This window comes from Canis lupus, chromosome 25, assembly GCF_011100685.1.
Source record: "Canis lupus familiaris isolate Mischka breed German Shepherd chromosome 25, alternate assembly UU_Cfam_GSD_1.0, whole genome shotgun sequence".
Lineage (NCBI taxonomy): Eukaryota > Metazoa > Chordata > Mammalia > Carnivora > Canidae > Canis > Canis lupus.
The window spans coordinates 45,524,047-45,668,225 of NC_049246.1; the positions used below are offsets into that span (position 1 = coordinate 45,524,047).

The following is a 144,179-nucleotide window of genomic DNA, read 5'->3' on the forward strand; positions in this document are numbered from 1 at the left end:
GTTTTACCTACTGTACTGTGACGTGTCACAAAACAAATTCTAATTTCCTGGGTTAGTAAGAATATGATAACATGGACCCCTGTAGATGCTGCAGTTGGAAATGTAAATAGATACAACCCTTTGCAATAGAAATATGTATCAAAAACCTTAATATTGGGTTTCCTATGAAGTAGCAATTCTGTTGTAGGAATCTATCCTAGGGAGGCGTTATTAGTCTTTATTAGTCGGCTAGGGCTGCTGTTCCACAAATGAGGTGCCTGGAACAGCAGAAATGTGTTGTCTCACAGTTCTGGAGGTCAGAAAGTCCAAGGTCGGGACACCTGGGTGGCTCAGTGCTTGAGCTCCTGCCTTCCGCCCAGGGCGTGATCATGGAGTCCCAGGTTCGAGTCCATCAGGCTCCCTGCAGGGAGCCTGCTTCTCCCTCTACCTGTGTCTCTGCTTCTCTCTCTGTGTCTCTCATGAATAAATAAATAAATCTTAAAAAAAAAAAAAAAAAAAAGAAAGAAAGAAAGTCCAAGATCAAGGTGTCAGCAAGGTTGGTTCCTTCCGGAGGCTCTGAAGGAAAAACCTGTTCCACACCTCTCACCTAGCATCCAGGGATTTGCTAGCAGTCTTTTTCTTGGCTTATAGAAGCATCACCTGCTCTGTGTCTTCATCCTTGCATGGTGTCCTTCCTTGTGCACGTCTGTCCCTAGGTTTTCCCCTTTTATGGGACATCAGTCATACTGATTTAGGGACCTACCTTACTCCAGGATGACCTCATCTTAACTAATTATATCTGCACTGACCCTATTTCCAAATAAGGTCACATTTTAAGGTCTGGGAAACCAGGACTTCAGCATATGAATCTAGTGGGGGCAGGGCACAATTCAGCCCATAACAGAAGGTAAAGATGTGAACAAAGATTTGGTTGTAAGTAGACTTCTCTCCATGTCCACTTTCCTAACCTTGGCTAAGCCACCACCATTCTCGTTTGGATTTTTGCAATCGCCTTCCCACTGATGATTATGTTTTTAATCTCTGCCTTCCTATGGCTCATTCTCCACAAGCAGCAGTTGGGAGGAACACAAGTCCTGTCCCTCCTCTTCTGTTAGGAACCCTCGGTGGCTCCCCTCTTACTTGGGGTAAAATCCCAAGGACTGACCCATGTTCTCCAATGTCCTGTGTCATCTACTTCTCCCTTCCCTCTGGGCCTTGCCTTCCCCAGGTTCAGGGGCTCTCTTGGTGTAATTTGGGCACCTCATTTGTCTGGATGCACTTTCCCTGGGTATCTGCTTGGCTCACTCCTTCATCTCATGTGCTTCTCTGCTCAATGTAAGTTCCTCATCTGGTCACCGAGTTAACCTACCAACCTCCCCCTTGCTCTCATTCGATTTTACATATAGCCCTTGTCACACTGTCCACAGATCATATGTTCATTTGTTTGTTTACCGTCATTCTTCCCCCTTTGGAAGGGTTGGAAGGGAATTTTTCTTACCCTCTTGCTGTGTCCTTACTGCTTTGAACAATGCTTGGCATAAGGCAGATGCTTACTAATATTTCTTACATGAAAGAATGAAGAAATACATGAATGAATGTTTTATAGAAACTGGAAACAGCTTATTTGTTTTAAAAAAAGAAGAAGGGGCATGGCTAAAAATATTATGGTCATTTCTAGATTAGAATAAGTCTTAGAAATATATTTATCAACATGAAAATATTCCTAAAATGTGAAAATGCACATTTTAAAGCAGTATACCTCAAATAATCTACTTTTTTTAAAATTTGAGGGAGACACACACACACACACACACACAGAGAGAGAGAGAGAGAGAGAGAGAGAGAGAGAGAGAGAATGCACGCGAGTGCCTACAAGAGAGAATGGGGAAGGGGCAGAGGGAGAGAATCCTGAAGCAGACTCCCTGCTGAGTGGAGGACCCCCACCCCCGCCCGCCGCTGCAGGGCCATCCCAGGACCCTGAGATCATGACCTGAGCTGAAACCAAGAGCCAGCTGCTCAACTGACTGAACCATCCAGGTGCTCCTTGAGTGATCTACTTTTGGAACATATACCTGGTTACTAAAATCTGGAGAAGCATTATACAACCTGTGAATAGTAGTTCTCTCTAGTGTGGAATTATAGGAGATTTAAATGCGTTTTTATGTACTGCTTTTTTCCAATTTCTAATTACCTATGTGAATTTTAAAAAGTTATTAACAGAAAAAAGAATAAGGGAAAGTATGCAGCACATTTTAAAGAGCTTTCCTGCAAGAATAACTAAAAGGCAAGGAAAATCAGTAAAGTGGAAATCAAAAGTCATCCATAGCCCCATGCCACAATGATATAGGTAAACCCGCTGGTGATTGCATGCATCAAGAATGGCCACGTGTTGGGGCACCTGGGGGGCTCAGTGGTTGAGCACCTGCCTTTGGCTCAGGTCATGATCCTGGGGTCCTAGGATCAAGCCCCACGTTGGGCTCCCTGCATGGAGCCTGCTTCTCCCTCTGCCTATGTCTCTGCCTCTCTCTATGTCTCTCATGAATAAATAAACTCTTTAAAAACAAAAGAAAGAAAGGGCACGCATACTAAACATTACGTAATGTTTGCCAGGCATGGTGCTAGGTGATTCCCAACATTTAACTTGTAGGGAAGGGGTGTCTCAATGAAGTTTGTGTATTAGAATTACCTTGAGGAACTTTTAAAATACTGATGTCTGGATGGCCAGGCTTCACTCCAGATATTCTGCTCTCATTGGTCCAATGTGGCTTGGGCATCAGTATTTTATAAAACCCTCCTGATGGGGGCATGTGGGTGGCTGAGTCAGGTAAGCAGCTGCCTCTGATTTCGGCTCAGGTCATGTTCTTAGGGTCATGGGATTGGGCCCTGCACTGGCCTTCATGCTTAGTGGGGAGTCTGTTTGAGAGCCCCTCTCCCTCTCCCTCCACTCCTCGCCCACATGCTATTTCTATTTCAAACAATTAAACAAATCTTAAAAAAAAAAAAAAGCCCTCCTGATAGCTCTAATATGCAGCCCAGGTTGAGAAGCATAGCATTAACTATTTTATATCGCACAACAACCCTCAAAAGAAGGTTCAACCATTACCTTCACTTTACAGGTGAAGAAGCTAGGGCTCAGAGAGATTATGCAACTTGCCCGAGGTCACACAGCTTGTCTGTGATGAATGTGATTGGAACATAGGCAGCCTGGCTCTAAAGTGACCCTCTTAAGCAAATAATGTATATGGCCCATGTGCTATGTTGAAATGCCAGATACCTGGGTTTCATTTCATCCAGGCTATGCTTAGCTGAAATATGGGTAAACAAAAAGGCACAGCATATTCAGAAATTCTTCATAGCTGATAAGGAACTATTTAAATATGACAAATTATTGTTTCAGGTCATATAATTTCCCATTTGAAACCTTATTCTTTTACTGAATGAGATCTCTGATTTGACCAATTTCAGGTTCTTCATCCTTTCTTCAGGAATAAGGCCTTCAAAGCTACTCTTTTTTAGTAGATTACTTTTATCAACTTTCTAAATTTAAGATGAAACCACAATGGTGAGAATGTTTGGGGATGGAATCTAGCGTGTGAATTATAGAGAAGGAAAGAATCCAAATCCTAAAGATTTGAAACTGATGAGGCCCTTCAAGGTTTGTCAACAAAATCATTTCCACCCCCCCCCCCCCCGTACATCCAGAACTGGTTTGTTCGCTCATTTTTGGCATGGTTCATTAATTACACAATGTATTCCAAGCACTCTCTCTCTCTCTCTGACTGTTCTGGACATCCCAGGGTGCCTTGAGAACTCCAGGAGACATTAGCCCTGTCCTCACAGAAGTCACAACACAGTGAGGGACCAACGTAGCAGCAGTGATGGTCACATGAGGTATGACTCAGGGAAAAAAAGGGCAGAAACGGAGAACAGGGTTCTTGAAATGGAAATGCTCGAATTGGGCCCTTCAAGGCTGAGCAAAGGCGTTAAGCCAGGCAGAGAAGGTGGGAGAGAAAATATCCCAGTGAGGGAGCAAGCCAACATGCAAAGCATGGAGGAGAGAGAGTGTCAGGCATGGTTGTTCAGCCGGATGGAGGCATGAGATCAAAGTCAGTCATGAATATAGAGAAGGGATGCAATGGCCAGCCAGCTTGCTGGTATTTAAATACCACCAGAAGGTGAGTTGGACTTTAGTGGTTGATCCAGGCTGGCATATGGTTTTCCCAATGAGTGGGCACCTGCAGTTGAGCTCGTCTTGGAGTGAAAGAGTCTTCCCCACCACTGCTACTACTTCTATCTTGAGTCATCTTCACCACTTTTCCTACTTCTTCTCTGACACTCCAGGAGTTTCTGTTCTGTATTAGCAGGCACTGTTGTTACTACTAGAGATCCAAGAAGAGGAAACAGCACAAAGATAGAAAAAGGCTAGAACAGCCATCTGTTAAACACCATCCCTGGACTTGAATTCTGAGTTCATGTTCCCTGGGTGCAGTGGGGGGTTGACCAGATGTCATAAAGTAACTTGGGACAAGTCTGATCTCATACTTGTGGGTGTGGCCAGGACATCCAATGGGACATCTAATCAGGATCATATCTGAGCCAGGATAATGCCTAAGATGCCCATTGTGTTGGGTCACCAAGAATGTTCTTAAGAAGAGCATCATCTTTATAATCAAGGAAACTATTGGTCCCCTTTCCTCCCCCGTCAAAAAAAAAAAAAATCATTGTAGAAATTCTCACCATAACTTTAGGAGGCAGAAGGTAGGAGAAGTAACTTCCTTGTAAGGATGAGGTTGTTTCTGATCCCAACAGCTTATTCTTTCTTTCCATGCCAGTCGCAGGAGAGAAAGCACATCGTGAAGTGGAATCTATAGTCTGTCCCTTTAAAGAACACATTAAAGCACCCAGTCCTAAGTGGTTTTAAGCACACAGCATCACAGGACTTGATAAATAATTGATATAAATTAATGGCCAATGAAAGAAACATATCCGTACTGATCTATAATTACTGGAAGCAACCTCATCTATTTTTCATAAAAGTGTCGTTTCATTGCAGTTTTTTTTCTAAAATTCAGTGTATTTAGAATTTAAATTGTTTTCAATAATTGCTTTCAACCGCTTTCAAATGGCTGACTGTCTCTGTCAAAATGGGGATCAGAGAAGCCTGTGATTTGGATGTTCCTTTCTTATCTTCTGATCCTGCCTGACTCTCACCTGGAGCAGTGGTGCCAAAGAAGGAACTTGGGATGCGCAGGCACACCTGTGGCACGCTTCAGCCTCCTGTCGCTCTGAATCCAGATCCCACTGAGCCTTGGGGGGGAATGTCGTTGCTTCAGAAATTTGTGGGAGCAGGAGCCGAGTCTGGGGTTGGCATGAGAGCAAGTTCATAGCCCGACTGTCGGTTCCATTGGGTCCAGCGCAGACATATGATTTCACAGTGAAATGAACCTTTTACGCAGTGATGGAGATTTCAGCTAGTGTTCTAAATTAACTGCGCCAAAACAATCATTCAGATAAAATAATAACAACCAACACCCGGGGCCTGATGTGGAAATTGACTTTTGTTATTAAGGGCACGGTCTCTGGAGCTAGACAGACTGCGGTTCGATTTCTGGCTCTGACACTTGTAGCTGAACGTGGGTGAATTACTTCATATTTTTCAGCCTCAATCTCCTCATCTGTGAAATGGAATAATGCCGCCCACTCCATGGGGTGATTCAGAGACCGAATGAGCTGAGGTAGCCAAAGTTTTTGGAACAAGGACTAAAAGCTGGTATTTGACAACCGATCAGGACAATTGAAATCACTCATTCGGAGAAGACTTGTCTCCGAAGTGTGCAGGTAAAGCATTAAGTGTCATCTCGAGGGATGTCTGGGTGGCTCGACTTGGTTTCGCCTCAGGTCGTGATCTCAGGGTTGTGGGATCGAGCCCTGCATTGGGCTCCATGCTTAGCAGGAAGTCTGCTCAAGATTCTATATTCCTCCCCTTCCCACTCACGCTCTCTCTCAAATAAATAAATAAACAAATAAATAAATAAAAGCTTTTTTTTTTTTTTTTAAAGTGTCATCTTGAGGCCGTAGGGATAAGGATGTGAAGACTATGATCCAAGTGAATGAGACCCTTCATTTACATTCAATTTTGATTCAATTTGATTCAACTTTAAGACTTCTGTTTATGTGGTCTGGGAAGTGGGCACTCTTTCCCCCATGTTCTTTGCACAAGAGATGATGTAGACCCAGCTGTGTGGCCATCCTAGAATCATGAGTAGAAAAACATATCTGAGAATAAAGCATGGATAGAGAAATACACAGACAAAGGCCAGATCCTGGTGATGTTCCCTGAGCCCATGACCAAGCTGATCCTTAAGATGGTATGACCCTGTCACATTCAGGTCCTGAGCTGATAAGTCCCATACTTGACCTAACTTGAGTTTGGGTTGGGTTTTCATTTACTTGCAGCAGAGAGTCAAACTGATAGGCTGATCTCTTTAAAAGATCTGATGAATAAAATTTCTCCAAGTCTCTAATATAATAGATATGCCACAGAGGGTAGAGAAAGGGGCTAGAGAAAGATCTAGCAACTTTCAAGTGTGAGTATCAGTGGTTGGGCTCAGAGTGATACTGGAATTGCCAAGAGTCCTGATGCACTGGTGAAAGAGAGGGTACAACATGAGGAGTGAAAAAGGCAGAGAGAGAGACAGACAGACAGACAGACAGACAGAAGGAAATGTCCTTCACAGAAAAAGAATCATGGTGGGTAGAAAAGTCCTGGTATGTGTTTCCGTTCTGTTTTGCAGCCTATATAGGGTGTACTTGTTCTTAGTCCACAACTGATGGCTTTATATGACTTGAGCCCAGAAGTAGAGTTGTTTGCAAACGAGTCTCACGATGGAGACTTAAAAAAAATATTTCTTTATTTGAGAGAGAGAGAGAGAGAGAGAGAGCGAGAGAGAATGGGGGAGAGGGGCAGAAGGAGAGAAAGTCTTAAGCAGAGACTGTGACCTGAGTGCAGAGCCTGGCATTGGGCTTGATCTCAGTGTGGCCTGGGATCACAGTCTGAGCAGAAATTACGAGTCGGCTGCTAAACTAACTGAGCCACTCAGGTGTCCTGAGACTTCTTATCTTCAAACAAAGTAGAAAAGGAGCCCATCTTCTGGGGAGGTGGGAGTACAGGCAGGGAGCCTATTGGGCTTTAGTTTCTCTTTAGAGAAATGCCATTTGGAGGAGCTCTGGTGACGTGCTGATGACTCAAAGAACCAATATTTATTGGGAACTGGCCGTACCGGGAGCCATGGGAGGCAGAGTTATTATGCTGTTGTCACCCTCTCTAAACCTGAGCTATAGCATCACACAGCAACTAATTTTCCATTTGTTTGTAGTCTACAAGAAAATGAACAAGAAAGCACTGGACGTATTTGAATGTTAAATATTTTATCTTGTTCTAGGATTAGGAAAAAGTTAGGAGACAAAAAAGGCAGAAACACCCACCAATGCACCTATAGCTCTCAGGGCTCCATGTTAATGTGTGTCCAGTCTTGGTTGTCGTCGGAGTTGTAATCTTCTTTGTGTAAAGACTAATGATGTATACGTTGGTGCTGATCCTCCATCCACAACTTGCAATTGATTAAAGGTGACGTGTTCAAAAGGAGGTTCAAGGCTTTCTTCTACTGTGTTTCATGGTGAAAAAGCTAATGTAAGTAGTGGTCAACACGAAGATGACAAACAAGACAGGCGGTGTGACGAGTGTTGGGGGTAGGAGATCAGGGTGGGCTTCTTGAATGAGGGGATGGTTTGTGAATGCTTACTGTGTGCCAAGTACTACTTTGAACACCTTACATGTATTAACTAATGAAATCCTCACAAAATATCTACAAGGATGTTGTAATTATTACCTCCTTCTTACAAATGGGAAAAGTGGCCACTGAGAGGTCCAGTAACTTGCCCAGGTTCACACAGGTGAAATGGTGGAGTTGGGGTTTTCACCTGGGCAGTCCCCTTCTGAAGCCTGAGCTCTTAACCTCTGCTCTAGGCATCCTCAAAGCAGCCATGTGCTAGGAGACCTGGGGGAAGAGAGTTCTAGACATGGCAAATGGAACACGCCAACAGCCTGGGGAGGGACAATAGGGAGGATGCTGAGGTCAGCAGATTGCTAACCACTGTGGGCCACTGTTTGGCCATTATTTTATCCTGCCTATTATGGGAAGCCACCTGAAGACTCCATAATAGGGACTGATGTGATCTGATAGGGGCTTTGAGGAGATGGCTTTGGAAGAGGGGTAGAGAATGGGTCATGGGAGCATGAGTGGAAGGGGACAGACCAGCTAGATGCCATATAGGTTTCCAGGAAAGAGACAGTGGTGCCTTGGATGGAGGAGGTGGCAGTGGCGACCCCTGGAATGGTTGGATTTGGGGTACACCAAACTGGGACTGGCAGCAGAGCCCCCAGGAGCTACTGATGGGTTGGGTCATGGAGGGAGACACCCAAGAACGACTCTGGGATGGTGACAGTCACCAGCTGCCATGGGGAGGTGCAGATTAGGGCTGGAGTGTGGTGTGGATGCAAGTGATCTGATTGGCACTGGTAAGTCTGAGACACCTCCGAAACACAGAGGTAAGACATTAAGCAAGATTCCTTGGAAATTCCTGAAAACATAATGTGTCCCACAAAAGTGTGGCTGAAGAGGGCAGCTGAACAGCCTTGCCTTTCTTTGAGTTTTATTAGGGCCAACCTGCTCCCCTGTGCGTCCTCTCTGATTGTGTGTATATGTAGGTATGTGCGTGTCTGTGTGCATCTGTGTGTGTGTGTGTGTGTGTGTATGTGTATGGTGTGAGCCTGTCACACAGAAGTTACACAAAAGGACGCTGGAAATCACCAGCCTGGATCTCAAACCTGGCTCTTCCACTTGCTAGTTATATACTTCGAGCAAGTTACTTACCCTGTCTGTGCCTCAGTTATACTACCTGTAAAACAGGGCTGATGATACTAGCGGCATCTGCCTGCACATTTGTTGGGGGGTTCCATGAGTCAGCACATGGAAAGCCCTTGGAACCGTGCTTGGCATACAACAGGCGCTCAACAAATGGCAGCTACTGTCGCAGGTGGTTGTGGACACATTCCCACGACAGGAGGAAATTTCTGATTGCACACTTGTTAAAAATAGGACTAGTTTATCGGGTGAATGGTCTAGTACTTTCCTCTTTGAGACACCGTCGTTATAGGATGGATATAAGGAAAGGAGCTTCACAGAAAGCCCATCCTTGGTCTCTGGCTGGGAAGCCTCATGAAACAGACCAGAACCCACGATAGACTCCCATTTCATTATCTACCACGATTTTTCCTGGACTGGATGCCTCGAGTGCTGGGCTTTGCCTTCAGGGTGTTTGAATCTGCAGCCCCAGCCCAGGAAAACATCTTTCCAGTCACGTTACTTTCAGGGTAACTGCTCAGTTATCATCTGGGGTCTCTTGGCTATTTTTGTTTCTGACATTTGAACCCTCTTCTACTCAGGGTCCACTCTGGGGGGATGGCAGTACTTCTAATAATCCGAAGTGTCCACCACTTTTCACGCTGTCTTTTCCATTATCCCTCAACGGCCATAGCCGCCGTGCTTTTAAGTAGCGTCCAAGTGTCCTTCCTGTCTTGGGATGGGTTTCTCATGCCCTGGTGCAGAAGGAAGGTGGAATGGTTCTTCTAACCCCAGTGGGTCTGCTGCCCTTCTCATGCCATCCGTGACCACATAAAAGTGGTCAGAAATCACTCAGAACTTATTTTGTCTCCTTAAGCAAAGTTTCGGTAATTTGGATAAAAGGGAAGAAATGGGTTCTTATTGCCTTGAGCTCTAAAATGGGCAAGAGCGAGGTCAGATAGGCCACAGTGACTACCATGTGAATTTTCAATATGCAGAGTGGTCTCATTTTCTCTGGCACTCGGAGGCTGAAGCACTTCTTGGGCAGGAGTCGAGGCAAAAGTAGTTCCTCAAAAGACTCAACCTCCCACCTCCCCTCCTCATCACCCCGCTTGCTTTATCTGCTTGAATCGCAGATTTTGTTTCAATGCGATTTCCTCTGAGGCTCTTTGAGATGATCTGCTTTACGTCTCAAATCCTCTAATTCCTTGCTCACCGGTGTTGGGGGCAAGCTTGTCTGTCGGGAAATGTCACATCTGTGCCACAGGGTACACAGCCGCATGCATACTCCCCGGTGCTACACTCCCGTCCTGCCGACCGAGCCGACCGAGCCGAGAGCTTTACAGGTGGTGTCCTGAGACGTGAGGACGCCGGGCTCAGAGAGGTCAGGGACCTGGCCCAAGGTTGCCCTGGAGCCTGACCCTAGTCCAGACCTGTCTTCCAGACCTATCTTCCAGGGATGGAGTGCTCAGGGCCGTTGGTTGTCTGCCTTATTCTTTTATTATTTTTTTTTAAAGTTTGATTGATTGATTGATTTAACAGAGAGAGAGAGAGAGCGCGAGAGAGAGAGAGCGAAAGAGAGCGCACAAGCAGGGGGAGCAGCAGAGGCAGAGGGAGAAGCAGACTCACTACTGAATAGAGAGCCCCATGGGGGACTCGATCCCAGGACCCCGGGATCATGACCTGAGCTGAAGGCAGATGCTTAACCGACTGAACCACTCAGGTGCCCCGAAAGTTATTTATCATTGTGGCAAAGCATACGTAATGTGGCATTTGCCATCCCACCCATTTCTAATTGTTCAGTTTGGTGGCATTAGGTATGTTTCCACTGTGATGGACCCAGCACCCCTCCCACCGCCCCCCCCCCCGCCCCGCCCACATCTCTGGTTCATTCTGTTTCGACGTGTTTTCTCACAGTGCAGAAAATAGGAAAGCAAAGCTGACTATCCAGCCTCCAGATTTGGCGGGGATTGTGCTTACAGGCTTTGCTTCTCTGATGGGGCCAAGAAAGGTCTGGGGCAACATGCCTGGCCCGTGTCATTATTCACCTGTGAAACCCGCTTTGAAGATCCACGTGCATGAGCACATCCCTGAGGCAGCCGCCGATTTTGCTCAGAGAAGCCACCTTCTGGCACTTGAAAGATAATGCAACCACCTAGCATTTAAAAAGTCATTAAAAAAATCCCTCACACTTGCCTTGGTAGAGGAATTTGGGCATTTTGTTAAGTCTTGGATAAAATGGCGAATCTGCGGGTTTTATGTCTGTACCTGTCCTATACCTATAACCACACATCTATACTACACCTGGATGTCCATACCTATATATCTCTACCTGTGCGTCTATCTCCATCCCTCCCGTACATGACGGCATTGACTTACAGCACGGATCCATTCACTTAAGACATTCAAGATTAAAAAAAAAAAAAGGACATTCAAGATATAAAGAAGACATTTGACTAGAACTTGTTTAGGCTGGATGGTACTTTGTTATGGATACAAGTTTGCAATTAGGGTGAAAATTGGGACACAAAGAATCCGTTGGTTTAGGAATCAGGAAACGAAGGAGGAAAGTCCACACTAACTTAATTCATCTCACTCTGAGGGCAGGACAGGCCCAGTTGGCTCCCGACATTACAGGAAAAGCCCATCTGTCACCCCTCAGGGGAACGTGCTGGGCTGGGCAGTGCTGAAGATGGGAGCCAGGTGGGAATGGGAGCACCACAGGCTCCCATGGGAACTCTCTGTTCTTCCTGGGGCATCCATGGTGGTCCCAGGGTGCTCCTGGCTGTTCCTAGGGGGACCGGCTGACAACTCCCTCCGCACCTGACCTCGGGGGCTCTATTCGTCTGCAAGGGCTGCTGTAACAAAATACAGACTGGGTGATTTAAGTAATCAAACCTTTCATCCTCACCGTCCTGGAGTCTGAATTTCAAGATCGAGTTGGCAGGTTTGGTTTCTTCAGAGGCCTCCCTTGCCTTGCAGATGGCTGGCTTCTTGTGTCCTCATGTGGTCTTCCCTGTGTGTGTCTGCGTCCTGGTCTCATCTCCTTATAAGGACACCAGGCATATGGAACCAGGGCCCACCCTGAAGACCTCATTGTGCTTGGTCACCTCTGTAAGAAGAACCCTGTCTCTAAATATGGTCACATTCTGAGGGATGGGGGTGAGGCACACAATTCAGCCCAGAACAGGGGCTCAATCCAGCATTCTGGGACACGAAGCATGCAGTAGGCGCAGCTTCCAGGCCTGGAGTTTGGACCTGTCCGCATCATTCTCAGGAGGCATCTGCTTTCCCTGGACCTCACAGGGACTGTGTCCACCTGGAGACTCTCCTCCTTGCAAACCCTCAAGTTTAGGCTGCGTGTGACCTTCAGCATGGCTGTGACTCTTGCTGTCACTATGAACTCACCTACAAGAGACTGTCCATCAGATCAAAGCTGAGCCCCCAGCTGTGTACTCAAAGCCTCACCTTTCTTTATTCCTCGGTGTCATGACACCTTTGCATGGATTCTCCCAAACACCACCCGTCCCCTTCCATCTCTACCCCAGCCTCCTTATCCTTTGGTCCTTCCCTCAAAGCATATCTTAAACCCAAGATGAAACCATACACTCAGTTTTGCAACCTACACCGATCAGTTGACAGAATGAATTTTGAGTCTTTCCCTATAAATATGCTCTAAGTCAAGGTGCTCTCTGGCTCTGTAGGGTTTCATCTGATGAAAGGCCATGCTTCACCCCCGTCATGCTCTTCCCCTCTGCTATCAGCTTCCTCTCTGTCAGCCTGGGATGGTGGCCTCACCCCTCACACCAGTATCCCTGCATAGCGTATCGTGGTCCACTTTGTCTATAATTTTCTAGCTTTCTAGTCCTTTCCAGTTCATTTTCTGGTTTTCAAACTAGATTTCTCGTCCCACCTTCTGATGCCTTTATCTCTGAGAATACCTGGAGGGATGCTGTGTGGGCTGCAGGCTCATGAAAGAGAGGACGGAATCCAGGGGCTCTGGGTATGTGTGTGGGGACGGGGAAGGAGATGGTAGGTGTGCCGGAATTTTAGTCCTAGGATCCACTTTAAGAGTAATTTTGAGATTTCTCTGATTCTGTCCTCATTCCCTGCTAGATCTCTTCTCACATGGGTCCTTTTCACACATAGCACCTGTCATTCTCAATTTTCCACAGCCCCGCCTCTTCACCATTGCCTTGCACTTGGTCACTCCATTCATTTCCATGACTTTCCTGAGCCTTGGACTATTTGGGTTTGTGGCCTATCTTAACATTTTTGTCTTTCTTTGTCAAAGGGATTTTCTCCCTTTGAACTGAATATGCTCTCCATAGGTGCGGCCACTCTCACGAATTGCATCTTGTCTCTCCTTTCAGATCTTCTTCAGATCCTTCTGCCTTTAAGAAATTGCCCCTTGACTTTCCTTATGTTTAACCTCTAACCCTTTTGCATTTGTTTGTACTGTGTAGTCAAATTTTATGTTTTGTCAATTATTTTTTAAAAAAGATTTTATTTATTTATTTGAGAGAGAAAATGAGCATGAGCAGGGGGAGGAGCAGAGGGAGAGGGAGAAGCAGACTCCCCTGCGGAGCACAGAGCCCCACAAGGTGCTGGATCCCAGGACCCTGACATCATGACCTGAGCCGACGTCAGACGCTTAACCCACTGAGCCACCCACGTGTCCCTATATAATCGATTTTTAAATGGCACTATCCTCTTTCTTCTTGCCGATAGCATACACTTCATATATAAATACATAATAGAAAGAGAAGGCAGGGTGCCTGGCTGGCTCCATTGGGAGAGTGTGTCACTCTCGATCTCAGGGTTGTGAGTTCGAGCTCCACGTTGGGTATAGAGATTACCTAAAAATAAAATCTTAAAAAAAAAAAAAAAGAATAGCCAATACTCCAGGAGCATTGATTATGACAAAACTATTGAAATGGTATTTGTGCTACATCATTTAAAGAAAATGAATGAAGGTTGCCTCCTGGCGATTAGTACTTCATCTCTGCTAGTGGAGTATTCATAAAGACAAAGTGTAAGGAAATCATGGAAATTACTATAAATTAGGCTTCCTGCCACCCCTGCCGACCCCTGCCCAGTTAGCCCAGTGCTGAATACACGTCGGTGTAGAGAAAGCTACCAGAATCTGAAGAAAAAAAAATTTATTAAATGTCCTCTGTTTATGATTTTTTCCTAATCAATTAAAAGCTTTTAATCTATTAATTAATCTTGTCATTACCTTCCATAGTGCGCATTTCCTATTTCACTTGTGGTTTTTAAGATGTGCCGCAAATTGTAGAAATTAAATTTTAGTATGACTTAATACTAGAGGATTGGCCGGGCAAGAGGAGGAAGTTTGTGTTTACCTTATCAGCGTTTAAAATACCACGTTCCATAGTTAGGCATTGGTGGCTCAGCTTAGATGCCTAAGTTGCTACCGTAAGCCCGGGCTGTAAGAGTCTTCGGCCTACATTTTTTTGTTCCTCCTCGGGGAGGAGGGCGGGGCTGAGGCAGCTCCCGGTATAAAAGCCTTCTTCCCTGGCAAGAAGGGAAGGCCGGCAGGATCTTTCCAGGGAAAGCAAATCCTGCCTCACAAACCTCAACCGGTATGTTATCGACTTTTGCTTTTCGCGTCTCTATAAACGTTGCCGTTGTTGTAACTTGTAGAATAGAGGGTGAATAGAGTGTGGTTGGCAAGGACATCATTTAGCTTTTCTAGGAAGATTTGAAACCGAGACAAAAGGTGAAATTTCTCAAGGAGCCGTGGGGTTAAGCAAAATACTAGTTCACAGATCTTTAGGGTACTGTTTCGGATTTATTTAGAAGTGGAGCCTGTGCTAGGTTTTTGAATGATTTTAAAATACGATTACAGCTTTTATTTTCTGATTGACGGAGTCAGAAATGTCCTCAAATGAGCCTTATTAAAAGATTCACTGGCATCTTAACTCTGCAACTATCTAAAAGCGATCCTATGTTCTCAGACCTATCGAGGACATCACAAAACAGGTTTTTGTTTTTTGTTTTTTTAAATCAAGACTACAATGGAACCTAAATTAGCATCAAGAAAGATGTATTCAGACAGTCAAAAGTCTTTGATAAAGAAGAAAAGCATATTTGACTTACTTTTACATTTAGCTTCTGACACACGCTCACTGCTTGTATTCTTTAGAAGCAAAAGGGAACTACTGGGGGTTGGATAATTAGAGGTTTTATTTCTATTTAATTTTGAGGCCGCGATAGCCAATGCTGACTTCTTCAGAGTTAAGATTCTTAAGCAGAATACAAATACACTTACGGTTGGGGTTTCAGCTCCTCGGCTGTTTCGAGAGTGTGAGGAGCTTTCTTTCAAGGTTGTGACTTTTGATTTGTAATTCTTTAAAATTTGGAACAAAGTTGGTGTCGCCCATTATTCATCTTGTCTTGCCTAAGAATTGATGTTATTGGTATCTGTGAAGACAACAGGATCCAGGCACTTAGGGACTCCCTGCCTTTCCTCTTATCCTGGGGGGGTGGGGGTGGGGAGGGCTCACAGCAAACAGCACCTTCCAGCTCATTTGCTGCAGGGACTCACTTCCTGTCTCTCACCTGTCCTCTTGGGGCGAGAGACACTGGGATCAAATGACTTTGGGGGCTCCCCTGGGGCTTTCACCATTGGGGTTTTACCTATCAATGCAAACTTCAAAAATGTGGCTGACAAAAATATGGCAATTAGAAAAGCAGGATAATTCCTGTAATGAAACAAATTCTCCAGGGTGAATGAGGCAGGGGAGGCTAGGAGTACATGGACCCTCAAGGGTCCATTGTCGCTCCTGTGTGCACCCTGGCAGGCTCAGGCCAGAATGGGAATTGAGAAGATTTCTCTGGATGGTGTCATTTCTATTTGGAGCTTCTGCAAGTGTCATACTCACCATTATAATGAATAATTGATGGGAGCAAAGAGTGGAGATGGCCGTGGTTTGGTAGGGCCCCTTGGAACGTTCTTTCAGAGCGTGAACCACACAATTCCTCTCCTTCAGTGTTTGGTGAGGAAAACTTCTCCCGTCTCCTTTACCATATGGAGACTTAGATAAACGTCCTGCTTGGAAAGGACATCTCAGGACTGGTTTGACTGTGGTGAGAGGCAGGTAAGCCGTACTCTCGAAAATGTGCCCCATGCCATTCTTATATTCGGACAGTAACAGAGCAGATTGGTTTTTGGTTTTGGTTTTGTTTTTGCAACAGGCTCACAGGGTGTAAGAGTATTCCGTTGGGAATGGGTGATATCTAGATTATTTAAAATTGCTGATGAGCATCAGCAATAAAAAATAATATTAGGCCAACCTCTCCCCTGGCCAACAAAACCAGGTTTTGATTCCTTGATTTAAATTTTAATAGTGTACTAATACAATATAAATGACAATCTATCTCTTCCCAAAGAGGTATTAAAGTAGCACACAAGAGCTTAATGTTTAAGGACTAGGCTCTCAGACCAGCCTGTGTGAGTTTGAGTCTTGTATCCTCTACTGATCTGCTGTGTGACTTTGGGGAAGTTGTCTAACCTTTCTGTGACTCGGTTTCTTCATCTATTTAAGTGGGGAAATAATAAGGAAGACTGAGGGTTCATACATGCGAAGAGCTGAGCATAGCGCCTGGGACATAAGGGACATTACATAAGACATGACCATTATTCATTCCTGGGATTAGGGTGCCATTCACGGCACGATGACATGTGTTTCATGGGCTTGCAGGATGAGCTGCATTGGCCATAAATTCAAGCTGTGACCACAGAAGCACACTAAGGCCAAACTGATATGATAGGGTCTCTAAAGCATCCCAGTTACATGCTCTGTGTTTTAAAAAGATCCAATTACAAGTTCTGAAGAGCCTGGGATTGCAGCCAGAGACAAGAGGGTCATGGGTACTGTTGGTGGGGTCCCGGGGGAGCCCAGTGGTTCTCTAAATGGGCCCAGTGGTTCTCCCGACCAGAAGCACCACCTAAACCTGAGAACTTGTTAGAGATGCAGAGTCTGTGGGCCACCTCAGAGCCGATGAGCACTTTTTGGGGGCCCAGCAAATTCAGTCTGTGCAGAGAACACGTGTCTCTCTGGGTAGGAAATCCGAGACGCCGTACCTTCTGATGTGTGTAGGAGTCAGTATCTTTGAGATCTTATTATGAACTTGTGAAAACGTGAAGAGCAATTCAAGTCCATTTTGGTTTTGATTTTTACTGAGGCCATCTCCATAGCGGGTACTAGGGCTCCATTAATTTCATCAGATCCATCAGCAATCTTTAAGAGCAAGGACCATAAATAAAAATAATTGAGATATTGATAAAACTATGAAAGCAAAGATCATACACAGTTAAACAAATAAGTCCTAAGTCTGACCAGACTCTCGGGTATCTGTACCCTGGGGCCCATCCCTTGGCCTACCCTGGAATCCCTTCCCTGGAGCTTTATGTTCGGGATGCACCCTCCACTTGCCTTCAGGACTTTAGAGGGAACAGGCATAGGTTGTAGGTGTAGGTGTCACCAGGTTCCACCTAGGATGACCCCCCACCATGGGGCCCAGGGTTCTTTTTACACGGGAATTATTTTCCTTTTAAATTATTATTTGGACACGATGGTATGTTCAGAGGAAGTTGGAAAACGAACACCGAGAGGTCCCACATACGCTTTGCCCATTTCCCCCAATGGTGACACCACACGGAGCTCTAGCCTAACACCCGAACCAGAAAACTGACTTTGGCGTGATCCACAGACCTTACCGGGATTCCTCACCGGTTTCACATGTACTCATTTGTGAGTGTATGGTTTTACACACACACTTTTAGCAGGGGTACATTGTGTAACCGCCACCACCATCAAGCTTTGGAACGCTTCCATCACTGGGAAGATGCTCCTTTAGAGCCGCGCATCTCGCCTCACCCCGTCCCCTGATGCAGGTGCCCTGGCGGCTGCCGGGAGCGGGGACGCCTGGGTTTGGTCCTGCTTGCACCTGACCCTGACCGGTTCATGCCTTCGCGTGGGGCCCAGCCAGGGTCGGGTGCAGTTAGCTTCTATAAGCTCCTCATGTCACCAGCGTTACCCTCTCCTTGGACCCTCTGCGCTCCTCTTGCTACTCAGCAATGTTGTAGTCAGTCTCTTCAAAACTTTGGGCGCCCACCAAGGAAAAAGTAGAAATTTAAACTGCTAAGAAGTAGTACCACGTGTTCCCCACGTATACCCTCCCCGACCCTGCCCCCTTTTTCCACAGCCGCTTGGTGGATGCGGGTGGCCCCCTTCCCCACCCCAGATCCCACGTGTTCCTCTCTGCCCCCCACGCAGCTGAAGATACAATTCCTAGATCCAGTCTTTTCCCTCGGAGAAATGCAAATATGCTCCATCCTCTAGCTTGCAGGAGTTTGATGCCAGCCTTACTCCCCTCCCTCTTGTACCTCATTTTTTTTTTCCTGCTGTGCTGTTTGTATAATGGTGTGTTTATTCTTACCTTGAATAATTTCACCAGAACATCTCTAAGCCTATTAATTTTGCCCTGCGGGAGACCCAGTGTGTGTGTTTTTTGTTTTGTTTTGTTTTTTTGAATGGAACATCTGATGTTTTTCGTTGGCCCAGCGAAGAAGATGTATTCTGTTGACTTTTTGACTCTCAGGCCTGCTCTGTGTGGACCATTGTCTTCTTCTGAAAGGCCTGCCACTTACATGACGCATCTCTGGGTGCTCCCCGTGGCCCCACAGGTGATGGCTGCAGCAGGGAGTGGCACTGCTGCTCCGAGTAGCTGCATTTGTCGGGGGCAAAGCCTCATGACATACTGGGCGGGTGCTTGTGCCATGGGCTGGTGTCCACTGAACACCTGAGCATGTTCTCTGGTTTGACATTGGGTCACTTGATGGTGCCTGAGTAGGGTGCCAGTTTCCTGCAGAAATAGGACTGGAGTCAATTCTGGAAGGCACTTCACTGGTGGGCCATGAGACTTCTTTTCTGAGCATCGCCCTTCTCTCTTGGTCACAACGCCGCATTATAGGACTGGGGACACAACGCTCTCCCCTGAGTCATCCGTACCCAGCATGGGCTGTAATCAGAGCACAGTAATAGGACAACAGCAAGCTTTCCAGGGCTGCAACGAAACAAAACAACCAAACTTGAGTCTGTGTAAAAAGAGCCCATGGTCAAAGTGAAAATTTAGGTCATTATCTGGTAAGAGTCAAAAAAAATATTAGCATATAAGAATAAGGGGGAAAACCAAAGAAATGTTGGACAGAAAGGATAACAATGAGGCTGCTCTCCGGGTTTTCCTTTATAAGATCAAAAGTCTAAGAAGAGTGGAACAGGTCCTACGTGGGGGGAAAGTGTTGTCAAGTTGTCCACGTGCAGAAAAAGACATTCACATGAATAAAAAGCTCCTCACACACATGTCTTATGAGTCACTCCACTGAAATCATCCCCAGGGTCTTCCTCCTAATGCAGGCAGATGAGTCCAGGGTGGACAAGGCAGGTGCGAATAGACTCCCACTGGGCAGGGACACCAGGGACGCATGAAAAGGGTCGAAATCATAGACATAAAATTAATATGAAAATGAAAATTATTCTCATACATGAAATACAATCTAAAAAAATAGCTTGATAATAACAAGGTAGGTCAAAATCCTAGATTACAATGACTGTCATGGGTGTGTGTGTGTGGGGGGGGGTTGGGTAACAGTAGCCCAGAGAGTGACCCAAAGGCAGCGGGCAGATGAGCAAACTTGCCCCAGCGCCGACTTTGTGCCGTTAGAGTCAGGTTTGTTGTGGGCTCCGTCATTGCTTCCTCCAGCTACTCAGATCGCCTCCTTAGCGTTGGTGCTGAATCAGATACCTTAGGGGTCCTGCTTTGATTCTTACATGTGTGGGACCCAGAGAAAATCGAAAAATCTTAAGGCCGCTCTCGGTGCAATGTTTTATTCAAAAGATACTCAGGTCAGAGCAAGAGCGCTGGAAATGAATATGAATGCAAGGGCCCAGTGGTAGGTGGACTTCTGAGAAGGCCCGAACCCCCCTGATCCCTCTCTTGTCCTCCTGGTGCTCCTGCCCCTGTGTGGTCCCCTCCCCTGGAATGACGGGTGGGACCTAGCGACTTGCTTCTACCAATAGAATAAGGCAAAGGTGACTTGGGACATCACTTGTATGATTAGGTTACACAGCCCATGACTGCCTCGTGGCAGATTCTCTCTGTTGCCCTATCCGCTGGCAGGCTTTGACAAACCAGGTGCCACACTGGAGGCCCACGGAGCCAGAAACCACGGGGGGCCTCCCGCCACCAGCCAGCGAGGTCCTCAGGACCCGTGGAACTCGACCCTGCTGACAACCAGGTGAGCTTGAGAAGCAGGGCCTTGTCTAGTCCAACTTTGAAGATGAGACCTCAGCTCCGGCCAGTACCCGGACGGCAGAGATCCCCCCTCGACTGTGCCCAGGTTCCTGACCCGTGGAAACTCTGAGGTCCAAGGACGTGTTGTTTTTGTAGTCACCTTCTGAGATGGAGAGAGAGAACTCATAGGGATGGTTGAACTCAGGAAAACATCCAGAAGATGCCATCCACCTATCTTGCCATGGCCGTACCATGCCCTTTGCCCTGGGCAGCCTGCGCGCCCGGCTCTCCTCACACACCCCTACCATCTCTCCCCTCTTCCTCCTGTTTCTCTGGGTCCCTTTGAAAGTAAATCTATTCAGCTTCTCTAGGCTACTCCCCATTTTCACTCCACATGGGCCCCAGGAGTGAGCAGATGAAACACGTTTCCCTGGCGGGGGAGGCAAGGGAAGAAGGTGGCGATGCTCACGAGTCACTAGTCTTTTCGGCCACTTTGCTTTCTCGGCGACACCTTATTCACTCTTCTTATGAAGTCCCCACACTACTATTGCTAGTAAGGACAGGAGCACGGACGCTCATGTCACCCTGGCACTGTGCTGAGCTGCTGTGGGTTCGTCCTATATGATGCTCACCATCTACCGGGCGACACTGTGGGGCAGCCTCAAGCTTGGCCTTTCCTGAATCCAAGCCCTTGCTGTTGTTTTGTTTTTTTCTACCTATTTTTTTCAGTCTTCTTTCCCTCGAAGCTAGATTATATAAATAGATATTTCTCTGTGTGCTGATCCAAGTTCCTCTTGACATTGAATTGTTCATCATTAAAATGAGTATTTTGACAAGTCTTTTGATTTTGCCTGAACTTTGGACTCTCTGGCCAGTGGTGTGATGTTTCCTGAACCTTCCTGATGTGTTCACCAACCCCGTGATTTTTGAGAAGAACAGCACAGTGAATTGAGTGTGTGCACTACAAGAAATCATCCTCTTCAAATAGGATATTAAACATTGTGAGATGCCCTTGCTGTCATTTTACTGGTGGATTATTTTTTTAAAAAATGTTTTAAATTTAAATTCAATTTCGTTAACATATAGTATATTATTAGTTTCAGAGGTAGAAGTCAGTGGTTCATCAGTTGCATATAACACAGTGCTCATCACATCACATGACCTCTCTAATGCCTGTCACCCAATTACCCCATCCCCCACCTCCTCTCTAGCGACCTCAGTTTGTTTCCTAGAGTTAAGAGTCTCTTATGGTTTGCCTCCCTCTCTGTTTTTATTTTATTTTGTTTTACTTCCCTTCCCCTATGTTCATCTGTTTGTTTCTTAAATTCCACATATAAGTGAAATTATATCATTTTGTCTTTCTCTGACTAGCTTATTTCACTTAGCATGATACTCTCTAGCTCCAACTACATCATCGCAAATGGCAAGATTTCATTCTTTTTGATGGCTGAGTAATATTCTTATATATATGTGTGTGTGTGTGTGTGTGTATACTAGATCTTCTTTACCTATTCACTTGCTGATGGACATCTGGGCTCTTTCCATAGTTTGGCCATTGTGGACATTAGGGTGCATGGGCCCCTTTGAATCACTATGTTTGTATCCTTTGGTTAAATCTTAGTAGTGCAATTGCTGGGTCATAGAGTAGCTCTATTTTCAACTTTTTGAGGAGCCTCCGTTTTTCAGAGCGGCTGCACCAGTTTGCATTCCCGCCAGCTTACTGGTGGAGTCTATCAGGGGAGGTCCATCCATGCTATAGGCTCTCATTTTCTTGACTGGCTTTTCCAACTTCTAGTTGAGAGTTCCATTCATTTAGAGAAATACACTCAGAGTTAAAGAGAAAATAAGGGGATGGTCCTAGACTTGAAACACATACTTTTAAGCATCATTACTCCAGTGACCTCCAAATGGGTGGAATGCCGGTGCCTCTTTCATGTGAATGCCAAATACTGCAAATCTGATCCACAGAGAGAATTAGTATCCCAGTAGTAACTCTGGAGAGGCTTCAAGACCATAGATGGTGGTTATCAAATGCTGTATCATGTTACATTGTGTTGTTGTTTTGGAGTCATGCAATCTTATTTCCCAAGTTGTGTGTGAAACTCCAACTCTGTTGGGGTTGTCATGAATAAATCCATCACCTTAGGAGCTTGGTAAGCCATCTATAAACCTATTTTTCTTCAATGACAATAGTGGCGCTCTTATCCAATCCAAGAGACTAAGGCTCCAGACGTCCCCCATCTGCCTGTGCAGGTAGGAGATGGGAGCAGGTGTGCAGAGCAGAGTAGAGTAGATGTTTCAGGCTGCTCTTTGGCAGCAGAAACTTCCTCAGAGGCCACCTTCTAGGATCTTGGATGCATGAATATGATGAAGGCAGGACTGCTCCCACTGATGTGGGAAGGGGTCCCTGAGCCCCTCTCAGCAGGGAGGCCCTAAGGACCCTCTTTAAAAATTTTTTTATTATGTTTTAGGATTTCTTTTTTTATTTGAGAAGGAGAGAGAAATAAAGAGAGAGAGAGAACGAGAGAGAGAAAGAGAGAGAGAGAGAGAGAACGTGGAGGGGAGGAGCAGAGGGAGAGGATAGTAAAACTTTAGCAATCTCCCCACGATCCTGAGATTGTGACCTGAGCTGAAACTAAGAATTGTACGCTTAACTGACTAAGCCACCCAGGTGTCCCTCGAAGACCCCCTTTTATTTTATTTTATTTTTAAAATTTTTAACTTTAAAAAAAATTTATTTATTTATTTTTAGAGAGAGAGAGAGAGAGAGAGAATTCCAAGCACGCTCCGTACACAGCCTGGGGCCCAATACAGGGCTCCATGTCATGACCCTGAGATCAGGACCTGAGGCAAAACCAAGAATCAGGTGCTCAACCAACTGAGCCACCCAGGTGCCCTCAAAGGCCCCCTTTTAAAACCACACTCTAGACTTGGCTGTTGTGTGAAGCCCCAACCACCTGTGTGCTGTCCCCGTTTCTTCTCTGGAGTCAGTCAGGCAGGCCAGGTAGGACCAAGGTGCTGGGGTAGGAACATCAATCAACCAGTTCCTTGTCCAGGAAGGATTTTGGATCATATGATGTGAGAGGGAAAGACAATCCAAGTTTCTCATCAGTATTTGTTATGTTATTGTTGGCTCTCTTTTCCTTTGATCTTCAATTGGTTATCTGTCTTTGATCAGTGACTGTAGGGGGGATCACTTCTGCACTCCTCCCTGCCCCATGAAGCCCTTCTGCCCCACGCTTTGTTATTCTTATAAGGGACACATCTGCCCTGTGCTTTTTTTTTCTTTTTTCTTTTTTTTTTTTTTTTTTTGCCCTGTGCTTTTATCGCTCTCTGTCCTCTAGTTTTCTTCTCACAAGATTGAAATAAGACCCAACAAATCAGCTGTCGGACCTTCCTCCCATGTGCCTCTGTGGAGGGAAGGTCCACACGAGTTGTCTACACTGGTTGTCTACACAACCCCCATTGCTGAAATACCGTTGCCATCGTCACTAGTTATCTTCCCCTTGCCCAGCCTCTAGATGCTCATCTTATTTATCAAGTATACTTTCCAGATTACACAAGCGATGCATTTAATTTTGTTAAATGTAACAAAGTAAAAAAAAAAAAAAAAAAGAATTGAAAAAAAAAAAGAATTACTCACCATCCCCCACCCCCCCCCACGTTAGCATATAGTGGTTAGCATTTTGGTGTATTTACTCCTGGTGTATTGTCCTGGGTGCCTTCTACACATTATCCATGAGGCAGTTATCTTCCCTACAGCTGGAGCCGCCCCTCCTGTGGGCGGCTGAGCCACCTTTATAAGGAGCCAAGGGGGGAAAGACACACTCAAGTTTTGTAGCTCTACTGCTTCACCCAAACCCCTGTCTGTGAAGCCTGAGCTCCTAACCACCAGGATTCCTCGCCTCTTGCTTTTTCTTTTTCTACTTGCAACGAATCATAATGATTTCTCCATGCTTTAATGATTTCTCCCCTTAATGGCACCACCCTTTCACTTCTTTTGGGTGGAATGGTCTATTAATGGAAATTTAGGTTGTTTCCAAGTGTTCCTATTAGAAAGAACTCAGCAATGAACAGCTTTTCGATACAACTTTTTTTGTGTTTCTATTTCTTTTATCTAGGGTTTCCAAAGCCAGTTCACTTGGTCGTCAATATTTAAGTGCCTTGCTACATCATTGCCCAGTTGCTTTGCAGGCTGTAAAATGGTTTCCACCCCCACTCAGTTGTCTGGAAGTGTCTGCTTCATCACCTTCTTCCCAACATCAAACAATATTGTCTGAAAACACCTCCTCTCGGTCTCTCGTTGTTGGGCTTTTATGACAAGGGTCGCTTGTCTGTTTTCATGTTCATTAGCAATCTGTGTTCCCTCTGAGGTGGATTTGGATTTTAGCCCTTAGCCTATTTTTTTCTTCTGGGTTTTGTATTGTTTGGCCTGGTAATATGACTTCATTATCTTTCCTTAGCACTGAATGCATTGACTGGTTTCTCCTTGCTGTGATGTTCTTTTTTTTTTTTTCTTTAAAGATTTATTCATTCATTTGAGAGAGAGAGAGAGAGAGAGAGAGAGAGAGAGGAGGGTAGGGGAAGGGGCAGAGGGAATTTTAAGCAGACTTCCTGCTGAGTGCGGAGCCTGATGCAGGGCTCGATCCCAGGACCCAGGGATCATGACTTGAGCTGAAACCGAGTCTGACACCCAACTGACTGAGCCACCCAGAAGCCCCTACCTGATGTGGCTTTCACTCCGTCCTCCCCTCCTGGCTATGGTCCTATCCAATTCACCCATTGTTTCCCGAGGTTCCTGGGGGAGGTAGGCTGTGGATCTTCTCTTTTCACTCTCCAGGCCCTCCCCTGTGGCCTCTTCTGACCTTTGCCCATGGCCTTCGTTCCTATATCCCTTCTCCCAATGCCCCATCTCCTCTGTCATACATGCTGTTAACTCCTGGTGGTGTTCAGATGGCGGATGCTCACCTGGAGCACCTGTTAGGTAAGACGTCCTACAGAAGGCCCAAACTCCTAATCAGTCAACCTGAATATCAACTGGCCTCAGAAAAGCAGTTGGAAACGAATACCTCATCTAGGCGCTTGACACGTCAGAACAGGGCAGCTGACTGCACATCTCACGTGACTTGCCCGTTTATATGATTAAAAAGCAAAAATACACCTGTTCCCATTGCAATGAAACAAAGCAGTTTCTCATTGTGAGGCAAATGAAATCCCTTCCTGACCGTTGGGGCCCTACTTAGAAGCAATTTGCTGTATGGGGATCAGAGTAAGATACCTTGCAGGATTGATCTGTGGTTTTACAATAATGTATGTAAAGTACCAATTAATACTCTGAGCCTCTCTGTGAAATGTCTGGGGAGAGAAGTAAAGAAGCACTCATTGTTTTAAACAGCCTGTACCAGCTGTTCTGAGTGGGTTTCAAAGAAGTGTCCAGTCTCTGTGGGGGTGGGAGAGTTTTGAGGCTGCCCGAGGCGGGGCGGGCAGTGTAGACGGATAAATCAGAGCTCCTGGGCTGGGGGTCAGGAACGTGTCGGTGAGCAAGGTCTGGGCCTTTCCACATGCTATGCGGAAGCAATTTGAAAGCTGGAGGAGGATTTAGGGTTTGGGAGGGGGTGCTATTTATTTTTTAAAATTACTCACTCAGTAAGTAGTTGTATAGATCTACTCTGTGCACCTCGCCAGGCCTGGGAAGATGGTGCTGAACAAGATAGAGCTGGTCCAGAAGCCAAACAGATCATTAAACAAACAGGGCTCTGGCGGCTGGGTGGAGAGTGGAGGTCCACAGGACCAGTCACCGGGACGTGCCCCCGCCTGGGGTGTCACAGAGCACCCCCTGCTCCATAGAGAAGTGGTGAAAACATGAGGTCCAGAGGGTGGGCATCTGGGGAAGAGAGTTCCAAACAGAGGGTGGGACCCTGGGGACAGCTGGGGGCCACTGGAGAGACGGGCTCTTGGATGTGGCGTACTGCAGCACTGTCACAGGTAGCTGGTGGAGCTTGGCACCAGAAGAGGAGACCCAGGGAGACCGGGAAAGATGATGTTTTTGTTCTAGAAACGTCGTGTTTACTGTGTCTGCCGGTCGATGCAGGGATGGGGACCGAGTAGCCACTGGTGGTTTTCGTCTGACGCCTGGGCTATGGGTCTGAGGGTGCCCCTGCAGGTTGGGATGGAGGGTCTGAGCGTGGGGAGAGCAGGGCCAGCCCTGGAAGTCTCCCCGTGGGGGCCGACGCTTCTGCATCGTCCACACCCAGGGTTAACAGCCTCCTGCTAGGCCTGAGAGGGAATTGCTGGGTGTCCCTGGGGCCCAAATGTTGGCTCTGAGTTTCATGGTGACCTGGACACCCAGGCTCTGGAGCCCTGTCACCATGGGGTGGACCAGAGCCAGGATTCTTCTCAGAGTCTGTCCCTTCCTCTAGGTGACAAAAGCCGTTGTTAGGGTTTGTTCTTTACGTTCCCTTTACTCCAGATCCCTTAAACTGGAAGGAGCTATTGGGAACCTCCCAAGCATGGTGGTCTGAGAGGCAGGAACCCGCCTGGGAGGGGGACACCTGGAGGGCCCGGTGCCGGTGCTGTTGGCTCAGGGAGGTCCTGGAGGATGAGAGGGGATGAGGCCAGAAGAGCAGGGCAGGGGTGCAGTTACTGGTGGGGGTGGGGGCTCTGGGGTGGAGCAGGAGACAAGGCTTTTAAAAATTTTTTTTAAAAAAATTTGTTTTTATTGAAGTTCGATTTGCCAACATACAGTCTAACCCCCCAGTGCTCATCCTATCAAATGCCCTCCTCAGTGCCCATCACCCAGTCACCCCAGGCCCCCATCCACCTCCCCTTCCACAACCCTTTGAGTTTCCCAGAGTTAGTAATCTCTCATGGTTTGTCTCCCTCTCTAATTTTTCCCACTCAGTTCCCCTCCTTTCCCCTATAATCCTTTTCACTACTTCTTATATTCCCCGTATGAGTGAGACCATAGGACGAGACAAGCCCTCTTACTGTTTGTGACTCAAACTAACCACCAGCCCCCCCACCCCACCCCTCCGCGTTCTCCACAGGAGAGATGTCCTTCGAGGGGGCCAGGCTCAGCATGAGGAACAGAAGGAACGGCACGCTGGACAGCACCCGGACCCTGTACTCCAGCACGTCTCGGAGCACCGACGTGTCCTACAGCGAAAGCGTGAGTCCGGGGCGGCGCTGCCAGAGAGCATCGCTCTGGCCCTTATGTCACTTGGGGGAACCCACGCTGCTTCTTGAAAGAGATCGTACCTCACCGTGTGGTGGTGTGTCCTGCGGTTGTCCTGGGCAAGGGTGGAAGCTTCCTCTCCTCTGTGTTCTTCCAGCCGCCTTATTTTAAACGGTTTTATTTAACACATGGTGACATGATGCACTGGTTGGCTGGCCCTCCCGAAATTCACGGTATCGCCCCATCAACGCTCATTCTACGGCTCGGTGCCTGGTGTGTCGCTGTGGGTCCCGTGGACTCAGCACCCTGCTCCCTGACTCTGCGGCTGGGTCTCGGTTCGGGTCCTCACATGTCCCTGCAGCCACAGCTCCTTCTCCTGGGCGTCCCTGTCTCCGGTTCCAAGCCAGCACCCACACTGCCCAGTGGATGTGGGGACATGCCCGTCGTGCTTCCTGGGTGCCAGCAGGGGCCCTCTGCTTTCCTGGGTGCCAGCAGGGGCCTCTTCCTTCCTGGGTGCCGGCAGGGCCTTTTCCTTCCTGGGTGCTGGCAGGGGCCTCTTCCTTCCTGGGTGCCAGCAGAGCCTTTTCCTTCCTGGGTGCCGGCAGAGCCTTTTCCTTGCTGGGTGCTGGCAGGGGCCTCTTCCTTCCTGGGTGCTGGCAGGGGCCTCTTCCTTCCTGGGTGCTGGCAGGGGCCTTTTCCTTCCTGGGTGCCGGCAGGGCCTCTGCCTTCCATGGCCCCGCTTCCCCATCCCTGTCCCTGCCGGGCCGCTCGGGCAGGTCCCACTGGCTTCGTGCCCACCCTGCGGGCAGACCCAATATGCTCGCTTGTCAGGAAATGAAGCCAGATTCCAGCCTGCTACCGAGGGCCTCCGGGCTGCGGTGTCGGAAGTCAGGATGGTGGCCCGCCGTGGGCACGAGGACAGAGAGGGGATTGGGAGGGGTGCTTCTGGGGTGCTGGGCACAGCCGTGTTTAGGTCGGGCTGGAGGTTACATGGGGCTGGCTTTGTCATCTACCAGTGAACTCTAAGAAAACAAACAAGGGGGCCAAACACGGCCTCCCACATTGCCTATTTAAGGCAGCGCTGCTCTCAGGTGCTGCTCCTGCCCTCACCCATCCACACAGAGCGCCTATATATATATATATATATATATATATATATATATATATATATATATATTTTTTTTTTTATTTATTCATGAGAGACACACAGAGAGAGGCAGAGACACAGGCAGAGGGAGAAGCAGGCTCTTCAAAGGGGAGCCCGACGAGGGACTTGATCCTGGGTCTCCAGGATCACGCCCTGGGCCGAAGGCAGATGCTCAACCACTGAGCCACCCAGGGATCCCACCTCCTTAGATTTGACACCTGGTCTCACCTTAGCCCTGGTCCTGCAAGAAACAAATGATGGGCAAAGACAGTGGGGGTCTCTCCTCCAGCCTCAGGCAGTGAGAGACCTCAGGGAAGGCAGGAAAGGCAATTTCCCACCTCGTTCTTGGACTTGGGCTTTGGTGCCTCTGGGAGACAGACAAAGCCCGACTCTTTCTTGTGCCACACTCCGCGGCTCCCAAAGGATTTCTGGATGGATTTCCCACTCATGCCCTCTGAAGTGCTGGCAGGTCTCTGGGTAGGGCTTCGGAGACCACCCAAGGATGCCCCAGTTTCTGGGGGCGGGGCCCTGTTTGCATCCCTCCTCCCTAGGACACACGCCCCTGCAAAGTGCATTTCCAGAGGGAATTTTTAGCAACAAAGCAGTGTTGACACCACCGCTCACCCATGATCACTGATTTCACAGGCTTATACACCTGTTGAGTTTTCTTCATTTGGTGAAATAGATTTAACGTCAGCTAAGAGGTTAGAAAATATTACGAGGGACAAGGAGCATCATAGGCTTTTAAAATTCCTGTGTTCAGGTAAGTGTAAGAATTACTGTTGCATCCCACACTTTTCTTGTCTGTGGAAGAGAATGTACAAGTGCAAATTTCCAGCCTCAGGAATAGGAATAAAACGGACACTCTGGTACCCACCACCAGCTTAGGAACAGAATATTACCAGGACTCCAGACGGCCCGTCTTGCCCCAGGTGTCATCCCCTTCCTCCTGCCCCTCCCAAGGTGACCGCGAGTCTGCATTTTGTATTACCCATTCCTTGCTTTTAGTTATAAGTTTATTATTTGAATATATATGAATATTCAGATACAAATATGTACATATATATATATATATATATATATATATATTTATCTCCCTAAACAATATATTCTTTACTTTTATCTGGTTTTGATATGTATGGAATTCTACAAGTATTCTTTTGGGAGTTTGTTTTTTTGTGGATTTTTTTGGTGTTACTGTTCATCATTATGTTTTTGAGATTGGTCCACACTGATTGCTGTAGCAACTGCTGGTCTGCTTCACTGCTGTTCAGCGCTAGGTCAGGCGCACATCTGTCCAGCCTAAAGGGAACATTTGGGTTTTTGGGCTTTGCTGTTAGGAGCCATGCGGACATTTTTGGATATGTGAGCTGGGGGTTCTCTGGGAAACATTTTTAGGAGGAAGCCAGGTGGATGAAGGTAGACACGTCTCCCTCGGGGGGCCTGGGTTTAAGACACAGGATTATGGGATAACTTTTGTCCAAAGAGCCAGGAAGAGGAGGCATCACTGTTTCTCTGATGTCTCAGAATGAAGGGGTGCGGGTAGCAGGAGGCAGACCGCGAAATGCACTGTGGATTTTATTCTTTGAGACTGCTTGCCCAGTTTAGGGGCAGCTGGTGGCAGCTTCGCTGTCGGGGATAAGGAGTCAAGGCTAACTTTGATGCCAGTGGCCTAACTTGGGAGGCTAAACTTGCATGAAGTTGTTTGAGAACTCAACGACCTGAGGGAAGGGGGTTTGGAGTGCCAACCCCACCTCGCCGGGGCAACAATCCCTGTACGGCTGACAACCCATTGCCAGGCACTCTGAGCTTGTGCGCTGTTCATGGGACAAACCGACTTCTCTCTCCACAGGGGACAATTTTTAGGGGGATGACTTCACTGGCCACGGTAGACAGTTTTCCAGAGTGGTCATACCAGTTTACTCACCCACCCCGCATGGGCGTGCGGCCCCACTACCTCACCCTTCATCCACATTTGGCATCAGCTGCCTTTTTGATTTTTCCAACCTGGTGGGTGTGTGATGGGAAGTCACACTGGTTTTCCTTCACACTTGCTTCATTACCGGTGAGGGTGAGCCTCTCTGCACACATTTATGGGTTATTTTTGTGTCTTCTTTTTTTTTTTTTTTTTTTGTGTCTTCTTTTATTTGATGCATGCTCATGCCTTTTGTCATTTCCCCCTTAGATCATCTGGGCTATTGTTAATGATTTCCAGTCCTTTTTTTTTTATTTTTATTTTATTTTATTTTTATTTATTTTTTTTAAAGATTTTTTTTTATTTTTTATTAATTATAGTCACACAGAGAGAGAGAGAGAGAGAGGCAGAGACACAGGCAGAGGGAGAAGCAGGCTCCATGCACCGGGAGCCCGACGTGGGATTCAATCCCGGGTCTCCAGGATCGCGCCCTGGGCCAAAGGCAGGCGCCAAACCGCTGCGCCACCCAGGGATCCCTCCAGTCCTTTATATAGTCTATCTACCAGTCCTGGAGGAGTGTAGTTTTTTTTTTTTTTTCAACGTATTCTTCATCTCTTTCCAAATAGTTTGCTTTTCCATCTAAAGGGAAGCCTTTGGTGTATAGAAACTTGTGGTTGTTTATCAGAATGAGGTCCCGGATATGCCTTACCACCTTGTCCATGGGGGAGCAAACACAATCCTTGAAGGAGTCTTTGGAATATGTTTTCTTTTGAAAAGCAAGTGTAAGGGGAAAGAATCTGCTTTGATCCATTATTTATGCTAAACTACCAACAAATGCTTACATTCCCTTGGTCTGGTCGTCCTAGAGATGGAAAAACATAATTTGTATGTGTGTCATGACATTTATTACAAGATAACGCCAAGTTAACTTTCAGAAAAATTTGCATTTAGTTATAAACATTTAAATGTATGTCTCTTTTAAAAACTGTTGTGGTATTCTAAAAGCATGAACGGATGCTTGGTGCTATGACTATGCGGTAAATTCTGGAAACCTTTGAAGTAAGTGTAGATCATATTTAGTATTCGTTAATAACAGCAATGGGTGAGAATAAATTAGTCATATGCTGTCCAATGTTCTTTCTCCAAAGGACTTGGTGAATTTTATTCAAGCAAATTTTAAGAAACGAGAATGTGTCTTCTTCACCAAAGATTCCAAGGCCACGTAAGCAACTATTTTCCCTCTGTTTTTGCTTCCATGTTGGAAAATACATTATTAACAACCATTACAACAAACAAACAAATGTTCACTAGTTCATTATTAAAGTTGTTTTCTTCTTGCAATTCTCAGAAATGGTGTGTGAGGAAGAATTTGGCATGTAGCTTGGACTCGGTCCCTAGAGCTATTCCCTAGAGCGATACCATTTTGTCTTATATTTTTAGCTTTGGCAATAGTTGGTAGAGGCTCTAAGAGAAGCTGTCACCCCCTTTGGTGTTTGCTCCCATGAGCCTGGGAGCCCACCTGAGCAGCCATGGTGTTGAACGTTGTTGTGTTACAGTGGTCGGCAGAGGACCCCAAGCATGAGCGCATGTGGCAATCTGACTGGCTCCTCCATTAGGCTGTTGACTTGGGGCCTTCCCATTCAATCAGATGTTCATCTACTCTGAGTCACAAATGTTTTGGAGAATCAAGGCTGGGTTTCAAAAGCCATGGGGAGCAGCCACCAGCAGCTGTAAATGCAGGAGGTGTTCGATGAATGTTAGCTAATGAGCAAGTGAGTGACCAACTGCTGCTCTTTCCCATAGATGATGCTTCTGGACCCAACGAGATAATTTTAGTGCTACCCCCCTCTCATCCTGTCCCCTCTGTTGCCTGGGGCTGGGAGAAGAAAGAATCTAGCTATTAATTGGTTGGATAGTTGCTGCTGTAGTTTATAATTAAAGCACTGATCTTCTACTGAGTGGAGGCAGCCAACAGAGGAAGGATGTAAGAATAGGCAAGAGCAGGTGCTTTAGAATGAGCCCTGGATCCAACCTTGGCCCGGCTGCCTGCTTACTACATGACCTTGAGCCATATTCTCTTTTCTGAACCAAATTCTCTGATGCTAAAGTGCTAGCAAAGTGTACCTCATGGGTTGTGGTAAGGATTCAATGCAGTAACACATAAAATACCTACCATCGTGCCTCAGAGCATAAAAGGGTCTTAATAAATGTGTTTTCATGCTTCGTGTGAATTAGAAAATGAACATCAGAAAAACTAAGAATCTCTATTTTGTCATTGGTGTAAACTTACTCATCATGAGTTATTTTGACAGTATAAACGTCATGAGTCAGCTCTTTATTACCTGAATGGTTTCAATGAAAGACTTTGCAGTTAGTCTATTTGTTTGACCAGTAGAAAATACAGTTTGGATTCATTCATTCACTCAATAAATATTTATTGGGCATCTACTATGTCATGGGGACTTATATACTTGAGTACTAATTCTATAATCCCCCTCTTCAAGGCAGTGCTCTTTCTTTTTCTTTTTTTCTTTTTTCTTTTTCTTTCTTTCTTTCTTTCTTTCTTTCTTTCTTTCTTTCTTTCTTTCTTCCTTCCTTCCTTCCTTCCTTCCTTCCTTCCTTCCTTTCTTCTTTCTTTCTTCTTTTTTTTTTTTAAGATTTTATTTATTTGAGAGAAAGAGAGAGAGAAAGCATGAATGGGAGGAGGGGCAGAAGGAGAGGGAGAAGCAGACCCAGTCCTACGACCCCAAGATCATGACCTGAACTGAAGGCAGACGCTTAACTGACTGAGCCACCCAGGCACCCAAGGTAGCTGCTCTTATCATTTGACAGACAAAGCACATGGGTCCCAAGAGTTCAGTATTTACCCAAGGTCACATGGCCAGTGGGAGATGGATGAGGGACTGCACCCAGGTTTTCTGATTCTTAGCTTGGGTGTTCTGTTTATTCGCTGCCCCACCCTTTCTAAGAATGACATTGCCTCAGGCACCTAAGCAATTTCTTAGGTGCAGAAGTCTAGTCTAGTTGGTTTAAGTGAAATGGGTAGTAATGGGAGCTTTTGGCTGAAAAGCACAACCAGAGCCAGGACTCAATGACACCAAGATTGTCTCTTTCCACCTGTTATTTTTGTTGTCCTCTGGGTGAGAAAGCTCTTCACAAATGGTGGCAAAGTGGTCTCCGTATTGGATATGTTATCAGCTTACCATTTTACCAGTGGGGGAAAGAGGGCCTCATTCAGCAAATCCACCAAAAATTCTGGACTGATATTCATAGTTCTTGGCCTGGCTTGGCCATATGTCCACCTCTAAACTTGTCCCTGAGGCTGGGCAATGGGATATGATATGTTGATTGACCAGGTTTGGGCATTGTATCCACATGAATCCCATGTGGAAAGAGAGGACTCCTCAAAGGAAAATCAAGGTGCTCCTTCTAACAGAACAGGAAATAGGATACAAGGTAGGGAAACCTATAGCTATCTACCTTAAAGTGCTTGATTACAGCTTGAGTCTGGCTCAAAACAAAGGGAGATGTGGGCAGCCCCCATCTTCACAGCACAAGCAAAGGATGGGAACACCTCAGGGTCTTCTGGTTCCTCTCTCAGAAAGGCACAAGATTGTAGACCAGGGTCGAGACTCTATACTCTTTGAAATTCCCCATATTTATTACTATCATCTCTCCATAAGTGGTAGGAATACTCTGTGTCTTCCAAATTACCCACTGGACAAGGAAATCAAATGAAGTGACTATTAATATTGATACCCCGAATTTGCTTGCTTACCACACGAGCTGACATAGGCAGTCAAAGTCTCCCTAGAGAATCCCTGGGATTGCTCGTGTGTGCTACACCCAGATTGCTCAAGTCTCTCTGCTCTACCCCTTGTGGATGTCTATTTCTTGAGTGGTCACTTGGGGCTGATGCCCAATCATTGCTCCTACTGGTGGGGGCCCTCTGAAACATTGCTACCCAGCTTAGGGGCTGCATCCTGGCAATTCTGAGGCTATAAGCCCCTGATCTGGTTTTGCTCTCTTCAGTTTTTACTGCCTTGGCCATGCTGCATTGTAGGTAGAAATAGGGAGGATTCTACTTTCTCTATAGCTACTCTGTGCAGTGGGACTTTCTGCCAGGATGGAAATATTCTATATCTGCACTGTCTAATATGATAGTCACTAGCCACAGATAGGTATCGAGCATTTGAAATGTGGCAGGTACAATCAAGGAGTTGAAATTTTTTTAAAAAGATTTATTTATTTATTTATTTATTTATTTATTTATTTATTTATGAGAGAGAGAGAGAGAGAGAGAGAGAGAGAGAGAGAGGCAGAGACACATGGAGCAGGCTCCATGTCAGGAGCCTGATGTGGGACTCGATCCTGGGACTCCAGGATCGTGCCCTGGGCCAAAGGTAGGTGCTAAACCACTGAGCCACCCAGGGATCCCCAAGCAGTTGAATTTATGTAATTTTAACTAATTTAAACATAAGATTATATTGCCACATGTGGCTAAAGGCTACCTTATTGACAGTGTAGCTCTATAGGGTTTGCACTTGATCTGAGAGGAAGAATTAGGGTCCTGATGTTCTCCTGTCTGTTCCATCTCTCTTTTCTGTCACCCTCATCCCTCCTGTAGGCATCTGCACTTCCTTCCTGGCCTCCTCTCCATTTGTAAATCAATTAATGCAAATTGGTGGTTAGAAGGCTACCAGCCTGCAAACCAAAATGGAGCCAAACAACTCTCTCAGCCAAGGTCCCCTAAAGAACATCCCTATCCTGAGAAGGGAACAGGACTTAAGAGTCTGTTTTCAGCTGTGGCAAGGACAGGTGGGGCACGGCTTTTCTCTCCCCCGTCTTGCTATGAGCTTCGGTGGGTGTGGATAGACCCCAATGGGTAGCAAGATGCTAACAGCTAAAGAGAGGAGAGGAAGCCAATGAGGACCCTCGTGGGATGGACTCTGAGACCACTGAGGAGCAGCCTTGGCTCAGGAAGTGCCCTGGGACTTGGTAAGAGAAAGGACTGAGGAGGTTGAAATCAATTCTAGTTGACTTGCTTTTCTTGGCCAGACTGTGTGATGCCCTGAGAACTGTTCAGAAAGGAGGCAAGATTGCTGCTGATGGTGAGATTTTGCATCCAGGTTTTACCTTGATGTTTATAGTCCTGGAAAATACTGAAAGTCTGACATGCATTTTGAACACAGATAATTTCCATACTCTATAGTAATTAAGACTTTGAGTTATAAGGACCTAAGCTAGCTTAACTTAAAAGGGTTGGTTTACTCTAAGGAAACAGTAATGCCACACAGAACCCAGGAAAAGGCTTGGTCTCAGTCCAGCCGCATAGAGGGGATTGGGGAGCAGGGACAGCCTCACTGGGGTCTGCATCATGCGTGTACTCTCCAGCAGAAACCCACACTGATGTGTCATTCACAGCCTCATCCTTAGGAGGGTGTGCTGCATATGAGGATTCCTGCCATGATGTGTTTGTTCCTCATTACATATGGTCTTCATTGCATGGCTTTGGTGGTTACTCTGGGCTTCCAGCACTTCAAAAAGATCTCTGGGGGTGCCTGGGTGGCTCAGTTGTTTGGGTGTCTGCTTTTGGCTCAGGTTATGATCCTGGGGTCCTGGGATAGAGCCCTGCATCAGGTTCCCTGCTCAGTGGGGAGTCTGCTTCTCCCTCTGCCCCCTGTCCATGTGCACTCTCCAATCAATCAATCAATCTAAAAAAAAAATCTTTGTTAGCAGAGTAACTCATTTCATGTAACACAATTGAGGCCAGTTGCTTCCAGGTAGTAGGATCTTGGTCATAATTAGAATCTGTCTGCTTCTGGAGCAATCATAAAACCTCCTCCTCAAATAGTTTTGCTCCATTATATTTTTAGAAGCTGTCACAGAAAAGCATATACTGCTATTATCATTTTGTAAAATGAAAATGTGATCTACTACCACAGAGTATTTTTGGAATTAATCCTACATTTTGCCATTTGTCAAATAAGCTCATCAGTGACGAGGATCCTTGGGAATACAGCCTTTCCTGTGACAGCTATATAATAGCTATGTATGCTTAGGCTCACCTTCCAGAAGGTAAAAAAAAAAAAAAAAAAAAAAAAAAAAAGTACTTACCTTGTAAAAATCACTGAGGAGTGATGAGGAGCCAAACTATTTACAGGAAGACTAATCAATGTGTTCATTCACTCATTTATGCCTTCATCATCTGGAGGATATTAGCTGAATGTCCTTATATGCCGGGAACAGAGAATATAAGATAAATAGAGTCCAGCTAGAAGCAAACCCTAACAGCATTTCTCAGCTTGTATACCTTTATTTGACCCAGCCTACCCAGGGAATCCTTGCTTCAGAGTCACCACATATAGTTGCCCAGGGTGTGCACTGCACAAGTGTGCTAGGGGCCACAGGCTTATGTCTGCCAGAGGGGGCATCTTTTCTAACACATTGGTGGTTAGGGTGACTACGTACTTTATTTTGAGGGAACACTGATGAACATGATAGAGGCTCTGACTCTACTAGAGCGTGGGCAGCAGATATAAACTGGGATTGTCCTGGGCAGATCAGGGCGTTTGGTTATTCCCTGGTGGTGGCTCTGTCTTGCTCCATTATCCCTTTGCTCTTGCAGAAGAGGGAGAGCTCTACCCTTCTGTCTTATTTCAGTGGCTAAACAGGTTTCTTGCTTTGCTGCTCTCTGGCCTCTTGGGACAGAACTCTGTTCTGCTTCTCCACTGCCCATGGCTCCCTGAATTCTCAGCACCTTCTGACTCTTGTCTGAAGCCTGATGGGAGAGAGAACCCAGGGGGCCAAGTGGGTGGGGCAGGCAGAAAGAAACCAGGAGAAGGGTGAACAGGGCCCCACTGGGGAGAGTTGCTTTGGCCACATTCACATTTTTGTTGTGGTTCTTGTTCATTTATTTGGAGACCGTGATGGTCAGGAGGCAACACAGCTCTGGATAGACGAGCCAGGGAGCCACAGCAGGTATTTTTAGATTTTTTTTTTTGAAACTGCATTTTTCTTCTTTTCTGTTGCCACCGCCTCTACTAGTCTTTGATTTGCACAGATGGCACAGCCTGAAAGTCACCCCATGGAGGCTGTGCCACAGTTTCCAACCTCTCAGGAGCCCCCAGGGGAGTGGGACTCTGCTGGGGTAAAGGAAGGGTTTGCTTGTTCTGCACTGCACCGCCCTGCCAGGCATCCTACTGACTGTTCCCAAGACGTCCCCCAAGCTGGAGACCAGGCCACCCACCCAGTTAATCCCTGGGTGCGGTGAGCTCAGGCCAGGCCTGCCTCAGAGCAGATTTTCTATCCTTTACCTCTTACTGCCTATCCTTCCATCCTCTTCTGACTTCACATATGCACACGTGTCATTTAACAAACACGTACATTTTAGTTCTGTTGCACTTTTCATGGGAAGAAATAGCGTTCACTTAACGCAGTTTGTTCTTGTCCAGCCCAAATGATTGAAAGTATCCCAAGCAGCTCACGTTTAGTATGGACAGGAGGGTCTCTCTAATCTCTGGATCACTTAGGGGCCCTGCCAGGGGACCCAGTGTCTCCAGTGAGTACCATCCCCAGGAATAAGGGCTCAACTCACCTCCAAAAAGCTTTACTGGCTGGGCACACAGACAGGGCTGGCATCCAGGGCTCCTGTGTGTTATGAACCATGCAGGAAGCTACATAAATGGTCTCCAGGTCTCTAAGCCTTCATCTCCTAATAACCTCAAGGCTACGTCCGCAGAGACAGACTCCATGAAGCTACTCCTATATCCCAGCTCTCAGTACAGAGCCAGCCTGTTGGTGGATGGACCATAGACAATAGGGAGAAAACTCCAAGATAGTTTCCAAATAATCAACTGAGATGATGAAGATAGTCTGAAAATAAGACTTTTTTTTTTTTCTCACTTGAAAATTTTATTGGTCAGGGAGAAAGGAAGTCAGCCAGCCCCCCAGCTTCCCGCCCAGGGTTCCACAAGCTCTCACTGCTTCCTGTTGTCATTGATGGGGCAGTTCACGTGCTCGGGGGATGCCAGGAATGCCTTGAGCTTGGGTCTGGGCCTGAGGCGCGCCACATAGGCTGAGAGCAGGGGGAGGGAGTCCAGGCAGCTGGGGGCCAGGACCTGGTGAATCAGCAGCAAGTCCAGCAGGTTGTAGTCTGTGAAGGAGATCTGGTTGCCCACGGTGAAGGCCTGGCCCCCCTCATTCTGGGATAGCAGCGTTTCAAAAGGCTTCAGGTATGTGTGTGCCTTCACATACTCCTCCTTTCCTGCCTCGTAGTTAGTGTAGATGAGGAGGACGTATTTGCAGCGGAGATCCTCCACACCATCGTTCACTACATCCAGCAAGGCCACCTCCTGCTGGTCCTTCCTATAGAGCCCGAGGGAGTGGCCCAGGTGTCATAGGATGGCATTGAACTGGTAGCTACTGGTACAGGGTGAGGTCTCCGTCCCAGAACTTGGGGAGCTGCCCGTACAGACAGGAGGCCTTGAGTGAAACCTTCATCCAGGTCTCCATGGTCACCACCTCCTCCTTCCAGCTCTGGCCCTGGTCAGCCAGCAGCATGCGCATGGCCTCACAGCACCCTCAAACAGGGAAATAGATGATGGTGTAGGGTGGCATGGTTGCAGTGAGGGTGGCGGTGGCGGTGGCAGTAGCTGTGGCAGCGGTGGTGACAGCAGCAGTGCTCTGAAGATAAGGCTTGATCACTTTTTGTGTTTCTCGAAGCTAATAATGCATAGTTTATTCTAAAAATGTGATGACACATTTAAGGAGGCTTAATGAAATCCGTTCCCTCCTGTCAATATCATCCGGCTCAGGGAAAATGTGTGCAAGTGTGGCTATGCCCAGAGCCAGCACATAGAAGGCACCCAGATCAACTCAAACGAGAAATGGAATTACAAGAAACACACCAAGGAATTTCCGACTGACGCCTTTGGGGATATTCAGTTTGAGACTCTGGGGAAGAAAGGGAAGGTAAGCAATGGTTTTCTACTTTAGCTGATTCATATACTAACACAACCTGGACTCATATGCTAATCCTGAGCTACCTTGAATTGTCTAATAGTACAGAGGCAAGAGAGATGGGTAGTAAATCCAAACACTATTGCAGAAAATGATAAAATAGTCAAAAAGCTGTGATTAGATTCTGTGCAGCTGGAAGACTTAGCTCATGCCCAGCTGCTACTCAGAGGCCTTTCCCTGAGCACGCTGTGGGCGTTCATGCTGCATCTGCGTTGACCCCCCCCCCCCCCCCCCCCCCCCGCCGCTGCTACACAAGGCCCATGACCATTTTGGTGCATTGTCCCATTTAGTTTAGTGTATGGCACTCTTGGGAATGCATATGGCTCTGAATAAGGGGACACTCACATTTCAGGCTTGTCCACCGAGTGTTACAACAAGGTCTAAGGACTGGCAGGTGGTATCCTCAAATGTTCCTGGGTCTCTGTCTCCATGGCAGCCCATCCATAGGCAGCAGGAAGCCTGGGCCTTCACTTCTCACAACCCCAGGGCCTGTGTTTGCAGCCCTGGAACCTGGCTCACTGCTGTCCCTTCCCAGGGCCCCTGCCCCAGGATGCACCATCACCATCTCTTGCCTGCCCACAGCTTCCCCTACCTCGTTTTGTCCCCTGGTCCACAGTCAACGCTAGTGCTGGAGGACTCATCGACTCTGCTTCAAACACCTCACAGGTGCCCTACAGCCTTTAGGACACATTCCTGAGGCTAGGATAAATTCTCCAGCTGGCCCAGGAGGCCCATCGGTGGCACCCACATTGTAACCCCTCTGTCCCAGCCTACTGTTTTCCTCCCCTTCCCCGCGGGGACCCCCGTTGGCTGCTGGTCCGTGCGCCTCTCCCATTCCACAGGAGCAGGTGGCTGGGAGGACAGGTGCCGACCCCGACCCCGACACTTTCCCTCTTCTCCGCAGTATATCCGCCTGTCCTGTGACACGGATGCGGAGACCCTCTATGAGCTGCTGACCCAGCACTGGCACCTGAAAACGCCCAACCTGGTCATATCTGTCACCGGCGGCGCCAAGAACTTCGCCCTGAAGCCGAGGATGCGCAAGATCTTCAGCCGCCTCATCTACATCGCGCAGTCCAAAGGTGCGGGTGGTCCTTGTGGGGTGGGGATGCTGTGGGGCAGGGATGCTGCAGGGCAGGAATGCTGTGAGGGGGGGATGCTGTGCCATCCCTTAGTCCCTAGAGGCTGAGCCCCGTCATCTTCGGACAGAGCCAAGTCCCCAGATGCAGTTCATGTGCAGAATCTAGACACTCCAGAAGTATACAATTAATCATGATTTATTTAAAAGCAAGGTCCTCAGATGAATGGACAGGCAAGAAGCTCTGGCAGGTGGTGGTGGTCATGGGGGTGTCATAAGGTAAAATCTGCATCATGATGCTTCCTTGTGGGCACCTTTGTGTCCTTGAATCTTGAATCATCCAAGGTTTTCATTGTCTTGTTTCTACATATAAAATTTTACCCAGAATAGTCTGGCCAATGGAAGAGGAAAATTTCATTTCTTTGCTCTTTAATTTTGAGATCCATGATGGGCTTTTGGAAATAGCAATGGTGTTTGGCAGGTTGTAAGCACCAGGTAAAAGTGTGGGATTGAGATCAAGACGAGTAACTGTGGCTTTGTTACTTGAAATATTCGGCTTAGTACTGCTTTTCTTTGTAATTTTTTTGTTTTGAAAAATTCAAACCTGCAGCAGAATTGAATCATGTAATGCACATCTGTACGCTCTTCACCTAGAGTCCCAAATTATTAGCATTTTTCCACATGTGTCATATTGCTTTCCAGAAACAGGCCCCTGTTAGGATTTTTAAAGACTCATTAGAGAGTCTGTTGCAGGCATCATGACCCTTGGCCCCTAAGTATTTCAGCATGAATCTCTCAAGAACAGGGGTGTCCTCTCTTAGATAAGAGTTTTCTTTGAATGTCAAGAAGAAACCTGGATATTATTCTCATTCATCCTCAATTTCCTGACCCACCAGAGGAAGCTACAGTAGATGGTTATTTTGTTATGAAACTGAGCAGCTTCACTTCCTTACTGCTAAATCCTGAACACACATCATTCATGCAGGACACTTATTAAATGCCTACTGTGTGTCAGGAAGTGTTTTAAGTGCTGGGAATATAACAGAACAAAACAGACAAAAGAGCCTGGCCTGAGTACATCCAGTCAGAGGAAGGGAGGGGCTGGCTCTGATGTTAGCAGTCTTGGCGTCCTCTGCGTTGGCTGCTCAGAGTGCTGCTTCAGTTTCCCTTGCCTGGTTTGCAAGAGGGACGTTGACAACTAAAATCTGTCTAGAGGAAGGAGACTGGGTGCCGAGGGGTTGCAGTTCATATTCTGTGAGAAATGGTTGCAGGAATCAGGTGTGACAATCCTAAGGACCACGCTGCGTTTACCTTAAAATATTGGAAGGGTTTTATGGGGAGATAACTAAGCTTGTTCGTTACTGCTGAGGATAGTAATACAATTGCAGAATGGAGACAAATAATGAACAAAGGGACTTTCTAATAACTGGGGGAGAGGGCTACCCAGAGCCTCTTGAGCTTTCTATCACCAGAACTAATCAAGAGACACCAGTGACCACCGTCAGGCTGGGTTCCTACATGGGTAGTGCATTAGATCAGGGTCACTTCCAATTTTACGTTCAATTATTATGCTAAGTTATATTTTATAAGTATTTTCTTTACTTCATTTCTGGAAAAAAATGAGCAAAACCCTTGACATTGTGAAGATCATCAAATATAAACCTTAAAATGCCGGTGTGCAAAGTTGTGTAATTACAAGGTAAAGCTAAATTGTAGGCACCAGGGTCATGGCACGAGAGTAGGGGTCTGGGAGCAGAGTGCTCCGCTTTCCATGGCAGCAATGCTCACAGGCTCGGGCCCAGCATTTATTATTTATCATGAGATTTACCTGAAAGGCTGGATAAAGATGCAGATTCTCTGGTCCAACCCTCTGGAGAGTCTGATGATTTAGATCAAGAGCGGGGCCCAGAATCTGTGTCTTTTTAAAACCAATTATCTCTTAGAAATTCCTCCAAACATCCTCTTCTCCTTCCTCTTCATATGGTCCTTGGCAAGGCCCACTGCAAGGTGTGGCTGGCAGTGTTGTCCTGGTACTTGCATGGTGGGGACTTCTTCAGGGGTCTGTGAGCACAGGATGGGAGACTTACTCAGAGCCAACTGAGCATTTGCTCTCCTCCTTCATTGACAGGTGCTTGGATTCTCACTGGAGGAACCCATTATGGCCTGATGAAGTACATCGGGGAGGTGGTGAGAGACAACACCATCAGCAGGAATTCAGAGGAGAACATTGTGGCCATTGGCATAGCGGCTTGGGGCATGGTCTCCAACAGGGACACTCTCCTCAGGAATTGCGATGCTGAGGTATGGGGCAAAAGGAGGGATGGGATAAGAGGAGAGATGGGGCAGGAGGAGGGATGGGATAGGAGGAGAGATGGGACAGGAGGAGGTCTGCGAGGTCACGTGGGAAGAAGACCATGGCTTGGGGATCTGGCCTGAATATTGTGGCTCTATGATAGAGCCAGCTCATGGGGAAGTCGGCCTTACAAGGAGTGCCTTTGGGACCAACAATTAAAAACAAGAATGACATGAGTGCCTTGGTGGCTCAGTCTGTTAAGTGTCTGACTCTTGATTTCAGCTCAGGTCATGATCTCATGGTCATGAGATGGAGCCCTGTGTCCAGCTCTGCGCTGGGCATGGAGCCTGCTCAGGATTCTCTCTCTCTCCCATGCCTTCTTCTCTTCCCCCCCATGAAAAAAAAAAAAAACAAACACACAAAAACAACAAAAAAATTAGGACAAACAAACAAGGATGACACAATCAAAACAGTCCTGAGGAGTTACCAAAGGATATGTTTTATTTTTTAAACTTTCTTCCTGGTAATATCGTGTTAAAGTCAGGTTCTTTGTTCTTTATAACCGTGACCCAAGTCTGTCCCAGGAGGGCTCAAGCCCTGACCACACTCACAGGAATTGCTGTGAACCCTGGTTAATTTGATATTAAGAAAGTTATGAACAGCTCTCCCCTTAAAGTTTCCTGTGAGCATATTTAGAGAGTAATCAACACAAATTTCATGTTCTATGTGCAAGGTAGATGTATGAGATTTTGTATCAAGTGTAGAATTTTGGAAAAAACATTTCTAGTGAGTTGAAAACCTCCTTAAACAATAGGTGATGTCTACTAGAAGCTTTAGACCAGAGGTTCAGAAAACCCAATTTAGCCTATGCCACCTTCTACCTGGGAATCCTTGGAAGTTTAGGCAGTAAATGTTCAAGATGTTTAGAATTACTCTGGTTTTGATATTTTAATTTGAAAAGATTTTATTTATTTATAGAAAGTGAGCATGCGTGAGTGGGGCAATGGGGGGGTGGTGGGTGGTGACAGAGTGGAGAGAGAGAATCTCAGGCAGACTCCACCCTGAGCATGAAGGGATTGATCTCATGACCCTGAGGTCAACCTGAGCTGAAATCAAGAGTCAGATGTTTAACTTGACTGAGCCACACAGACGCCCCTGATTCTTTTTGCTTTTAAAAATGATATTATTTTTATCAACATTTCTCAGGTGTATAAGGGACAGAGGAGAGTGGGGAGCCATTTCTGAGCATCTCTCAGGAGTGATGGAGTGGGAGGAGAAGGGCTTTGCAGATAGAGTAACTAGGGGTGAGGAACTTTTTCTAGCTACGTGGTCTTGAGTGAGTTCTCTTCTTTGAGTTTTTATGATAATAACCTTGTATTATCATGGGATGGATTAACTGTATAGAGTGAATGGTAGCTTTTATTGTTATTTCTAGATGTTCAGCCAAGAATGGTAAAATCATCTTACATCAAATGCCAACTTCAGGGGGGAGAGTGGCCTGGGGTAGGATTCTGAGGACAGTGACAGGCTGAGTGGGAAAGAACTCAGTCTTTGTCTTTAGCCATGTTTGTCTGGGGTATTGGCTAATCATCATTGCTGTCTGGTGGATACATTCCATAGATAAATTCATAAAATCACAAGAACAACCCTGTAAGGTAGGTATGTTTCCCCCCTGGATTGGAACAGCAACTTAGTATTTCCCTGGTGGCATCCTCTATCAACAAGTAAAACATGAAATGAATATGTAAGGATTAAATAGTTCCAATCACTTGGAAGTTAAGAAAGAAACAAACGAATGACATCTGCTAAATAACTCAAGTTCAAAAATGAACTTTCAAAATTTAATTGCAGATCACTTAGAAAGCAATGGAAATGAAAGTATTATTTGTTAAGACTGACAATATATGTCCAAAGCTGCACTCATAGTGAAATGCATAGCCCTATACCTTTATTAGCAAAAATCAAGAAAATAATTCAATAATAATATCTAACACTCTTTAATATTCACAACAATAAGGCTAACAATGAATTAAGTGGTACTATTACCTTTCTCATTACAGATGAGAAAGTAAGAAGCTTTCTTTAGTCACATGGCTAGTAAGTAGTAGAGCTATGGTTCATGGTCTTTTAGCCACCACAGTTTCAAATTAATAGGTTTGAAAAATAACATCACAATAACACTTAAGAAGAGGAGAAAAAATAATATTCCATCAGAAATAAATTAATTAGAAAAGAAAAAAAGAGGAAGAGTAGAAATATTCTTTATTTTCTGAAACCATTTTGACAATTTAATTAAAGAATAAATAGAACTGAGATATCCACTGTGGTAATAAATATTGAGAAAAATTGTACAGACGTCACATGCAATTGTATGTCAATACATTTGAAAATCTCAGGAAGTTTTTGTTTTTTATATTTTATATTTTTCCATAAAACAATAATTTCCAAAAGCTGATTCAACAAGAAGAGCTAGAAAATATGACTGCATGAATTATCAGTGAATGAGCTTAAAGGGAAATAAAAATTTTGAAAATTGCTCTGGGCTTAGGTGATTTCACTCAGAAAAATTTTAAAAAGTCTATTAAGAGTTAATTTAAAAAAATGTCTGTAGTCTCCAACACACAGAGAACCATGAGATCCTTATAAATTGCTGCAGAAAGAACAAATCTATGCCCTTTCTGGAAAACCATTTTAGAATTTGTACCAAGTGCATGAAGACTGTTCATACCATACTTATATCACTTGAGAATTTAATATTTAGACAAACATTATTAAAATATTTCTGATAATATCAAGAATTGACAGAAGCCTAAATATCTAGTAATATCAATAGTAGGAGGATCTTCAACTAGATTACTATATAAACATTAAGAAAATTGTGCAAAATAATATTTCCAAAGATTTTCTGGTAATATGGGAAATATTTGAAGTTTTATTTTTATTTTTTTTAATTTTTTATTTATTTATGATAGTCACACACACAGAGAGAGAGAGAGGCAGAGACACAGGCAGAGGGAGAAGCAGGCTCCATGCACCGGGAGCCCGACGTGGGATTCAATCCCGGGTCTCCAGGATCGTGCCCTGGGCCAAAGGCAGGCGCCAAACTGCTGCGCCACCCAGGGATCCCAATATTTGAAGTTTTAAATAGAAAATTATGAAAACTACATAAATTAATCTATATGCCTAGGAAAGATACAAGCACACTAAAATCTTGACGACTACCACTGAGTTGTGGAATTAAGCATGATTTTAAATTTTCTTGTACTCTTCTGCATTTTCCATGTTGCTACAATGAGTATGTATTATTTTTAGATATTCAAATCATAGCTCTGGTTTTCATTCCTTTTATGTGTCTGTTAATGAAAATCTCCAGTGACTTAGAGTAGTTTCATAGCAAACCCATATGATCTTGTGGTCAACCTCTGTTCCTTTTCGGTCTTCCCTGAAAAATAGTGCTTGGTCTTTTGCATAAGTTGAACCCAGTAATTGTTCATAATAACTTTGTCAACCATATCTTCCCATATGGTTTCTATTCATGGCTTCATTACAAACCCCACTACTAGTAGATGGGCTCTACAAGGACCCAGATTTAGCTGGCCTGAAACAATACCAGGTTTCACAAACACTGAGATTTTATTCATCTGGATCAAGGCTACACTGTCAAAAGTGTTGTTGCATTACATATGCACACAAAAAAAGAGCTCATACATCTCCTTATTGGTTATTTCAGTGTTAAAATCCCCTTGTCAAAGTACAACTACAAAGACAAAACACAAGGCAAAACAACATAATAAAATTTCACACACACTGAGTGGGATCATGTTAAAACCTATAAATTGATGCAGGAAAATTGAAATTGTTGCATTATCAAGTCTTCTTCCAGTGATAGGATATGGAATTTACTCAAGTCTTTGTCTTTGAGGAAAATTTTACAGTTTTCCTCATTAGGACCTACATATTTCTTCTGAGTGTTATTTCTAGAGATGATGTATTTTTGTTATTATTGCACATAGGGTCTTTATTCAATGTAATTTTGGAAGTGATTTTTATGGAAAAGGATTTATTTGTTGTTTTGAATCAAACATTTTATGAATTCTCTTTCTGTTTTAACAGTTTTTCGGTTATTCTATGTTTGCAACCATATCTCTGATAAATAGTGTTGTTTTTAAACATAACTTTCCATTTAATTATACTTTGAATTTTTTTGCTTATCTTGATGCCTGGGCTAAAATGTCCAGAGTAATGTTAAATAACAGTGATGATAACAGGTATCCCAACAGGCATTCCAAATACTTGGTATCATAGTGGTGGGAATGAGACTATTATTTTCACCAGTAAATAGGATTTTCAAAAACGTCAAAAAACGTATATTTTAAGAAAGTACCATAAGGCATCATCCTTTTATTTCTAGTTTATAATTTTTAAAATTAAGAATGAATATTGAGTACAAAAATGTCTGTTGGGTTGCTATTTTTTCCCTTTAAAGTATAATCTAATGAATGGAGTTCTGGAAACAATGCTAATTATCCTTTAATAATCCTACTGGGTTTAATTAGTCAATGATTTATATCCACATTCATTAGAGACTATGGTCTTTGGCTTTTCCTTTTCTGATTCTTTCCTTGTAAGTTTTTGGAACTAGTGTTGTGTTCTGGAAGGGTGTGAATGGAATAGGAATGATTTCTTCCAGGAAAGTTTGGAGGTCTCCTGCATCAATTGCCTGAATGCCTGTCTTGCTAATATTATTCCATTTGGCATTTCCAGGACTCTTCTGATTGGCGCTCCTGGCTGGGCAAGGAGCACTTTGAGAAGAGAACTGTAACATTTGAAATTTTGTTTTCATTCCTCCTTTGTTCTGATTGAATATATATGCCATCAGTAGAGTCAGTAACATTCCTCTCCTCATTAAAATTTCAACTTCGTTTGTTTTCTTGGAGTTCAGATTGAACATCTTTTAATGTGACCCTTTTAATGTGACCCATCTTTTAATGAGATTTAAGAACTAAACACTTTTGAATGGGATGGAGGGGTCAGGAACTCCTTTCTTCATGCTCCTCCAGCTTTTGTTTATTCTATGGTATTAAGTATTAGGAAAAAGTATCTGTTTAATTGCTTCTTTTTGTGGTCCTATAACTATGGGCTTCTAAAGAGTAAAGACCCCATCTTGTTCATTTTTAATTCATATTATAGATCCTGGCAAGGTCTTGGCATATGATAGATTCCAGATACATATATATATGTGTCTCTATCAATGTATCCAGACACACACACTCATAAATATAAGTGTATGTGTGTGTGTGTATGTGTACATAACTACATGCACACTCACGTATCTGTGTGTGTGTCTGGATACACACATACACACATAAACACCCACACTTCCTTGAGTGCTATCAATTTCAATGAATTGATATAAACGAGCATAGGGCAATGAAACAAGAACTGGCCTGGGAATCTGATCCTTATTCTGTCACCGGCCATTTATGTGACAATGGGGAAGTCACCTAACCATTTTGAAGCCTCATTTCTTCATATTTAAAATGAAGTCCTGTACTGTAAGATCTCAAAGATCCTTCTGAACTTAGGACCCTGGGAGGATGTATCAATATAGGTGAGCCTGAACAGTTAGCCTTAACATTAACATATAAAAATATTATCATGTGTCTTGACCGACAAATAAATCTCAAAGACAAGATTCTCTGTACTTTTCAGGGATATTTTTCAGCTCAGTACATAATGGATGACTTCAAGAGAGACCCTCTGTATATCTTGGACAACAACCACACCCATCTGCTGCTTGTGGACAACGGCTGCCATGGACATCCTACAGTTGAAGCAAAACTCCGGAATCAGCTGGAGAAGTACATCTCCGAGCGCACTATTCAAGGTCAGGGTTTAGGAAATGGGCCTTAGACATAGTATCAAGAGCAGTAGCTGCAGCACCAACAGTACCCGCCAATCATTGAGTGAAGCATGGTGAACCCACCCAATTAGATGTCCTATTGCCAAAGAGGAGCTGTTATTTCTCTTTCTTTGACATCCTAGAAGTGTTTCTGCCAAGGTTTCTGTGCATGTACCTTCCACGTGCTGGAGCATAAATGTTGCCTTATCACACTCTGTCACACTACTGATAGCAGTATAGAAAACCTGCTATCTCTTCTGCTAGACAACATTTAAGAACAAATAAAATCCATCTTACTAAGTCTGAGATTATGAAGCAATGTAGTTAGCTAGGGTAAAAACCATAAAAACCAACCTGTTAGCTTAACAGTTGGATGGGTTAGTGGTTTGGATCTTGGCTATTTTTATACAATAGAACCACTTAAAACCATTCTTAACCACTTAAACCATTCTTCAAGGGAAGAATGCAGCAGTTGAGTGAAAGCCTTTATTTGTCATGGGAAGTGACAAATTCTCTCTCTCTCATGCTACTGAGATATTGGTGCTGAGATGTGACCTATTATGGAACTAGAGTACCTCATGATGTAGTGACAGACTCCGTAACAGGGACATATTGGAGATGTTCTCAACCTTTTTCCCTTTTCACTGGGACATACATAAAGGAAGACATTTATATATGTAATACTCTTTCTTTAGAGAACACGTGGTTATGGGATTTTTTCACCCACTCAGGAAAACATAGGATTATGCAAATTAATGAGGGTGTAACTATTATAAGGATAAACTGGAACCTGGCCTAATATACATTAGCAAAAGTAAATAATTCACTGCCTTTAGTGTTTTAAATATCACTAACAGGGCAGCCCAGGTGGCTCAGAGGTTTAGTGCTGCCTTCAGCCCAGGGCATGATCCGGGAGACCCTGGATTGAGTCCCACATCGGGCTCCTTGCATGGAGCCTGCTTCCCCCTCTGCCTGTGTCTCTGCCTCTCCATCTCCGTGTCTTTCATGAATAAATAAATAAAATCTTTAAAAAAATAAATAAATATCACTAACAAATTGCAACATGACCCGTGTCATACTATTACTGGTTTGGGGTACAGAGAAACATCTGCCACGATCAATGGGGAGATAGTCAAGTCTGAGATCTGCAGTCATCACCCCACACCCTGGGCTCATGGAGCAGAAGCTCCTGGTCTGCCTCTTCTTGACATAGGTGAGTATTTCTAATGAGCCCAGTATAAGTTTTACATTTTATGCCTTACAGATTCCAACTATGGTGGCAAGATCCCCATTGTGTGTTTTGCCCAAGGAGGTGGCAGAGAAACTTTGAAAGTGAGTCTTGGTTTGGTTTTCTAGAAAACTGATCAACAAGCTAACTCAGCAAATTTGTGTTTTCAGGGCTTTGGAGCTCATGTAATCTAACCTGACTAATTTATTTTACTACAACAAGTAGGCAGTATTTTCTTCACCATACAATGTTCTCTAACAGTCCAGAGGAGGTTTTGGAAGAACATGAGTGGCTTGTATACCTAATGTTGGCTTTGGCCATCAGCCCCACCAAGGAGTGAGTCTTAACTCATAAGACTTAAAGATCATAATCAGCATATATATTGGAAAACCATGGCCACCCCATCTGCATGGAGATAAGCTGTGAACATACACAAACAGGCTAGTGGGGTTCCTAAACCACTGAAGGCCCATCCACATGCTTCCTGGGCCTGCAAGGACTCTACCTATAAGAAGGAACCCTGAGCCCAAAGTGATTCCAGGGTCACAGAAAGTTTCCTGGATGATTCTATACCTGCAGCATTGAACAGTGGAGCAAGAATTCTGCTTCTCACCCCATCCGTGTTACTCTGATGTTTCTGAATTCCTCTTAACCTGCAGCCAGGCTTCTGCCTGGCTTTTTTAGAAAGTATCAGTGTAATTGCATTTTTGTCAATATTTGAAGGCATGTGCATCACGTTGAAGATCTCACTGTTTTAGCAATAGGACTTCACAAGAAAGTGATTTTTAAGTCCTCCTTTTAATTAATTTCCATGTTGGTTTGCCTACCTCCTTGTGTCCTCTATCCTGTGTAGATACCATGGTTCTTGATCCTCTCCCTTTCCTCTCAGATTCTCCTCCTGGAATTACAAGTAATTCCTGGTGAAGTTATTTGGAATCATGATCTAGCACTTTGTTTATTCTTTTATACAACAATGGCCTATTCATTCATTCATTCATTCATTCATTCACACCTGCTGTGAGATCTGCTGAGACCATGATTAAATGAAAGTTTTTCAGGGAAAGATTTTCAGGAAAAAAATTAAAGAATTTTTTGGAAATTGTCAGTATGTGAATGGTTGAAGAACAGGAGAGAAGAGAGAAAGAGAGAAGGGGAGAAAGGAATTGAAAGATGGTTATGTTTACAAGCTCTCTCTCAAATTTTAGATTTGGAATTCTGATTTCCAGAGAACACTGCGGGCCCAGGCACTGTAGTTCTATGGCATTTTCCCCAAATGCCTGTGCAGCTGGTAACTATGCCCAGGACAGGGGACAGGACAGAGGAGGGAAGCTCCCTATCTGATCACCCCACTTTGGCCCCAGCATGTGGACATTTGTCCGTAGGGCAGGCAGTGGGGTGCAGAGCTGGGAACACCCCTCTTTCTGCCCTGATGAGGCACTACACACTTTATGGACAGTGTATTCTCCAGAAAGGCATTCAGTTTCTGCTAAAGGCAGTTTCTTCTGTGCCTATAGATTACTTTGTCTTGCTGTCAAGTGATTTAAAATTCTTAAGACCTATTTTAGCCTCTGTAGTTTTTATAAAGCAAATAATAAAAGTGTGTTGCATATTTATCTGGGAAACAAATTTAATTTTATTCTCTTTTCATAAAAGGGGGCAAGGAAAATTATTTGGGAATTATAAGGGAAATATGTGTCCATGTAATACAAAACACATGGTTGCTGCTTTGAAGGTATTTTCATACCTTACAAGTATGAATATTGTTAACCTCTGTCAGATAAGCTATCACCGATAATATTGAATACTGTCTTGGCAGTTGTCATGCATATCTATGATGTCAGTATTTGAAATAATCAATTTTGTATATAGAGATGTTTCAAGCACTTATTTATGGAGAACTTAAGCCCATCACACAGGTCCTTTTTATGGGAATTGGTAGTAGCACAGTATATAATACAGGTGGCTTAGGTTGCTCACTCATAAGTAGTTGCAGACATTTGGTTTGCTTCTGACTGACACAAAACCCCAAAGGAAAATGTGCAGAGATGCATCAAGGTGTCTGGTTGACCAGCTCAGTCCTGAGCACGTTCTGTTGGTCATCAGTGTGTCTTCCATCTAGCTGACTCTGTCTCCCCTCTCCCAGGCCATCAACACCTCCATCAAAAGCAAAATCCCCTGTGTGGTGGTGGAAGGCTCAGGGCAGATTGCAGACGTGATCGCGAGCCTGGTGGAGGTGGAGGACGTCCTGACGTCATCTGTGGTCAAGGAGAAGTTGGTGCGCTTCTTACCCCGCACAGTGTCCCGGCTGCCTGAGGAGGAGACCGAGAGTTGGATCAAATGGGTAAGCTGTAGGGGAGCTTCTGGGAGCTGAGAAGAAGGCAGCCAAGTTCATGGGGAGGGAGGAAGCCTGAAGTGTCCAACTCCACTAGAGCTGGCTATTTTATCCATTCTTGGTGGCACTGAAGCGATACTCTGGCCCAAACTAGGTTTCTTGCTGGTCATTGAAGCTCACATAAATTAAATAACTCATCAAGTCTCCAGACCTGGGGGATAGCATTCAGGGTTCAGACTCAACCCTGCTTGCAAAACTGGTAATCCTTTAACGCCATGACTTCAACAAATGTTTAGCTTCCCAGTTCTGTGTGTATCAGTGGAGCAGAGGAAAGAAATCCCTGGTAATGAGTTTTAGAATTCCAGATTCTAAACAGAGTCTACATCCATTGGAGAAGTTGTTGTAACAGAATAATCGCCTTTCTAAATTAACTGGCCTGTGATACAATTCAGAATCTCTCACCTTTCTAAACATGTACTTATCAGGATATCTATTACATGTCTTATAGCTTAGCCTATGGAAGTATTTCAACATAGTGCCATGCCATTCTGTTTTATGATTGCTGTTGACTTTTTTTTTTGTTTTGTCTTTTTTTAATAATAAACTTATTTTTTATTGGTGTTCAATTTGCCAACATACAGAATAACACCCAGTGCTCATCCCTTCAAGTGCCCCCCTCAGTGCTCACCACCCAATCACCCCCACTCCCCGCCCTCCTCCCCTTCCACTACCCCTAGTTCGTTTCCCAGAGTTAGGAGTCTTCCATGTTCTGTCTTCCTTTCTGATATTTCCTACCCATTTCTTCTCCCTTCCCCTCTATTCCCTTTCACTATTATTTATATTCCCCAAATGAATGAGACCATATAATGTTTGTCCTTCTCCGATTGACTTATTTCACTCAGCATAATACCCCACAGTTCCATCCACGTCGAAGCAAATGGTGGGTATTTGTCATTTCTAATGGCTGGGTAATATTCCATTGTATACATAAACCACATCTTCTTTATCCATTCATCTTTCGATGGACACCGAGGCTCCTTCCACAGTTTGGCTATTGTGGACATTGCTGCTAGAAACATCGGGGTGCAGGTGTCCCAGCATTTCATTGCATCTGTATCTTTGGGGTAAATCCCCAGCAGTACAATTGCTGGGTCGTAGGGCAGATCTATTTTTAACTCTTTGAGGAACCTCCACACAGTTTTCCAGAGTGGCTGCACCAGTTCACATTCCCATCAACAGTGTAAGAGGGTTCCCTTTTCTCCGCATCCTCTCCAACATTTGTTGTTTCCTGCCTTGTTAATTTTCCCCATTCTCACTGGTGTGAGGTGGCGTCTCATTGTGGTTTTGATTTGTATTTCCCTGATGGCAAGTGATGCAGAGCATTTTCTCATGTGCATGTTGGCCATGTCTATGTCTTCCTCTGTGAGATTTCTGTTCATGTCTTTTGCCCATTTCATGATTGGATTGTTTGTTTCTTTGCTGTTGAGTTTAATAAGTTCTTTATAGATCTTGGAAACTAGCCCTTTATCTGATACGTCATTTGCAAATATCTTCTCCCATTCTGTAGGTTGTCTTTTAGTTTTGTTGACTGTATCCTTTGCTGTGCAAATCTTCTTATCTTGATGAAGTCCCAATAGTCCATTTTTGCTTTTGTTTCTTTTGCCTTCATGTATGTATCTTGCAAGAAGTTACTGTGGCTGAGTTCAAAAAGGGTGTTGCCTGTGTTCTCCTCTAGGATTTTGATGGAATCTTGTCTCACATTTAGATCTTTCTCAATGGGGAAGCACTGGGAGCCTTTCCCCTAAGATCAGGAAAAAGACAGGGATGTCCACTCTCACCACTGCTATTCAACATAGTACTAGAAGTTCTAGCCTCAGCAATCAGACAACAAAAAGACATTAAAGGCATTCAAATTGGGAAAGAAGAAGTCAAACTCTCCCTCTTGGCCGATGACATGATACTCTACATAGAAAACCCAAAAGCCTCCACCCCAAGATTGCTAGAACTCATACAGCAATTTGGCAGTGTGGCAGGATACAAAATCAATGCCCAGAAGTCAGTGGCATTTCTATATACTAATAATGAGACTGAAGAAAGAGAAATTAAGGAGTCAATCCCATTTACAATTGCACCCAAAGCATAAGATACCTAGGAATAAACCTAACCAAAGAGGTAAAGGATCTATACCCTCAAAACTATAGAACACTTCTGAAAGAAATTGAGGAAGACACAAAGAGATGGAAAAATATTCCATGCTCATGGATTGGCAGAATTAATATTGTGAAAATGTCAATGTTACCCAGGGCAATTTACACGTTTAATGCAATCCCTATCAAAATACCATGGACTTTCTTCAGAGAGTTAGAACAAATTATTTTAAGATTTTGTGGAATCAGAAAAGACCCCAAATAGCCAGGGGAATTTTAAAAAAGAAAACCATAGCTGGGGGCATCACAATGCCAGATTTCAGGTTGTACTAGAAAGCTGTGGTCATCAAGACAGTGTGGTACTGGTACAAAAACAGACACATAGATAAATGGAACAGAATAGAGAATCCAGAAGTGGACCCTCTGCTTTATGGTCAACTAATATTGGACAAAGGAGGAAAGACTATCCACTGGAAGAAAGACAGTCTCTTCAATAAATGGTGCTGGGAAAATTGGACATCCACATGCAGAAGAATGAAACTAGACCACTCTCTTTCACCATACATAATGATTGCTGTTGAGTTGAACCAACTTCCATTTCCTTGACTTCTCAGTTCTTAGAAAGCCCACGTTAATATCAGTGGGTGCATTCAAGTCAGCTCATTCCAGAATGGACTTTGATGCTTGGATATTTTTTGGAATATATGCTGCCACTTGGGAATCATAAAGGAAATAACAGGCTATGGACAATGAGGGAGTTATTTTTTAAATATTTTATTTATTTATTCATGAGAGACACACACAGAGAGACAGAGACATAGTCAGAGGAATAAGCAGGTTCCATATGGGGAGCCCCATGCGGGACTTGATCCCGGAACTCTGGAATCATGCCCTGAGCCAGAAGCAGATGTTCAACCACTGAACCACCGAGGCGTCCTGAGAGTTATTTTTAATCATAGAACCCATTTTGTCATTAGAGTTCAAGGTTGGATTTAGTATAAGAAATATTATTTAACTAGACTGGCATTTTAACACTATTTAGTTGTGAAAGCATTTCAAAATATCCAATGCAGCAAACTGAAACTCTGGTATCATGAAGATAGTCTTGTTCATGGGTAGTCTCTGCCATTGTTTAAGGCAAGTCTAAATAAACCAAATACTTGTTAATCATGAGAAAAATGAACTCAGCCTTCTAGGCTGCTGGGTTCTCTGGTAAATTAACACACAGTGGGACCCTACTGGTCTTATTTAATTTCAGATGCATGGATGATTAGCTTGTAATCCTGGTGAGATGCGATGGCTGAAGTGGTGAAGAAGCAAGTCCTTTCTGGATAATTAAGTCTTATTACCTAAAATTTCGAATTTAAAAACACAGATGTATCTTCTTCCAGTGTCAATATTGGTGCTGAATGATGTCCTGCCCCACGTAGACTTGTATGATATTCCTATATGAATTATAGTGTTTTTCAGGTTTTACTAAAAATATAAAGCTGATGGTTTTATACAAAAGTTCATGCTGGGATTTCCTTGTATCTTGGCCAAGCCCAGTTGAGAAATAGGTGCAAGGTGAACAGAGATCAAATTTTATCAGCTTCGTTGATGATAAAAGCAAAATTGGCAGAGGTGGCTTAGGGGTGCAGTCGTAATGGGCTTCCTTGTGCTGAGCCCCAGAATGAGACAGATGAGCCCATCTAGATGGAGCTGCCTCCCCACCCCGGCCAAGTGTGTGGCCCATGGCAGAGCAGAACACTAGCACTCTGCAAGGAGTAGATCCCAACAGAAAAGCAGGAAAGGGCTGGCTGGGCAGAGTGAGAGTCATCAATCAGACATGTCACTCCCTGACCCTAAATGGGAGTAAGTGAAGGGGTGGAGAATGTCAAGGGGCTTGATTTGGATGGAGCTCACTTTGCATGGAAATATGTCGGTGAGGAAAAGGAGTCCTCCCTTCCCAAAGTGGTTATACAGTTTTCATTCTCCACATGTGGAGACCTAAATGGTCTGAGTCAATTCCAAACACAGCAACAGAGCAATCCCAGAGACACTGACTGTTGAGCACTAAACTCAAGGTGCTTTCTTGGGTGCATGGAAGAAATTCAGTAGTTGGTTCAAGGATACCCACAGAGGAAGGAATAGGCAACTCTTAGCTTACCCACCAAAGATGGCTCTGGATCCTTGTCAGTGGCTTTCCCTTTACTCCTCATGCAAGTTGGCTTGAAGAGTCTGAGCCAGGTCATGTCCAAAGAACGGAGGCCGTCTAATGAGTCCTCCACCCTCAGTGAGGGAATTTGATTTCTGCTTTCAGAAAACTGTTACAGGAAATCTGAAACAGGCTAAAAATCAGACACATCTCACTTATCCTTCCTGGAATTCATACCTCATTCATATTCATATCTAATATGCTAATGATCCTTCATAATTATAATCAGGTCAGAAGACATCCATCAATAATAAAAATTGGTCTGGCATTTTAGTTATGCACTTATATGAAGTTTTGCAATCAGTACAGATTTCCCAAAAGACCAAGCTCAAGAGTGGAATTGTTAATTAATGAATGTATACATCCAGTCAGATATTAATTGAACAACCCTCCAGGCTAATTAGAGGTGACCTCACTGATCTTGTGGATGACCAACCCTCAAATCTGAACTCATGGTTTCCTGACCTTTCCAGGGAACCCAATATATCTCCACTGGGATCATGCTTTCTTTTTCTACCAGTTCAACCAGAATTGTTCTCCTCTGCCTGCTCCTCACCTTCTGGAGAACTTAACCCTTCATAGTATCCCAATCCATCAGTCCGCCTAGATAGCATTCATTTATTTCAAACTCTTTCATCTACTCATTTATTCAGTTGATATTTATTGAGCATATACCATATGTCAGGTTCTGGAATAGGCATTTCAGAAAGAGCAGTGTACACAATGGGAAGAGTCCTTGTCCCCATAGAGAAAACAGAAATTGGAATAAAGTTTGTGTTGAGTGATTATGATACATAGCGTTGTATAATTTCAAACTGAAATGAGTGTGCTAAAGAAAGGTAACATGGATTTGGAAGGGTATGAGCCAAGGGAGCCTGGCCTGGTAAGAAAGGTCTCTCAGGAGACTTCTCAGATTAGGTGAGAGCTGTGATCTGAATGGCAGGTAGTCAGTGGGGGTGAAGACTGGGATTGTAATGATGAGGATAGCATGTGCAAATGCCCTGAGGCACAAAGCAAGCATGGCCCACCCGAGGACCTGGAATATGGCAGTGAGGGTCGGAGTTCCCAGGGGAAGCTGGAGAGCTTATGAAGGGCCAGGCCAGGCAGCTTCTCGATCACTGTTTTGAGGTCTGGATCATGTTCAAGTGGAAGAGGAAGTCACTGCAAGGTTGAATCAGGGTGAGCATGTGGTGAGTTGTGTTCAGGGAAGCTCACACTGGCTGCAGTGGGAGGGGGCAGGGCTAGAGGACGCAAGAAGGAGGTGTTGAGGAGGGAGACCATGTAGGATTCCCCAAAGGTGTCCCTGGGCCCCATCAGTGTGCCCTGTACCCATATTCACCTTCTCCTTTTTCCTTTTTGTTTGGAAGGGAAAGATGTCTCAGCCCCTCAGTGCTACCCACCCCCACGTGTGCCTGGAATCTTGGGACCTGGACCCCTTCCCCCTGTCATTTCTAGTTGTACTCCCTTCCTCTTGCCTGGGCTAGGACTGCCCACTTGGAGACAGGACCCCATCCTTCACGCTCACCCTCCCACTGCCTACAGTGTGTGTTTCCCTGTGGTTTTCCTATATTTCCTGGTCACCCCCAATCACTGCATGCTCTGAACTAAGGCCTCCAGTACTGCCTTCCCAGGAGACTGCAGCCCAAACTGTCACTCCTAATGTCCAAATCCAAGGCCCTGCCTGCTGCACGGCTTTCACCCTTCCACCCTGGCCTGAGATCTCCCTCCCCCTGGCCAGGCAAGACTCTGCAGTTCCAGATCCTTGTTTCCAAATGTTGCTGGGCCCCTGTCTCCAACCTGGAGCCCAGTAAACCAAAACCAGGCTGGCTTCCTCTTCTACAGGCGCTCTACCTTGTTGAGCTTTGGCCAAGCTCAATGACCCTGGAAGCCTTGGGATTGGGTTTTATTCATTTATTTATTTTTGAAAGATTTTATTTAGTTATTTGAGATAGAAAGAGAGAGAGGGCAAGCATGAGTGTGGGGGAGGGGCAGCAGGAAAGGGAAAAGCAGACTCCTTGCTGAGTAGGGAGGCCAACGTGTGGCTTGATCCCAGGACCCCGAGATCACAATCTGAGCTGAAGGCAGTCACTTAACTGACTGAGCCACCCAAGTGCCTTGAGATCAGGTTTTAAAATTAAGTATTACAGAAAAATCATGAAGGATAATAGCAAATTCCTTTTCTCTTTATCCAGTCAAGTCCTCTTGGCTATTGTTTATATTGCACTTTTCCTTCCCACGGGTTAAGCCCTGATGACCACACTGGGTGTTTTCTATGACTTTCTCTTCCTCTTTTCACTTTTGTTCGCTCATTCAACAATTGCCTACCATGTGCCAAGCCTGATGACATGGGTGCATGCACATGCATACTCACACAGTCATGCATACTCACACAGTCATGCATACTCACACAGTCATGCACATGCATACTCACACCTGCACACACTCACATACCCATGCACACTCACACACACCCACACAGCCCACTCACACACTCACATACATATACACACACTCACAATGCTCACTCACACCTGCACACACTCACTCACACATGTCCACACTTATATATGCCCACACACTCATAAAGACCCATGCACACACTCACGCATGCTCACTCACACACACATGCACACACACACTCGCATTCACCCCCAGTCCCTGAGTCTCAGCTCTTCAATAGGAACTTTTTCACATGTGTCGCCCTCGTACAACCAGTACTTTGTTCTCATTGTGGCTAAGGACTCATTATTTCAACTCAGAGGTCAGGTGCTACGGGGACAGGTGCTGTAGGTGAGGGAAGGGGCTCTGGAACACCCCGTAGACGGTCTTCAAGAAAGAATGGAATAAAAGATTCTCTACCAAAAGAGAGACGTTTATGCTCATTATGACTGAAATCAGTTGCCTGACAACTGTGCCCTTTAAATCTTGCCAGCTCAAAGAAATTCTCGAAAGTTCTCACCTATTAACAGTTATTAAAATGGAAGAAGCTGGAGACGAAATTGTGAGCAATGCTATTTCTTATGCTTTGTACAAAGGTGAGTAAAAATAGCTCCTCTAGAAGTTTGGGCTTTGTGTTGCTTTCTGTGGCTTCTAATGGCCTGCATGTATTTCTTAAAACAGCTTTATGGAAATATAATCTTGTACTTAATTTTCGCTATCATAGATTGGAAGCTAGAATAACTACTATTGACTTGCTGAGTTAAATCTTCTTGGTTGGATGTATTTAATAGAACAAGAATTTTTATGTCATTAAGGTACTGACCAAATACGATCCCAGCACTCTCCAAAGAGCTGTCTGTAACAATCGTTTAAATTTTTCAGCTGAGTCCCAGGAGGTGGTGAAAGCTTTGGGCTCTGTCCTAGGGTTCTGCATATATATGTACACACATGCACATGTACTTTGTACATGTAAATAATTTTGCATTCAGTTTCAGGAATCTACAAATCTCCTGAAGCTTATGAATGAACCTATTTTAAAATTCTCACCTGTGGTCTTTGCTGTCTTAGAATTCCATCAAGGTGGATGTTACCTGGAGTAAATCGATCCTTGGCAAAGACCATGTAGAGTTGAGCCACCTGATTAATATATGTAAGGTATGCAGAGAGAGTAGGGTGAGGTACCTAGGAAGGGTGATTTAAGCATTAACTATTTATTAGAATTATTCGTATTATGTTTGCTAGAAATTTGGTTGTAAGTGTATTTATTAAAATGGGATTATATTTATAGAGATTTGTGAATGCAGAATATATTAGCTCTGGAAAAGACATTAGACATTGTTATAATATGGCTCATTATTTTGTAGATTTAGATATATAGTATAAGTCAGATATGGTCCTTGAAATATAATATTCATGGAATCTGAACCTATGGAAAATATCAATATAGCATAATTATCTGTTAGGATATGAAATGGAAAGATATTATTATGGTTTGAATTGATCCTAATTATATACTTCTAGGACATACAGAATATGGACAATATGAATAAATTCATTATTTAGGCATAAGAACAGGCGAAACGACTGCTCTGAGTGTCAGATTCTAAGAGAACGTGCTTAGAATCTACTTTATAAAAAGCTCTGATAATTGGCTGTGGAATGGTTCTGACTCTCTTTTTTCTAGTGAGTTGATTTTCCACCCCCTGTCCTCCTACAGCCTTTAGCACCAATGAACAAGATAAGGATAACTGGAATGGGCAGCTGAAGCTTCTGCTGGAATGGAACCAGCTGGACCTAGCCAATGAGGAGATATTCACCAACGACCGCCGATGGGAGGTAAAAAGAAGCTCTCCTGGGCTAGTCCAGTGTCAGGTCTGGTCCACTTATTGCGAGATCTTCAATATCGGATCTTGTAGAGGACTGTCCCCTATGGTGTCAGCTGTCACTTTCCTTATCCATAGTGTAGGATGATCACATGGACTTAGTAAGTTTGTTGTTAAGAGATAATAAAAACAGAAGCACTCATGCAAGAACGTATCAATCCACTAATGCCAGCCAAAGTTTCCAGCCCGCAGTCACAACCTGAGAGGTGCTTCTCCATCTGGGTGCAGAGGTGCAGACCCCCTCCTGGGAGCAGATGGGGCGATGTATGGAGATAATCTGTGCAAGATGGCTAAAAGGGGTTTATCAGAAGTAGCTTGACTAAAAATCAAGACAGCACTGCTCATTTTTTGCACCCTGCCCCCTCTGCCCAGCTAAGGTCTGATAAGAGGGTTGTCAGCCGTGAGATGCATAAGGGAAAAATAGAACAACTTGATTGAAGACGCACAATGAATGTCTTAGAGTTAGAGACTCTGGATTCTTGGCCAAACAAACATCTTGAATACGGAAGTTGTATGTCCGATAAAAACTGTAATTTTTTTCCAGTAGGCTGATTCTTCTCAGAAGAGCTGTAGGACTGCCTACTTTAGCAGTGTCCTCTTGTGTACAGCTCATGTTAAATAGTTCTAGGAGCTTTGTTCAGAGGAACAATTATAGCCCATCATTCTTGGATCTGCGAGGCTGTGTGCTGCTTTGTTTTCTGCTCTCTTGGATCAATCTAAGTCATAAGTGGGTAGTGAGAATCTATTTAGTTTTATGAGAGTTTGTGTAGATCAGAAGGCTCGTGTATCTCATGACATTCATCCTGTGTTGTCAGGTTCAGAAAACACTTCTAGGCTCATTGTTGTAAAATCAGATGAAGACTTGATTTATATTAATACATTATCAATTTTAATAATGTAATGCAAATAAAGTAACGGCTTATGGGTTTTTAAATTATTTATTCCCTTAGCAAACATTATCTTGTGTTTGGTCTTTGCAGTAGGGTGAACCCTATTGCACACTGCAAGGCTTTAGGAAGTTGAAAGTAGGTAGAATTATAAGGAGATCTAGTTAATTGATTCATAAATTAATCCCTGTGTGCGAAATGTTCTATTTAAGTAAGGTCAGATGGTGAAAATAAACATAAACTTAGGCATATATTGAATGGTACATTTAATTTTATTAACTCTGCTAAAGATAGTTCAGGGTGAAAGGCATAACGGTTAAGAGAATGGACTCTAGAGCCAGCCCATCTGCATGACTTAGCCTCCACGAGTCACTTAACTGCTCTGTGCCTCAGTTTCTCCATAGGTGGTGTGTTGGAGTCAGCTCATGCTGGCTTGCAAAGGTTGACTGCTAAGATTTCAGACATTTTGCAAGTCTGTCGTTAATACAGTTGTTATTAGGAATTAAATTATATACCTTCAGAATTAAATTTTTAAAAATATTTTATTTATTTATGAGAGAGGGAGAGAGAGAGAGAGAATGGCAGAAATAGAAGCAGGCTTCATGCAGGGAGCCTGATGTGGGACTCGATCCCTGGACTCCAGGATCACGCCCTAGGCCAAAGGCAGGCGCTAAACCGCTGAGCCACCCATTAAATTTTTTTATTAAAAATAAAGGCAATAAATAATCAAAACTCATCACTTTCTAATTGTTTTACCACATTTGCTACTATCGGTGCTCTGGAAGTTGTTTTGGCCTGTTGCATCTTCATGCTGGAAATACTAGGCAGTGGGAGTGCTTCTCCACATTTGCTCCCAATTCAGCCTTCAGTGAGGTCACACTGGTGGCTGAAAATTGGGCACAGTGGGAGCCTTTGCACCACAGGCACTGGCAAGTACCATGAATCAGAGCTTATTATTTTCTTTCAGAGATGTGGTTGTTAAACATCTACCTGCACACCAGGCTCACCTGACAATGTAGGTGATGATCATAGAATCAGAGCGGTACCTACCTCATTGGATTGTGATGATGGCTAAATCAGATGGTGTTTCTGAAGCACTTAGAACATTGGCACGTATCGAACCCTGTATAAGTGTGCCTTTCAAAATAAGTAAAAGCTTTTGGAATGATGACAATATCTGTGTCACCTTTTATACTGCACAAAGCAGTTCCACGGTGTTAGTTTATTTGGCATCCACACCAATCCACAGCAGGGATGGTCTCGTTTTTCCAGTTAATAATCCAGGGTTCCAAGGTACCACAGGATCGGGAGTTACTGATATTGTTTTGAGGGCCTTCTCTGACCTCAAATCTCTGAAAAGAACTTGGCCTGCGTTAGCTCATTTCACCCGGCAAGCACCTATTTTACAGAAGAGCAAACTGAGGCTGGGAGACACAGCCTTGTTCTAGGTCACACATGTAGGTAATGGTAGAATGAGGATTTGGAAACAAAGATGTGTCGGACTGCAAAGTTTTCTCTTTCTCTGTATGCCAGCGGTTCTCAAAGTGTGGTCCTCAGACCGGTGGCAGCATGGGCGTAACCTGGGAGCTTGTTAGCAGCACAAATTGTCAGACCTTACCTCAACCTGCTAAAGCAGAAATTCTAAGATGGTCTCTGGCAACCTGTATTTTAATAAGCCCCCCTGATGACCCTGATCGAAGTGTGGGGACCATCGCCCTATCAAGTGTGTGAACAAGGAAAGGCAGATGATTTAGGAGGGTAGAGCCACAGCTTGGAGACCTACGGGACACTTGCCAGGTCCCTCTCTAGGCAATGTGTGATCCCCAGGAGTCCGGCATGAGGCAGAAGCAGAAACAGTTAATGCTGCCCTTGGCAGAGGATATTCACCAGAAGCGGGGGTCAGGCACACATTGTGAGTGAAGTGGGCCGTGTGGACAGAATGAGGAGTTGGGGCAGGGCGGGGGCTTTGGGGACTAGAGATTCTCGGTCCCTTGACTCCAGCTGGTGATTCTCTGTGTTGTCAGTTTCTGGTTTCCCCTTCTAAATCTGGATTTTAATGCTGGAAATGTGTAGATGTTTATGAACCCTCTAAGTGGTAATGTTGGCAACTGTACGGAGCTGTGAACAATGTTCTGGAGGACAAGCGGAACACAGCTGAAAGCTGATGTGGCCTGATGCCCACTGGTTTGTGTCTGAGGTAAACATTAATCATCTTTAATAAGATTCTCAGTAAGCTCCTATGGGACAGGTTTATCAGGAAGCCCAGAAAGTGGAGGTAAAGATAAATAAGACCCGGGTGTCATTGTCAAGTGTCCCAGTGACTTCCTGCGATGTAACACGACGGGCCCTTTGCCTGGTGGTGTGTGGCTCGAAGGGCAGCTTCCAGGGTGTGGAGTGAAGACAGGCCGGTGGTCGGTTCACAGCGTCTACTGTAGACTTCAGAGAGATGGTGCGAGCCACACTGCCCCTGGGTGCTTCTGGCATGCTGGGCGCCGGGATAAATTCCTGACCGATGTCGTCCCCATGTAATTATCTCTCTTCTGCGATAGCAAGAGGCCAGGTCACCTCCAAGCCCACACCTGGCTGCCTTCAAAGTTTCCACCTTGCCACCTCCCTGTCTGTTTGAACTATGATCTAAAGTGGCATTAGAGCTGAAAAGACTAAATTTATTCCCAAAACAGGATTAAAAGAGATGTTGAGGTCACTCTTACTTTGTGGCTGGGAATATGACGTAAAGGAGAAAGAAAACATGTTGTGTTTCTTTTGTTGGCTGTGGGGTCTGAGTCCCCTCTCTGCTTTCTCCATAGTCTGCTGATCTGCAAGAGGTCATGTTTACAGCTCTCATAAAGGACAGACCCAAGTTTGTCCGCCTCTTCCTGGAGAATGGGTTGAACCTGCGCAAGTTTCTCACCAATGACGTCCTCACTGAACTCTTCTCCAACCACTTCAGCACCCTTGTCTACCGGAACCTGCAGATTGCCAAGAATTCCTATAACGATGCCCTCCTCACATTCGTCTGGAAACTGGTGGCCAACTTCCGGAGAGGCTTCCGAAAGGAAGACAGAAATAGCAGGGATGACATAGATGTAGAACTTCACGTATGTACTGGGGCGGTGCGGTGGTCTGCTTTTGAGTCTTCCTGCAAAAAAAATATCTTGACTTCCATCGTTCCCACTTCTTCTCTAAATGCGATAAAGTAGCTAGCATGTTGGCATCGTTCATTTTTGCGACTGCCTTTACTGTGGCGTAATGAGATACAGTAAGATAATGAGTCTGCTGGGTGAGTTGTCTGACATCTTGCTCTAAGCTCTGTGCTATACTTCAAATTATTGTCACAATTTTTCTTAATTGCAAAGCTCCTTGGGGGCACACACACTTTCTGAAGGCATCTAACAAGGAAGAGGGACAAATGAATGGCTCCCTGTTCATGTCTCAGCCTTTCAGGTGTGATCAATAGCCTGGGTAAAGGACTGCCAAGTTTCCCTTTGCAGATAAAAGGGGCAGTGACTATTTCCAAATGGATAATCCAGGTTCCCATGCAGGAGGCTGCTGTAGAGGTACCACCTGAATTCTCTCAGGCCTTCGTGTTTCAACCACACGCAGGCCCAGTTTGCGAGCCCACAGCTGCAGCTCTTTGCTGAAGGTTTGCTCTGGTTATAGCCCTGTGACTGCCAGCAGTTGGTGTATAAATACCCCAGCTCCCTCCCCACTTGGAGGAGCTAATGCTGAGGCATGTATTCTACACTGGTTCCCAGAATTCCCTAGTGGTAGTAAATCTCCAGTTACCTACAGCAACAACTTGTTAATAACACACCATTTTCATTGGTTCTTTCTTTTCCGATCTTATTTCCTCACTCTCCCTGTGGGTTTCGCTGGGGTCACCCCTCAAATTGACTACTTGTCTCAAATTCTTGGTTGCTCCTGTGAAAACTCAAACGAGGTCATTATCTCCTGTAATTCTAGGATTTTAATAGGTGTATGTGTGTGCATTGCAAAAAAATCTAAAGGTGTATGGGTGTGCATTGCAAAAATCTAAATGAGCTAGGTATTTGAAGGAATTGGAAGTGTTTAACGAGCTTCTATTTGATGCTATTTATGTTAAAGCTCTTTGCAGTATCCATAATTCTGCCCGAAGCATTTTGGATCCTGGTAAAACCCATATGGAAGTTTAAAAGGAATAGAGGTGTTTCATTGTTTCCTATCTGAAAAACTTCCATTGGAAGACAGGGAATTCTGAATAGGAGTTGGCAAGTGAATTAGGAATTGAAAGTTTGAATAATGGTCCCAAGAAAGAAGCAAGGTTTCAGGTTGTAATAATTGAACTTAAACTATAGGAAAGTTAGAATTGAGCTTGAGTGACTTTTCTAGAAGAGAAACAGATTTATGTGATGAGAGGAATTCTTTAACCTGCTAGAAATTGTTTAGTTCTTAAACTGCTGTTGGCACATGTTGCTATCCTTTGCTCCTTCCTATCTAGTCATATATCATCTTTTATGACAGGTGAGTGATTTTGTGTCAAATAATCCTACCTGGTGAGTTGCAGTGATGAAAATCACATCACTGTGCTGCTGGAATGGATTCATATACTAACAGAGGTACTAACAGAGGTTTTGGAAAAGAAGGAACCAATGAAAATGGTGTGTTATCAGCAAGTTGTTGCTGTAGGTAACAGAGCCCTCTACACATGGGATGCTCCCCTGGGGCATCCTGATACCATTTTGCTCTTATGCCAGTGCATCTACTAAAGGAATGTTCCATTCACATGCTGACCACACGCTCTAACTCCTCCCAGGATGTGTCTCCTATCACTCGGCACCCGCTGCAAGCACTCTTCATCTGGGCCATTCTTCAGAACAAGAAGGAACTGTCCAAGGTCATTTGGGAGCAGGTCGGTGTCTAGGCCTATGCCAGATTTACCCAAAATACATGCTTTCTTGTGTTTTTTTGTGACCTCAAAACTCACATGCCTGATCTAAGACATCATCAATGAAATGGAATGTCTCATGTCAGGTGAATATGGTTGTGCCTCTGTTTCCATGTCAGCAGAGGTGTGATTGGGAGGGGAGGCCCCTAGAAGGCCCCTAGAAGCTACCTAGCTACCTAGAAGCTATCAAAGCTGCACTTGGTGGGCAACCCTGAAGGCACTTGCTTCTCAGGTGTGTGTAGGTGTGGGATTGTTTTCCGAGTGGATGCAGTTTTTAAGTTTAATTAAAAAAAAATAATGTCTAAAAAAAAAATAATGTCTAGCTTTATTGCATTAGAGGTAGGAAGCAGGATTTATATATAAATTCTGCTTTGGGGAACTTACTGAGATTTTTCCTCGTGATTTAGCACGTAACAGTTTATGTTCAGTTGTGGAGAAGCTACCTTCTCCATTTTTAGAACGTAAAGTTGGATATTGAGTATAGAGTCCATCCACACAGTCTTATTGCCTACATTTTCAGCTCTCCCGTGTCCTATCCACGCTTCTCCTCTTTGAGCTGCTGCAGTATGGTGCTGGGCAGTCAGGCCTCACGCAGTCAGTTTCTTGTGGCATTTGTCTTGATATTTTCTTTTTATATGCTAATTTCACATTAAAGACTGTGAGCATCTTCAGAGTTAAGACTGTTCAGTGTACATTGCAAAGTTTCACTCTGTATCGTTAAGAACGATTCAGATTTTATCACTTCCTGCCTTTGCCATGAATTTGTCCTTGTCTGACATTAATGTTCACTTGACCACTCCAAAGGATTATGAATTAATGGACATTATCCACCCCTCTAAAAGACCAGGGGCTGCACGTTGGCAGCCCTGGGAGCCAGCAAGCTTCTGAAGACTCTGGCCAAGGTGAAGAATGACATCAATGCTGCAGGGGAGTCCGAGGAGCTGGCAAATGAGTATGAGACCCGTGCAGTTGGTGAGTCTCCAGGAATGGGACAGCACGGTGGGTGCACACGAGCCTGTGGCAATCACAGGCCAGGTGGCAGAGATCGGTGGCATGTCCAGGCTCCCCTTTCTGGCCTGATTTAGGGGTTGCAGACTGCATGTTCAGACGTGTGTATGCTGTAGCAGAAGCCACAGGCCCGTTGGCCCTGGCCCTTACTGATGTTTTCCAGAATGGATGCAGGAAAATGTAGGCTGTCTCATCCTGTAACTGCCAGGGCCATCCCCAGGCTAGTCTAAGAAACTCTGTACCACGGTCTGGGGGCAGGGGAAGAGGGTTTTTGGATGCTATTGAGAAACTGCGACAGATCTGAGATTTTTACCTGACTTGCAAGTTATCAAGTTAGCCTGTCCTTTTCATATAGAGAAGGCCCCGAGTCCCTGGGTCAGGGACATGGATGGCTTATTACTGATGACCGAAGCAGCAGCCAGAGCAGCATCTTGGGTTGGTTCCCCGTGCCTTCATTCCCTTGGAGTGACATAACTAAGAGCAGCTGTTCCTGCCCCTGCAGCTCCCCCAAAGTTTAGGAGATTAGGGGCATCTATAGGGGCTGCAGATGACCTGCCCATGCCCCCTTCGGAGTGCGGTTGCTCGTTACCTGGAATGCAATGGGGGAGAGGCATTGCTAAGCATTACCCTTCTGGAATGTCTGTCTTCTGTTTGCTGTTCAGTCATCCTTGAACAAAGCTTGTCGGTGCTTTTTGCTCAAAAGGTCTGGACCGTGCAGGAGCATGAGAAACCCAGAGCAATTGCCTCCCAACAACAGAGAGTTTGGGCCTGCTCCAGTTTTTCCTTTTTATTTTGCTTGGGAGAGTTTTCGGTTTGCAACGGGGCACGTTGCAAAATGCACGCACGCTGGTCCATTATCGTCTTACGTAATAAAAACAATGCTCATGCGGTTGGCTTCTCTGCATTGGCAAAACGGGCATCCAATGATTTCTTTTACCATATTAAAGTTTCAAAGATATTTTATTAATTTCTGATTGACTTCAAAAATTGATCCCAGTATTTTGACTTTTAAAAAATTTCCTGTGAGGCTTTATACTCCAATTTCTATCATTAGGTCTCAGGATGTAAGCACATCTTTAATGCCATAGGTCGGTGTCTCTTACATTTTTTTTTTTTTTTTTTGCGTGGTGCCTTATTGGCAAAGAGTCCCCCTCCAGGAACACAGAGAATATAAATGAATAGAGGTGGAGCTGCTCTGAGAGAGGAAGCAGAGGGTCTGCATGCCTCCCCAGGGTTGAGCCCCACCAAAGAGGGGGGCTCCCAGGGTCCCATGCAGCTCAATTCAGTGGGCCTTTATGGACACCTGCTACCATCAGGAGCTGTGTTGGGCGTGGTGTGCCTCCAGAGCCCCTTTGTTCAGCGAAGGGTTACAGGGTGCTGGCGGTCTCTATGCCTCTTAGAAACCAGGCTTTTCCCGAAGTCAGGGCTTGGTTGAGGGGGGCGGGGCAGGCCAGTTTTGTGTATTTGCCCCCCCTGCCTCCCCTGGCTTCCCTCCCTCTGATGATAATGTCACCGCAGAGCTGTTCACGGAGTGCTACAGCAGCGACGAGGACCTGGCCGAGCAGCTGCTGGTGTACTCCTGCGAAGCCTGGGGCGGGAGCAACTGCTTGGAGCTGGCGGTGGAGGCCACGGACCAGCACTTCATCGCCCAGCCCGGGGTCCAGGTGCGCAGCGTGGACTCACCCAACGTCACGTGCAGAAATGGGCCTTGCCCATCAGATGCTGTTCGCGGCACGGAACGAGAGAGCATTCAAAGCAAGCCTTCTCCTCTGATAGAAAAGCCCTAGCAGGGAAAATTGAGGGACAGTCCAGGAGATGGCAGCACATGGGCGTTGTTAGAGACCCCTGTGTCAAGAGCAGGTGCAGGAGAAAGAAGATTCTTGGAGTTTCCACAAAGCACCCAGTACTGCACCGTAATTATGGGCTGGGTCTCTGGATCCCAGCTGTGGGTCTCAGTGCACTGTAGCCCTAACTGTGTGTGGTGATGGGCCAAGGCACGCAAGACAGCCTTAGTTCCCTCGTCTGTAAAGGAGGGGTTCGTGGGATGGCATGTGAGAGACGCCAGCCCTGGACTCCAGAGCGTGTCGTTGTCATTACTGTGGGCACTGACAGCAGTAGAGGAAATGGGTATGAAATGGGTAAAGCCAGCCCAGAGGTTCTCTGCACTGAGTTAAACTAATGGCAGTTTGCATTCGGTGTCTTAGCTTGCAGAGGGGAGATTTTTCTACTCGTAATCCCAGTTGGAGGGGTCTGGGTGCAGAGTTGGGGGGTAGGGAGAGGTCGGGGGACTGACACTTATCTGTCACACCCACGATGTGGGCGATCACATTTCATCCTCACAGCGCATGTGGAGGAGGAGGTCATCCCGTTTTACTGATAAGGACTTAGCTGCTCAGATAGGTTCTGGAACAATCTTCAGGTTGCACTGCTAGGAATTGAGAGCCAAGATTTGATTCCACGTCGATTGGCCATCTTGTGGGCTTTCCCTTACACCAGGCAGCCAATATTTTAGCAAAATTAGCAAAGCGTTTGTGGAAAAAAAAATATCCATTCGCTATCACAGCTATATTAGGCTACACGGCAACAGTCATCAGTGAGAAGGGACACACAAAGAAAGAGTCTTGCTTTTGCTGTTTTAGCCTCTGCACCATAATGCACTGGAGTGAGGCTGGCATTGGGGTCAGGGGTGCCTGAGAGGCTGAGCTGGAGGCCAAAACAGACCCCACTCTGCTCATACCTCCTCTGGCCCTGAGCCTCATCTTGCTGGTGCCACAGAGCTTAGGGCCTGGGGGAGGCTGACTCTTGTTCTTGCCCAAATGTACGGGTCCCAAGGGTTTTCAGGCTGATGCCAATTCATTAATATGCATGAGAACTCTCCCTGCCAGACACGCAGGACCAGGGAGTTGGCTTCCTGTGTGCCGGCTGCTGCCTGGGGTCAGCTCTTGCTGGTGGCCGTGGAACCTGAGCTAGGGGAGAACTTTCTATGATTGGGGGCCTAGTGATGCCACTCAAAGTGCTCGTCACCTCGGCAGGATTGTAAGCGTGAGGAGGGCTGGATGTTACCTTCTTTGTTGGCTCCCTGAGAAGCAGGCCTCAAAGCAAGGATTTTATTTATTTATTTATTTATTTATTTATTTATTTATTTATTATTTTTACATTTTTAAAAAAGATTTTATTTATTCGTCCATGAGAGACAGAGACAGAGACAGAGAGACTGAGAGAGAGAGAGAGAGAGAGAGAGAGAGATGGGCAGAGGGAGAAGCAAGCTCCCTGTGGGAAGCCTGATATGGGACTCGATCTCAGGACCCCGGGATCACGACCTGAGCCAAAGGCAGATGCTCAACCACTGAGCCACCCAGGCATCCCCATTTTTACATTTTTTAAAATTTAAATTCAATTTGCTAACATAACATATAGTATGACACCCAGTGCTCACCCCATCCAGTGCCCTTCTCAGTGCCCGTCACCCAGTTACCCCATGTCCCCACCCACCTCCCCTTCTGCAACCCTTTGCGTGTTTCCCAGAGTTAGGAGTCTCTCATGGTTTGTCTCCCTCTGTAAAATAAGTTAATTGGAGGACAACCATCATATGGTCTCACTCATAGGTGGACTATAAGAAATAGTGAAAGGGATTATAAGGGAAAGGAGGCGAACTGAGTGGGAAAAATTAGAAAGCAAGGATTTAAATGCAGGTGGTGTGTTCCGGAGGTGAGCCTGGGAAGGGCATGCAGGTGCTGGGGCCAGGGGCCAGGGAAGGAAGTAGACACGGTTGTGCTAAGAAGCAAGTTACCACTGTGCTCAATGGGGCTCCACCCCGTGGGGACTTCTGGGGACCGCATGGAACCCACCCTGGTGTGGCAAGCAAGCTGCATTTACCCACCACGTGCAGTTTGTCCTTTGTGGGGGCTGCCTCTCGTGGGCCAAGCATACACCTTCGCAGAGCCTGGCAGGCTTCCCGGGAGAAGTGGCTTCTGCGAGGTGGAAGGTCTGGTGGGCACGCCAGTCCTCGCTCTCCATCCAGCCAGTCCCCTTCCGACTAACAGGGCCGTTACTGGGAGCTGTGTCCTCCTTTGATGTGGACCAGTCTATGCTCACCCGTTCGTGTTGACATGAAGTGCGGCTCTCAGAGGCAACCTGGGTTTTCTAATTCCCACCTTCGTGGGAGGCTTCAGTCCCCCTCTCAGGGCTTGGAAGAGCTTTTTCACGCATTTCAGCTCCAATTGATGTTGGACGCCAGCCGTCACCCCGTTTCTGTCACCTGTCTGCCTCCAGCAATGAATCCTGGTGGTCCTGCGGGTCGCGCTGGACGGGTGCGTGAATTTGCAATCGAACAGGAGGAAGGAGCTAGAGAGACACTTGTTCAAACTTACATAAGAAGAATTAGAGGTGGTTAAAATTCATAGCTTTAGGGAATTTGGACTCACACCACCTCTATTTTAAAGTTCACAGAACCCAAGTTAGGAAAGGATTGAAAATCAAACAGACTTATGAATGGCTTTGTCAGAGCCCCTCAGAGTCCAGGTAACTAATATTAAAGGATAGGACCTTAATTTGGGGGGTTATTTATTTTGAGGGGGTGGGAGGGCTGGGAAGAGAGGTTGCATCCCTTCCTGCATTTCATTGCATTAATAAGGACCCGTGTCCTTTGTCTCTCTCTCCCTGTAGAATTTTCTTTCCAAGCAATGGTATGGAGAGATTTCCCGAGACACCAAGAACTGGAAGATTATCCTGTGTTTGTTTATTATACCCTTGGTGGGCTGTGGCTTTGTATCCTTTAGGTATGAACACGAATCACATGATCATGTGAGTGACTCTGTGTGTGTGTGTGTATGTGTGCGCGCATGCACGTGTGCTCTGTGTAGAGGGTTATAAAGCCCGGGATTTATGATGATCAAGGTAGTGCCTACACAGCTGGGGATCTTCTTGGGTTTGATTTCAAATAGATAATAGTGTATCTTCAATACCCAAGGCAGAGGTCGGATGTATTGATCCTGCAAGGCCAGGGGCTGAGTTTTTATTGGGTCGGTCCTAGAAGGCGGTTCTGGTTCCCCTGTCCCCGCTCCCCACCGCCGCCTTGGGCCTGGCTTCATCTGTGGTCAGGAGGAAGGCCGCAGCCTCCACAAGCAGTGATGCTCCAGAAGGGAGTGACGGTGCTCTCACCTCTCGGTCCAGGAAGAAGCCCATCGACAAGCACAAGAAGATCCTGTGGTACTACGTGGCGTTCTTCACCTCCCCCTTTGTGGTCTTCGCCTGGAACGTGGTCTTCTACATCGCCTTCCTCCTGCTCTTTGCCTACGTGCTGCTCATGGATTTTCACTCAGTGCCACACTCCCCCGAGCTGGTCCTCTACGCACTGGTCTTTGTCCTGTTCTGTGATGAAGTGAGACAGGTAGGATGGTCCCCACGTGAGGCACTTCCTCTTTCCTTGGCAGGTGGCATCTGCCTAGAGCCAACGAGGAGCTGAAGTTGCTTCTGAAGCTCCCAAATCATATTTTTTTTTCTGAAGGATGCGTTTTCGACATCATAGCACTGCAGTGAGGTTTCTTAGCACCAAGCTTGCTCCTTGCTGATTAATGTTAATTGATGGAAATGAATTACTCAGAATTGGGAATGTGTTCAAAGGGAAGATTGACCTTGGACTGTAAACCCATTCCTGCCATTACTGTCACCAGGGGAGGCAGAGAAGTTGGGGGGGGGGTACTTTTAAGCTAAGAGCATCTTAATGCCCAGTGTGTCAGAGTCACAGTGTTGGAAAGTCTCTGTGGATTTCATGGAGTGCATGATGTGAATTATTCATGGTGCTTTTCTGCAATTGCTATGGGATCTGCATTTTTTGGCAGCCTCTCCCCACCACTGAACCCAAAACTTTAGGCCAGGCCTGGCACGTAACAGGTGCTCAGTTAGTAATTGTTCAATGGATAAATGTTGGTGGTGAAGGGGGATGCTGTCCCTAAACCATTATGAAAAGTCATCCCAGAAAATCTATTCAGACTTAGTGATTATTTGGACACCGCTGTTCCTATCACTTCTCTTGTCCCTTTTGAGCCAAAACCCAACATTTTACCCATTTCAATAAGAATGGTTTACATATTGATGTTTTCACGACACTATGACAGGTGCTATGAGAGATTTGGAGGGACACAGCATGCTGGTCCTGACCTCGCAGAGTTGCTGACTAGTGTAGGAATCCTAAATCGGTTTCAACTATCATGCCAAGTCTGATAGACTTTTTTTTGTGGCTTCCAGGGGCCCTGGGTTGAGGATGATTCTGAGAATTTTTCTGTTCTCAGCAGAAGGGTGTCTTGATCGATAATCAACATGTACTGTGAGTGGGAGGGTAGGGAGGAGTCCTGGCACCAGTGCTTGCACCTGCCTTTCCCTGCTGAGTAGGTGCATGTGGGGGATAGAGATGGGGTAGAGATGAAGGAAGAACAGGACAAATGACCCAAGTCAGTGCTGAGCAAGGACAGATACAGGCTTTCCATCTACCAGCCACTATCCTCCAGGACGGCCCTGTGCATGTGCGGAGGATGCTGTGACCTCACGTCAGCCTCAGATGGACCCCACGTACTGACTTGAGAGGTTGCAGTTCCATCTAGGCACATGGGGGCTGGGACTTCAATGTATGAATTTGGGGGATTCAGTCCACCCCATAACCCTCCCATATGGGCTCTTTCTCCTGGCTGTCATCTTTTGCTAGTTCTCCTTTGACTTACTGTGTGTCAGTAGCGAGGGGGTGAAAATATCCTGCTGGAGAGAAGCAGAGATGGAAGAGATTCAACATTTAAAGCAGAAATGGGCACATGTCAATGTGAGGAAATGAGGGGACAGCACCCTTTTCACTGGGAATCTCTTGAACACCATTGTTGGAGCTGGCTCTGCACGAGGGCACACATGTTCCCTTGTCCTAATCTGGTGTGACTGGGTTCTGGGGTCCTGCCTTCCTCCTTGTTCTCCACTGCCAGGTGTAGTTGACTGCCTTTCAAAGGCACATCAAGGAGCAAAAGGTGGCATCCCCAGTGTAGCTATTGCAGAAGAGGGCAAAAGGTGAGGCTGGAAGGCTTTGTCGCACTGGACTCCATGGACTGGGAAGGTGGGGGCTCCTTCAGTGTCCACCCTGTAGTGAGGCCTATGGAAGCAGGTGGAGCTGGAGGGCCCACCCAGGAGGTCATGCAGGACTCCAAGGGGCCCCTGGTGGCTTGAGTCCCACGTGTGAACTGGAGCTCTGTGGGCTTTGGCATGTATTTGGGGGAGCAGTGTAGGGTGCCAGGAAAGGTACGGGTTGTGTGAAGACTTGGGCAACATACTTCATGGTTCTGGTTTCTTCACATCAGGTGACCATCCCAACACCTTAAATACAGTCACTGAGTAGATGGCATGATAGTGAATTCACAGCCCAGTGAGGAAAGAGGTCATGAGCCCAAAGTAAGCAGGGAGAGAGAGAGAAAGAGAAAGAGAGAGAGAGGGAGAGAGAGAGAGAGAGAATAGGGGTGAGCACAAAAAGTCAACAGAAATTGGAAATAGACAGTATGGTAATAAATTACTTAATTTCTTTGATCATTTGATTCTTCATCCCTAAATGGGCATCTTCCCTACTGTACAAGATTATTGGGGGCAGGAAGCCCCGGTGCCCTCCGTGGTAGCCTGTGGGTCTCAACCAGCACCAGCTCTGCTGCGAGGTCCTTTGCGTTTCCCTAGCTCCTCCTGCATATGCTGCTGTTGCCCAGAAGCGAGTGGCGTGGAAATGGCCCAATGCAGATGTTTGTTTCTTATTCGTATTTGACCTCTAGCGGTTAGCACAGGGATGGCGTCGGCCCATTTCTGGCAGGTGTGTATGTGTTTTAAGAAATGAGCTGATGAGCCAGGGTCTTCCTCATTCAGGCCCAGAGCTGTACTGTGACCGGGAGCAGGCAGGGAGCCACGATGGTGGCTTGTGAGGCCAGAGCGAGGGAGATGCTGGAAGCCGGCCTGAAGGGGCTTGGAGGTGTCTTTGGGAGCGGAGGGTGCTGTTGGTAGCTGCTTCTTGGAATGGTTGCTAAAAAGTAAAAAGTTCTTTTCTTGCTTTTCCCACTCCTCATTCATGCTCCCAGTTATTTTTCCACGAGTCTCAGGCCTGACCCTGCCTCCTTCACAGCATTTAGGCACAGAAGCTGCTGTGAAAGTCCAGACATTGCTTGGTTCCTCCAGGCATCTAAAGAAGGCATGGGGCCTTCTTCAGGAAGACAAGAGACAGGGCTTATTCTGAGTTGCTGTAGAGGACAGGGTTTGGCATGAAGGGATGGGGTGGGAAGATATGTCTTGGCATAAGCCAAACACTTCATTCACACATTCTTCCTTTTGATAAGTATTTACTGAGCACCTACTAGGTGCCAGGCACTGTTCTAGACATTGAGGATACAGCAATGAACAAAACACACAGATATCTTTGTCCTCATGGAGCTTGTCCTTATGGAGCCAGTTACAGAGGCTCAGCAGGGTCATTTCTAGGAGCTTCCAAGGAAAGAACAGCGCTGCATGATGAATCTTATATTTACTGGGGGGTTGGCCTAGAGGACTCGAAATATTGAAATTTGAAGTCCTTGGGTCACAAACATCTCCATACAATGTTGTATGTGCATTTAACTATTAAGTCATTTATTTGAAGGAGTCTCAGGACACGTGCATTTTGTTTGGAGAAGGACCCTGGGCAGGTGCCGTGTGAAGTATTGCCCAGCAGTGTGAGGTGTTGCCCAGGAGTGTGAGGTGTTGCATATATCAGGGACACAGAGTAGAAGGAATGATGGGCAGGTGGGCAGGAACCTTGGGGAGGGAAGTGGGCTGCAGAGGTGCCTGGGTAAGGTAATGCACTTCCCAGTCATTCCCCGGGCCTGCCGGGAGGAGGTGATGCCCACAGGTTCTGGCTGACCCCTGTTCTGTCTACATTTCTAATGGATGATGTTTGATGGAGGTGGGTGATGATGCAGGCATATAGCTTTGGACAAATGTTTCTTCTCTTTGCTTTTATTTATTGTTTTATTATTTTAAAAAAAATTGTATGTATTTATTCATGAGAGACACAGACACAGAGGCAGAGACAGGGCAGAGGGAAAAGCAGGCTCCCTGCGGGGAGTCCCATGTGGGACTCGATCCTGGGACCCTGAGATCATGCCCTGAGCCAAAGGCAGATGCTCAACCACTGAGCCACCCTGGCATCCCTCTTCTCCTTCCTTTTAAGCATCACTTTTTGTTGTTGTTGTTGTTGTTACTTGAAGAGTTTAATGAAGGGGCTTAGATAGATAGGTCTGCCAACTGGGTTTTGTTTTTTGAGTTTCCGTAGTTTCTTTCTGGTCTCAGCTAGTAGAGCGATGCCATGTTAAAGGCTAAGTTTCTCAAGCGTCACTTTTGAACGGACCAGTTTGGCCCAGCAATCCTGTGTGTTAAGGCAATGGTAGGGGGGCGCCTCGGGCTGAGGGCTGGGAGCAGGGATTCAGGTCGGATGCTGCTGCTCCTGCAGTCTGCGCGCAGGGCTGCAGGACAGGGCCTCCAACAGCCTCCTCGTCAAGGAATCCGACGCACGAGGTCGCTGTTTCTCTTCCGGCTGCACACTCCTGCCGCTGGAATCCTCAGTTCGCTTTCCTCCCAGAACCTGCTCGGCTCACCTGGCTCCGTCTTAATTAACCTAATTCACACTTGTTAGAAAAAAAAAAAAAAAAGAGAGAGAGCGAGAGAGAGAGAGAACCAAACAGGATGTTACCTGTTTTAGGTTGTGTCTGTGCATCACCAAGTGCACTCTCCTGCGGTCTCCTTCCCCGGGGACAGATGTAATATGCTAAATTGAAATTTTCAACCAGGGCAGTCTGTAAGTACAAATGTCCCGGAGTCAAATTGTGGATGTTTATGTAACACGAGATGAGTTCCACACCCCGCTTCGTGGCAAGCACTGTTCAGCCTTAAGGCTCATTGAATCCCCAAATCCTGAAACATATGGTGAAGTGTGGTTCTGATACTTTATGAATTTAGCCCATCTCTGTCATTCCTTCCATTCAGAAAAGAGGACTCTGTTCATACAAAAAAAAAAAAAAAAAAAAAGGCTTTCTCAATGATGTGGTGCCTCCAAGCCCCAGAATCAATCTATTTAGGGTTTTTCCCATCACTCAGGCCACGATTCTGGGGCTGGGGCTGCTGCTTGCCCTGCATCTATCTGGCTCCCAGACCAGGGTTTCACAGGGGTAGCAGGTGGCAGGTAGGGCCCGTCCCATCCGCTCTCATTTTGCAGACGCTTCTTGGCAGGTAATCAGTGAGAGGATAGTGAGGGATGCTGACTTGGTTTCTGGACCCACCAGCTCAGCCATCCCACAGAGGTGTGTGGTCACCCCGGGGGCTGGGGATTTTATTTCCTTGGTGCTTGATTTCGTAAGGCCCTTCACCACCTTCGTCCACTAAAGCTGCCGTTCACATTTATAAATGAATACAAGGAAATACTTCTTGAGAAACTGATGATGTTTCTTGAATCCCTTCCAAGTCTGCAGTTGCACGATCTCTGGGGGATGTAGTGAAGCAGCGTGATGGTGCTGAGGATGAAAATCTCTGAACCTCAGAACCCCCACTTGCTGGCCACCTGCCTCGGGCAAGTCCCTTCACTTCGTTTCCTTAGGCTTTATTTTCGGGTGCAAAATAGGGAACGCGATACCTGAGTGTCAGAGGGACCCATATCGGGGAGTTCATTTAGTGAAATCGAAAGGTTCAAGTTGATGACGCCTCCTTGCCCCTGCTTTCCTGCCTCCCACGAGGAGGTGCGCTGGTGTCCTTACCTGCGCTCACTTGGGCTTTGCCTCACCTTCCCTCCAGGCCTGACCATGCGTCATTTTAAGGATGTCTAATGACTGCCTTGGCCCCGGGGCCAGCAGATTCCTTGAGAATTAGTGTCGCACCTAATCTGACCTTCTCCTGTGCCAGGAGAGTCCTGTGAGCTCTCAGAACACGTGTTTGAAATGGAGGGACAGACGAAAGGGTGGGCGACCACCCTGGAAGCCCCCAGACCCCACAGACAGGTGACCAAGAGGCCGTCCAGATGCAGTCTTCTACTGGATCATCCCTCTTTATCTCCCGACATGCTTTCTTTGGAGAAATCATGCCAATATGCACAAATGAGGAAAGGATCGCCTGAGACACACTTTTCCCATCAGTCATTTTGGCGACCACATCTGCCCTCCTAGGTGCCACATAGAATACATGTGGGCGAATTAAAAAAAAAAATCCCTTTATCAAGATGTTTTATTGCCTTGTGCAAAAAAGTATTTACAATGAATACACAAATCTGTGATGACGACAGTATGGATAATACCCTCTAGAATTGTGCAGTGCACAGCGTACACTGCGGTATTGGGGGCCTGGATTCCACATTTGCCTACACAGGTTGTGCCCATTGTCTGTGGGTTCATCTTTAAAGAACCATAAGGAGCATGAGTTCTTTTTCTGACTTCGTCAGCAACACATGCATCATGGAACAGCAAGCGTGCAACCTACTTTCCAATCCCTCTGGAATATCACAGGGCATGTGGTAGGACACACTGTTGGCTCTGAAGGGATCTGGGGAAAAAAATGTGTGAACATTTAAAAAAAAAAACACTTGGATGCAGTTGATGTTCTCTCTCTGTCCTTTTGTGTGCTGCAGTGGTACATGAATGGGGTGAATTATTTTACCGACCTGTGGAATGTCATGGACACACTTGGGCTTTTTTACTTCATAGCAGGCATTGTGTTTCGGTAAGTAGGGCCTCACCACTCTTCCTGGTTTCAGGTGCCTTTGGGATTTTCTTGGGTGGAGAGGTGAAGGAAGGATCTTTGATATTTCAAGCCCAAGATGAACCTGTCCCCCCCCCAACCCCACCCCCGAATTCGAGATGATTGCAAACGCCACGGTCTCCGCCTCTTAGGGACACGGCTCGGTGGGCATAAAGTTGCATCTCCACTCTTCTTCCTCGTGGTGATCTATCCTTGAAATGTTGTCCACAATGTTCCCCTCTGAGCGTGCAGAATTTGAGGCAGATGATTAGTAATTGAGGAGTGCAGACTGTGATGAAGATGGTCGGTGTCATGTGGCATATTCATTTTGCACCAGATAATCTTTGAAAATACGCTTGGCTTCTGCTTGAACGCTGGCCATGGAGCCCGTCCTCCCCAAGCCAGAGTATATGATGAGAAAAACCAATCTGCAATCACTGTTGAAAAGCAATGTGTACTCCATGTGATAGAGAAATTGAGGCACGCCCAGACCATGGCTCATATTGCCCACGCCCGCATCCCTCCGGGTCGGCCTGCCCAGGTAGCTTCAAAGTAAAGCTCATGGTCATATCTGAGCTCTCCACATGGTGTTCCCTCTGCAGAGAAGCCTGACTCTTCCTATTTACACCTACCCATGCCCACTCTGCAATTTGAAGTGAGTAAAAACTCAATATCTTCCTCCAGTAATTTTCCTTCCCTGCGTGGGTTCAGCCTTTGAACCACATGATCTCTAGAGAATTCCAGGGAGAAAGCATATATGGCTTTCCATGAACACATTAGCAGGTGGTCAGCGAATCAAATGATCTGGTGCGAATGAACTAAGTCTCATTAGGGGGAACCTGGTGAAGCCAAGTCCCAAGTGGTTGGGCAGGGATGGGGATTGGGATCGTTATAGGGACCAAGGGAGCCTGGAAGTTAGCAACAATGTGAATGGGTCCTTGGAGTAGTTGTGGTTTGGGATGAAGGATTCAAGGGACAAGAACTCTGAAAGCTCTGTCTTATGCAACGTCGTTGCTTTCCTGGAGGCCAGTGAACAGAAGACCAGTGATGGACCGGTGGTGTCCTTGGCCTGTTCCTACTCACGCTTGGTGGCCCTGACTCTGTTTCTTCGTGTTTGATTATTTTTAAAAACAAAATTTTGAACTGTTTTGTCAATAACTCACATGTTCTGCTCCCCTTCCTTCCATAGGCTCCACCCTTCTAATAAAACCTCTTTGTATTCCGGACGAGTCATCTTTTGCCTGGATTACATTATATTCACCCTAAGGTTGATCCACATTTTCACCGTAAGCAGAAATTTGGGACCGAAGATTATAATGTTGCAGAGGATGGTAAGAACGGAGAATATTTGTGGTTGCCATTCTGCTCGCTAGACCCAGACTTCCTCCCATTGTCGGTAGAAGGGTTTTGTCCATAGATGTGTCACAGTCGGTGAGGTTTGCTTTCCTTGGTGTGTTTTCATCAGGGACCTCTCCTGGTGGAGATTGAAATTTAACAGGAGATGACTAGTAGGAGCAACCAGCTAGTTAAGCGCATTGGACTCTTTACCAGGTGCTTTCATTTGAGTCACGTGAGTCAAACTGAGTCACAGCTCAGTAAGAGCATAGGTAGGATAGGGATGTTTATACCCACTTTATAGATGTGGGTCATGGAGGTTAATATGTTTGTCTGGAGGTGTGCAGTGGGTCAGAGCTGCAATTCTATAGCCACGTTGTATAGGTGTGGGATGAGCACCCCCGGCCCTGTTTCATAAGGATGTCCAAGAGAAAGCTAATTGCACACTGATGATGTTGGCTTCCTAAGCTTGTTTTCCAGATGACCCAAACCTCCCGCACTTCAGTCTTTAAATCAGATGGGCATTTGGATTAGCTCATCTGGAGGTTGCTTTCCAACACTGAGGTTCTTTGAGTTTGTGGTTTTAACTCAAAGCATATCTGAGGCATCAAGTCACCATGAAGTCATGCTGTGTGTGCAAAAAAGTAAAAAAAATGAAACTGCACATTCTTGTCTAATAAAGATAGCTTTTATTTTCCTAAAGAAAAGAAAACAAAAAAACCCCGAGGACACCATGTAGGGATTTCAAGAATGTGAGTGTGATGAGAAGGAGAGCAGGACAGGTATTCCAGAGTTAGATCTCTCATCCAGAAAGTTTCTGTTGCTGAGCTGGTTTGGAGACCTACAAGCAAAAATGCATCAGTTTTTTAATTCTAGAAGACAGAGGTCCCAAGATCCTAAGGTGGCAATGGCCATTTTTAAAAAATTATGGAGAACCCTGGGTATCTAGAACCTTCACCCCTCCCTGTGGTCAACTGAGTAGACGAGCCGCCCCAGGGCACAGACCTGACTCCCTTTTCTTGTCGTCCCTTGACAGCTGATCGACGTGTTTTTCTTCCTGTTTCTGTTTGCCGTGTGGATGGTGGCCTTCGGCGTGGCCAGGCAAGGGATCCTCAGGCAAAATGAGCATCGCTGGAGGTGGATATTCCGCTCGGTTATCTACGAGCCCTACCTGGCCATGTTCGGCCAAGTGCCCAGCGACGTGGATGGTGAGCCTGACTTGGCCTGGGAGGGGACCTCCTGGGGACAGGTGGTTGCTTCCAGGACCTACCTCCAGGGCTCCCTGCTCTGACCCACAGCTGGAGTTGGGCCAATACCAGGGAGTGACATTGACCCTCCCAGCCTCGTCTTGGTGTCTGAGTGGGATTTTATGTCCGCCCTGCAGATGGGTACAACATGTCAGTCTGCAATTTTTAAACTTCTTAAAAATAGCGTTGCTTGTGTTTTCAATAGCGATGTGGCAATTGACAGCAACAAACCTCACTGGTGTAGAAATGAGTGAGTTGTACTCTCTTATATATAACTGGGTGCCCCGTTTATTTCAAAAAGAGCAATATTGAAAATTTTGCACTGGAACCTGAAACGTAAACTTCCGGCCTTAGCCACTGCCAACTCTCTCTTAGGGGCAGGATAGCGGTGGCACAGATGGCGTTAACGCGCACACACCCAGTCTACTTAAGGAAAGTATGGGGCATGTGCAGACCAGCACATGCTTTGAATGAGCTGTCGAAAGCATCTTTATGATGCTGACAGTAGCCTGGACTTGTCATGCTCTGTCCTGCCACGACACGACGATCCCAATGTATCCCCTGCCCTACTGGTCGCATTTCTCAGCTCCCTGATGTTTCCTTGATTGTCCTTGTGGCCTTGAGACTCCTGGCTTCTTCTGCTGCAGCCTCTTCTGAGACCTTAGCCCTTTTCCTATGCCCTGGTGGAAAGGCACCCTGTTGGCATTATTTCCCTTCCGCACACTGTGCTCACCATTTTCCCTAAGGGAGCATATCTCGTCCCCAGGACAACCATACACCCCAATGGCTTTTATCTTATGTGAGGACTTGGACTTTCACCAAGGCCCCTATTCTAGGGTCTGTTGCTACATCTTTGACATCTCCTGTGATTTCATCCCTCACCTCTAATCCATTAGTTCATTGTGTTGATTTTAATCTCCTCAATGTCTATGGAACCTGAATGCCTCTTACCATCCCCACCAGCCTAAGCCATCCTCATTATGCGATCATCGTCTTGTGCTCCCCCCTCCCCACCCTGAGGTGCCATAGTACTGCTCCCTCCAGAGGGCCCTCACTTTACCTTTCACTTTCTACATCCTCAGGTACCACATATGACTTTGCCCACTGCACTTTCACTGGGAATGAGTCCAAGCCGCTGTGTGTGGAGCTGGATGAGCACAACCTCCCCCGGTTCCCCGAGTGGATCACCATCCCTCTGGTGTGCATCTACATGCTCTCCACCAACATCCTGCTGGTCAATCTGCTCGTTGCCATGTTTGGGTACGTGCTCAGTCACGAGTTGCCCCAGGTGGTCATGGTGTGGCAGGCCATGTGCCAGGTGGGGCTGGAGGCACCAGGAGCAAGCGTGTGAAGGTCCGCCCTTGTGTTAGAGCTTAGGACACTGGTGGTCCAGATGGGGTGAGGTCTTAAAGGGACTATATTAAAAATACAATATGTCCCTATTAGCTATGCTGTAAGTTTATGTGACACCACAGCCAGGTACCTGTGACACCGTCCAGCACGTCCACGCTCTGTATGTCTAGCATGCTTTCAGCCATCTCCATGTCGAGTGCCACGATGTGGGTGTGATGCTGGGGCAGTGCAGCTCCTCTCCAACCTCCATGTTTTCTGTGGGCTCTGTGGCGTGGATTCTAGAGTTGAAAGGACTCAGCCTCTAGTTATTTGCTGCTTTAACATTTTTTAGTTTAAATACGATCATGAGAGCAGAGTCAGAAGAATGACTTTCTTTTGGGTGGGCTCATGTCTCATGAGGTTGAGGGAGAGTATGATGGTGACTATAAGAAATCTTTGTTGCCTTTGGCAGTTCTCCTTACTACTTTGAGAAAATCATGATTTTTGCTTCCCTTCATCTTTCTTTGGAGGATTTCCAGGGGTTCCAGTGGCTCTTTTAGGGGGAGCACCGTAGTATGCGATTACTTTAAAGTAGGTAGTCATTTTGAGTCCGTGACCCCGGCACAGATGGACAAGGTAGCAACAAAATCTCCTTGTTAAACTTTGGGGTGGAAGAGAAGCACTGTCAGAAACCGAGAAACTCTGAAAGACAAGATAAACACTTTTGATCTTGTAAAGCAGGTGTTGAAGGTAAAGGTTTAATCTCAAATGAAGTCCTGTGATACGGGATAGAATGGGGAAATGTGTGTGGCCAAAGACTTTTGATTCCTAATGTAGAAAGAGCTTCTGCAGATTGATAGCAGAACGAGGACCCAGTAGAAAATTGGTGGAGGAAGTGTGGGCCAGAGAAGGAAAATTCAAAGGGCAGAAAACCACATGCCAGGGGGCTCCATCCTGTGGATGGGAAGAGCCAGATGAAGCCAATGAGATGCTGGCTTTGGACTCATCAGATGAATAGAAACTTCAAAAAAGCCACTTGTGTTGGGGATGAGGCTGGGAAATGGGCACTGTTGCTGGCAACGTGAAATGCCTCTAAGTCCATGGACAGTGATGTGAAAAAAGTTATTAAGAGGAAACACACACACAAATCTTTGGCTCAAATCTTTTGTATCTGGGACTCTATCCTAAGACATAGATACAAGGATGCTTGTTGGATCATGGTTTGATGCCTGTTGATAGGAGGATGGTCAAGTAGAGCTTGTTACAGATGGCCAAGTTTTGTGCAGGTCTTACAAAAGGTAGATCTCTATTTACTGACTTGAAAGGATAATTTTGTTAAATATAAAAAGCAAATCGCAGACTAATTTTTATGCTATAGCCTCATTTTCTTTCAGTAACAAGTAAGGAATGAAAAAGAATCAAGCATGTATTTCACTTGTTATACTGATCACGTATTGCTTTCAGAATTTAGAAGAAAATAAGAAAAAGACAGTTGTCACATAGAGCCCTGGGCCTCTGGGAGACCAAGGATTTCGGATGAGGGTCAGTGGACTCTCTTTGCACAGGGCTGGGTGGGAGCACGTGCCTTTGGGGATGTCACTCACCTATCGGGCTGAGCAGTGAGTGGCCATCTGGTCTTCTGTGTACAAAGAAGTTCTCCCCTGGTCCAGCCTCTATACTGCGGCCACAGTCATGTTTCTAAAATGTCACTGCTCTACTTAAAATTCTGGAAGGATTTGAGTGTTTCCCCATAGCTTTTAGGATAAATTTCAGGCTCCTCAGCTTTTTCCCAAGGCTGTCCATGACCTGGCTTTTGAACACACCCAGGCACCTACCTCACTGTCCCTGGGGGACCCCCTGGAGTCCATCCCAAAACAGGGTGATCTGTCACATCCGCAAATGCTGGTCCCTCTGCTGGGATTACTTGCTCCATCTTGACGGTCCCTTGCCCCAATCCTGCTGGCCTTTTCAGGAGCTATGCATCATCCTTTGTCCAAGTGGTCCCCGATGCCCTCCCCACTTTGTGTAGAGACTCCTTGCACCCCTTGGGCAATGACAACCTTTTCTCCTTCTGGATGGTAAGTTCTAGAGTATGGAGATTGGGCCTGGCTTAGCACCTGGTACCTTGTGGGTTGGATGAATGAAAAGAATGGAGCTTCTCCTGTGTTTAGTTCATTATTCAGTTATCATTTAGGAGCCTGGCTTCTGGGGGTCATACTCCCTGAGAAGCATCAGCGGTGAATAACAGACCAGCAAGGGCTTCATCACATAGATGTATAATGCCCATTCTGTGGCAGGTGCTTGGGCCCCAGAGACCATGCGGCTGTTGTTTCCATGTGGGCTTAAAGAGGGAATGGGCTGCCATCTCCGCCACCACCACCAACTGGTGGTCAGGAGTCAGGAAGCTAGGCAGTGTCTGGGTCAAAGCTGCAGAGAGAGGTGGGAGATACTGGGTGATTAGGTGGCCACATGAGAGCAGGAAGCGAGGACAACTCCCAAACGTGAAGCTAGGGCAGAGAAGAAATGGGATGGTTTGGGGTCGTAATTTACAGTGAGGACATAACTTTGTGACTTTTACACAGAACACTGGCTAGGCCCTGTGGAATCTGACCACCAATCTAATTTCTGCAGAAATTAGAGAAAAAGGGCCGACAGCTCCCAATGCCATGACAATTAAGCTCCACTAACTTGGTAAATCTCAGAGAGGCACGGAGTAGAGTATTACTTAGAGCTGTCTTGAGTCTGTGTGCAGTGAGATAGTCACAGGAGCCCTTCTCGAGGACCATGCCACATTGGTAATCCATTATCTGCATTACAACCATGAACTGGTACAGCTTGGAGCCTGCAAGGACTGGGACCCAGCCTGTAAATTTTCAGGTTGAGGAAGTGAATGCCCGGCAGCTCCATGACCACGGCTCTGGCCACACCTCTGTCAGCTTACCAGTGTCCATTCAAGACTTAATGCAGTTCTCCTCCTCAAGAGACCTCAGCCATGGCACAGAACCTTCCCATTGCCCATTCAGTGGTGAGGTGTGTCAGTTTGGGAGCATCCCTTCTCTTGGTGGGCTTTCTAGAATAGACCTGGGTTCAACAAGAGGCCTTCTCTTCATTAAGACCTGTCTGGGAACTTGTGAGCAGCAAGAGCCTTCCCCTTACCATCCTTGGGCTAAATAATCAGAACACTGTTTTCTGGATGGTTGTGGTTGTTCTTCTGAGCTTTGTGAGCCAACAGCCCTGGGCTGTGACCCCTGTCTGGCACCATATCCAAATATTCATGTAAATGCTTGGCCATACACAATGGCAACCTTATGAACTGTAACCTAAATGTGCACTTGGGAATTTTAAAGCAGTATTGATGTGCTCTCCAGATGCTACTCAATGGGGAGATGTAATGGATGTGATTATTCTGCATTAAAATTATCGATCACAGGCCCTATGTGGCTTATCAGAGCATGAAGTGAACGTAAAGTCAGCAGATGACTCTGGGTCATCTCAACACGCAGCTGTGATGCTTGCGGGTGGGCACCATGTCCTGGAGATAAATCCACCCTATGCGTTCCTTCCCAAGAGGGCTATCTCGATCCAGGATAATTTCTATAGCCCAAATACGTTTTAACCTTAGGAGTAATATATGCTCGTTATGAATATGCAGAAAATAGAAAAAAGGAAACAATCACCTGATACCAACTAAAGGTTTGGTGCCACTTCACCTGGCTAAGGAGGGCTCTTGAAATGGATAAAAGAAGGAAGGAAGGAAGGAAGGAGAGCAGAAGGAAGGGAAGGAATAGGAGAAACGCAAGAAAGAAATAACTCAAGAAAGCATGAAAGAAAGAAAGAAGAAAGAAAGAAAGAAAGCAGCAAGCCATAAAACCGCACCCAACTAAGAAAAGAAATAAAAGAAAAAAGATAATGTGGTCGTGAGAAGAGCTCATGTTTACTGATACTCTTCTGAGCCCCGCCATCCAAGTGCCCGTCGTGGGCTACCTTACTTAATTATTGATCATTTTTGTGTAGGTGCGGCTTTCTTATCATTTCGCAAATGAGGAGTTGGAAGCAGAGAGAAGTCTACATACAATATGCATACAGTATAATAAGTCCACATACAAGATACATACAATATAATACAATAAATAATATAATGTAGTATAACAATATAATAGAAGACAATATCATATAAACAGCTCTGAAAACTCTGTTTCAGGGACTGAGGAGCACGGCGCGGGGGGCAGGGTAAGAAGTGTGATGGAACACTGGGGGTGGATCAGCAGGGCTGAGCAGCGGGGACATTTGCTCAGAGGACCCCTAGCTGGGAGCCCAGAGCTCAGAGCCTGGCCTGGGAGGGCGAAGCGGGGGAGATAAAGCTAGCTGGGAGAATTAGCCACTGAGGAAGGTGTAATGGTCGGCAGAGGCCAGTTGTGGGGTATCTTTTACGCCATGTTAAAGAAGTTGGACGTTTTCTTGCAGGCGGAAGGAGATCTTGTGGGTCTTTAGTCAGGGACGTGGCAGTCTTGACTGGGTTACTCTGATAGCAGAATACTAAACCAAGTTAGCACTTCAAAATTCAGTGCGGTGAAATTGTTTGGCTGTCTCTTACTGTTGACTTTGTGCCTTTTTTTCCTTTTTTTTTTTTTTTTTTTTAATGCTATGGAACAAGAGGGGAACCAGAATGCACAGGATGGGACACTGGGAGGCCACAGAAGTCAGGGTCCCCAGAGTCACAGGGCAGTTCTGGCCGGATATTGCTGGCGTGTTGGGGAAGGAGTAACAGATGGAAAATGTATGAAATCTGTGAAAAGCTTACAGGAGGTGTTTCCTGATTGAAATCTAGCTGGCAAGTTTCTTGTCTTTCAATTTATTCTAAAATTCTGCCATTGTTTTAGCAACTACTTTTCCTTTGTGATTTTTTTTGCAGACTTGACATTCTGTTCTGTTGATTAGTCTGTTTTGGTTTTTACTACCAAATGGCTTTAATTACTGACTTTAAAAAAAATTATTTTCGCATCTGTTGTACAAGTTCCTCTCATTATTCTGATGCAAAACCCCCCCCTTTTTTTTTTTGGCTTTTCTTGTATATTTAATAATATGGAGGCGCCTAAGGCATGAGGCGCCTGAAATCCTTTCTTCTTTCCCCTTCAAAAAAAAAAAGTCTTCTGAATTTTATTGTGATGTTGTGAACTTTGCAGACTCATTCAGGGGAAGCTGGCATCTTTAAAAGATGATATCTTACCATACAGAAAAAAATGGTGTAATTCTCCATTTATTCAAATATACAGTTTGGTGGTGATGTTTAATGGTTTTTTCCTATAGATCTGGAATATTTTTGGTCACTTTTTTTCCTAGCCATTTGTGATTGTGTGAGAGATATTTTTCTATTATTTTTTAACAAGTAATTTTTGATATGTAGTATTAAAGTTTTGCTTATTTATTTTGGAACAAGTCTCTTTACTTAATTATTTTTTTCCTCTTTTTTTTTTTTTTTTCAAAATCCTGTCATGGAAAGTTTCTCATATTTCTTATTTATTAAGCTCTTTTCTTTTTCTCCTACTTCTTTTTTTTTTTTCTAATGAGAAATGGATGTTGAATTTGCCAAAAGACCTCTAGCAACTAACGAAATGACATTTTTCCTTTTGATCTATGATGTATTATGAAAATGATGAATTATATAAATGATCTTAATAGTTAGTCATTCTCTGTTCTTTGGTCATGGCATATTATTCTTTGAACGTACTGCTGGATTTCATTTATGTTCAAGGCTATCTGAGTCCCGAACATTTGTTATCTCTTGGTAACATTTTCAGTGTCGGCAGATTTCTGAAACTTTGTCTCCCTGTGGGGGGCTCCTGCTTCCTCCTGTCCTGCTCAGCAGAGGGTGCTCAGGTGGTCTTTAGGGGAATGAGCTCAGTTATCACAGTACATGTCCTGCCAGCTGGGTAGCAGAGGGCACAGGATATCATTGGAGTAGTAGGGTTAGAAGCAACGTTGTGGAATTCCCCTCGGGGAAGACTCTGGATGGTCAGGGGCTGGCAGGGAGATAGATTCTCAGAGCCTGGTTGGGAGAGATGATATCTGAGCTGCTCTGGACATTTGGGTTTGCCGAGGAGGGGTGAGGGGTGCACTAGTATTGGCACCAGAATGTGGCCTATCCTCTACAGAAATGAAAGACAGTGTCTAAAGAATATAAAAATTTTATATTTTAACAAAGCAGTTAAGGCAGTGCTCCATTGTCAGCCTTCTCTGGGGAATCTTCATGTCTTTTTGGCTGAATCCAGAACTAATTTTGCGGGGGATAAAGCAGTTTGGAAGCTGCTTTCATATGGGGAAGGTGGGCCTCGGTATAAATAAACCTCAGCATGGCCAGCCCTAGAAATGTGTTATTTATGCAAAGCGGCTTTGGGGTATTAATGCCCAGTAATCAGCCAGCTCACCCCCTGGGATGTGGATAACAGTTTTTACTGTTTGTTTAGGAAAGGAAGGCAGCTCGTTGGATCCACCTGTGCCCCGAGAAGCAGAGCCAGTGGAGTTTCAACAGAAGGCCACTGGGCTGTCCTGAGGAACACATGAAGCAATGATAGGAGGCAGAGCTTTTCCTATTAGAGAATGATACAAATGAAGGCCTTAGTTTATGGGCATTGACCCGAATCCATTCTAGACTGGGGATTGGTGACTTTTTCTAGGAAGGCCAGCTAGAGTCTTTGCTGTGGCTAGATGCCAAGCATCCACGCCCACCTCTTTGCTTTGTAAAGGCCATTCTAAGTTGGCGATCCCTGCAAAACCGTGGAGGTGGGCTGGAGTTGGGCCAGTTTGCCAGTCCCTTTGCTAGATGACCTGGAAGACAGGTTTCCACTGCCTCTGAGTGACCAGTTAAGCCAAGATGCAAATCTCTTCCCACTGGAACTCTTCTCAGCCATGGTGCCATGCAGATATCCTGAGGAAGGGAGGGAGGCCCACCTGAGGGAGAGGCCAGCTTCCCCTACTCTTGACATGCTAAAAATCCCCCCTTCAGTAGGAGCTGTTAATTCCTTCCAGGTAGAACCTCAGAGAAGCAATATTGATGGACTAAAGTGGATGCTGTTGCTTTTTTGTGTTGGCCTATTAAGTCTTGGTTGTGGAAGGGGCAGTCAGTAGATTTCATTTCTGACTAGGTACCATGGTAGTTTAAGATACTCCTGGGGACAATAATTTGAATGGTGACACTTGTTCTGTCATGAAGTAATAGGCTGATTTCTGGCAAGTTCTTAGCCAGGACTTCATTCATCTGAGGTGTGTCCACTGTCCTCCCCATTGCAGTGAGGGGCCTTGCAGACGGAGCCAGCAGGGACTAGTGAGAACAAAGATATTTGAATTAGCCTCAAAGCCACCTGACCTACATTTGGAAGACACTGCAGGCTAACTGCAGGATTCACTCTGCTTCACTCTCGTATATCACAGCCCTGTTTTTCACCTAAAAAAAAAAATCTACCACATAGAACTGACATGAGAATCAGTCAAGTAACCATTTTGCATGCCTCATGTAGAAGCTTCTGTGCAACAGATGTTCAATAAACATTCATTTTTTCCCTGCAAAGAATGCATGCACCCTGGGCTTGAGTTTTAGGTGTTGAAGGGGCATGGGCTGCTAACACCTGTCCTGCACAGAATTTAAGACCTGAGGTATCTCACTCATCAGTAAACTCCAACAAGAACAAACCCAAGCTTGTAAGCAAAGCCAAAATTGTGATGTGTGTAGGTGAGTGTTTTGCTCGTGTGTAAGATCTTTTCTTAGCTAAAGGTACTGAAGTCTTTTTTTTTTCATTTGTTTTTATTGAAGTTCAATTTGCCAACATATAGTATAACCCTCAGTACTCATCTTAACATGTGCCCTCCTCAGTGCCCATCACCCAGTTACCCCAACCCCCCATCCACCTCCCCTTCTGCAACCCTTTGTGTTTCCCAGAGTTAGAAGTCTCTCATGGTTTGTCTTCCTCTCTAATTTTTCCCACTCAGTTCCCCTCCTTTCTTTTATAATCCATTTCATTATTTCTTATATTCTTCTACGTATGAGTGAAACCATATGGTGATTGTCCTCCGATTGACTTACCTCACTCAGCGTAATGCCCTCCAGTTCCACCCACATCAAAACAAATGGTGGGTGTTCGTCCTTTCTGAAAGCTGAGTAATACTGAAGTCTTAGACCATAATGTGCCACGGAGCAAGAATGAGGTCTCATAACAAACAGATCTGGGCTCTCTGCTTGTTCACCTCATTCAGGTTTGGCTTGTGAAGGTTTTTACCCAGAATTGGGAGAATTGAATGCATCCCCAGTCAGGCTTTGCTTATAAGAGATTTCAAATGCTGATTGCTCCTTCTTTGACTCTGGAGGGGTGATTTGATATCAGCAATACAAGTATTGTAGATGATTGAACTTCACATATGGTGAAACGCTTCATTTTCTTTAATTGAGTAGTCCAACCACATCCCTTGGAAATAAAGCATAGCTCAACACATTTCATAGCCCACTCCGTAAGGTGGCATTGTGCGGCAGTGAGGCCAACAGACGCTGGGCTGGATTGCAGGGTCCAGGTCCTGGCTTCATCACTTCTGAGTTGGGAGACTCAGACAATACTCTGCTACTTGCTGTGCCTCAGTGTCCTCATCTGTTCATTGTAGATGATAATGGGACTGACATCCTATAGAGAGTTGTTGGCAGATTACATCATTAATGTAAGTAGGTTGCTTAGGACAGTGTTAGCCATGTTGTAGTTGGTTTGATTTGTAACTGATAAATCAGTGGCACAATCAGACATTTCGCTGATCAATGGACATTTTTCCTATTATGTAAGTAATTCATGCCCATTGCGCAATGCTTGGAAAGCAAACAACGGAGGATAAAGAGCATTCATGACGTGTGCCAGGGATGACCACTGCTAATGATGGATATATTTCTCCCCGTGAGTTACGAGTTATGTATTGAGATTAAGTCTTAAGTATGAGTTTGAGCCTAATCATTTCACTTGACATGTATTAAAAGCATTTCCCCAAAGTATAAAAATTATTCATAATCATTATTTCTAACGACTTTGTAATGCAATCCTATTGATTAACCATTTTCTTAGTGTTGAACATTTCCGTTGTCCCATTCTATTGAAGCAGGAGGTTGGGTTATTTTCAGGACTGTATGTATATCCATCTCTCTATATATTTTTTCTCAGTGGCTCCTTGATCTTAGGTTAGATTTCCAGAAGTAAAGTCATGGGAGCAAAGAGATGAACATTTGTAAGGCCCTTGATAAATGTTAACAAACTTCCCAGATTGTTTACAGTTAAGCCTCCATTAGCAATCATGAGGGGCAAGTTGTTCCTAAGAGGGTCAACACCTTTGGCCTCTCTGTGGCTAACCTAGTAACAGACTAAGGACAAAAGGGAATCCTTGAAATACAATGTTTTTAACAGTTCACTGGGTGATAAAAGCAAAAGCCCCAAACCCCAAAAGTCAGACACAATTCTGGCCCAGCATGAGTGTGGGAGTGTCCGGGGCTGGGTTGTCCTGGCTCTGGTCTCACTGTGGCTTTGGCAATCCTGTTCTGGACGGAAGCTGTCACAGTAACACCTTGCCATCGATATTACTGTGCTTGCCAATGAAATGAGGAGGCCTGTGGAAGGCTGAGGCTTGCCCTTCTCTTCTTCCTTCCAGCTACACAGTGGGAACGGTCCAGGAGAACAACGATCAGGTCTGGAAGTTCCAGAGGTACTTCTTGGTGCAGGAGTACTGCAACCGCCTGAACATCCCCTTCCCCTTTGTGGTCTTCGCCTACTTCTACATGGTGGTCAAGAAGTGCTTCGGATGCTGCTGCAGGGAGAAACACGCCGAGCCTTCTGCCTGCTGTGAGTGGCTTAGCCGTCTGTGGTCGGGATCAAAAGCAGTGATTAATCGAGGGGAAGCGATGCCCGTGTGCCGGTTCCACGGGGCAACGGGGAGGAATTATTCACGGTGACGTCACCGCTCACATCTGTATGTGTGTAAAGATCCAGCGCCAGGCCAGCCCCTGGATGACTTGAGGGAAAGAGTAGATTAAGGGAGTGTGGCCGGTCTGCCAGGATGCTCTCCTGCTGGGAGAAGGCCTTGCAGGCGAGCATCATAATAACTACACAGTACATCGACCAAGCATGATTCATGGGACGGTGTCAAAACATGACTTTGTGTTTGCTTCTGGGAGATGTATTCTCTGCGAGGTGTTAGCCCCACTCCAGCAGAGCTCATGGCTTTCTGGTCGCTGCTGGAGAAATAGAAAGTCTTACAATTAGTTCACTACGTAGACAATCGACCTATTAACCAGCCCCTTAACTGCCATTCGGAGTTGGGGTGGGGAGGACTTCCCTTTTTGCTGTACCCCCTCTCAGCTGGCAGGGTTGTCAGGAAGTGTGGGCTGTTAGCTCTTTCCTCTCCTCCTCCGTTCTGTCCCACCCACCAGCGGCCAACACTGACCCTCCGTGGGTTGGAGCATGGGGAAGAAGGGGTGGAAAGAAGCAGAAAGTCTTTTCTAGAAACAGGGCTACTGTTCCAGGCCGGCTCCATGCTCTTTGACCTGGCATGTGTGTAAAATCCATCCCTTATTGTGTGAACACTTGGTGGGCCCTCCAGCTGTTCCTTGGCTGGCCCCTCAACAACCAGGACTTGGCAAGACTTTCTCTGGTGGCTGCTTCCCCTGAGCCTCTGAGTGCCAGGGCTCCTCTCCCCGATGGAGACCCACTTCCTTCCGGAAGTCAGGAATGCCCATAGCTCGGTTGGTTGTCCCTCTCCTGTGGCCATCCACTTCCTTAGCTCTGGCAAGGAAGAAGGGGCAGGAGGGCCCCACCCAGCTCCCTCTCCAGACCCCCGCTGTAGGATCCAGAATCTGTCCCTGTGGGATTCTCAGTCACACTCGGGTACACCCTCCTCGGGGACAGCTGTGTTCCCTGCGCCAGGCTAGGTTTTCCTAACACTCAATCCTGGAGCCACTGAGCCAGACACATCTTCGTAGCTCACAAACGTGTTTCAACCACATTAAGCAGGAATGGAGGGAGAGTCCTTTTTTTTGTTCATTTGGATGTTTGGACACAGAGAAAAAGACAAACAATGGATAAAAGTTGCAGGGAGAAAGATTTTGACTTGGTATATTTAAAGCAGTGTCCGACAACATGTGCTGTCAGAAAACGCAATGAATGGCTCTGTGAGGTCATGAGTCCCTACCACTGGTTGGATTCTGTCTGGGGCTGAGTGGATGGAAAGGCTATAGGGATGAAGATCCACTCTCCAAAGGTACACTGTGCTCAGTGTAGGATCAGTGGAACCAGACCAGTCAGCGTGTCATTAAGGACAAATGAGTCTTCTGAATTTGGGATGGGGTTGCGAAGGCAGGACAAAATGCATTACCTTCCCCTCCCAAACTTATTTAGTGAATAAGCAGAATTAGAATATAAAAATGAGAATCAGTTCCCAGCTTGGCCATCAAGCGGACAGAAGCTTTAGCTTCGAGAGGCAAATAGGTCAGAAATGAACTATGTGAATCTGTTTCCCTGATGGGCCCCCAGGAGAATGAGGATCTTACACCCATTTGAGAAGAAGATAGTGTAAGTTGTTGACATTCTCTCTCTTTGAAAAGTTCTTAGTCTCAGGAAGGAGTAAAGAACTAGAGGGAATGGGCGAGCACAGGAGGGCAGATCCTTCTCGCTCCAGCGTGCAGTGATGACAGGAGAGGGGGAGCCCAGAGCCCCATTTCCTCACTGGGGACACTTCTGGAGGTGCCTCCTCATCATGCATTCATTTGTTTCTTCCTGGAGATCACTAATTCGAGAAACCGCAGCGCTCTGTGGTTGCCAGAGCCTCTCGTGGTCATTGATTTCCCAAATTCACTTTGTTTTTTTTTTGTTTTTTTGTTTTAAAGATTTTATTTATTTATTCATGAGAGACATAGAGAAGGAGACAGAGAGAGGCAGAGACACAGGCAGAGGGAGAAGCAGACTCCATGCACGGAGCCTGACGTGGGACTCGATCCCGGGACTCCAGGAGGCCCTGGGCTGAAGGCGGCGCTAAACCGCTGAGCCACCGGGGATGCCCCCAAATTCACTTTGTATTTGCCTGCACGTGAGGGGGCCGTCATGGGATTTAAGCTCAAAATTGTCCCTCTTTGGAGAAAAGAGCAAGATTTTTCAAATAACTTTTTGGAAAAAGGAGAATCCAGACTTCCATATTGGGTATGTTCTGGTGACCTCCTCAAGTAATCATGAAAAGGTATGCTTGCTACCCAGTAATCACACTTTTATAAAATATATTGCTTTCCGTGATTAAAAAGTAACCCATGTTCATTACAGAACACTTGAAAAGTACAGAAAAACACAAATAAGAAAGAGCAAGGACACATGTAACCCGCCACCCAGAGATAAATATTGCCGACACAGTGGTAGATACCATTATTTTTGGTAGATTCTATTATTTTTGTGTGGGCGTGTAATAATGCGGTTGTTCTGCGAAGACACATTTATAATCTAATCTGTTCATTTGGCTAATGATATATCATGAACATTTTCCATATCCCTAAATATAAATCTATATGACAGTTTTGAACGGTAGAGTATCCCGGCCTATGGATGCGCCAGATTTGATGTAACCAATCCCTTGCTGTTAAATATGTCAATTGTTTTGATTCTTTCAACATCATACAACACTATGATAAACAGTTACATGCCTTCATTTTTTAGCACATCAATGATTTTTTTGCCTTGGTGTTATTTATAGGAGAGAAACTTCTAGATAAAGATATATACAGGTTTAAGTCTTTTGATATCGTCTGCCACACTCCTCCTCCACCTTCTCATCCATCATGCTCGAGGGCTGTAACAATTTGCACATTTTTCCCAGTATATGAGAAGCCTGTTTATCCACATCTTTGCCCACACAGGCTATAGTTATTACTGTAGACTCTGCTAATTTCCACTTTGGTTGGTGAAAATGCCATGTCATCATCTCAACAGCATTGTTTTGACTGCTAGAAAAATTGGCCATTTTTTCTTGGTCATTAGTCATTGTTGCTCTTTGGCCATCTGTGTTCAGGAGCATGTTGATCCTTTCCATGTTGATTTTTAAGTACTCCTGCTGGGCTTCTGCATACATTTAAGTTTGAGGAAAAGACACTGGAAATCACTTTGCTGGGAAAAATACAATGAAAATAAATTCAATTAGAAATCATTTTCTGTAAATCTCTATTTACTATATAGGATTTGCTTAAATCCTGTCACTTGCATGATTGGCTGTCTTTGATCCCCAACTAATTCTTTTTTAATCCAGGAAGATCTTATAATTTAAAGGCAATTGAAAAACAGAACTAGATAGATCTTTTTCCAACTGGACACCTGCATGACCATATGTTCTTTTCTTTCTCCATGAATTCACATGGAGGATTGCTGTCCATTGCACCAGTAGCTAAAACACAGGTGCCATGTTGATCTGTTACTTTGCTTGCCTTCTGAAAGGCCCAAGTACTGTAAGAAACTGAACTAAGAATCTTGTTGGAACATGCCCCCAGGGCCGATTCTATAGCAAGCTTTGTCTTAGATGAAAGGAAAAGACTAGACCTAAGAATTTTCCTTGAGGTCCACACCCAGACTGCATATTTCACAAGGGAAGGAATGATGTCCAGGGCTTATTTTCCTCTCCTCCAGAGTTTCTATGCCAGTTTTAGGTTTAGAGTAGCAATCCATCCATAATTATCCAGCAGAGGGGTTGATTTAGCATTTGTATGTCATCAAAATGAAAGAGGAGCACATATAAAATGCGAGGACAAAATTCATTAGTGAAATGATTTTGCTAAGTCACAAAACACACAGACAGGCTTTAGATTGATCTCTATTTAGAATAAAGATTGCATTCCTATTTCATTCAGGCAGCTCCAATTCCTCATTGTTACCAAGAAATTCATTAGCATTCCATTGCTCTGCTGCTGTCACTAGTAAGTAACATTACTCAGATCAGCCTGTGTGGGACGAATCTAATTCTTCTGACTCCAGGGTATCACAAAATGACTAGCAGGTGTTGATTTAAGAGGTAAGGGGCAAATGAAACAATTTGAATGTGTTTTTTTTTTTTTTTTTGTCTCATTATTCAAGGTTTCAGAAATGAAGACAATGAGACTCTGGCATGGGAGGGTGTCATGAAAGAAAATTACCTTGTCAAGATCAACACGAAGGCCAATGACACCTCACAGGAGTATGTCAGTAGTTCACTTCTGCTTTGTGAGGCTCCCCTTGTATACATAAGTTGCTCATTTGTGTAAAGTCAAAGAGAACTTATAGCAGAAAGAAATAGCACCCAAAAGATATGGCCTAGGCAATTGAAGATGACAAACGCCTAAGTGTGTGCCGGCCTTGGCCTTTCGAGAAGGGCAGAACCACCCACCTGCCGTCCTGATTGTTTTCTAAGGCCCTGGGGAAGAAAGAGGTAGTTGGGGACTGCAGAGCGGGGCCTTGGGATCAGGTAACAAGAGCATGGATCTCTCTGCCATGGCCGCAGAGGTGAATTCAGGGAAGGCCCACAGATCATGGGCAGTTGGCATGATCTTGCAGGTGCCACATGCATGTCTCTGTGACGAAGAAATAGATTCAAAAACGATTTGGTAGATGTGTTACAGACTGTCCTCGAGAAGTCCTGGACATCATTTATGTATCACGTGGAGTTATTATCAACATCCCATAGAACTAGATAAGCCACAGCTAAATCCATAGATGGTCCCCATGTAATGCGTCATGCTGAGCCTCTCGAGTGTGCCCTTCTTATTAAGCAGGTTAACGTGGCGAACAATCTGATGTTGCTCTTACTGAGAGCTCCAAACATACCTCAAAAATTTGCTCTAACAAAGAAAGAGTAAATATAAACACAACCAATTCCTTTGCTAAGTTCAACACAGCCACTGGGACACACGGCATAGATGGCGCGCTCTTTCTCTTTGAGTAAGAGGGGGACCCCCTAAGCACTTCTCCATTCCTGGACTCCAAGATCTTGATTTTGGAAAGGTAGGATGGACCTTATCCCCCTCTCAGCAGAGGTAGCATGTATTTGCTTCTAACTGGGGTGAGGGTGGGGTTCTGGCGGGAGCTGAGGAGAAAACCGCAGCTGACATGAATTTAGTGGAAAATAAAACTGATCTGTGTTTTGTTCTTTAAAAGACTATAAAATGGACTCTAATACCTTTTTCTCCCCACGCCCCAACCCTCTTCTCTTGTTCTCTCTCTCTTCTTTAACTTCTTTGAAGAATGAGGCATCGGTTTAGACAGCTGGATACAAAGGTATAGTTCTGATAATAGTTTGGGAAACACTTTTTTTAAAGTCTGTGTTATCCGGGGCACCAGGGTGGCTCAGTCAGGTAAGTGTCCAGCTCTTAGTTTGGCTCAGGTCATGATCTCAGGGTCCTGAGATCGAGCCCTGCATCTGGCTCTGCGTTCAAGGTGGACTGGACTCTGCTTGAGAGTCTCTCTCCCTCTCCCTCTGCTCCTCCCCCCACCCATGCTCTTGGGCACTCTATGTCTCTCTAAAAAAAAAAAATAATCTGTATTATCTTGGAGCTTTCAGCTCAAGGCCAGTGGTTGTGGTCTGAAAACAAAAGAAATTAATTATGAAAACAACAACAACAACAAAAGATAGTAGTGACCCTATTCCATATTCATCTTTCTTCATTCACTGTGTGAGGTCTGGATGCTGGAATGGAGCTGTTTCTCGGATGTTCCTGGCCCCTGTGGACAACAGAGCTGGAGTCCCACGTCCATGGTCTCTGAACCCTTTGATGTCTCTGTCTGGCCCAGGGCCTCTTCTCTTTTTCTCAGCTGTGAAAGCAGGTGTAAGATGCTTGTAGTTACAGAAGCACCAGCAAGGCTCAGAAGAGCGATTTGGGAGTCTAGGAGCCTCTGTGCTTGTCTTCGATGCTGCTCTAATTTGCTAACTATTTAATTTGAAGGGCACTGCAGATGCACGAATACACATGTGAACGTGAGGCGTAGGAATAGTGTGCCCACATCCATCCTGAGCTGGGTGGCCGGCAATTATGCTTATCTGTAGCAGAAATTACAATCGATTCATAAATACTGGATCCTTGTTAGGCTCTGTGGAGGAGATGATAACCTGGTATTTTATCATGGTATTTTGAGAATAGCCTCCTGGATGATGACATTCACTTTCCCTCCCAGCGCTGTGCTGTTTGGTGGCTGGGCAGTCCCCCATCTGGTACAGCAGAAGCTCCTGCACCCCGCGCCTTGTCTGGACCAGTAGGGTCTCAATGAACATTTGCTGAGTGAATAAATGACCAAAAAGTGCCCCTCGTGGAGCTCTTACATGAGAATTTACCCACTTCAAAGATTCTTGGTTATTTATGGGTTATTTGCCACTAGCATTCTTAGAAACCAAGGCTGTGTTTTCGCAGTGCTCACCTCCTGAAGTCTGGTCCTGACAGGACACTATGTCTTACCTAGTTTCTTCCAAGTCCCCCCAGAGTAGCTCTTCTCTTCCTTCTGCGCCTTCTTCTCCTTTCCTTTCTCTGGAAATTACACATTGGAGTGAACCAATACATTGGTGTATTTTGTGTTGACAATCAAATGCTTTGCTATATAAAAAACAACCCCTACACCTCAGTGGCTTCAAACAATCGTTTTATTTTGCTCTTGCTTTTTTCTGTGGGTCAGGAGTTTGGGAAGAACTCAGCTGGGCCGTTCTGCATCTTGTGGACTCAACTGGGTTTATTGGGCTGGATTTAGCTGGTGGCAAGGCCGGGATCTGGCATCCCAGTGCTCCTTGTGTGGCTTGTCTCTCACCCGTGACATCTGATTCTTGTGGCTCTTGGACTTGTCACCACATGGCCATCTTGAGGCAGGCCCCCTTCTCACATAGCAGCTGGCTTCCAAGAGTGAGGAAGCAGAGACTGCCATTCTCTTGAAGGCTAGGCCTGGGCCTCCTGTGATGTCACTTCCACCAGAGTCTATTGATCAGAGCGGCCACAGACCAGCCCAGATTCAGTAATCCACCTCTTGAGGTGAGAGTGGCACGTGGGGACAGGCAAAAAAAGAACTGGAGGCAGCTTTGACCACACGCTATCACACAATAGGTGTATCTTGTTGCAGCTACTCTCATTCTGATGTTGTGTTTTGATCATTAATGAAGGGACTGGGAAGGTGCCCATTTTATTGGCGTTGAGTGCTGTATGTAAATGATCATGCTAGGATGCGTATCATGATTATAATCAATGGAGAGGGAAAAGAAAAGTGCTAGGTATTTTTTAAAGATTATAGAAAATTTAGAGAATATGAAGAGAATGTATGAAAGGAGCAATAGGGGTTAGAATTTTAAGGTTGAGTACGTTAGATATATATAACTTATAACGAATAATATATATCCTTGTATGATATATTCACTTTTCTACCTCTTATATTTATATTTAAATATATTGTCCACTGTTTCTGTGGCTAGACCACGTAGTGCATAATATTTCCTGAGCACCTGCGATGTGCCAGGCATGGGGCTAAGTGCCATCAAAGCAGAGGTGGCCTTCAAATGTCATGAATGGACCCTTTGTGAAGTCTTGTGGTTATAGGAGCTGAATTGTGTAGGATTCGAGGGCAACAATGATTTTCAATGCAGTATCTGGCACACATTCCACAGATTGCCTGTGTCTGCGTCAGCAGGGAGCAGGGTCAGCAGCTGTGAAGGGCCTGAGTCCAGAAAAGCATGGAGTGTTCCGGGCAGCAAACGAGGGGCAGCGTGAACCAGTGGAGCTCCGGGTGGGAGGAAGTGGGGGCGGCTGGGCCATCCTGTGTGGAAACTTGCCTCTGTCAAGTTGATTTTATCCCCATGCAGGGGAAGGCTCTGCAGAGTTTTAGGCCAAGAGGGACACATCTGGTGGACTCTTCTTTCAAAGACAACCCCGAGCCATCAGGATGGCCACACAAGAGCAGGTTAAACAGTGTGGTTTGGGAATAGAAGGATCTGGACTCATCTGGGTGTTGTGTTTGTGGAGAAAACAGGCCATTTTTGGTTGTTGTGTTGTTTTTACTCATGGTCTCACTTGGGGCAGCTTTGCGGGGAGAGAGAGAGAGCAGGAGCCTCGGTCCTCCTGGACACTACCAGGCTTGGGTCAGAGGTCACTGGGTGAACTAGGGCACTGGACAAGCTGACTTGATTCCCAGGGACCAGGTTGATGTGGGCTGAGACCTCCTGACCACTGAGGGTCTGGTGGTGACAGTGGGCCTGAGCTGTGGGGGCTGTGGGAGGTGGGGGCTGAGCAATTCATTTGTCACTTAGAGCACAATTGGAGGCTGTCCACACACATGTGTGGGCCAGGAATCCCCTGGGCCCTCAGAAAAGAGCTTGCAGTTTCCCTCCCCTTTGCATGTGCTTGGCTGTGGAGCTCAGCCCCTTTGCTGGTTCCTACCAGCAAATGCACTGACGCTGTGCTTTTGTAGGTTTAGGTGGGTCTCAGGGAAGCCTCAAACTGCGCAGGATTTCACTACCTCTTTCCCTGCTTCTCATCCTGCCCCCCTGCCCCCTCTCCTTTTTATTCCCTCCTCCATCCTGTTACCCCTTCTCTTCTGAGCAACAAAAAAGTCACCCCTTTCCATCTACAGAGAACTTCAGGAATCATCACCTGTTTCTTGAGCAAGCTCTCAGAATCTTACATCTGCTTTAAACAGTTTATTAAAGTCATTCTACCATCAACAAATACAGGGCTCTCCCCAAGCCCCTCTAGCGAATAAAAATTTCTCCATCTCATTATACCCCAAAACAAAGTCATTTGCAATTGACCTTAGGTCTGTAAGTAGGGATCTTACTAGACCTTCTTTATTTTAGGCAGCTATTAGCCCTTATGGATTCTTTTTGTTCCTGGAAAAAAAAAGAAGAAGTTAAATGAAAAGATTATTACTGGACATAAGTCCAAGATAAACACAGATTTTTTTTTCCTTGAGCAAGAGATATGGCAAGTGAGAAGCTGACTGTACAGAAGTTACACTATGTCCATGAGCTTTTACCAAGTATACTGATAAGGCATGTAATTTAAAACGAGCTTCATTCATCTTGTGTCATGAGCTTGTGAAAGACCCACGTATTGAAAATAATTTTATTATGCTTTTTACTTAAATTGTTTGACTATCCTTTTTTTGTGGGAGTAGACACTTTGCAAACATTTGATTTATTTATAGTGTATCATATTATTATTAAAGATTTTATTTATTTATTTGAGAGAGAGAGAGAGAGCACAAGCAGGAGGAAGGGCGGAGGGGAGGGAGAAGCAGACTCCCCCACTGAGCAGGGAGCCCAATGCAGGGCTAGATCCCAGGACCCCAGGATCATGACCTGAGATGAAGGCAGATTCTTAATTGACTAAGCTACCCAGATACCCCTGTCTCATATTATTTTTATTAGTATTATGCTTTTATCAAGGTGAAACTTTTTTGGTATCTTATAATTTTATTAATGTTAATTACATATGATATCATTATTTCTATGTATTATTTCTCTGTGTGGTTAAAACCTGTCATTGCTATTTAAGAACCATTATTGATTTGCCTTTGAGGAAAGCTCACACTCCTTGGTGTTGATATTTGCTAGTGACATGATTTCAGAAAGTAAGCATTGGACAGGACCCATGTCACCTGCCACTCATTCTGCCCTGTTCCCGGATGTGCCATACTTGCTGTTTTGTATCTACATCTGTTTCATGGAAAAACCATAGAGTAATCATTCAAATCACTGAAAGTTGAAAAATTCATCTTAAGACCAGTTCTATTTTTCCCCCCCTTTCCAAGATTAATGATCTCAAGGGCCTTCTGAAAGAGATCGCTAATAAAATCAAATAGAACTTCATGGACTGTACTGGAGAAAAACCTAATTATAGCAAGGTAAGTCATTTTAATGGGCTATATTTTTGTTATGAAAATTTACATATTTCAAGACTAATTTAAAAGCATGGTATTTTTGTCTCGGTTATTTTATTTTCCTGTATTATCAGGTTTGAAAATAATGCATTGTTTAAAAAATTCGAACAATATAGGGATATAGGAAGGAACAAGTAGAAGCCTCTCGTCATCTTTCTTTCCCACCAATTTCGCTCCCTAGTAGAGGTCAGCACTGCCAGCAATAGGGAACAAGTATCCTTTTGAATATTTTAAAGGCACTCACAAACTATATAGTTATTTTACCATTAACTGAATTGAGGTAAAATGTGTACATCATTCTCATGATACACTATACACTACGTATATTTACTGCTATGGGATATCTAAATGTATATTGATCATCTTTTTCCTACCAAAAATGTTTTAGTGAGACATTCAAGGCCTTTCAGCAATAGTTCATTTGCACAGTAGAAATGTAATTCAATTAACGGCAGTTGAGCCCGAGACTTTGCTCCATGGTCTTACCATTTGCCTTAATGATGTTTTTTCATTACCTGTCCAAATTCTGAACCTAAACGTTAAAATATTAACAGGTAGATTTAGGGGAACACAGCATTGGGGATTCCATTTGACTAGAATTTTTTTAAGAAAGTGAATTGCAAGGAATGGAAGCACAATTAAGACTTTTACCATCTTCCCTCCCTCCCTCCCTCCCTCCCTCCCTCCCTCCCTCCCATCCTCCCTCCCTCCCTCCCTCCCTCCCTCCCTCCCTCCCTCCCTCCCTCCCTCCCTTCCTTCCTTCCTTCCTTCCTTCCTTCCTTCCTTCCTTCCTTCCTTCCTTCCTTCCCTCCTTCCTTCCTTTTCCTTCCTTCCTTCCCTTAATATTTGCTGAGTGCTCACTAACTTCTCAGACAAGTCTTGTGTCAGGACCTGTGCTGGGGCTAAGACCCTGATCACAGGCCATGCACTAAACACACTGCAGAATTTCTCTTCTCAGATTGATTGTGTCACGGGAGGAATTGTGTTGCATTAGGTTCCTTTTGATATTTCTGGTCACTCCATACTTTTCCTTGGGTTCTGACAATTATGGATCATATATGGGGGACTTTGTTAGAGCAAGACTGATGCATGTTTTATATAATCTGAAAGGCAGGTAACAACAGGCCTTACATATTAGGAGGAATGTATTTCAACTCTTTAATAATGCAGTTTAGTGAAAATAATATTAGACCTTAAAATAAATTATAATTTGAGCTTGAAGCATTTGTCATTTTGTTTAATTTATGAGCTAAAATGTGTTTTAAAAAAACCAGGAAGAGATAAGAACAAATTAAACATGATTTTAAAAGAACCATGAAAGATAGAAAAGATCAGAAAAGATCCAAAATGAGATATGCATCCACCTCTTACAGCCCCAGTGTCCTCAATTCTTCTCTTCAGATGTGTTGACTGTAAGTAAAATGAGCAAACACGCTGGCTTCTTATCGACTTGCCTTTTGCTAAAACTTTATTTTTTATTAATATATGGAGAATTAATGAATTGGTGAATGAAAGTGAATTGGGAAAAGAACATTCCTCCATTTCTTTGTGGGCCACCCATAAAAAAAGAGGATGAGAAGAGGAATGTCTGAGAAAAGGGATACTCCATAAATTCATAACCACTGATATCTTTAGAAACAATGAATTTGACATGCCCAGTTTTTTTGTATATTTATTTCTTCTCAATATAAGACCATTTTCTTTTTCTTTTTCTTTTCTTTTTTTTTTTTTCAGTTGTCTGCCTGGCATATCCTTGAGAAGTTCATGCACAATGTAATTTTATAGGTAACCGTCTACATGCAGCTAAAACATTATTCTTGTAGTGTCTCTCTGATACTTCTGTCTCTAGAGGGTGAAAGTAATCTTTTTGGGGATGGGGCAAGGAAAGAGAATGCCAGCTGTAGGTGGGAGTGAACTGGTGTTGGTAGGGGCAGGTCTTCACCAATTTGCTCATTGGGGCTCTCCATCCCTAAATCAGCCTTTAATCTAGTAGTTTGGGATAAAATAAACAGATTGCTGTATATATATTTTCCCTTCTCCCACACTAAGGTTGAAAGGAATTAAGAACTGAATATAGAACAAAGCCATTTGTTTTCTCATACCTTTATACTTAGAGTGGACCCAAGGACCTAGGAAACATAGGGGATAGACAGTCACTGGAAATGGTTTGATCTCTACATAATAATCCATTGCACCTTGCCTTTGCTACACTGAAATTCTGGCTTAGTGAAAGAATTTGAAGTTCTTTTGGGTGTCATAATAAAACTGATTTCAAGAAATCATTGCAATTCTTTTTTTGTTTTTTTTTTAATTTTTATTTATTTATGATAGTCACACAGAGAGAGAGAGGGGCAGAGACACAGGCAGAGGGAGAAGCAGGCTCCATGCACCTGGAGCCCGATGTGGGATTCGATCCCAGGTCTCCAGGATCGCGCCCTGGGCCGAAGGCAGGCGCCAAACCGCTGCGCCACCCAGGGATCCCAATCATTGCAATTCTTAACTTTATTTTCAACTCACCCTTTTATTAATGGAACACTACTCAGCAAATCAAGCACTTGGAAACTTTCTGGGTCTTCACCTGGGCTGAGCCGAGCCTCTGTCTCTCACCTGTTATCATTGTGTTCTCATGGCTAACTGGTCAGAACTCACATCTTTAAGAGAAAAAAATTGTCTCATAGCCACTTCAATAGCAAAAGAAAATCAATTTTTGGAAGTGTATTTGGACTCATGCCCAGTATATTACCAATATATTTAGAAGCAAATCATCTCCTGAGAGCGGATGTGGGGAGTTCGTTCTTAAAACCGTGTTCTTTCTCTGTTTCACAGGTGACACCAGAAATCGAAGTGGGAACCAGTCAAGAAAAGCTGATGAACAGTTTTGTTACTGACTGCTCAGTAAGAACTGTTCAGGCCGTGGGTATCTAGCAGATGGCTTTCATCACCCCAGTGTGCTCAAATCTGGGAAACAGACGTGTGATTGGTTTCACACGAGAAGATAGACACACAGGAAGAGCTTCCCCTGAAGGCCACCCTGTTACTTCCTGAGTCTCCACCACTCATACCCACTGCGGGTCATCTTAGAGTGTGTTCCTGCACTCTTCTTCTTTCTTCACTTTTCCTACTTCTAACTCAGTGCATATTACATCTCTCCTGCGAGGGGGTCATGCCTTCCCTCCCAAACCTTTGTTGTTCCATCAATTCTTGGCTGCCTCCCTTTTTGGAGTGTGTGACTCATTAGTGGGCATGTTGTTAAATGTCTCCCCAGTCAGGGCAGATTCTAAAACATGGTGGAGCAAGAGGACCCTGCTCTTCTCAGGAAAGACTATTCTCACTTCTTTCTCATTAGGCTTTTTAACTATCGCAGGAGGTGACAACTTACCCTCTCACACTTCACCAGGAGGTCCCCGTTCTTAAAGATGTGAAGAATCACCCCAAAATGGGACCTTGAGAGGCACCCTTGATTTTGTTTTCAATGGGTGCTCCCCACTTCTCTTATTCATTCTTTTTCCTAGTAAAAATAATTCATGGATATTATAGAAAATTCAGACTACATAGAAAAGTAAAAAGAATATAAATAGTCCCACTAGTGGTTAAAGATAATCACTGCTAACATTTTAGGGTGTGTTACCAAATCTATTTTTTTCTGTGCATATTTTATTTCTCTTATAAAGTTTTACATGATGTCATCATACCACATATACAGTTTTTTATAAGCTTTTTCACTTAGCATTTTATCAAGGACTTCTTTCGTTATATTCATGGTCTTCTTAAATGTTATATTAAGGATTCAACCTCCAGTGATTTCCAGCTGGTCATTGAAGGCTGTTTCCAGTTGGTCGGTGGGATGAGCATCTTGGTGCATGAATTTTTTTCTGCATTTGGGAAATTTTCCCATAGTTAGACTCCTAGGAGTGTATATTGGTCATCAAATCATTTACAGGGCTTTTTCATAAGTAGCAAATAGAAATGATTAATTTTAGTCCAAGATATGAGATACATGAACTTAGAACTCTTCACATAAGGTATTATATTTAATCCTTAGTTTAGGCAGAAATACACTTAAACATTGCAAATGGTGAAGGTATTTGTGTAGAATTGGGGAGATCATCTTGTTGAACACTTCTAGTGCCAGCTTCCTCTGGAGGTGGTGGTATCTTTGCCCAAAAGACGTGCTAGAAGAACATAAGGCATTTTAAGTGTCCATAATTAGTTTTCCCAGCTTTGAATAGACTATAAACTCAGGAGCTGAAGAAGGAAATCTTAGAAGGAAGCTATTAAAAGATCATCTAATTAGAAAACTACAAAAGTACGGACCAAAAAAAAGTGTTTTATCATTTTGTCTGGGCTTTAGTTAAAATGATTACTCACAATATTCAAAATGTTGGCAGGGAATGAATACATGGGAATGAATGGTTTTTTACTTAAACCTTATTAATGGTTTAAAAGGGAAATCCTCTTCAGTAGAGTTGATGAGTTCATGGTTTCAGATGCTAAAAGTAGATGGAATAAAATTTATATGGCAAAAATCGCCAATGAGTGGAATTTTGAAAACTTCTCTGTTAGTGGTTTCACTATGGCAACTAGAATATCTGCCTTTTCTGAAGCCACCAAGAAAAGTCTTAGGTCATCTCTGCGCTGCCTGGGAAAAAGAAAGTAGGTGGCACTGTGTCTGTGAGATTGTTCAGGGAGAAACAGCAGTCTCAACCTCTTACCCTTGTTCAAGCAGTGAATCTGAATAAAATCAGAAAATCAAACTGGAAACCTCTCATAAGACAAAATTTAGCATAACTGTGGGCTGACCCCCCCTTCAATGTGTTTGTCCATATACTCCTATTTCTGCTGCCCGAGTTTTTGTTAGTGTAAGAAAGAGACCTACACGCACATTAGTATCAGCAACACAGGAAATTTCTCCTATTGGTGCTGATGATGGAGAGCCTGGGCAATATTCAGAATTCACTGGTCCTAGAGATTTCAAGAAAGCTCGGTGTTTTCAACTCAGCTTGTCTGGTAGATGTCTTCACATGGCTATGCTACCTGATGTTTGCAGATGCAAAGTCATTCCTTTAAGAGAAGCTCACGGAAATAGCACAGGTACCGATCATACTTCTAACCGAAGCCGCTATGCCTTCCTGTGCGTACCCACTGTGTCCTGAGCACCAGCCCTGGTGGTCCTGCAACTTGGTTTGATTGAGTGTGTTAATGAATTAAATGACATAGAGGAACTGTCAGGTGTTGCTTTTGTCATTTTATTGATAGTGGAAATAAAATAAGATTACCTTTTTTTTTTGAGAAAGCAGTAAGGATTTTTATTGTCAACACAAAGAAGAGATGTAAGCATAACAGAAGGCAGAAATAGATTAATGAACATTTTAGATTCCAGGGCCTTTCTATGGAAAGGTCAGCTCAGCTCCTTATGTAGACATGATACTATCAAAACAAAACCAAAACCAACCAAAAAAACAAAAAGAAAACAGAATTTGAGACAGTGTTTAAGACAATGACCAACATGTACATGGCGAGAGGAGAAATAAAAAGGTGGCTTCCCTAGTTCTATTTCTCAGTAAGTTATATATTTATAAATATTTGGGACTCTTTGTGGAAGGCAATGATTTCAGATAGAAAAATTTAAAATTTCTCCGCCTCCCAGAAAAAATAAAGTTTCAAGCATGGCCCAAACAAGAAAATCAAAATAGGGTGATGCTAGTTTCACACAAAACTCAAGACTATAATTTAAATGTAGGTACCACTTTCTTTACTTAAAAAAAAAAAAAAAAAAGTAACATCCATTTATCTGCACCAAAACAGTAGACTGAATTTTCTCCCTTAGGAAGTTTTCAACCAAACCGAAGTTAAATTAATCTCACTTTAAAAAGCACAAAAAAGGAGGTGCCTGATGGCTCAGTCGGATAAGCATCTACCTTCAGCTCAAGTTATGGTCCCAGGGTCCTGGGATCAAGCCCCACATCAGGCTCCCTGCTCAGTGCAGAGTCTGCTTCTCCTGCCCACGTGTGCTCTCTGGTTCTCTCTTTGTGTCAAATAAATAAAATCGTTTTTTAAAAGTGCAAAAAAAGATATGCAAGACCATGTTCATTCTGTGGCGCATAAAAGAGAAGCGTTCCTACAACAGCCCTGGTGAGAAATAGCTAAGGAATGGGGTGGTCTGTTAGGCCGACCAAAACGTGAGGACGCTCCAGTTTCAGCACAGGAAGAGGGGGTCCCTGCCAAGTCTGGCTGTTAACTGTACCCAGGTCTCAAACAGATGTCAGGTCTCCCAACTGACAAGGCCTGAGGACACAGAAGAGCACAATTAAGAGGGCCAGGGTTGAAACTAGCCTGTGAACACTCTATTCCATGATTTGCCCACGCTCCCACTGGTAGTGGTCAGGAAACCAAGAGGCCCCAGTTCTGGAACAACACAAACACTATTTACCCAGTAAGCAATGGACAAAGGTCTTGTCTACGGTAAACAACACAAAGATGGGTGATGAGGTCCCCATACTTCACTGCAGGGATTACTTAGTTTCACTGTAAACTAACCAGTAGAGATGGCTTCTTCCGCACAAGGACAAGCTTTGTGTTAACATTTCTCAAAAACCAATTATGTGTCCAGCTTTGGCCTTGGTTTCCGAGGTCTACAAAAAACAAACAACAACACTTCCCGTGTCAGAACCGAGGTAAAAGGGGAGCCAGGCACCAGATGCCCTCTATCCAGAGCCCCTGGGGTACACTGATCACTGGAAGTCAGTGGGTGTAAGCGTGTTCACGTCACAGGGTTTGAGATTATGGTGGTTGTGTCTTCCCATCTTGGGTGGCTTGACGATTGCTGGGTCTTTTTTTTTTTTTTTTTTTAATTTTTTTATTTATTTATGATAGTCACAGAGAGAGAGAGAGAGAGAGAGGCAGAGACACAGGCAGAGGGAGAAGCAGGCTCCATGCACCGGGAGCCCGACGTGGGATTCGATCCCGGGTCTCCAGGATCGCGCCCTGGGCCAAAGGCAGGCGCTAAACCACTGCGCCACCCAGGGATCCCCGATTGCTGGGTCTTTGGCCATTCTGGCGGCCCAGACAATGATGAGTTCCCCTGGAGAAGGCTTCAAATTCCTTAGTTGAGTCAGATTCGTTTCCATAGGGATTTTGTTCCCAAGGTTACATGGGCTGACCTCTCTAAACCGGAGTCCCCCATATGTCACCACCCCTCAGACATATTTAACTCTTTCTGAGGTTAAAGAGATTCCCCTTGTGCTCTCACAAGAGGTTCTCAGGATCTGTCTTGGGGCCAACACGGATGTCTGTTGTTCACAACCCCGTGGATAATGGAGCCTCCGGCCCAGCCTGGGGCATGATTTCCTTGCTGAAGGTGGGACCCTCTTGCTCCAAAGCTGTCACATCGGTGCCAGGGAGAATTGAAGGAGTGTGTGTCCCCCTACCCCTCTCAGCTTCTTCGGAGTCTAGTGGGGACAGAGCTGCTGGTCGCCATGGAGATGGCCTCTGCCCACAGCCTCTGTCTCAAAAATAAAAGTCTCAGAAGTTGGGCCCTCAGCCCAGCTGGTGCTGATAGCAGAGATGAGCAGCCTACCAGCTCCCCCGCCCTGGGCCTTTGTTCTCCTGAAGATGGAAATCTTTAGGGGAAAAGCAACCTTTGGTGGCCTGCTCCGTTTATCAATCAGACCAGAGCGCCCCCCCCACCCCCCCCAAAGTCCCAGCTTGATCTGAAACATCTGTGGTTCGGAAATGTGCCCTCTGCTCTGATCCACACATTTATAGCATCAGTTTTTTTTTTTTTAATCAGTTTCTTCCCCCTGCAGAAGTCTTGTTTGACAAGGGGAAATCTCCCCCCCACCCCCCGCTCCCTTATATGTACAAGGTGCTGTCATTCACTGTCCCCTGGGAGCATTTCCTGGGTCCTAAAACTGGTTTAGAATGAATGGAAGCAACTGGACGCCCCTGCCCTCCCCTGTCTTGCTGTCTCCCGGGGGAGAGGGGATGGATTTAAGAAAGCAGAAGCAACACCGCAAAGCAGGTCTCCTGGGGCAGGCACAGACGCAAGGGCCGTGGGAGGCAGCCTAGGGAGGGATCGTGCAAAGGATTTGAGAAGCACCTGCTGGGGCTCAGGATGGAGGAAATTGGCTTCCCCCAAATTCTTCTCTCAGAGATCACTCCTGTATTTGCACAAACACCCGGAGAAGCTCCCTGGGGTGGTGTGCCCCCCACGTGGCTTACGATGGCCACAAACTGCCGTGCACAGACAGGAGGGAGGCATTGAAGTCACCGGGGGAAACCGAGGAGGACGCACCAAGTAGGGGAGACAGGACCAAGGGCTGTGATCTGGGGGGGTGGTGCATGGTGCAGTGTTTGGGCCCCCCCTCCCTGCCGCAGTGTAGATCTTCAAAAAAAGAACATGGAAGGCATGAAGCCATCCCAACAGGGGCCGCGTCATGCCTGTGACCCCCACACCTCTGCCGCCCCGATTCCGGCAATAACCTTCCAATGCCTGTTGCCACCGGAGTCTCACCGCTCTTGACTCCCGAAGCCGCTCTGAGTTGTCTTCCTGACATCACGATGCCGCGTTGGATCCCCTGCGCCCCAGTCTTCCGGGGCTCACTCTTACGTCCTGCTCAGCTCCCTGGGCGCAGCCTGTGACCTCAGCAGCCTGGCCCCTTCCCACCTCCACGGGCGCTTGACTTGACCTCCCCGCTTCGTTCCCAAGCTGCAGCAACAGCTGCCTCGCACCAGATCCTCGGCCACCAGATTCCTGGCCCGGCCTGGAAGCCCTGCCCTCCTCCCAGCGATGCTCCTTTCCGACTGCGCAGCGCTCCTCGGCCCGGGAAACCATGTGGCTTGGGGTGGCCTCCCTGCCCCGCGGCTTTCCCCCACTCTTTGGTTTCATACCCCAGCAGATTCTCGAACAGGCGGCCGGGTGGAGCCGAAGCTCAGAGCCACGGGACCTGTGCGGGGGCTGTGAATCCCAACTTCACCGCCGGCTGGCTGTGTGACTTTGCAAAGATCACACAAACCCTCTGTGCCCTGGTTCGCTCCTCTGGAAAATGACCTCAGAGAGTTGAGAGGATTCAATGACATAGCTTGGGAGGGTCTCAGGTCCGGCCGGCCCTGGGTAACTGCTCAGTGAATTTAGCATCTCTATGGTCACCACTCTCCGCTGTTCCTTTGTCCGAAGTCTCTTCCACCTGCCTTTCCAGCGAGCTCTTACTCTACCGTCAGCGCCCAACGCGCACTAGCCACTCAGGCTGGAGGATCAGCACGGGGCGCACTGGTCACTCCTTTCCTGGTCCAGAGTCCTGGTCAGGAAGTTGCAGTGACCGGTTCTCATCGCAGTCTGTTTGCGTGTCTCCCTCCTCCCTCTCCGTGAAGTCCTGGGGTGAAGGGACTTTGTCCTACTGGTTTGTTTTACTCCCTGTACGTAGATGCATCTGGTCTATTGCAGGAGCCCAGGTAGGGACGGATGTGATTGAATCGGTCTATTCTTCACTGTTCTCCAACATGCCCTGCGGTTTCTTCATTCATGTTGTTTCCTCTCCCTTCTTGGCTGGTTAAAATATTACTCATCCCTAATTAAACACTGTCCAGTTCTTTCCTTGTTTCCCCAGGCAGAGGTCACCAGGCCGTCCCCATGTGGGTTTGGAACCTAAACTTGGCCGCAGCCTGGCTGCACGGTGCGGCGATCTGTTCCCCACGGGATTCGCAGCTCTCGTGGGACAAAGACCTGGTCGTTTCCATCATTTCGTTAACCCATGCATTCATGCGACACGTACACTGTGTGCCTTGCAGGCCGGCCACAATCCCAACCCTGTCCTCAGAGGCCGGAGCATCTGCAGGAAGGGGCAGGTCCAATCACATTTCGGTCCGGAGTCTTGGACTGTGGCAAGAATCGTCAGTACAGGGCTCCCGGGAGCAGGTGGAGAGGGCTCCAGACCCAGCTCCCGGGAGCAGGAAGGCATCTCCTGGAACCAGCGAAGGGCTAAAGAGGATGAATCCAGGGAGGAGTGTTTGAGGTGGAGGAAAAACAAGCAGGCGAGTGGGGTAGGGCATAAACTTGAACCGGCTTGCCTGGGTTCAAATCCTGACTCTGAAAGTTGCTGAGCCCAGTGCCTGGCAGGCAAGCGGTGCGTCCTCACACAGTGTTAGCAATGACATCTGTCGGTCATTTATTAACTCGGCCTAACTTCTGGGTTCTGGGCAAATGTTTCACCTTTCGGTTATCCTGTGAAAATTCAGCTCATAAAAGATTTTGCCAGGGAAAATGAAAACAAACCAAACACCTCCAGGGAACCGTATCTGTATAAATAAAGAGGACAGGGCTGCCTGCAGGGTTGCGGGGGACCCATGGGGGCGGTGGCATTGAGACACACCCTCAACCGCTCCTTCTCACCTCAACCCCAACGTGCATTCTTCACACAGCGGAGGGCTTCCTTTTAAAAAAAAAAAATAAGCCAAAAAAAAAGAAAAGAAAAAGACAAAGCTCCCAAATTAAGAGTTTTAGTAGCCTTTTTTTTTTTTTCTTTTTTGAGTTATGCGGTGAGGGAAATAGTGTTTGCGATAGTTTCGCGTGGACAAAAATGACCTTGCGTGTGCTCATCCTGCCTTTTACTGCTTTTAAGTAGGTCCAGAAGCCCCAGGGTGTGTCCGGGCCCTGACTCTCCAGGACTGAAGCTTCCTCTCTCCTCTCTCATTTCAGTGCTGGCAGATGGTTAAATTTATCTGAGATGAGGGTCGGATTAAAGGGAAACCGCTCTTCCAGGTTGGTGGAGAGGGCTTCTAGGTAACCTTCCCTGCACCTCATTGCAAAATAAAGTCCCCACCTCCACCCCCAGCCCACCCCCGCCCGCGGGTCTCTGCTTTTTCTTGAATCTGCTCAGCAGAAGCAGCAGCACTCTTGGATTATTCCAGAAATGGTTTCCTTTCAAGGCCAGCTGTCAGTTTTCTTTAGGCGGATTAGATAGCTTATGGATGCTTTGCTCTGAGCCGTGCGCCTTCAGTGACCCAGAACTGAAGACACCCCGGAGTTCCTGCCCTGGGGCTTCAGCACTGCACCCCCCCACCCCTGCAGGTTTCCCTGCCCACCCCCTCCCCAGGGACAGCCCGGGGCTGACCCCATCAGCATCCTCCAAGGCCTGCAGAACCCCCACCTCTCTACCCACCTGCCCCACCAGCCCTTGGAAGCCCCAGGCCCTCCTGTCCTTGGCATGTCAGGAAGTAGGAAACTCATTCCAAGGGAGGGTTGTTTCCAGGTCAGGAGAACAATTTCCTCCCCCTGCTGACAGCACTCTGCGTTCCAGCTCCAGGGTCTTGGATTTCCAAGTCCCTTCTTTGCGAGCTTTCCTCTTCAGATCCCTCTGCTAGTGAGTGACACAGTTTCTCCTCCTGTTTAAAAAGAGAGGAGGTTTTCATTTTCAGACGCCAAGTGCATCTGACTTGGATGGAGCATTTTTAAATTTATTTTTTATTTTATTTTTTTGCGGTCGGATAAGGGAAGATAAATTCACTCTCATGGAGTACATGCTGCCTGCCTCTGGATCCAAGGCGCCTGGATTGATTCTCTCGTATCGCACTTTTCTTGAAGAATATGGACAGCCCATGGCTGAGATGGGAGAGATGGAGGGACTGAGCCAAACCATGGGCAGTTTGCCATGGGCAAACCTGGGCTCCCCACTCTCTGAAACACTCAGGACCTGCCACTCTCACGATAATCAAGAATAGAAACTGCTTTGGTCAGAACACTGATGGGCCTTCTCTCTTCTTGGTCATTTGGGTTGCTTTGAATTAATTTCTTTTTCTTTTTTACAAAATTTTATTTATTTATTTATTCATGAGAGACAAACAGAGAGAGGCAGAGACACAGGCAGAGGGAGAAGCAGGCTCCATGCAGGGAGCCTTATGCGGGACTCGATCCCAGGTCCCCAGGATCACGCTCTGAGCCAAAGGCAGGCGCTCAACCGCTGAGCCACCCAGGCGTCCCTGAATTCACGTCCGTAGACATGGCAGGGATGAAGGACAGATGTGAAGTGATGGGTGTCAGCCAGTTTTCGTCCCCCTTGCCGGCTCCCCCAGCCCTTGGAGAAGCAGACATTCTTGCTCGGTTCATCCGGCCACTGTGTCGTGGAGACGATCCTGGTGAGGGAAGTTCCCGGAACAGACACCAGGCTGGCAAGTGGACAGGAGGGAGGCCTGGCTGGATTTGAGAGACAATCAACGGCATGTGGAGACCAGGTCGTGTCCTGCGGGTGTGTGCACACGTGTGTCCATAGGTGCGTGCACACACACTCTGTCTGACCCTCCTTGTTTCCCTCTGCCCCCCTCTCTCTGCAGCGGCCACACCAGACCTCCACCAGCCTCCCAAGCTCTGGATCCCCCTCACAGCCTTGCACCCTGCTTCCCTACTCCCATGGGCGCTCACTCAACCTTTCTCCTCCGGATTTAGAGACCTCCCTACACCCGGACCCAGGGTTTTCTCTTCCTCCTCAGGCCCTGTCCTTCATCTTCTCCAGCCAGTGCTTCCTCCTGCGCGTCGGACACCACCTGCTCCACTCTGCACCTCAGGACCCGAGGGTGGACCGCTGCTCCTCACTTTTATTTAACCACTTCCCTTCTCATGTGACTAGTTCCCTTTGGAAGAATTTCCTTTCCTAGCCTCAAAATGCCAAGCCTCCACTCCCCATCTTCCCATTGGCCTTTCTGTCCCTTTCTTTCATGGCCTGGGTTGTCACAGTTGTCCCCGTGCTCATGGCCTCCATTTCTTTCCCTCCCCCTCATGCGTCAACCCTCCTTCCACACCTCCATCCCCTCCTTGTAATCGCCAGTGAGTCCAGGACCTTCACACTCAATGGCATTTCTCAGTCCTCTCACCTCACTTCTCAGCAGATTCGACCCTGGTGATGGCTTCCATCTTCCTTCTTCTCCTCTTCTCTTGGCTTTCTGGAAGCCATGGCCTGTGGGTTGTCTTCATGCCTTTGATGACCTTCCCAAATGCCTCTAGAACCCCTTCTATGCTACTTGCCTCTTAATGATGGCTTTCTTAGGGCTCTGTCCTGGGCGCTCTCCTCATGCTACCCTGGGGCCTCCAGTTACTGTCTGCACAGTGTCCACTTCTGGATTTATCATGTCCACCCCGAGTGTCCCAGCTGAGCTCCATGCCTGCTTCTCCAGGGGCTCAGCTGCCTCTCTGCTCACACTGTCCAGTGTTTTCACCAACTGTGCCAGGTGGGCATCCTGGGGTCCTTTTCGGTGCCCTCTCTCCTCTCACTTGGAACCCTGGCAGTTGTACCCCTAAGTGTCTCTGGAATCTAACTGCTCTTTCCTTCCCCACCGCTCCTCCCCTCTTCCCAACAACAGCCCTCGACTCTGACCCCCGGTCCCCACTGTTTGCTATTCACCTCCTCTAGACTCCACATTTGGGCCAAAGTGCCCTCTTCAATGTGAAAACCTGATCATGTGACACTCTTGTCTAAAACCCTTAATTAGGGGTGCCTGGGGGGCTCAGCGGTTGAGCGTTTGGCTCAGGTCATGATCCTGGAGTCCCGGGATTGAGTCCCACCTGGGGCTCCCCGCAGGGAGTCTGCTTCCCCCTCTGCCTATGTCTCTGCCTCTCTCTGTGTGTCTCTCATGAATAAATAAATAAAATCTTTAAAAAAATAATAAAATAAAACCTTTAAGTAACCTCTTGATGCTCTGGGGATAATGATCTTGGTTATTAACACAGATTGCAAAGGTCACATGGTCCGGGCCTATTTACCCTTCTAGCTGTGTCTTTTTGGACTCCCTACCTCCAACTCTCCGGTGACATAGTTCCATAGCAGCCCACGGTATGGCTCTATGGTGCCCCTGAGCCTCCTCTGATGTTCCCTGTCACTGCTGTCATGTTGCAAGTACTTATGGGATCTTGGATGAATACTTAGCTCCCCTCCAACCCCCTAAAGTATAAGCTCCCCGAAGTCAGGAACTATGTCAGGTTTGCTTCCCAATGTGTATCCAGTGAGCAGCACGTTGCCTGCCATATGACAGGTGGTGAGTGTCCGGTAGGTGAACCAATGCTTGCTGGGAGGCGATCATCCCTGGCTTCTCATGGTTTTTGGTTCTTTATTCAAGGGTTTTCATATGATGAACAGCCCTGGAAGATCGAGAGAGGGTCTCTTTTCAAAACCATGGGCAGTGTGCTAGCTTTCTGATAGGAAGGTAACTTTTCCCTCCGGAGGAACGGGTCGGCACCCTACTGCCCTCTAGGAAAGATCTGGGTTCTCTAGGAGCAGGGATCTTATGAGGCAGAGTTGACTGTATTTGTGGGTAGAATCTGGCTCTTCTCGTGTCATCTGGGGGACCTGGGGCTCAAGTAACCGACACGAACCACGAGGCTCCTCTGACTGCCACTCTCAGGGATTAGCTGCCCTTCACCTGTGACCCGGGAGTGTTGGGCCTTCTCCCAGCTTCCATGACCATCCACGGCTGGGTGAAGTCTCAGACCTTCCTGAAATCTTGACATGAATTACAGTAATTCTATTTTATTCATTCTGCATGGTTCCTGGACTTGGGTGTCGAGGTGTGGAGAACAAAATAGTCTCGGGCCGGGTTAGTGCTTCCTTGAGACAGACCGCATCCCGGGGTCGCTGCTACGGGATGCTCTGATGGAAGCGGTGGTTTTGGCGACCGTCTCTCTTCTTTCCTCTCGTGTTTGTATATTCACTTTTTTCTTCTTCTTCTGATTTGTAGCCCCCCATCCCCCCACCCAGCATATTTAATCTCTGCTCTGTTCCTTTTCAAGTGGTTAAACTAGTTTCCTCCACGGTGTTCGCTGAATTGTAGAGGGGACTTTGAAGAGGGCAAACGTCCCAGGTTCGGTAAAAGATGCTGGGAAAGCCCTGGCTCAGAAGTTAGGAGACATAACTTTTATTTATTCTAAATATTTTATTTATTTATTCATGAAAAACACAGAGAGAGGCGGAGGCACAGGCAGAGGGAAAAGCAGGCTCCATGCAGGGAGCCCGACGTGGGACTCGATCTCAGAATCCCAGGATCACGATCTGAGCCGAAGGCAGACACTCAACCACTGAGCCGCCCAGGCGCCCCAAGACATAACTTTTAGATCTGTCCCTGCATAACCAGTTATGTGAAATGGGGCAGGTCATGAAATTCTGGCTTCCTCATCTGAACTCCCGTGTGCATTCATTCAAGCATCCCTTTTTAAATTATTTGAAATAAATGACGCCGTTGTTTCCTTCAAAGGACTGACACTCTAATGAGGAGACAGATGAGAGAACTCAAGATCCTAACACGATGTGAAAGGCATGATATCAGAAGAGGTCCTGGGGACCCATGCAGGGCCCATGCGGGTGTGCAGAGCAGCAAGAGGGAGTCACCGGGAACCTCGAAGGCAGCTGGGGCCTGAGCTGAGTCGGTGGGGTAAATGCTTGGCCAGGAAGGAGGTTTGAGTCAAAGCAAGGAGAAAGTCCCAACAATTCCCATTTAGCCTTTACTTACCAGGCTGTACCTCTTCCAACAGATGGCACCAAGCCTCCACTGGTGTCCCTAGGGGAGAGTCTTTATCACCTCCTAGGGCCATGAAAAGTGTACCTGGTGGAGGGCAGCAAGACAACACAGTTGGCTCTACCACCAGCCCTACAATCTGGGCCCTTTCTGGCTGAAGGGGTCACATCAGTGTCCCTCAGGGGGCGGTTGTGGATTGTGAGCGCTCCGCAGGGCCCTGGCACATGGCAAACGTCCAGGCAACTGCATCAAAACCAGGGGAACACTTTGGGAATGATTCATGACTTTGTTTTTGTCTCTTTGAGAACATGACCTTCCCCCTAGTTGGCCCAGGATCCCCATCTGCCTGGACTGGGGGGAGGGAGCAGCAATGAGAATCCTGCAGGGAAGTAGAGGTAATTCTCGGTTTCCAAGGGGCATAATAGGATTAGGCAGCAAGAGGTTAGGCTTGAGAAGCAGGGTACTGCCTTGAGGTAGACTTACAGATTCTTTATTTCCTTATCTCATGAGTCGTCTTCTCCTCATCACCTTCATCACAATTGTCTGAGGGAATCAGAGCAGTGCAGGGTGTCTGGTGAGAAGATGCCAGACTCTTGTCGTTATTTACATCTACGTGAGTCAATGAAAAGAGCTGAGTCCCTCAGTCCCCAGGGGCTGGCTGCCCTTCCAGAAGCCTGCAGGAGGACAGAGCCATGCTGGCCCCCAAATAGCTCCCACTCCCTGTGTTCTTCAAACAAGCATATGCTTGGAAAATGACCGGTCTGAAAATATCCATATCTCACCAGGTAGAAAAAAAAATTCACGATCTCTTATTAATTTCAGAAAGGCACAAAGCAATCCCAAGAATTTGGAAGCATCAAAGAAGCTTTTCGATAAATCCTTGGAGTGCATTCAGTGGTTGAGCCTTGCAAACATATCCACGGACTGATTTACATTTTTAAAAGGAAAGTGTGTTGTTTTAGAATTCTCTGGATTCCTGTCTCTTAGAAACGCTGTTGTGCTTCCAAGGGGTTAGCACAGGATTAGACATGGTTACTGGAAGTATAAAAGTCTGCAAATTATCCTTCCTTTGGGGGTTATTGACTTCTGTAGTTTGCCTTGCTCCTAAATGGTGCTTATTTGCTGCCTGTGGAAATGGAAACAGACACAGGATTTGTCCCAGGTCTGAGCACCCGGAGTCGAGGGGCCAAAGACAACCCATAAGGCATCTCATTGTGCTCCTTGCTTTTTTTTTTTTTTTTTCCATTGGAGGATGACATGTGGTGTTGTGCATTCAACAGATAAAGGGATGATTGCTATCAAATACTTGAAGCATTTCCTCCCACTCTTGAAATTTAATTTCTTTTCCTTTCCAAAATAATAGTTGACATATTTTAAAAAGCCAAAAATCACCGCGAGGCTTATAGTGAAAAATAACAGCCTGTGCCTAACGAATAACTAAGACACACACTTAAAAGTCTTTTGCCTGTTTTTCCGCTTTTTGTAAGTTCATATTTCTAAATAATAGGCTTATACAGCTATTTGGTGATTTTTTGATTCCTGCGACTTCCTATTGTGGAAGATGAGGACTCCTTTTTCTTTAATGCCCCGTCCCTACCCCCATCTTACATTTCCCAGAACTGCCATCCTCCCAAGCATCACTGTTCAGGGCTCACGTGGTGATCACGACTTTATCTGTATTGTCCACAGCAATGCTTCCCGTCCTTTTGGGTTTGCCACTGTTGCTCTGTGTCAGGTGTCTGGGAGTCTACTTTCAGGGCATATACTCAGCAGGACTTTTTTCTGAATTTAGGCAGGGTCGTGTGACTGATCAGGCCAACAAGCTCCAGAGCGTTTAATTGCTGATATGAAATTCTCCAAGGCTCTCTTTGCATGTGGCATTGCTAATTACCCACGTTCCAGAAGATGATTGCTCCATCAGTCCGGGTCCTTTTTGTGACTATGATGAAGAGAGTCCTTTTTTTTTTTTCTTTTTTTCCAACAGGCAGTGAGCATGTAGCAGAAGCAAAAGATAAGATTTGATTGTTTTGAGCTACTTTGTTTTGGGGGAATGAAGTTGGTCACCACCCTGTAACCAAAGTTTTCCTAACTGAATTCTTTCCTGAGCAAATGTTTATTTTTCCTGGAAATAGCAGTGTGTCATTTAAAGAAGGTTGGCTTAATTTTCTCTGTTAATCAGAAATTCAACTCCAAAGTTTACACTAAGGGTCTGGATCTCTTCTTAGTATTCTTTATCAGAGACTCTACTAATATTATCCTTTCTCTCTTCACAGGTTGCCTTCTAGCCTCCTGCCCAACTGTCTTCCTGGAGAGCCTCTTCACCTCTCTGCTGCAGAACATGAATCCCCTGGTAACTTACTTTTGGCCAATGAGATGTAAGCAGCAAAGTTGTGTGTGACCTTTGGAGGAGTCTCATCTTTCTCTCTCTTTCTTCAAACTGCATGGAATAGAATGTGATGGCTGGAGCTCTGGCTTCCATTTTGGACCATAATGATAGGATATCCTGAAAGAGTTCAGGTCCTGATAACTGTGGCACCTCCAAACAAGCACTGGGCTGCCTATCATCACACTTTTTTTTTTAATGTGAAAAATAAACTTATATATCATTTATTCTGGTTTCAAATTTCTGATCACATGAAGTTGAAGCTGCTTCAAACTGAACCTTCCTTATGCTTAGCTAATTCCTTTGTTTTGGTGAAACACATCCTCTTATCTCTTGTGGTTTGGTTAAGAAATAGATGTGACTATATATCCTAGGTATAAGGGGTCCTATACAAAAAAAGAAACTATTAAATCCTTACTTCACAGCTTTCATCAAAATTCATTCCAAATGGATTAAATAATTGAAATGTAAAGCAGGAAATTATAAATATAGGTAAGCAATTACGACTTTAACCTGAAGGCTTTCTAAAGATGATACTAGTAGAAATCAAAACCTAGTTGAATAGGGTTTAAAAGAAAAAAATAAAAAAAAAAAGAAAAACTCTTTCATAGGTCATATCGTACTGAAAACCAAAATAAATGAAAATTTTAGGGAGCCATAATTAAACTCAGGGCTGCTAATCAAGGTTCTCTCCTTTGACCAGAGTTTCTCAATGCTGGCTTTATTGACATTTTGGACTGGATAATTCTTTGTTGTAAGGATCTGTCCTGCACATCATAGGATGTTGGCCTGGGGACCACACTTTGAGAACTTCTGATCTGTAATCTTATGCCTGCGAATAAACATGTCATCTCCTAAAATATGAAAGTAAAAATAATATTGACATTTTCAGAACATGGAAAAGTTGTGATCATAGGTAATCAAGGTGCATCTCTTTTTTTTTTTTTTGAAGATTTTATTTATTTATTCATGAGAAACACACAGAGAGAGAGAGAGAGAGGCAGAGACACAGACAGAGGGAGAAGCAGGCTCCATGCAGGGAGCCTGACGTGGGACTCGATCCCGAGTCTCCAGGATCACGCCCTGGACTGAAGGTGGCGCTAAATCACTGAGCCACCCAGGCTGCCCTCAAGGTACATCTTGATGGTGGAGTTCAGGAGTTGAGAAACCATGTTCTTATAAGATATTGCAAGACAGAGGGCAAAATTTGTGATTTATGGATCAAGATGAGGATTTGATTTACATTTGCTCTAAACTTAGTGATCTTTTTCTTAAGTAATATTACTATAGACATGACCAAAATGAAAGAAACAATCTCAAGAGAAATAATAAAGATGATAACAATGACTCTTATCAGTCTGTGATATGGATGACTATCTATCTTTAGTCAAACTTCTTCCAATTTCTTGTTAAACTTCCTATGGTAAATTTTATGTAAATGTCCAGAGACTATGTAAAAATGCTATGCAACCTTCTTCGCTTACTGCCACATAACTTTTAATACTTTACCTAAATAATTTTTGTAGGAATAGCAAAAAACTGCTGGAATTAATGCTGTATACTTTTCTGCAGATAGGCCAAAAAAAAAAAAAAAAAAGAAATAAATCATTATGGAGTGAATTTCAACAGATGGCTTATATATAATCTTCTAGGTTTACCAGACATGATGCATTTTTAGATCATCACTTTTGAGCACCAACCAGCACCTCCTCTGCATGCCCTGTGCCATTGTTTATTACAGCCAAGTGAATCCAGCACTGAAATGATCTGTCTTGCGCCAGCAAGCTACAAACAAAACCAATAGCCCTGTGCTGGCAACATTATTTTACTGTTGTCTCCTTAATCTCCTCTGTTCTTTTGCAATTACTTTTATTAGTATTGCTCATTTAATGAGACCTTGGAGTTCGGAGCCAGATGGTGTTGTTAGTTAAATCTGGAAGACTCTAATGGAATTGAGTTCAAACCAGGTTAAGGGTAAGAGAATCACAAATCTCCTAGCCTATTGTTCTGTGTACCTTTGGCACCCCAGAAATTAGTGTAGGCTCCCAATGGGAAGACTTGGATTAAGGTTCAGAGAGACTACGTGTGCTCCTATTTGGGTGCTGCTATAGCAGAAATAAGACAGGCATGTTCCCTGCCTCATGGAGCCTGTAGTCTCCTAGAGGTGAAGGACAATAAGAAGCAAGCAAGGAAGACCACCAGGCATTGGGATAAGTGATGAGAAGGGCAGGAGGCGGAGATGACGTGGAGGGGTGCTCAGGAAAGCTGTCTGAGGAGGTGCTAGTGAAGTTGACACCAGAATGATGGGAAGGGGCTGACTTGGAGAAAGCAAGAGGCATGTCATCACTGTTTGTTAGAAGGAGTCATGGAACGGCTGTGGAATGGAAGTTGTTTTGTGTCCCCAGGGGGCTGCAAGAACACCGCCATGACTAGAACCTGCAGAGGAAAGGAGGGTGGCCTCAGATGAGTCCAGAAGCCACTGGACCCAGAGATGTTGCATGAGGCAAATGGACATTCAGACTCTGAGATTATCCAGGGATAATCCATCGTTGGGGCAACATGCTGATGAATAAGACCTGTAGAAAGACTATCTCTGAGATCAGAGCAATAAATAAATATTCATGATCTAGCCAGTATGTGAAGTCATCAGAAGCATGATTTTGACCCTTTGTGCAGAGGGCAGGCAAAACAGAGGCAATATTTTGATTAATCGAGTTGCCTCATGTGGTAGCATTAATTTAATACTTGCATACCGCACTTCCGGTAGAGCACAGCGGTGGTGGTAAATCTACCCAGTGTCTCCTCCTCATCCTTCTTGTGGGTAACAACGGCTGGCCTGCCTCTGACCAACATCCTGCCCTACACTATGTCCCTGATACATGAAGTAGTCCCCTTCCCAGAGGTCTCCTTTCTACTCTTTCTTCCTGACCCCAGTTCCCTTCTCCCCTGTGGGGCCTTCTGCTTCCATCCAGGCCCAGTTCAGACACACACCCACCTGGGAGTGAGGTCAGGAGGGATGAGTGAACCTCCAAGAACTCTTGCAGCAACATAAGCTCCCCCTTGTTGGCACTCATACTTGCCTTAAGTAGGGTGAGCTAGATCATTCGTTCATTTAAGATATTTACTGGACCTGTTGCCTTCTACAAACAGATGCGAGAACGTATGTATTGATTTGCATTCTTACTAGCAGTTGCCATTTATTGAGCAATTAATTGGTCAAGGGCTCTTCCAAGTGTTAGTGATTTAATCCTTATGTGATGGTTAATTTTATGAGTCAGCTTGGACTTGGTGCCCAGATACTAGGTCGGACATTTTTTCTGGTTGTTTCTCTGGAGGTATTTTCAAATGAGATGAACATTTAAGTCAACAGACTTTGAGTAAAGCAGATTAGTCTCTAGAATGTGGGTGGGCCTTGTACAATAAGTTGAAGGCATCAATAGACAGAAACTGACCTTCCCTGAGCAGGAAGGAATTGTGCCAGCACACTGCCTCTGCACTGAGCTGCAGCCTTCCTTGGGTCTCCTGTCTGTTGGCCCACTTTGAGGATTCTGGACTTGCCATCCTCCACCATGGTGTGAGCCAATTCCTTAAGACAAATCTCTCTCTCCCTCTCTCTTTCACTCTGTCATTGTCTCTCTCTGTCTGTATATCTCTCTAAACACCCTGTCAGCTCTGTTTCTCTGGAGAACTCCGATTAATAACACACTTTATAGCTTAACCAATTATGCCCATTTTATAGATGAGAAAGTTGAGGCGCGCTAAGCACCATGCCCAAGGGTAGACACTTGATGAGCATGGAGCCAACATTCCAGGCTAAAGTCCTTTTGAGCCACAGCACAATATAGCTTCTCCTTCATGAATCTGAAGGATGAGAACACAGTGACCTGCTCATAACACACACTATTTACTACAAAGTGTCTCTCCTTTTTAATATTTACCAGCTACATTGGGTTCTTATCATCCCACTGAAGTGCAAAAATGTCCATCAGCAGAGAAGACTGGTCAACAGGAGGCTGTGTCACAACACGTGTACTTGCTTGACCTATCTAGGTCCTATATACGAAATTATCTCCTTCTCTGTCATAACGTCCCAAAGTATCTTGAAATAACCACACAATTTCCATACACAGTCAACTGTGAGGACTTTAGGAGCACGAGGGAGAGCTAAATAGACAACAGTTTAAAATTCACGGTTTTGTTAAAAATTAGATTACATCTCCCCTCCGCTTCCGAACAGGCCATTAAAATAAAGAGAAATAAGCAGTACATGTGGATGAAATTAAAATAGTGAAAAACAAACAGCGCACACAGAGTCCTCGAGCCTCTTGATGTCTTCCCCGTGGGCTAAAGTCCCAAATTGAGGTCAAAACTTCAAAAGTAGCCTCGAACTGGAACCTTTCCACAGGAAGAGCCAGCAGTAAATATTGACTCTGGGATCAATTGTTTCTGTTTAAGCTCCAGTCGGCGAGAGCAAGCCAGGTCACATTTGAGAAGGAGCTGCTTTCAGGAGGACTTGTCACCCCCAAGAGCATAGAGATCATCTCGCTGCCTCTGAATTGAGATCATTCTTCCCAGAATGGAGAAGATGGTGGTGAAGATACTGATCATGTTTGTTCTTGGAGCGCATTTCCCATCTTGCGCAGGTAAGGGACTCAAGGACTCGGCCCCCTGCCCCTAATGCTGGGGCGCTGTCCTGGCCTGCGGGCCTTGTCTCACTGTGTCCCTGTGTGCTTGCGTGTTCAGGTTTTCCCGTGTACGACTATGACCCGTCCTCCCTGCGGGAAGCCCTCAGTGCCTCTGTGGCAAAAGTGAACTCCCAGTCTCTGAGCCCGTATCTGTTTCGGGCGTTCCGAAGCTCAGTAAAAAGAGTAAGTGCATGCTCTACCTTCTTGATTCTGATGTATACTGCTCTCCGTTATTCATTGATTTGTTGATCTGTTGGGTACACTTTAAAAATGTTTCCACTTTAAAAAGATAAGAGCTAGTCCTCTCTTTTGTACTGTTTTCTGACAGAGGAAGAATTGAATAACACTTATTGTCCAAAGCCACTTTGGATGCAGGATTCTTCTGGAGCTTTTCCCCTCTGGCCTGGCTTCCTATTTCCAGATGTCGCCCTTGGTGTGTCCTCCTTCTGTATCCAAGGTCCCTGTGGTTCTTCTTGAGATGTTTTATTAAGAGCTTGTTTATTAGAAATGAGGCTTTTTCAATTTCAGCTGCCCTGCTCCTCATACTTAGGGCAATAAATTCTGGCTTTTAAGCCCAAGAAATCCCACCTTCCTTTGTCAATTTTGGTAATGGTCTGTTTCCCGTTAGCTTGGGGAAATGAGGAAAACATGAATTTTCTTGGTTTCCCAATGATTCAGTCTGTGATTGGTGAAGAAGAAAGAAATGCAGAGATCGGCTTCAGAGGAAATGAGAAGGCTGGACAGCAAGTCACCTTCCCCTCCTCCATCCGCAGGTGACTTCACGGCCTACCGTCTAGCAGTAGGAATAGACATTCCCCTGGGCTAGTGGGTGCTAAGATGGGAGGTGGGAGAAGTTCTGTAAAGTCACAGGTCGCATACATGAGAGCTCCATGCAGCTCCATGCAGCCAGGCCATGGGTTACAGGAGGGGTAGAGGAAGAGGGAGACAGAAAATCCTCAGTGAATGTGGAGCCCAACACAGGACTTGATCTCACAACCCTGGGATTGTGACCTGAGCCGAAACCAAGAGTCGGACGCTCAACTGACTGAGCCACCCGAGCACCCCTCAGTTGTCTTTTCTAATTGGGCCATAGGTCATGAAGATGATGGGCTGTGTTTTAGCTGGGGGTCCAGCCCAGGAGCAGGCTGTCTCGGCCAGGGCGGGGTCGCTTGGCACTGACATCGTGATTCGGGGGGCACCGGGAGGTATATCAGCTGCCAAGTGACATTCCTCCAGAAGAGCACAACATCGGAATAAAGAACCCGCTTTTTGCTTATTGGCTGTATTGGCCTCCATCTTTTGCATTTTGTGAAATCCGCTTGTGGCAGGAGGGGATCACCATCCTCTTGCTGAGCTCACAGATGAACAGTTTTAAGTCCACCCGTAATCTAGCTAAGACTCACGACAGAAGAAAGTTAGTGGTTAATAAAGTGAACAAGAATGTGAGGCCGGGTCATGGAAATGTGGCCTGTGGAGATGGGCTAGCAGCAGGCCCAGCCGCCCAGGGCTCATCCGGGCCTGTGTACCAGCTTGTATCGGACACCTGAGCCCAGACACACGTGCACCTGCCAATCAGCTCTGTTACGTGTGTGCGTGTGATCCTTCATGAGCTCACTCGCAGGAGATGCCTCTGCCTCCTGGATGCTGCTCTTCGAGCTGGGAATCTGCTTTGCTCTAATGACTAAGTGTGTTGAGCAATAAGATATAGCAAATATTTATAATTTTTGATCTCATAGCTTCACTTCTAGGAATATGTCCAAAGGAAATAAGTCGTGCCCATACACATGCAGGAGGTTCAGGGATCCGGTCAGTGGACTCAGGGAGGAGAGCCAGGCCCTGCTACTTTATTCCTAAGTTTGATCCTGGAGCCCAGCAGCTCTGGACCTGTTGCACATCAGTGTCCCTGAGACCCGGAGCTACTGATGTCCAGGAGGGATGGTCGACTACTAATGTCTCGGTCTACAGGGGTCAGGGCTGTATTCTTCAGTGTTCTCCTGGTCATTCATGACTTGAGCTGAAGGCAGACGCTTAACCAGCTGAGCTACCCAAGGCAGTTGGGGTTAAGAACCACTAAGTTTTACCAAATGGATCTGGATTTTTTTTTTAAGATTTTATTTATTTATTTGAGAGAGAGAGAGTGGGAGAGAGCATGAGCAGTGGGAGGGAGAGGGAGAAGCAGACTCCCCGCTGAGCAGGGAGCCCGGTATGGGGCTCAAACCCAGGACCCCAAGGTCATGACATGAGCTGAAGGCAGATGCTTAACTAGCTGAGCCACCCAGGCCCCCCTGGATCAAATACTCTTGCAATGCATTTTAAATGACTTATCTCTTGCGCCCCAAGTTCAAAAAAAGACAGAAGAGGACAAGACCATGTGACTTCAGCAGTGATGGTTTCCTTGCTCTGACACTGCCTCGGGGCTCGCTCAGATTCTTCCCTCAGGACACAGGTGTGGCAAGGAAAGGTGGACACAGGCCCTGTGCTGGGAGGAGGAAGAGAAGAGGACAGAGGTCCGTCCTTCTGGGGAGAGAGGAAGGGGGGCAGAGACAGAGGGAGAGGAGGAAAGACAGGAGGATGGGGTGCACAACCACACAAACAAACGAAGTTGGTTTCAGAGAGTGGGGAGTGCTGTGGGGAGGACGGAACAGGAGAGGGGATGATGGATGGACTGGGCCGGGGCAACTGTCAGTGGAGGCCCAAGCCTCTGGGGAGGCCGCTATATTCCGGCCTGACTCAGTCAATGACAAGAACTTCCAGCTGTGAGGAGACCCCCGGGGGGACCCGAAGGACCAAAGGCCTTGAGAGAGAGAGTCGGGTTTGGGCCAAGTGAGGTCGGAGAGTGGGGTCTGAGTTGGGACCTGAGGTGGACATGCCCAGGGCATGACTGAGGATCCTGAGGACTGTGTTAAGGACAATGGAACAAACATGAAAGTGCAGGGAGATCTTTGTATTTGGACAAGGTCTGTGTAGCTGCCGTGGGGAGCGGGGTGCTAGGGAGGAAGCCGAGACAGTGACCTTAGGGAGCAGGCAGCTGTGGGGGTGCAGGTGAGCCTGGCCTGGGTGCAGGGAGGGTGGGGGCCGCTGGGTTCCGGGACAGCCAGAGGCAAAGCCACGGAAGGTTGGGGATCCTTTGTATGTGTGTGTCCCCTTCTGCCCATTTTTACTGTCATCTTCGCTTTTTTTTTTTTTACTGTCTGGCTTTCTAAATTATTCTTAACCAGCTGGACTTGATCTTTAATTTTTGTCCAATCGTAAGGATTAGTTTGAAAAACCTAAATGATTGCCGTGCTCATCAGACTTCTCCAGAGCAGAACCAGTAGTGTGTGTGTGGGGGGGTGTGATGAAAGAGAGAAAGAGAGAGAGAGAGAGAAAGAGAGAAGGGGAGATGGGGGAGGGGGAAAAGGAGAATGAATGAGTGAGAGACATTTATTGTAAAGCATCGGCTTACACCATGTGGAGGTCTGGTAAATACAAAATCTGCAGGGTGGGCTGGCTGGTTGGAGGTCCAGAAAAGAGCTGAGGTTGCCCTTCACATCCGAAGGCCGCTTGCTGGTGGAATTTCTTCCTTCTCAGGAAAGAGACAGTCTGTGCTCTCCAGGCCTTCAACTGATTGGGCGAGGCCCACCCACATTAAGGAGGATGATCTGCTTCACTCAAATCCGCTGATTTAAATGTTAGTCCTATCCAAAAAAACACCTTCTAAGAAATACCCAGAGGGTCTGACCGACTATCTCAGCACCATGGCCTGGTCAAGTTTGACACATAAAATGAACCATAATAATCACCAAAAGGAATTGCAATGGGGTTTTTAAAATTTTTATTGCTTATATATTTGTATTTCTTTTTGGAATAAAACATCAAAATACTCTTGTTATGAAAAGTCAGAAAATATAACAATATAACTATATATATATATATATATATATATATATATATATATGTATATATATAACAAGAGAAAAAAAAAAACCCCAAAAGTACTATCTATTATCCATTCCTCTGAGACACCCACTGTGAGTGTGTGGGAGAAGGCCTTTTTTTTTTTTTTTTTAAGTTTTATTTATTTATGATAGTCACAGAGAGAGAAAGAGAGGCAGAGACATAGGCAGAGGGAGAAGCAGGCTCCATGCCCCGGGACCCCGACGTGGGATTCGATCCCGGGTCTCCAGGATCGCGCCCTGGGTCAAAGGCAGGCGCCAAACCGCTGCGCCACCCAGGGATCCCAGAGAAGGCCTTTTTGGATCCTTTTCATATTTTGGTATAAAATATTTTTTTTAAAGAAAAACAAGAGCAGAGTTTCATAAAATTCGGCAATTGACTTCAGCAACAATACTGGGTTTGGGATTTTCTCTAGTTGATTCCTTATCCTTGAATATTGAGGTTGGCCCACCTTTTCCAAACACAGGGTGGAGTTAGGCTGGTTGAAAGTGAGTTCAGATGAGGAAGCAAAACCATTAGGCTTTTCTCCTTCTCCTGAACTGAGTGCTTACAAGTGCTTAAAGATACAAAAAAAAAAAAAAAAAAAAAATGTTGCAAACTCATCTCATGGTTCAATAAAATTATCTGTACTCAAAAAAAATCCCACATTTTCCTCTTTTTAACCAAGCTTCTGTGTTGCTAATTTGCTCTCATCTGACAGCTTTAAGGGAAACTGCCTAAGCAGGACCTGGGTGGAGAGCCCCAACCACATGCTTCAGCAGAAGAGGGCTTTATTTTATTTTATTTTTTTTAATGAGACTCAGATTTATTACCCACTATTTCAAAATTATGAATAAAGAGGTAATAAATATTGTCAAGGTAGAATTTTTAGTCTGACTTTTTTCCAGGAAACACGACTTCTATAAGCACGCCTCGCCCAGGGTTAGGAGGAGACACGAAGGCCCCCCCCACTCCGCCGCATCCCAGGCTTGGAGTTTGCCACTTATTTCCAAACACAGTGTTTTGCCTGTACCCTTTCTTCCCTACGTGTGAGCGGCCTGTGCTCTCCCAGGGTTCTCTCCACCCTGTCCTCCCTGGGAAGTCAGTTAAATGCATCAGCTTTGTCACAAGGTGGGTTCAATAACTGAAAGGGAGGAGAGTTTGGGGGCCGGGAATGTGGTCGGGTACTGGGCCAAGGCAGCTCCCGTCTCGCTTCCCTGCTGCCTTCTTGTTCCCGCCCCAGTGTGGTCTCTGCAGCTGCTGTGGTGATTCATGTCTCAGCTCTTAAATCCTTCTGGGAATTTCCCATTGCAATGAGAATGAAATCTAAATACTTCCATGGGTGACAGGACCATAAATGACCTGACACACCCCATCTCTTGTACTTCATGGTGTCCGGTTCCCCTCTTGTTCATTTTGCTGGAGACACAATAGCTGGACTTGTTCTGCCCCAGGACATTGGCACTGCTTTTTCCACACATAATGGGCTCTTTCCCATTCTATAAGCCTCAGGGGAAAATATTTCTCCCTCTGGAGGATTTCTCTGGCACTTTCTCTGCAGTAGGTACTTCCTCCTCCTGACTCCCCCCCAGCCACTATCATGTTGTCTCTTCCTCCAAAACATCATAACCTCTAGAACAACTTTGCTTAGTTTTCTCTAAGGTGTTTACTGTGTGGCTGTCTGTAATCTAAGCAGGAATCTAAGCTGCATGGAATCTTCCCTGCTCTGGCTTGGGGGTAGGACACACTGTGGGCGTGTCATTAGAGCATCACAGATTCATCATGAAGCTTGGGGGTTTCCCTTCATATCCCAGCCTTGGTGGAAAGGAATAGACAATTGTGTGAGCTCATTCATGGATCACAGCTGATCAAACAGGAAGCAGGACTGGGTAGTTCTGTTAATTTCTTATTGATTATTAAGAAATTATGGGGCATTCTTTTAGGAAAATGATCCTTGAAGATACACATAGTTGATTATCATTATTTGTGGTGGTTATGTCCTATAACGTCAGAATGCACACTAAATTAGTACATACAACTATTGCTCCTGTGGCACATCTGAGCCCTCTGTTCTAAGGAGCATGGACAGCACTCTAGGACTTACACTTGGAGGCCATTTTATTTTATTTTAATTTTTTAAAGATTTTATTTATTTATTCATGAGAAACACAGAGAGGGAGAGAGAGGCAGAGACCCAGGCAGAGGGAGAAGCAGGCTCCATGCAGGGAGCCCGACGTGGGACTCGATCCCGGGTCTCCAGGATCACACCCTGGGCTGAAGGCGGCGCTAAACCACTGAGCCACCCGGGCTGCCCTGGGGGCCATTTTAAACAGCAAAATCACCAAGAAAAAAAAATGAGGAAAACATGGTCCAAACTAAACCATGAACATGACACTTGTCTACAGTACGACAGCGGAGGCTGGACGGCGGAGCGCTGCCCTGTCTGGTCTCAGCTGGGAATGTGTGCATGGGGCAACTCAAGTTTTTCACCACTGTAAGCATGACTGCAAAGGAAGCCTGAGCGTTGATTTGGGGGATTATGAATAAATTTCAATGAATAGGCAGATTTGCAAAACCGGAATCTCTGAATCATGATGATCTATTGTAAGTCATCAGGAGTGACGTCGACCTTGCAGCTCAGACATCTGAGTTCTGGTTGCATTTTTTAAATGAAGTACCATGTGCCTTTGGAATAGCACCTCTTCCTCTGGTCTCGGACTGAGGGGGTGGCACAGGGGATTGCTGAGGCCACTTAGAGCTTCCACCCCGAAGGATTCAGGGAGAAACCCTCGTAGCATTGTAGACTTCAGAGGCTCCCCAGGGCAAACTGATGCTTTGTTTTTGTGAAGGTGTATGTTCTGGATCAGGACAGCGTGAACATGGACCTGGAGTTTGGCATTCGGGAGACAACATGCAGGCGAGATTCCGGAGAAGACCCCGCAACCTGTGACTTCCAAAGGGGCTACTACTCGGTAAGCGTGGCAGGAAATGCCATAGCGCAGAAACTAACACAACAAGGGCCTCAATTCTTGCTTCTTCCATGACCTGGAGTTGTTCTGAGTCATACGGAGAGCTTGGCCCTTGCCTGGCATCCAGCCACACTGGGAGGCACCAGCTGTGTCCATACTGTGTTCCCTGGGCAGGGGCGGTGTGGCTCCATGGTTGAGGTCTTGGGCTACGGAGTCCAGGGGGGTCTTGAGTGATCCTGGCAAATTATTTAAACCCTGTGACCTCAGTTTTCTGCTCTTTGAAGTGAATATAATGATGGTTCCAGGCAAGGTGAATACAAAGAGGCCAACCCCCAAAGGCAAATTCCAGACATGTTTTAAAAGAATCTACAACACCAACTGTGTTCCTGGCATGAGTTGCATTATTTTGTAGTTGACTTATTTTGCAGTTGACTGTTGTATAATATCTGTCCCCCGCCCCCTTGATGGGCTCGGACTCCAAGGGGTCAGGACCTCGGTGTGTTCACCCTTGTATCCTGGTGACCAGAACATGGGCCGCCACTGGGTTCACACCCACGGGCAAGAGTCGGGCGGAGCAGGCCAGCACCAAGCCAGCACTTGCTCTCCAGGATGATTCTGTTCAGCTGCATGCGTTCTCAGGGTTCTGTTCTTTATCGGCTTGTTACTTGAGTTACGTTAGGCCAGGGTCCCTTCCCAACAGTGTAAAATTCTGGAAAAGGAAGCCTTTGTTTTGCTACTTGTTTCATAAGACTTTTCTCTGGGACTGTTTTGGGAAGGACTCAAACCCAAGGGTCACAGCGAATGTTCTTAAGGAAGCCTGAGGTCAAAGGAGAGGAGATGAAAGTCCTTTGGGTTCTCCCCACTTCCTTTTGTTCCACTGGGAAGCTTCAGGGCCGCTGGCTCCCTGCTCCTGGAGAGAATGGTTGCTCTCCTGGGGGACTCATGATGTGCCAAATGCCTAACACATCTTTTTTAAATGTTTCGTTTGTTTCAGCTTTGGTCTCGAGAAATGTTCATTTTGGAAACATGAAATGCCTGTTTGCATCATTCTTCCAGGACTTACACTATCACTTGATCTCTCAGATAGGTCCTAACGCTTTCCATGAGCTGCTGAGGAGGGAACTCACCGTTTTCTTTTCCAGCCGGCAGCTGTTTGCAGAAGCACCGTGCGGGTGGTGGCGGAGCAGGTGCAAGACGTGTGGGTTCGCTGCCAATGGTCCTCCAGCTCGGAGTCTAACAGCAGCGAAGAGGTAGGACCAGGGGCTTGGTGTCCTCCGGGACAGCACCTGGTAGGGTCTGTGTAGGTCTGTGACAAGCAGACCGCTGGGACAGAGTCTCGGGAACATCTCCAGGCAGGGGCGAGCACAGCTCTGCTTATTCGGCTGGAGCCTCCCCTACTTCTCCAACCTCTTTTCTCTCTCTCTTTTCCCACCTCTGTCCTTGTTTCCCAGAGATTTGGAAACAGAGCACTTACAGCAACAATTAGCAAATCTTAAAAGTTTTAGGTCTAAGTATGCAAATCCCTGGCACTGTGGTTTAGTGGAGGGAAGGGGGAGAAGCATTTTTGTCGGACTGGAGTTCAAAGCCATTTAGCAGCTCTGCAGTCTAGGTCAGGGCACTTAACGCCACGATCTGATGCCTCTTCGTGTGAGACGCCAGGAGTAAAAGCCACTTCAGAGTGTTGAGAGAATTGAATATGTTGATAGACAAGGAAGATCTGGTCTACAAGAGATGCTTGGTGAATGGCAGGACATGGCTCACCCCACCCCAATTGCACTGAAATGCTTGTTCAATGAATATTAGAGAATGGAGGAAGAGAGGCTCAAGAATATGATATGAGGAAACCTCCTATCAAACCTCTTGACTCCAACTAGGCATGAATATAATTGTTATATTACTTATTCGAAATGGGATAACATTCTTGACTGGTGTTTTAAAATATTTCTACCGTGGGACAGCTGGATCTGTCCCACCATGATCTTTCTCTATGCACATTTTTTTCAGTTTTTCAAGATTTCATTCTGTAGGTGAAAATTACATTAAGAGTAAAGAATCATACAGTTTCAAGAATTATACATAAAAATTAATGTTCCCATAGTATGAACATCCACGCAGCTTAAATATTTCGCATGGAAATCCATTGTAGGATCAGGATGTGAAGCAGCTAATGGCTAGGAGTGCCCATGAGAGGGAACAATTTGACAGGTGCAGGATGACTAAGCCTAGGTATTGGGATTTTCTCCACAGAAATGTTCGATTGATCTCGAGCATGCTGGAGACCTTTGAGGATCAATCCACAGGGAAGCCCCAATTCTGGGCTTTCCAGGGAGCCATGGTTTCAGGATCTAGTTCCTGGGTGTTTGGGCAAATATGAAGGGCCTCCTTTTCTGGACTCCACTGAAGCACCTAAGAAGTCAGATGTGTTTCCACGCTGACACACTCACATGCCTGTGGCCCTGCTAATCCAGAAATGACAAGAACTAAGCACAGCATTTCACAAACTCTTTGTTCATATTGATTTTGTGACTTATATGGGAACAGCCAGGGAGACAGTGGGGACAGGGACAAACAATGCTAGCCCTCATGGAGTTTGCAGACCAGTGGGGCGGGGTGGGGGATCCATCCAGCAGGGGCAGCCTTGACTCCAGGATAAGCATTTGGGGGCACATATCAAGAGGACAAAATATCGCCCGGGCACAGGAGAGTGTCCCTGGGGGAACTGACGTTCACATCAAGAACTTCCATCAACAAAGAGGACAGGTGTTTAGGGAAGGGAGGCAAAGTGATCCTAAGCACTCGGGGATTAGGAGGGAGGTCCCTGAAATGCAAGAGAAGCTGGTTGGGTGGGAATGGATAGAAGTCGTTATGGCGGCAATGAGCAAAATGGGGACAGAGGCATAAGGTTGATATGGAGAGGAAGTCAGGACGGACCTCTGGGGTCAAGTCTAGGATCTCTGGCTTCACCCCAGTGTCAATAGGCCTATTGATGGCAAAGAGCAGGTGGGGGCTCTAGGAGGCTGGCGGGACAGGTGAGAGGGAATGCTAACATAGTGTTGAGAAATGGATTCTAGTTCTTTCTATGACCTTTAACACATTGAACTGAATTCAGTAACTGCCCTCCCCCCCATTTAACCCCTCTTCCATCTCTTATTTGGGAAGCTGATTCTGATCACACAACCCACAGATCTGTTGCAACTTTCTCATTGCATAGTGAGGACTATGCACTTTTTTTCCAAGTTTTGTAAGAAGACTCTGACACTAAGTCAAATTGGCCCTTGAAACAGACCATACTTTAAAAGAAACTCTCAGGTGGATGTTCCTCAAAGATTAGGAAATTATAAAGAATTATGAGCCAATTAAAAAAAAGAATTCCTTAAATTAAAGAATTCTGTGATTCAAAGGAAGAAGAAGAAAGCAGATGGAGATTTCAAGTAATTCCTGGAAACTCTGAAATAGATTTCTTATATGAAACAGAAAAAAAGTGGAAAACAGCTGTTAACCATTTTTGGTGAAATAAGCAGTGATATTACAAACATAAAAGAGAATAGACTAGGATGAATTTAGTCATCAAACAAGTAAATCATTGTTGGAAGTAGGAAATAGAAGAAATAAAACCGAAAAAAAAATTCTGGAGTAATGAAAAGGAAGATCATTTGAAAAACATATGTAGGTAATAGCAAAATTTCCAGGGAAAGGAACATAATGTGAAGAAAGGTGTGAGCCATGGAGGATAAGACCAAAAATCCAAAATATGAAGAATAAGGACTTTGATCAAATGGAAAACACCTTGTAAGGATATGATTTGAGAAACTACCAAATGTAAGAAGTTTGGATTTCCCCTTTACATGATTTTAAAAAGGATAAAAGCTGCAAGGAAATTTGAGAAAATACATGTTTCTAAATTTGCTAATATTCTTCTCTCTTTAACCAAATGCATAGTTGTGTTGCAGGTAGTTTCTATCATTTGTGCTAATTTTGAAAGTGAAGTATGGAGATAATAAAGGGCACCGGACTGCAGAGGAGCACAAGGTCAACCACTTCCCTGTTTTGTCCTGTCCAGAGCGTGACGCTAACACCTATAGGTTGACCAGTGAACTTGCCTTTTTTTTTGTTTTTTAAGATTTTATTTATTTATTCATGAGAGAGAGAGAGAGAGAGACAGAGAGACAGAGACACAGGCAGAGGGAGAAGCAGGCTCCATGCAGGGAGCCCGATGTGGAACTCCATCCCGGGTCTCCAGGATCACACCCTGAGCCAAAGGCAGACGCTTAACCTCTGAGCCACCCAGACGTCCCTGAGCTTGACTTTTGACAAACCCTGATTTGGAGTAGATGCGATGAGATTTGGCCAAGGCTTCAGCTAAGAGACCTAGAAACAGTCCAAAGGCAAAACTGAGGAAGAGTCACTAACACGGAATTCTGAGCTCAGGGGAAGGGAGCTGATAGGCATTGGGTTCACTTGCTGTGTTCCACTTCCAGTGATAGAAATTCAACTACTGGGCCGCTTGGGTGGCTCAGTCGGTTGAGTGCCTGCCTTCGGCTCTGGTCATGATCCCAGGGTCCTGGGGATCCAGTCCCGCATTGGGCTGTCTGCTCAGCGGGGAGTCTGTTTCTCCCTCTCCCTTTGCCTGCTGCTCTCTGTCAGATAAATACATAAAATATTAAAAAAAAAGAAGAAGAAGAAGTTCAACTACAAGTCTCTTAAGCCCAAATGGGATAAGTCCCTGGATCACATTCGCAGAAAGGACGGGGAAGAGTTGGCCTCATGAACCAGTTAATTTTAGGAAATTTCAACACCACCTGTGCCATGTTAATTTCTCCCCCCTCCCTCTTCCCCTCCCCTCCCACCCTCTTCTGTCTCCCTTGCCCCCATCTTCTCCTTCTCTTACTGCAGATGAGCTTTCACCTTGTAGCAGGAAGCAAGGTCACAAGGTGGTCCAGGTTCAAGTCCTCTAAACTTAGGCGGAAAAGGGAGCATTCCTCTCTAGCTCCCCTGGAGATACCTCTTGACATGACTCCTGGCTCTTTGGTCATGGGTCCCCCCAACCCCCACCTTCTTAAAATTACACCTTTATTGAGTTTAATCTACATAGTACACAACTCACCCTGACAGTGTGTCCAAATCAGCGGTTTTTAGTATAGTCATAAGGTTGTACAACCAGCACCACATTCTAAATCCAGAACATTTTCATCACCTTGAAAAGAAACCTCATCCCCATGAGTCGTCATTCTGTGTTCCCCATTCCCCCAGCCCCCAGCAACCACTCATCTACTTTCTGGGTCTATGGATTTGCCTCTTCTGGCCGTTTCGATATAAATGGAATTACACGGTATGTGTCCTTCTGTGACCGACTTACCTCCCTAAGAATCATGTTTTGGAGGTTCACACCTGTTGTAAGATGTATTGGTACTTTGTTCCTTTTTAGTGTTGAATTAGATTGTTTGTAGGTATATACTATTTTTGATCGATCCATTCATTGGTTGTAACATTTGGGTTACTTCCACTTTTTGGCTGTTATAAATAATGATGCAGTGAATATTCTTGTGTGAGTTTTTGTGTGGACTTAGGTTGTTCTGCGGGCTTTCAGTGGCTTTCTGATGCCTTTTCCAAACTGAACACAGTCTGAGAACTTCATGGCAGGAAACCTCTACATCTGATCTAAATGCAGTCTATTTACAAGTCCGCCTAAAAGGTTCCATCTTTCTGGTCCCCAGTATTTGGGAGCACATTCTGAGTCTAGTAGAAAGCTTTTCAGGCAATTTAAATTTCAGGTAAGTTGCTCTTCCCATATGTTTCCTTAGGCACACATTTGACATCACATAAAGTTATTTAATAAAATAAATTGTACTTATTTCATTAACAATGAATTATGTAATGCGTCAGAGTCCTCCAGATGATATTTGCATTTTTTATAGTGTCTCTTTCTTCTCTCTTTTCATGTGCTGATTCATTCCGACACCTACGTTGATTTAGATGTTTTTGGGGGACGTATTGGGATCCTCTCAATGGAGAAACAACTACCTACTTGGTGAGTTGAGATCTGTTCTTTTTAATGTTTTTTTCTTTTTCTTGAAACAGCTTCATAGCGAGGCTCTGTTAGTGAGTCATTTAAAACTGGAAACATCGATACGTAACCTGTGAACAGTTATAGTAATTCTAGAAAATGAACATTCTCTTTATTTTTGCTCCTTTCTTACCACTAGGCAATAAAGATACTATCCTTTTCTATTCTTCGCTATCCTTTTCTATTCTTTTCTATCCAGAGATTTTCCATACATGAGTCCATCCAATGGCCCCATCTGTGAAATAAACAGGGCAGATGTTGGACCACACGTTGAGAGAGTCCCCTAACTCAAACAGGGTTGTTTTGTCCTGGGTGCACAGCCCAACTTCCAGGACCCAAGTGTGCGATAATGTGTGGCTGGACGGTCTGGACTAAAGCTCATCTAATTGATTGAGGTTGAATTCTGTAACCCTCCAACCATGTGATGAGAGGTGACCATCCCTTTAAGGGGCTTGGCTGGGGGACAGAGGAACCTCTGTTCTTTACATTTGAAGTGGGGTTGGGATAGGGTCCAGTGGGTTAGGAGCCATTTTTACTTTTCTGGGGCTTTTTCCTATTGGTGCTGATGGCAGCAAAACTATTTGATGATCTTTCACTGCTTCCTTGCTTCAGAGGCATATTTGAGGCATCAATAATAAACTCACAAAACATTCTGGAAGTGGGGAGAGGGGTCTTGTCTTATGACTATTCCTGCATTACAGGTCTCATTTCTGAAAAACCCAGAAGTGAACAATTCCGTGAACGGTCAGTTGGTAAGTGGTCCTACTTTCTTCCATTTGACACCAACAGATGCTTCTCGGATCAAGCCAGACGTGGCTGAAACCATTTCATAGTAGATTAACCCCTGAAATGCAAAATATTTGAAATGAAAATGAAAAGAACAGTACTGCATAAGCTTGCTTTGCAAGTCACTAAAAAGGTAAACCTGAGGCATCACAACTCATTAAAAAGTTAGCAGGAATCAAAATGGCAACTCTGGCTCAGGATATCAGACCTGACTTTTCCTCTTGCCTCGTTGTGGGGCGTTTTCTGAAAAAGCTCAAACTCTCTCGAACCCCTCTTTGCCTTCCTACCCTCAGCGGTCCTTTGGGACCAGCAGATGAATTAACGGTTCTTGCAGTTCCTCCCTCTTACATACCAGTTTTGCTCTCATTTAATCTTCAGGATAGATCTGCGAACCAGGTGTTGTATGACCTGCTTCAAGAAAAGAGACAAACAATTCTAACTGCATATGCAAAACAGTTACTCGTGCTAATTGCTTGGCGCAGCTTTCTGTTCACAACCATCTTGTGAGGCAGCACTATGTTCCTTCCCATTTTGCAGATGAGCAGACTGAGCCTTAGTGAGTTTCTGTAGTATGTCCAAGGCTATACTGCCTACGTGGGACTTGGATCCAGGTAGTGATTGGCCGAGATAGGACTTTGATACAGGCCTGTCCGACTCTCCAGCTTTTGTTTTTGCCAGTGCTGTCTTCCCGAAGACTTGTGAATTTCACCCTATTTGGGAGTTCTTCATTAAAAAGAATAACACAGATATTAATATTTCACTGAGCTCAATGTTTGGTCCTCACTAAGCATACTGCAATTTATTTGAAGTGCTGGGGCTTACCATGTGAAGCTTGATTTATTATTTTTATTTTTTAATTTATTTTTTTAAAAGATTTTATTTATTTATTTGAGAGAGAGAGAGAGAGACAGAGAGAGCAGGGGGAGGGACAGAAAAAGATTCCTAAGCAGACTCTGAGCTGAGCCCAGAGCCAGATGCAGGGCTCTATCTCACTACCCTGAGATCATGACCTCAACCAAAACCATGAGTCGGATACTTAACCAACTGAGCCACCCGGGTATCCCCTGAGGCTTGATTCTAAACAAAAAGGTTTTAGACACTCTCTGGGTTATTGCTTTGGGAGAACATATATTCATTCAAACAGTGTGACCATTGCTGAGGATAATTTTTTGAATGCTTCCTTTTTGACATTGCCTTCAGAATCTATGGCCCATTCTTTTGAATTGCTGTAGTGGAGGAAAATTCTTGTCCTTGGATTTGATTTTGGAAACAGCCAAAATAAATGTGATTAATCAGATTAATAACCAACTTGGGTGAATTAGTTGTATACTGCTGTGTGTCAAATTATCCCAAAACTTAGCAGTTTAAAACAATACGTGTTTGTTACAGTACAGTTTCTGAAGGTCAGGAACCCACAGGCCGCTTAGCCAAGTGGTTCTGACTCAGAGTCTCTTACAAGGTTGCAGGTAAGATGTTGTCTGGGGCTGTGATCTCATTTGAAGGATTGTCTGGGTCTGAAAGATCCACTTCCAAGATCAGTCATGTGTTTGTTGGCAGGCCTCAGCTCTTCATGGGCTCTTGGACTGAGGGCTTCACTCCTTGTAGGCCTATCCATAGGGTTGTCTGAGCGTCCTCAAAATATGACAACTGGCTTCCCCTGGAGATAATGATCAGAGACAGAGGGGGAGAATGAGCAAGCCACAGAGCACCCAAGACAGAAGACACGGACTTTTGTTACCTAATTTTGGAATTTGTATATAATCACTTCTAGGTATTTTATTAGTCGACAGATCCACTCTGGCCCAGTGTGGGAGGGGAATACCTGAGTGTGAATACCAGGAGGCCATCTTGGAGGCTGGCTACTGCATTGGAAAAATACCATTTGGGACCCAAAATATTTTATGGATATAAATTAATGTGATTGGGGGCACCTGGGTGGCTCAGTGGTTGAGCATCTGCCTTTGGCTCAGGGTGTGATCCCGGGGTCCTGGGATCGAGTCCCACATTGGGCTCCCCACAGGGAGCCTGCTTTTCCTTCTGCCTGTGTCTCTGCCTCTCTCTCTCTCTCTCTCTTTCTGTGTGTCTCTCATGAACAAATAAATGAAATCTTTAAAAAAAATTTTAACTAATGTGATGGATCCTTTTTATATGGCTCAGAAGGTAATTCCAGAGCTGAATTTTAAAAACATTTTGGGCCTTGAGAACATCATGGATGCAGCTCTGCAGCCATCTTAGAGACTGCTTTGAAGACCACAATTTAATTTATTTCACCAAATGTGTGTGGCAAGCACTGGGCAGATCTCATGGAGGACTGAAAGACGGATGTGACCATCCCTGCTCTTGAGGCTTATAGTAGTGGCTGGGACAGATCACACGTAGAGAGAAATAAGCATGGGTTCAGCTGCGACACCATGCAAGGGAGAGTGAGGGAGAGCCAGGTAAGGAAGACAGAGCTGTCGTGTTCTCGGGGATGTCTCAGCAGCGTGGGCCTGGTGGTGCCAATCACACCTCTGCCCACTGTTCATAGTTGTGGGGTCCACCTTGTCTCAGACCTTGGTGTGAATGATAGAGCCTATATGTCCTTCTATCTATAGAGAACCTGAGAAGGATCTTACCTCCCGGGAATCGAGGGGACCCGAACAGGTGGCACAGACTTCAGGAATAAACAGTGGCTTTGAGTAACGGCCTTGAGGTAAGGGGACACAGTTAAAATTGTGTATTTGGAAATCAGAGCTTCTTGGAGTGAGCACCTTGGCACTGCTGCCCTCGTGCCCCCGGATGTCTTTCTCTGCCGCTCAGCTCCTGTGTTCGCTTGCCTTCCCACCGCCTGGTCTCCTCTCAGACACCGTCCCTCCGTCATCTCCCCCATCCCACGCTCCTCTAGCTTTCTCCTGTGGCTTTTCTGTTTGTCACCACTGCCATGATCAAGTGTCCAGTTGAAGAGCAGACAGACGGAACAGGCCCTCCTTTGCTGCACCCCCATCCCAGCAACTGCCCTCCTCCTGCCCTGTGTGCTGAGCCTCTCCACGCAGTCATGGCCTTCGGATGCTGCCCCACCCTGCTCACCTCCCATTCACAGTCCTCTTTCTGCACCCTTGACTTTCAGCCCTGAGATCCACAAAATCGGGTCTGCCTTCCTTTCCTCGATCAATGCTTTAAATACCCGTGACCATCTGTGCTATGTCCTTAGCCCACGCTCTCCTCCTTCAGTAGACGGCTCTGTCCTCTCTCCCACTTGCCTGACTTCATCAATGATCTGCAACTACTTCTGAGCACACATCTCTTACCATGCTTTGTCCGGAGACCTAGGCCCACTGGATGCAATTGCTATGGGTACCCATGACCTCCTGGAACCCACCCAGCCCCCTCTTCAACCCCTTTTCTTAATTGAGGGTGTTGCCATCCACCTAATTTTCTCTAGCTCAAAATTTTAGAGCAGCATTGACTCTTCTTTACCTTTTCTCTTCTCCTGACATCCACAGGATGTGGCCTCATTGACCATGGCCACGCTTTCTCTCTGGCATTGGCCAATCATTTCATTACCATCACCCCTGACCGGTCCATGCATTCTTTCCCCAGGTCCTGATCTTATGTTGTCTACCTTGCATGCTGTCCTTGGACTTATCTTGAAACACAGAGGAGTCTCTGATCTTTCCACATAAGTCTCTTAATGCTCGCTTCATTGGGGATAAAGCAGAGGTGTGCAAAAGGCAGACACCAAGCCAAGAGGAAGAGCAGCCTAGTTACTCCCAGTGTGGTGGGGAGCTGAAGACTGAGCCCTGGTTTACCAAGTCCTCACTGAGTACCACCAAGTATAGAAATTCCCAGATACTAGGGATTGGAGCAGATGTAGCTAAGTCTTTTTAAAGACTCCCAAGTAGTAAGGGGACATCAGGAAGGAGACACTTAAAAAGAATCTTCAGATGCAATTATAGACATTGATTCAATGCACATGATTCATTTTTACACACGCGCACACACACACACACACACGTTAATAACAAAGCTTGAGCCTTCACAGATTTTAGTTTACATGACACTGTACACCTTCAGGATGAAGTCCGAGCTCCTTAGCATGGCCCACAAAGGCCTTGGGGATCTGGCCCCTGCCCATTTCTCCAAGTTGGCTTCAGCCTTGAGCTCCGGCAGTACTGAGATGCTCACAACTCAACCCGCTGTGACTTCTGCATGGAACAGCCACCTGCTAATCCCTCCTACCAGCCAGGCCTCAGTGCAGTGTCACTTCCTATGGGACATCTACTCTGACCCCTTTCTGATAGTCCTCATCACAGAGCCCCCTGACGAGCCCCCTGTTCATCTTCTCTCTGCCCCACCGGGCTACACCAGACTCTCTAGACCCAAGGCACAGGGCATGTCACCTGCTTCCGTCTCCTAGTGCCCCATACAGAGACTGGCACACAGCACGCACTCAGCAAGTATTTTTGAGTGGATGGTGGAATCCTTCCCTTTAGGTTCCCGAGACTGTTATTATTTTTTTTAAATCAGT

At 45.6% G+C, this 144,179-nt stretch overlaps 2 protein-coding genes and 1 pseudogene across 3 annotated transcripts in view; 2 read left to right on the top strand and 1 right to left on the bottom strand.

The window, feature by feature from the left end:
* Window positions 1-14,430: 14,430 nt before the first annotated feature.
* On the top strand, window positions 14,431-106,556 carry TRPM8 (transient receptor potential cation channel subfamily M member 8). Its single transcript, NM_001110769.2, is given in 26 exon segments — window positions 14,431-14,488; window positions 27,251-27,372; window positions 31,589-31,662; window positions 39,257-39,413; window positions 40,366-40,543; window positions 42,668-42,840; window positions 48,545-48,719; window positions 49,999-50,066; window positions 52,106-52,303; window positions 59,571-59,673; window positions 60,795-60,913; window positions 64,655-64,945; window positions 66,640-66,735; window positions 67,614-67,743; window positions 69,298-69,443; window positions 72,445-72,557; window positions 72,952-73,168; window positions 79,433-79,524; window positions 80,732-80,873; window positions 81,914-82,085; window positions 83,207-83,384; window positions 93,126-93,316; window positions 97,574-97,673; window positions 98,716-98,749; window positions 103,250-103,342; window positions 106,205-106,556. Coding segments are annotated over 24 exon segments (3,315 nt in total). The 5' UTR covers window positions 14,431-14,488; window positions 27,251-27,255; the 3' UTR covers window positions 103,301-103,342; window positions 106,205-106,556.
* Window positions 38,420-39,059, bottom strand: LOC100685021 (annotated as a pseudogene).
* A 19,152-nt stretch (window positions 106,557-125,708) lies between the features above and the next one.
* The window catches only part of SPP2 (secreted phosphoprotein 2), a 22,893-nt gene continuing 4,422 nt past the window's right edge, over window positions 125,709-144,179 (top strand). For both annotated transcript variants that reach the window (XM_038574260.1, XM_038574261.1), the window contains exons 1-7: window positions 125,709-125,896; window positions 125,997-126,121; window positions 132,703-132,825; window positions 133,965-134,072; window positions 138,796-138,850; window positions 139,588-139,638; window positions 142,267-142,364. In XM_038574260.1, coding sequence (XP_038430188.1) covers window positions 125,830-125,896; window positions 125,997-126,121; window positions 132,703-132,825; window positions 133,965-134,072; window positions 138,796-138,850; window positions 139,588-139,638; window positions 142,267-142,337 — 600 coding nt within the window. In that variant the 5' untranslated portion in view covers window positions 125,709-125,829 and the 3' untranslated portion in view covers window positions 142,338-142,364. The remainder of the gene's footprint in view (window positions 125,897-125,996; window positions 126,122-132,702; window positions 132,826-133,964; window positions 134,073-138,795; window positions 138,851-139,587; window positions 139,639-142,266; window positions 142,365-144,179) is intronic.